The 115,839-nt window shown below is 40.9% G+C and overlaps 6 protein-coding genes and 1 long non-coding RNA gene across 14 annotated transcripts; 3 read left to right on the top strand and 4 right to left on the bottom strand.

The window, feature by feature from the left end:
- The first annotated feature begins 6,894 nt into the window (after positions 1 to 6,894).
- LOC114433543 (uncharacterized) lies at positions 6,895 to 10,121 on the top strand. 2 transcript variants are annotated; one of them, XM_028402175.1, is made up of 6 exons: positions 6,895 to 6,947; positions 7,232 to 7,273; positions 7,353 to 7,736; positions 8,143 to 8,265; positions 9,455 to 9,545; positions 9,629 to 10,121. In XM_028402175.1, exons 2-6 carry the CDS (start codon positions 7,234 to 7,236, stop codon positions 9,945 to 9,947), a joined length of 957 nt encoding a protein of 318 aa, XP_028257976.1. In that variant the 5' UTR covers positions 6,895 to 6,947; positions 7,232 to 7,233; the 3' UTR covers positions 9,948 to 10,121. The 2 variants fall into 2 exon arrangements, with proteins under 2 accessions (XP_028257976.1, XP_028257975.1); XM_028402174.1 differs by having other exon boundaries at positions 7,353 to 7,748.
- A 2,782-nt stretch (positions 10,122 to 12,903) lies between these two features.
- Positions 12,904 to 15,069, top strand: kbtbd13a (kelch repeat and BTB domain containing 13a). The gene has a single exon (XM_028402588.1). The coding sequence runs from the start codon at positions 13,430 to 13,432 to the stop codon at positions 14,876 to 14,878; it is 1,449 nt and encodes a 482-aa protein (XP_028258389.1). The 5' UTR covers positions 12,904 to 13,429; the 3' UTR covers positions 14,879 to 15,069.
- Positions 15,070 to 17,637: 2,568 nt separating this feature from the next.
- Positions 17,638 to 28,154, bottom strand: ubap1lb (ubiquitin associated protein 1-like b). Of its 3 annotated transcripts, none has more exons than XM_028402589.1 (6): positions 27,116 to 28,154; positions 23,598 to 23,718; positions 21,813 to 22,334; positions 19,738 to 19,944; positions 18,012 to 18,113; positions 17,638 to 17,915 (listed from the first exon to the last, which is right to left on the bottom strand). In XM_028402589.1, exons 2-6 carry the CDS (start codon positions 23,703 to 23,705, stop codon positions 17,781 to 17,783), a joined length of 1,074 nt encoding a protein of 357 aa, XP_028258390.1. In that variant the 5' UTR covers positions 23,706 to 23,718; positions 27,116 to 28,154; the 3' UTR covers positions 17,638 to 17,780. The 3 variants fall into 3 exon arrangements, with proteins under 3 accessions (XP_028258390.1, XP_028258393.1, XP_028258391.1); XM_028402592.1 differs by lacking the exon at positions 27,116 to 28,154 and adding an exon at positions 24,500 to 24,548; XM_028402590.1 differs by lacking the exon at positions 27,116 to 28,154 and having other exon boundaries at positions 23,598 to 24,486.
- Positions 28,155 to 29,052: 898 nt separating this feature from the next.
- Positions 29,053 to 35,102, bottom strand: pdcd7 (programmed cell death 7). 2 transcript variants are annotated; one of them, XM_028402739.1, is made up of 5 exons: positions 33,976 to 35,102; positions 33,594 to 33,732; positions 30,770 to 30,997; positions 30,600 to 30,687; positions 29,053 to 29,582 (listed from the first exon to the last, which is right to left on the bottom strand). In XM_028402739.1, the coding sequence occupies exons 1-5, from the start codon at positions 34,975 to 34,977 to the stop codon at positions 29,444 to 29,446; spliced, it is 1,596 nt and encodes a 531-aa protein (XP_028258540.1). In that variant the 5' UTR covers positions 34,978 to 35,102; the 3' UTR covers positions 29,053 to 29,443. The 2 variants fall into 2 exon arrangements, with proteins under 2 accessions (XP_028258540.1, XP_028258541.1); XM_028402740.1 differs by having other exon boundaries at positions 30,600 to 30,684.
- A 1,654-nt stretch (positions 35,103 to 36,756) lies between these two features.
- spg21 (SPG21 abhydrolase domain containing, maspardin) lies at positions 36,757 to 47,164 on the top strand. 2 transcript variants are annotated; one of them, XM_028401778.1, is made up of 9 exons: positions 36,757 to 36,902; positions 37,111 to 37,173; positions 37,834 to 37,995; positions 40,002 to 40,082; positions 40,675 to 40,820; positions 40,891 to 40,999; positions 43,362 to 43,469; positions 43,566 to 43,706; positions 46,742 to 47,164. In XM_028401778.1, the coding sequence occupies exons 2-9, from the start codon at positions 37,111 to 37,113 to the stop codon at positions 46,865 to 46,867; spliced, it is 936 nt and encodes a 311-aa protein (XP_028257579.1). In that variant the 5' UTR covers positions 36,757 to 36,902; the 3' UTR covers positions 46,868 to 47,164. The 2 variants fall into 2 exon arrangements, with proteins under 2 accessions (XP_028257579.1, XP_028257578.1); XM_028401777.1 differs by having other exon boundaries at positions 36,765 to 36,921.
- An 84-nt stretch (positions 47,165 to 47,248) lies between these two features.
- LOC114433288 (anoctamin-9-like) lies at positions 47,249 to 104,023 on the bottom strand. Of its 3 annotated transcripts, none has more exons than XM_028401774.1 (24): positions 103,806 to 104,023; positions 103,340 to 103,393; positions 93,602 to 93,724; positions 93,375 to 93,514; positions 92,499 to 92,548; positions 92,271 to 92,329; positions 88,313 to 88,392; positions 85,999 to 86,133; positions 85,303 to 85,396; positions 84,821 to 84,881; positions 84,657 to 84,739; positions 72,564 to 72,668; positions 72,125 to 72,289; positions 58,800 to 58,836; positions 58,318 to 58,429; positions 58,012 to 58,066; positions 57,812 to 57,909; positions 57,524 to 57,714; positions 52,486 to 52,638; positions 52,204 to 52,348; positions 52,032 to 52,118; positions 51,862 to 51,952; positions 51,670 to 51,782; positions 47,249 to 49,845 (listed from the first exon to the last, which is right to left on the bottom strand). In XM_028401774.1, the coding sequence occupies exons 1-24, from the start codon at positions 103,824 to 103,826 to the stop codon at positions 49,812 to 49,814; spliced, it is 2,286 nt and encodes a 761-aa protein (XP_028257575.1). In that variant the 5' UTR covers positions 103,827 to 104,023; the 3' UTR covers positions 47,249 to 49,811. The 3 variants fall into 3 exon arrangements, with proteins under 3 accessions (XP_028257575.1, XP_028257576.1, XP_028257577.1); XM_028401775.1 differs by having other exon boundaries at positions 57,584 to 57,714; XM_028401776.1 differs by lacking the exon at positions 93,602 to 93,724.
- On the bottom strand, positions 94,094 to 94,685 carry LOC114433290 (uncharacterized). The gene is made up of 3 exons (XR_003670350.1): positions 94,579 to 94,685; positions 94,257 to 94,259; positions 94,094 to 94,109 (listed from the first exon to the last, which is right to left on the bottom strand). It is a non-coding gene; the product is annotated as an uncharacterized LOC114433290 (long non-coding RNA).
- Positions 104,024 to 115,839: the final 11,816 nt, after the last annotated feature.

Raw genomic sequence — 115,839 nt, 5'->3', positions numbered from 1 at the left:
CACCATATTATATACCATATACCATACCATATTTTTCTTTCTAGTAAATATTACTACTTTTGTTTTTTTCTACTGAAAAACGAAATCCCCATTAATAGGACCACTTTTTAACAGCCTCTATTGCATTTTGTATTCTTTGTTTAATATAAATAATATCCCTTCCTGTTTTCCACAAAGCCCCATCATCTGCGAACAAAGATCTGCCAATGTCCCTTTGTACATGATCAAACATACCATTAATCATAATTATGAAAAGAATTGGGCTAATTACACTTCCCTGAGGGGTACCATTATCCACCTTATATTTATTAGATAGGTGGGTTCCTATTCTCACCTGAATAACTCTTTCAAACAAAACATCCTTAATCCAATTGAATGCCCTACCTGTTATACCTATCTGATCCAGCTTTATCATTAGTCCTTCTTTCCACATCATATCATATGCTTTTTCAATATCAAAAAATACTTCCCTAACTGCTTATTTATTTACTTGGGCCCTCTTGATTTCTGCTTTTAAACACACAACTGGGTCCATAGTCCCCCTACCTTTCCTAAATCCACTCTGATAATAATTAACAACCTCTACTCTCCAAATAATAATTTATTCTCTCAGTAATCATTCTTTCCATTACCTTACCCATATGTGATGTTAAAGCAATTGGTCTGTAATTCATAGGATTTGTGGGGTCCTTACCCGGCTTCACGATAGGAATAATTAATGCCTCTTTCCAGCTTCTGGGCAGAGCTCCAGCTTCCCATACTTAATTATACAAACCTAACAGCTTCTGGGAAGCTACCTGTCCAGGATTTTTAGCATGATATAACAAACTTCATCCTTTCCAGGGGCTGTTGCTCCCCCCTTCCCAAGTGCTTTCCTCATCTCTTCCAGGGTAAATGGACTATCCATTGCACACTGTGCACTTTCTCTCCTTTCCAAGACACCAGGGTGAGCTGCCATAGTTTCCACCCTTCCTCGTCTTCCTTCCACTGTTAGATTGTTGGAACTGTTTGTGCTATTATTTCTGCTTTTTCTGCGTCCTTCGCTGCTTTTCCGTCATTGTATTCCAATACTGGATATTGCCATTCTCTTCTAATTCCTCACATTCTCTTAATCATCCCCCAGACAGTCTCTACTGGTGTTGACCTCCCAATTTTACAAAAGGACTGCCAACTTTGTCTTTTTGCTTTCCAGATGGTCTTACGAAGAACTGCTTGTGTCTGTTTGTATCTAATTAAATTTTGGTAGTTATGTGTTTTTCTGAGTATTTTAAAGGCTTTTTCTTGTCCCTCTTCCATCATTTATACATACCTGTCCCTTTTCCTCTAATAGTTCCTCTATTACTTCTCCATTTCATTTCACATCTGTTCTTTCTCCTCCCCATTAAGTGCTATGTGCATTAAAATCTCCACACAAAATTACCCGGTTGCTTCCAATTCCCTCTATACTACAAAGTCTATCTAATACAAGCCTCTTACAAGGGTTATAGAAATTTATAATAGTCAACGGCCCCTCATTGGACCATAATTCAGTAACAATGTATTCCAAATCATCTCCTTTACTTATTTTTCTAAATAATAGGTCTTCGGGTACAAAGGTAGCACTTCCTCCCCCCACCCAATCTTTCCTATCAGATCTAACGCAAACATATCCAACTATTTTAAACTCCAATCTAGGTCTAAGCCATGTCTCTTGCAAACATATTACCACTGGTTTCCTATCTAGCTCATCAATAAACTTTTTAAATTCCTGTCCATTAGCTAACACACTTCTAGCATTCCATTGCAGCAAGAGGACCATACTATTGCTTTACCCTATCCCTAGATGCTCTTGGCTAGCCTGCATACTCAGATCATTCCTCACTTCCTCCCAGGTTAATTCATTGATATCTAGATGGTGAGCTGCTGCCTTAACAATCATTTGTATCCACTCCGTTTTAGATTTTACCTCCATAGTTCCGTTTACAACTCCTGCAATGAAAGTGACCAGCTTCTTTAAGTCAATCAGAATCTTTCCCTCCATTTCTTTGCTCAGCTCTTTGCCATGTTGCCTTTGTGTGCTTCCTCTACCTACCTGTTCCTCTCTTGTTTTCACTCTCCTGGCAGCTTCTGCATATGTGATTTTATTTTGCACTCTAACTTGCTGAATTTCTACCTCCATTTTCATTACTTCACATCCTCCATAAGCCACACTATGAGAGCCCCCACAGTTACAACATTTAGGTTGTACTTTCTGTCCACATTTTCCATAATCATGATCCCCTCCACATGTCGCAATCTTCTCTTACCTTTACAAACCAAAGCAATATGTCCAAACCTTTGGCAGTCAAAGCATCGTATTGGCTTTGGTATGTACTCTCTCACTCGATAGCTAATGAACCCAAGAGTCACGTTGTTTAGCAGCACTTCATCCTCAAACTCAAGCACAATGCCTTCACTATCCCTCCTTACATTATTTCTTGTGATCTGAATTCTACGGGCCCCTCTTGCTCTTCCTCCTCTTACGTTGGCTTTGATTTCATCGATAGCCACCCCAACAGGAACTCCCCAGGACTTGAAGTGAACTTACATAGGGGAAGAGGTGTAAGCTTTTATGGCGCGTCATAAAGTCACTCTCTTACGGGAAAGTGATCATTACTGTGGGTTCTCAAGATAGGACAAAAGGTTCATTGTTAGAATAAATAGTGATTTTGAGACCAGATATTGTCCACTTCTTCTTAATCAAAGAACCTGGGAAAATGAACAAAAGGATCCAGAAGGTCATCCCTAACAATACCCTTTACTAAACAGTAGTGGTGGGACGGGTCAGGAAAAAAATCGTTTTTACCACAACATGGAGACGAGTGTTGGCAACTTGGCGTCTCTCTCACTACATTTGACGGCTTTTCAAAACTTTTTTTATCAAAAGCTACCAGTGACTCTCTGGTGACGTTTGGAGCCTGACGTGAAATCATCCTGCAGTCAGCTACTGTCCTCGACAAGCAGCGGCCGTGAGCTCCTCCCCCGCCTCAAAACACTCACAGCCGGTCAGTCTCTCTGTAGCTTCACGCAGCAGGTTCAGCTGCAGGCGGAGCAGAGAGACCCACAGCACTCTGCGTCCAACCGTGCGCAAAGCTGCCGAAGGTCCCGTCAGTGCTTACAGAGCGGGATGTAAACAGCATATTTTATTGGCAAAAATAAAATAAAAACACGGACATCAGTAACGTTAGCTTAAACTAGCGCAGTCATAGAGTCTATCCAACTAACATGTAATGAGCAACGGTGGACAAAGCAACACGTTCTCTGTCCGACGGTGTGTTTGTGTGTCTGTGTGTGTACGCACATCGGGCATCTGAGCGCAGACAGCAGCGCAGAGAGAAATGACGTGCTGCCCTGCAAATAAGATAAATAACATGAGCTGTTCAGTTTGTTTAATAAAGGAACAAGGTGTAGACCTGTTCTATAGGAAAGTTCTTAAATGGCTTCTGTTATGATCTGGTGCTATATAGAAATTAAAAAGAAATGAAATTGACTTGACCTGATATAATGATGGGAAAACACTGAACTGATTCTTAAATATGTTGAATGTTGGATAATTAGGATGTATTTTGTGCTCATCTGGTATTTTTAGAGTGTTAAAAGTAGAAAAAACCTCAACAATGTAAACCGAACCGAAAACTGTGACCTCAGAACCATAATACGAACCGAACCGTGGATTTAGTGAACCGTTCCACCCCTACTAAACAGAAAGGTTTTAAATCTGGCTATAAAGGTGGTGGTGTCTGCCTCTTGGACCCAGATTGGTAACTGGTTCCATAGTAGAGGTGGCTGATAGCAAAAGACTTTTTAAAGACATTCTATTTTTATCAATTGAGGTGCTACAAGTAAACCTGCACTCTGTGACCTAAGTGTTCTATTGGGAATATAAAACTGTTAGATCCTGAAGGTATAGTGGAGCTAGTCCGTGTAGAACCTTATATGTAAGAAGAAGAAATTTAGTCTATTCTAAATTTTACGTGAAGCCAGTGAAGAGAAGCTAAATCAAGAGATATGATCCCTTTTGCTGATTCCTGTCAGAACTCTAGCTGCTGCGTTCTGAATCAGCTGCAGGCTGTTGATGGAGTAATGTGGACATCCTGACAATAGTGAGTTGCAGTATGAGTTTTTCAGCATCACTCTGAGAGAATGTGCTCCTGATCTTAGCAATATTACAGAGGTGAAAGAAAGTGGTGGCATACAATTGTAAAGTAGAAAGAAAATTACACATGAGTTATGTTTTTACAAATAAAAAACTGAAAAGTGCCATGTGCAAAAGTATTCAGCCCTCCTGAGTCAATTATTTGTGGAACAACCTTTTGCTGCCTTTTGGGGTATGTCTCTATCAGCTTTGCTCATAGAGACTGAAGTCTTTGCCCATTCTTCCTTGCAAAACAATTCAAGCTGATTCAGATTAGACAGAGAACATTTGTGAATGGCAGTTTTCAGATCTTGCCACAGATTCTCAATTGGATTTAGGTCTGGACTTTGACTGGGCCATTCCAACACATGAATATGTTTCATTTTAAACCATTCCACTGTAGCTTTGGCTTTATGTTTAGGGTCATTGTCCTGTTGGAAGGTGAATCTCTGCCCCACTCTCAAGTGTTTTGCAACAGGTTTTCCTCCAAGATTGACCTTTATTTGGTAGGTTTGCAGTTGTGCCATACTCTTTCCATTTGCAGATGATGGACTGAACAGTGGTCAGTGAGATGTTCAAAGCTTGGGAAATCCTTTTATAGCCTAACCCTGCTTTATTTCTCCACACCCTTATCGCTGATCTGGTGCGTTCCTTGCACTTCATGATATTGTTTGCTCCCCAATATTCTCTTAACAAACCACAGAGGCTGTCACAGAACAGCTGTATTTGTACTGAGATTAAATTACACACAGGTGGACTCTATTTAGTCATTAGGTCAACATTCGATCAGTCAGCAATCACCAGACAACTTCTGAAGGCAATTGGATGCACTCAGAGAAAAGGGGGCTGAATACTTTTGCACACTTCACTTTTTAGTTTTTTATTTGTAAAACAAAAACACAAAAAACCTCATGTTAAATTTTCTTTCTACTTCACAATTGTATGCCACTTTGTGTTGGTCTTTCACATAACATTCCAATAAAATATATTTATGTTTGTGGTCATAATGTGACAAAATGTGGAAAAGTTCAAGGGGTATGAAAACTTTTAAAGCCACTATAACTCTGACGTTCCTCACATTCATACTGGAGGCCAAAGTAATGCCATCCAAAGAGAAACTTTCTCTATCAATTTTGCAGTGTACTTTCAGGATCTGACAGTTCAATATGTTCCCAATAGAACACATAGATCTCAGAGTGCAGGTTTACTTGTAGTACCTAGAATAGAAGTAGAATGGGAGGACGAGCCTTTAGCTATCAGGCACTGTTACTATGGAATGAGTTACCAATCTGGGTCCAACACTGTAAAATGTAATTGTGACTTTACTCAAAAATTTCAAGTCATCTTAACGTATATGTGCTTACTTTGCCGACTCTACTAAGTTACATTTAGTTTACACTTTACAGTGAAGAGGCAGACACCCCGTCCACCGTTAAGACCAGACTTAAAATCTTACTGTTTGGTAAAGTGTATTAGCCTCAAACAAACTGTGTAGGGCTGATGGGTATAGCAGTCACTTCTTGACATACAGCCAGAGGTAGAATACAATACTAACTCTTAGCCTTTGATCTTTAGTTACGCTGTTATCGACCTACAAACCTACTCTCCTCTTCTTTCCTCTCCCCTCGTCACTTCTCTTTAGGCCGACCCATATTCATTGTTCATATATGTAGTACTAGTATAATTAAGTTGAATAACATATCAGCTAAAAAAACAAATAAATGCAATACATACGTTTATCAGTATTCCAATCACAGCAACCTGTCATGTTTGACCTTTTAATGTATGATGTTTACTGTATGTATGTCTCTCTTTCAGCAGGAAGGTTCTCCCTTATGAGCCGGGTCCTGCTCAAGGTTTCTTCCTGTTAAAAGGAAATTTTTCCTGACACTGTCTGCTTGCAAGGGTTCGGGCTCTGGGTTTTTGTAAAGCACCTAGAGACAATTTTGATTGTAAAAGGTGCTATATAAATAAAATGGAATTGAGTTGAATTGGATTAAGTATTTTTTGGATGCCTGAACAAGAAGTCTGTGAAGAAGTTTTTTGACAAAGAAGATGCTGGAAATATATGCAGTGATCTCCCACTATACCTCCTGTCTAAGTCCACTGTCCACCAGAGGAAAGTGAACTCAAATAAGTTTATGGTGAACAGTTTTTTGTATTATTCTTCATGGCAAAGTGATCAAATCCTGTCTTGTCTGTTTGTGTAAATCTCCTCAGAGAAAAGATTGCAAACAAACAGAAAGAAGTATGCGTCTTACATAAATGTTAAATTCATTTTTCACTTTGCTGACATTCATGTTATTTAACTCTCCATACCTCTACTCACTGTAACATTTTAACAGCTAAATGTTCTCTTTCTCTCCTTATTTAACAGAAAAGCCAAGGTTAGGTTGTCTAAACAGTAACCAGGAGAGCAGGTCAAAGACCTGACATATAACCATTTAAAGTTTGTGTTACACTCTGCAGCATTGCTGTAAGTAAGAATGTATGTTTAATAATATCTGGAGGAAATACATAATCAACTCACAGTGGCCAGAACACGTTTTAGAGTTTAAAAAATGATACAATTGTCATTTTAGAGATTAAAAATGATACAAAATAAAATATATTATCATCCTTTTTATAGGAAGCCTGTCATGTGGCACACAATAAGGCTAAGGTTTATCCATTAAACAGTAAGTAAACAATGTTACGACTCCTCCCCATGAACTTTGGAAAGTTCACTTTTTTCTGTCTACTGTGCAGACACTTCTTAACTAAGGCACAGACAGGAGATCACAGAAGGGAAGAAGTGAGTAAGCATATCAACTACAAAATGTAATTTATTTTGCAATATTAACACTGCAGCGGGATAATGAGGCCACACTCACAGAACCGCACAGGTTTGCACGAACCTGTGTAAGGCCAAAAAAGACAGACGTCAATCAAACTTATTACTTTGATTAACATTATTTTTTTATTGTTTTCTTTTCCTTTATTGTTTAACAAGACTCCGCAAGTTTTTTACATGTGTGTTTGCAAAGCTGTTATTCAATATTATTGCTGCTTCTCACTACAGTGCTTTATCTTCTTTAGATATGTTTGATGCCTGGGCATTATTGTTTCTCCTCCTTCAAGGTAATTGGTTTATTCATTACATTTGTCTGTCATTTAATACATTTAATCAATGATTTTGTCACACTATTTACAACTGCAGGGAGCTTGGCATTCAACATCCAAAACCCTGGGCTCAGCCTGTGTCTGGAGGACTCTGCAGAGACCAGTGAAGTCCTACTTAGGAAATGTAATCGGGGCTCAGAGTCTCAGCAGTGGGTGTGGATCAATCAAAGCATGCTGATGTGTGTTGCATCATTCAGATGTTTGTCAGCTCAGCAGAGGGATCCAGTCCAGACCCAGTTGTGTCACAACCCAGGGGTGGATGCTGCAGGGCTAATGTGGGATTGTGATCAAGACAGACTGATCAGCAGAAGCACATTACTGGTGCTGTCAACCAATGGGCAACATGCAATTCTCACATATAACAGTCAATTCTCAAAGTGGCGATCTCTGGATAAGGTGGACATATGCCATGGAAGACAAAGTAAGACAAATGGTATTTCCTATGCCTGGCTCTATTAGAACCTTATAACCAATTGGTACCCAGGAAGATTAAGGAATTATTATCATTAGTCATCAAAAAAGACTTAAGGCATTAGGCATTAGTTACAGCTTAAACTGTCTTTCTTTCAATTGATCTGTCTTTCTTTCAATGAATGGCAAAAAAAATTGGTACATTTGACTGGTTTAAATAACTGTGGCTTTTACTAGATGATTTTTATTGAATAACTTTTCAATTGAACTAATAAAACAATAATTCAACATTTTGGGGGGAATTATCTAGCAAAGAATAGTGATAATAAGTAAGATAATAAGCAAGGTTAGTATATGTGCTAACTTTGGTGTGTGTAACATATAGGGCTCAAGACTATCTGTGTGTATCTCTTAAGGACTAAAGAGGACATCTGATGATTCAGCACAAGCTGAGGCTCTGGAAGGACAGACAGATGAATTGGCACCCATGACAAAGGAACAGAGAGATTATCTCTGCTGGTACTACCGCACAGAGGACCGTAAGTGCTGCTGTTACTGTTAGGTTGCAATTCAGTTAGAACCCAAATACAGACAAAGGCAAAGATTTAAACAAAAATGAAGTCTCTTGAAAATTACAAAGAGGCAGCAAGGTTAAGCAAAAACTGAATACAAGGACAGAACCCCAAAAAGCTCAGGAAATGCCAGAGGAAGGGGAAACAAAGGGGAAAAAATGTCCACAACAAGAAAGACTCCAAACTGAGGGGGTCTGATGGATGGAATAAACAGAAAGACAGGGTGTAAGAGTCTAGAGTCACAAGGGCTAATAGGGCAACCAGTCACAGGGGAAACAGTCTAGGGAAGCAGAGAGAACCAATGCAGGGGCCTAATGGGCAAGAGACCCCAGAAAAGAGTTAAGACCAGTCAGAGGACCAGGCATGAGCAAGCGGCAACCTTCAGGGCTTAAACTTGAAGCCCATGCGGAAGTGTCAAAACTTGTAGTTCACGCCACAACCAGTGGAGGCTTGAGCAACAGACTTGAGCAACAGCACGAGTTTCTTGCTTCCATGATTGCCCGCCTCCCTAAACTCCGCTTGTGCTCCCCCTCTTTGTCTATATTTGGAGTTTTGGCAGACGTGACGCTGCCAACATGGCGGCGGTCAGAGCATCCCAGAGCCTCCTGCTGAGGGAGCTGGTGAGACATGGGAAGATAGTTTCCCCAATCAGCTGTCTTTAGGGTGCATCTCACAGGGTTGTGTTGTCTCAGGGGAAGTGTTCATGATCCCCACTAAAAAAGATGAGGAGCTGAATCCTGCACTTTTTTTAAAGTGTTCCACATCAAAGGGCAGGATTTGATTACACTGTATTCGTTAACAGGGGAGAACATATTTCGAGACTGTCCTGAGAGAGTCCTCTGCTGAAAGGCACCAGAAAGATAAACAAGACAGAGGTAAAACAGATAAGATTGGAAAAACAGCACAGGCTTTTGGTCAGTGTACAGGATTATGCTGACTATGTGACTGGTTACATCAGCACTTGTGTGGATATTATCGTGCCCACCAATTCAGGAAGTTCCCCATTTCTATATCGAATTTAAAATAATATCCATAAGTTATAAAAAAGAATCCTAATAAGAGCTTTGTGTCAATCCCCTGACTCACTAGTGTATATAGTATTATATTTGTTACAATGTGGGCTGCAATTTTTCCAGCTGTCTATGCCTTGTTGCAGCCACTACATGGAAGTTGGTGCTGCTTGGACTGGCCTTCATCTGTCTTCTTCTTGGTTTTCTGCTGCTTGGAATGGGAACCATGGCTAACAAGTATGTCTTGAAAACACAGAGGTCAGTTAAGATTTCATGTTTTACACATCAATTTACGTATTTCCCTGTCTTAACTTGAACAGGAGCCGAAAGAAGATAGCCAAGTACAAGGCAGCAGCATCTCTGGTTCGAAAACATGAAGGAGAGGAGCTACAAGCGATTTCACTCCTCAGAGGAAGTAACATATCTCCATCAGGCAGCCTGGGCCAAGGAAACAAGCCATCTATGTCCAACAGGGACATAAGTGAGCTCACAGCAGGAAACATTGTGGTCACCTGGAGAGATGGAAACACCTCCCATCTGTACTCAGATCCTAAAGAAGACAAGAAACAGGGGGAAACACAAGAAGAGGACTCATCTGCTAACCTGGGGGCTTATGATAGAACAAAGGTGATGAAATGAATTTGTTAGTGTGTTGAATTATTTATGAAGACTTTAACTATTAAGATTAAGAGATGTTTGATTACTCCAAATTAGTAATATTGGCTTTTTCTTAATTAACATATGTGTTGAATTTTTGGCTACATCTGCCTGAAATGTTCATGCATCAATAAATAATTTTATCACAGTGCTGTATTTGATTTGCAACAGTATATCTATGACAAGTCTAAAGGTCAGTACATAAATTATTAAATTACAGCAACACAGGATGAGAAAGATCTCTATTCAGCAAGATGTCTGTAAGAATGGTTGGGAGAGCTTCTAATGTTGTTTGATTCCAAATACTGGGGTCACCAGGGAGCATTGGACAGAATGCTGACAAGATGTAACCAGCTATGTCTCTTTATTAATCAGTCTGTGTCTGGTTCTACAACAAAGGAAGTACAAAAAACTTTTATCAAACAACATTAACAGTTTACCAAAATGACAACACTCCTTGCGGTCCGCAGGACCAGCAGCCGGCGCCTCCCCTATGGTCCCACGTCCTCTCTTTCCCTGGTACCGGCAGGAGCTGTGGTTTGCAGGCCAGAAGAGGACACCACAAGTGGCGCAGGTTTTTCAAAATGGCGGACTTCCTGTGCGTTTTAGAGGATACCTCCAAGAGGCGATGCAGATGTGTACAGATTTTCATGTCTGTAGGTCAAACGGAGACTCAGATCTCATTTTAGGGGGCGCTCCTGAGCCATGTGGCCACGCCCACATATGACGATAAGGTGATATGAAAAGGTGCACAGGGGCTGATGTCATGACAGAGTAAGAGGCAGGTAGGAATAATAAATCAAGAAACACAGCAGCTGTCTCTATGGTGGCGAAGGGTCAACTTCATGGTGTTGTTCCGCCCAAACAGTGTAATATCAAGCTGCGTTTTTGATAACTTTTGCTCAGCCATGTCTTCAGAATCATGTGACAAAATCTCAGGTCTATCAGCGTATTCCACTAGGAGGAGTTTGTTCAAACATGAGGTGTGGGGAAAATCAACCTAAACACAATTCATACTGGCAGTAGGTGGCGCTATGAGAGTATCAGCTCATTAGCATATCAATCTGTTCAGAATGACAGGCTCAGCATGCCTGATTTTTTTCATCCACATAGGATGAAGTATGAGGGAGATACAGCCACAAATACATCAATTTCGTGCGCATTGGTGAAGGGTCAAGTTCGTGGTGGCGCCACAGACCATATGACACAGTGCTATGTTTTTGATAACTTTTGGTCCCTAACCCCTTAAGGGCGAGCACACCAATTTTCAGCCCGATCAAGCAATTCCCCTGGGAGGAGTTCGCAAAAGTGCGGGAAGTGCACAATGGAAGATGACATGTTTTTTTAAAAATGGTGGACTTCGTGTACATCGTGGAATTTTCATCCAAGAGACTTTTTTCCTTGTCACGAGGTGATACATCAGCGTACCAAGTCTGTAGCAGTTGCGGTGAATATTTTTACACTTTAGGGGGCACTGCAGAGCCATGCCCGCCAAGGGCCACAGTGGCAAGTCGCGATTTTCGTCGGGGGACAATTTTATGATAAATTTGGTGAGTTTTTGAGCACGTTCAGGGGAGCAAAATCGTGATACCGTGTCCAGGCTAAGAATAACCGATAATAATAATAAGAAACGCTTGCATTTCAATAGGGCTCTCGCAGGTTTGGTGCTCAGGCCCTAATAATCATTCCCACTTTTTATCCTGTATTTAACTCCTAAAACCAGCTGGAAGTAAGCAGTATTCTTACTTTACTTTCTTGTTCACCGTTAATCAGCCCGTCATTGATGGACGGACTTATGTTAGCAGACAGTAGCTAACTTGTTAGCTAACCGATGAGCCAGAGCACCGCATCATGGATGGACATTATAAAAATACAGCACGCAGCATCAAACTCTCAGTCCAGCATCAGACTACAGTCCTTTGTCTCTTTGCCTGCAGCACTGCTGTCTGTCCGGTTTGTTGTCATGGCCCCAAAACTTCAGTGTTGTTTAATGATCTTAACGGTAACAGCTCTCACTCCAATCATTCACGCTGCTATAAACAAACACGCAGTGACAGAGTGAGACCTCCCTCCTTCACTCCCTGTTCGTTCCATTTGGGAGACCCAGAGGTGAGCTGTCCCCTGCGCCCCCTCCCCTTCTCACACAGCTTCTATGTACGGAACCTTCTCAGCAAGCAGGGGGCACTAATTTGTCAATTCTCCATGCAGTGATCGATAATATACATAGAAAACCACTTAGCAGATTATTTTTTTTCCAACTGCTCATGCCGCCCCCGGTTTGCCCGTGCCCAAAAGCGCCACTGTCCACAAGCTTGGTAATGTTAGCGACCATGATGAAGTTTTCTCTTAGCTGAGTTTCAATAGCCTGTACGAGTGCCTCATTTGGGGCAACAGGTAGCTCTTGCAGGCTTTTTACCTTTGAGGGTGGCTGCATAGTGTTCTTTGTCGGAGTGACAGGTGAGGGTTTTCACTTTATACCTCCAGTAGAAGTTGTATCCATTTCAATCATGAGAGACTCAGCGAACTGAATGAGAAATATTTATTAAGTAAAAAATTTGAATGTTCATTGGTGTCCTAGACCCCGTTGTGAAGACCACATCCGAAAAGGGGGGAAAACGCAAGAGGAGAGGCCGCTGGATCAGAAGATCCCCCAGGGGTCTAGACCTGGTGGTGGTGGAGAGCTGGAGGGCAGGAGATAGGAGGCCTGAACTGGCGTTGATCTGGTGGTGCTTGGGGTGGAGGAGGGTTGCCGGGTTCGATCAGAAAAAAGCTGGAGAGGAGATGGAGACTTTTAAATTTCGTGCTAAGCTGTTATTGGTCAGGAGAGGGATGGAAAGCGACAGCTGATTGGTGAGGGAGGTGCTTTCTATTAAGCACCTGACTAAGAGAGCGGAAGAGAGGGGGAGCAGAGGAGTGAGGGATAGAGGGAGAAAGATTAGGAAGCGGATAGGGATAAATGGTGAATGATAGGAAACAGATTCTTCCTGATTGAACTTAGCTAAGAGCTACATCTGTGAATAGTCGTGATCTTTCATCTTGTCATTTTCTAAGACTTTCCAAGACTGTTCCAAGACTGTTAGCTTAGCTTCAGGCTTTCCAGTTGTCATGTTGGTCATCTACCGTATTGATGGGTTGAAGGACAAATCTTCAGCTGTTCAGCAACTGTCAGCCAAAAACAAAGGGTGAATCATCGGCACATTTCCAACTACTCCACTGTTGTTAATCTCATCTTGCTGGAACATGACATCATGTACTGTAATTTACTTGAACTGTGGCACACATGCCGCTGCTATGTATAGAGCCTGTCCTCAGAGCTGTGAAAATAAATAGAAGATACCCTGTAAGAGATTGGCCACACCAGAGAGGCATTTGCTTTCACTGATGAACATAATTGTGCTTGATTTTAATATGGAGCATACATTTGTTTGAGTGAGTTTGTCATTCATATTGAGAACAGGGAACAGATGGAGCACAACAGCTGTTCACATTTGAATCCTCAGACAGCGAACTGCATAAGGGTCAAGATCAACAACAGAATTTTCCCTGTGGACAAAACCATTGTTGCTAAAAACTGTGAGTACTTCAGAGCACTGTTCCAGTCAGGAATGAGAGAGTGCAGGGAAGGGGACATTCAGCTGCAATGTGTGGGTGTTCTGGGTTTTCTAGTGTTGCTGCAAGTACTGAATGGGGAGCGACCAATTCTCAACAGCGACCAGATTGTGGAAGCCATCGAGTGTACAGCATTTCTACAGGTACCAGCTCTTACCAAGCACTTGATAAATATTATCGACTCTGAAAACTGTTTACTCATGTACCACACATCTGCAACTTTTGGAGTATTAGAGCTGTTCCATAGGTCAGCCTTATTCATCAGAGACATGTACACAGACCTACAGGAGGATATTCGCACCTTGCCCAGTAAGCTGATAGAGCACATTGAGTTGCTTCTTCCAGCTAGCTATATGGCAGTGTGCAGTCACTCACCAACTAGCGAGAGGCTGCAGGACGTCCAAAGGACAGTTGCCTACCTGGATGAAGAACTCAAAGAGTGGAAGGTCCTCACACATTTGCCCGTAAGCAGCACCACCACTATGGCAGGTGTGGCTGTCCTTGACAACAAACTGTACATAATAGGTGGAGTGCATGATATAAGCAAGAAGGTGTTGGAGACTGGATTCTGTTACGACCCTGCAGTTAATTCATGGTGCACAATCTCTGGTCCCCATCAGCTACGCTATAATTTTACTCTGATAGGTCATGACAGATGTCTTTATGCTGTTGGGGGCGAGTACAACAGGAAAGTCCTGTCATCTGTGGAAAGATTTGGGCTGGGTGATGGTAGCTGGAGTTTTGTTTCACCCCTCCCCTGTCCCACAACTTCAGTAGTGTCTGCTACAGCAATGAGCAGGATCTTTATCTGTTTATGGAAAGGAAAAGGGGCCACTGATATTCATGAATATGTCCCTGAACATGACCAGTGGCGTCTGCTCACTACACTCATCCGCCAGTACAGTTATGGTCTTTATATGGTGGCCCATAAGAGCAATCTATATGTGATACGCAATGGACCTGGTGATGACTTCTTACGATGCTTGATGGACTGTTACAATCTGAGCTCTGGCCAGTGGACAGCTGTGTCTGGTCATTATACAAACAGCAAGGGCTGTCTATTGACTGCTGTGGTCAGAGGAGACTCTGTGTTCACTCTCAGCAAACACATGACGTTAGAGTACACTATTGAGGATTATGAATGGAGACTAAAGTCTAAAATGACAGGTTTTGGCAGGATTGGATCGATATACACATTTTTAATGAGGCTGCCTAAAGCCACTGTACCCATTTTGGGAAATTGTCTGGATCAGGTGATCCCAGATTCTCCCTGCAATGTTTTGCAAACATCTAAGAACTCTTAAAATCCCCACAAATTAATTACAATATGCTTTCCATTGTCATTGTTTTAAAATTTGTTCACCGAGTGTCATTTTATTCCAAACAAAACAGGTACTAAACAAGTACTACATACAGTACTAAATACATAACAACATTATATTTGGTTTTTATTTTATGCTAAATGTGACAAACCATACTTTCTAATTAGATGATTTCTAACAGTGCCTTATGCTATTCTGTTTTATTGTACCATCATTGGCTGTTTGGTCTGAATCAGATATTTTTTTTGTTTTTTTTTCAAAAAACATCTTATGCAAATAATTTCTGTCTCACTACAGCACATCAGTGGTCATTTCCAGAGAAAAAGTATTAATTATAATAAATTATAATAAATCTGTGCTCCTGCTGTACATTATATAATACACAATTTAAATATACATATTTATTCATTTGTACTCGAGGGACAAAATGGAGTTGAATGCAGCAAAAGATGAAAATATAAATCAGATACGATATATTATTATTATTATTATTATTATATATGTGAACACAGTCAATATTCTGCCTGTATTCAAATACTACCTTTTAGGTCAGTCATGGAGTCTTACGGTGTTTTCACATTTTGTCCCTTTTAAAAGAAAGTGGACCACACATTAAGTTTATTATAAAGTGTGATTAATTCCATTTGAATCCACCAAGCGTCTGGAATAATTATGGGGAATCAAAAATAAAAATGACAACCACATGAACAGAAAGAATTGTGTCTAATGACAGAATTCAGACATGCATGCAACTCCAGCGCAACGGTGTCTGTGCCTCCCAGCCTCCTTCAAACAGCCCGTCAATAATGCCAACCATGCTCCTGTTTTTTGAGGCTTAAAGGTAGGGTAGGAGATTTTGAAAACTCAGTGAGAGTCAGCCAGATTTTGAAAGTAAACACATTTGGAGTTTACCCCGAAGCCACGCCTCCCAACCAGTCTGTGACTTCGGCCATCATGCACGTACCTCTCTGGTGCGCAGAGCAGGAAGAGAGTGACAACCAGCCAATACTCCGCGCAGGGTCCACCCGGAGGATTGGCTGATGTTTTTAGCACTTTATAGCTTCCACAGATGATTAATATTCTTCGTTTTAAAGCGAAACTGCAGAACTAATTGGTTGCTATCAGATTGTAAAGAGAAGTTACACTAATTTAACAAAGTGCATCATAATGAAATCTCCTACCCTACCTTTAATATACTTTTATATGTTAAATTGTATTTTTATGGACACTAAGAAAAAAAAAAATATTCTGCAAATGACACCAAGTATTTCATCAGAAAATTTGGAATTCTGTTTACCACAAAATGTCTCAGTTTCAACATCTGATATGTTCTTTGTGTTCTATTGGTTTATGACATTTGCAAAAAAATGCATTCTGTCTGTATTTATGTTTTACAGTGTCCCAACTTTTTTGTAATTGGGGCCTGATGGCCAGTGATGGTATTTTAAATGACTACATTTCAGCACCTTTACATTACATAGTCACTTCTGCATTGACCTCATTTCTCAGCTCCAGTGGTTGCCAAAAAGAAGAACCAAGAGCAAACTAAATACCCAAATAAATGCTGGTGTTGAAGTCTCCAATCAAATGATTTGTTACGTTCCGTGCCTCCTCAGTGCCAAAAGTCAACTATGACAGCAAGTGCAGAAAAACACTGTGTGCACACAGGAAGGGGAGGGAGCATGTGTTACAGCCCCTTGATAAGGGGAGAAATAATAATAACGAGGAAATCGCAGTGCTGTCTTATCAGGAGCTTTATCACAAGTGTTGTACTTCTATTATAGATATCCAACAAAATAAAATACAGTACAAATACAACATTTTCTTAACACAAATCTATACATATAAACAACAGTATAATTCCTCTAAACTCTTTTTAGAAAACATCTGTAGCTGAACAAATCATCATAAAATATAAAAACTCTACAATCGAGCAACAACACTGTGACACACCTCTACTTCACAGAATGGCGGCCATGCGCCATGCTCACTCACTACACACAAACACAAAGTACGTAACTTAAACTCATTGGAAACCTAGAAAAACATCCCAAAAATATGTTTGCTCATGTTCTATCATGTTCTATGAAACTATCATTATAACTTGACTGAGTAGACAGTGGTGATTTTATAGTAATATTAATAAGGAAATCGTAGTTCTGTCTCATCAGGAGAAACTACTGAGATCCCCACCAGGGGGGCAGAAGCAATCTATATCCGAATCGTGCATTAAGGCTGTCATAGTCGAGAACAGAAGGAGGAAAGCAAACAATGAATTACATATTTTACCAATTTTGCCTCCCAACTCTCTTTTTATAACCATTTTAGCTGTTTCTTTCATTCAAATTTTAGCTGTTTTGTAGCTATTTATTATTCTAAGCACAAGTTACTCAATTTAAACAAATGATTTTTAGTGATTAATGAACATCAATCCCTATTGAGCTTAGATATTTATCTTTTTGACTTATACCTATTTATTATTTTAACCTTACCACACATGCTGATGTGAGCACACCCACTGGTGTGTAAAGATGGATTTCTTGGCCCAGTCTATTCTATGGGCTGTATTCTGCTCACAGGGCACAGCACCAAAACATGCAGGTTTCAGTGACTCTTTGTTGTATGTCTCTGTGTATAAATTATTCAATTGTTAACAGAACAAATCCACCAAATTCTATACAGTACACTTCTATACTGAATGTGACAAAATCCCTCAAGGAGTTCTTGAGATAATACATTCATAAGAATGGGATTGACACTTGAAGAGCAGTATCATAATTATTAGCATGCAGTTGTTGTACATGTTGTTTTATTCTGACTGCATCAACACAAAACAAAGTTCTTTTGTTCCTTGAGTAAAATCTTGGGATATAAGCATGTGTCATCAGGCCACGCGCATCATAAGTTCCTCAAGGGCCCGTTCTCTGTGGTTTTCATGGACGAGCAGCACTTCTTTGATAGTGTTCTGCTGAAAGCCCATCTCATTGAACTGACTCAGCAGATGAAGGAACTCCTCTGCCTTGGTATGAAGAAATCACAAGATTTTAATTTTAAAAAAGCATAAAATGTCTCTGACAAGATTACAGACTTGTGATATTAATGCTGCACGTCTTACCTTTGTTTTGCAGTTCTGAAACATTTCCAAAGCCTCTTCTACCTGAGCCTTGTCATAACCCAGTTGACACAGGTGATCGCATGCCACCAGGTATCTTAATATCTGTGCACACACACATACATGCACACACACACATAAAATGACAAACTAGCTGAGGACTGAGGAAATATCTAAATCAGTTAGTAAAAGGCTCTGCACAGTACATACATTCTCTTATCATAGCTTTATTTTTTACCTATATCTATCTTTAGTTATATGTCAGAACAACCAGATGTTTTTTTTTTACATCGGATTGTCTCTGCATTTTGCTTGCTGTCTTCTTATATTGCCGTGGATCTATAAGACCCTGTTCAGACTTGTGGGTGAGTTAATCCAGATTCACTGAAATCTGGCTAAGATCTGAATGAAAATGAATGTGTCTAGCGATGTCATATTTCTGGGTTCATTGGGACAGTGTCCAAGTTGCAAACAAAAGCTTTGCCCAGAGTTTATTTTCAACATGGCTACAGAATCCTGTTACGCAGAGCAGGGCTAAGCTCTATTTGTAGTTTGGCTTATAGTGGCTTAATGTCCATAGAGTGTGTACTGTAGAGTAATACTTCTCGGTATGGTGGTTATTTGCTGCCAAAAGCTGTGTGCACATTATGCAATGTACAGAACAGCATTACAAGCCGACTGCAGGCCACATAATGGTTTTGAATCTTTAAATCCCAAAGTATGTAATCAGGTGTTTAAATCAAGTAAAAATTAGTTGCATAGCCTATGGACAAAATGAACAATGTGTCCTGACCAACTTCGTTTTGAAGTAATACAACACACTAACATAAGTCAAAATGTGAGCTGCATGGCTGTGGCTTTGCAGATGGACAGTGACACTGACAAACAGGCCGGATGCGGAGGTTGACCTGCAGTCTGTACTCATCCCTTTGTCTAGGATGTCTAAATAGGCTTATTACAGCCAACCTGATCAACCGATATGGCCGCCATGGCTAACAAAATTGCCACAACTTGTCACAGTTAATTGTGTATTCTCTCATTTAAACTGGCTAACTATAAGCAAAAGCCAGAAGAATAATCCGATCAGGATGTAAAACTCTTTGGAGTTCAGATCTTTTCTTGCATTCATCAACTTCAAGTCATAAAAGGAAGAACTCCGAGGCAGGTCTGTCATTGTTTATGCCCCCTGTGGAAACAGTTTCTGTTGTTTTTGCTGCATATTTAATACACTCCTGATCAAAAACTTAGGACCAAGGAAATATTCAGCCCTCTAGGTCTCCTGCTCATGTTTCTTCTTTTTGCATTTTAAAGCTCTACTTAAAACCTGGTTTGAATCCATCAAAGAACATTTTAAATACTTGTGTAGGGATTAACCAAGGGAAGGACCCACAAGCACAACTGCCAGACTAAAATTAGAGTTCAGAAGCTTTACTTGGATAAAGCAGGCAACAGTACACTATGGCTTAGGCAAAAGTTTGTATTACATGCAGAGTTCAAAAACCAGGAAGGCAATCCACAAAGGCAAAGGTACCAAAAAATACAAATCAACAAAAAATAAAAAAAATCATATCCTGAGTCAAACATCCAGGAATATTTAGCAAAGGTCATACACAGAGAAAGTAACTAACTAAGAAACATTGTCATACTGTTCTGTGTGCTGTATAATGTATGGGTGGCTTTGGACAGCAAATAAATGTGCCCAGCAACACAGCTCTGAAATGAGGCTGACCTGATCTGGGGTCTGCTGTCCTGTCTTCTGCAGGGCAACAATGGCAGTATGGAGAGGGTAGCCCTGAGCAGTGACCACCCCCAGCAACTCTCTTTCCTCTGGACTCAGAGCTGACAGGAGCTCTGCTGATGAGTCTGCACCAGGGAAGAGGAGACCCTGGTGGGGAGAGGTGGCAGACTGGGTCCTGGAATCTGATTTAGGAGATGTCTAAGAAACAGTAGACAGTGGTGAATGCACACAATTAGTGTGAATATGAACTGATGCTTAGGTTCTGTAACACTTACAGAAGGTTGGAACATCCCTTAAAAGACACAAAGGCTGTGGACACACTACAAGATTTTCTGCACAACTTTACCCACAATTCCCTGCTGGGCAGAGTCCGCACCAGTTGGGGACAGTCGGCTTGTCTAGTCAGCACTAAAATCAGTTAGTGTGTTAAGGGGGTGAAGGCCATTGACAGCAAAAAGTATGGACAAAGCTTCTGTTGCTGAAGAGTTGGGTTTTAAGGCCCGTTGGGAGGCTCCAGGACACTCCGACCATTGCCATGTTGGCAGCATCACAGTCCGCCAAAACTCCAAATACGGACAAAGAGGGGGGCACGTGTCATGTGTGAGTACACCTTATCTTATCTCTTATCTTAAGTTACACTCTGCAGCTGCCTTACAGCACTTTTGCAACAGCAGGCTACCTTTTGAGGCAGTTAGGGACCAACCCACATTGTGATCTTGTTGTACTGTGTTTGGGAGCAATAAAAACTGAGTTCTACAATCCAATACTCAGAAGCGTTCTCGGTCGTTGGCACGAAGACAAGACAGTGAAAGTGGCAGCATTTGCAACAAAGCTTGACAAAGACGAAGGGCAAGGGCAGGTGAGCTGCCTTATCTAAGCTATGGGCAACGAGGCAGAGAATATTAACAAATCATTCTTGTTTGCTGAAGACAATGGCTTAACGACTTAGCCGCCGTAATGAGGAGGTTTATTTGCGGAGGAATGTAATACACGAGAGAACGTTTTCCAGCGGACATGCGAGAACAGTTTCATCCGAGCCCTCTTCTTGACATCAATCAAGTCAGCAGTCTTTCTGATGATTGTGTGGCATTTTGAAACAGACTAAGAGACCATTTACATGCTCAGGAAACCTTTGCAGGTGTTTTGAGTTATTTAGCTGATTAGTGTGATACTATTGTGATACAATATTGATCTTTTTCACAATTTTTGAGATTTTTGCCTTTTTATCAACTGTAAGTCATAATTATTAAACAAAACAAATACTTGATTGTTCCACTCTGTGTGTACTGAATATACTCAGGTTGCCAACTATTTTTAAACTTTCTTTTGTCAGTGTGCCACTGCCTTAAGCTGGATCAATACTCCGTGAGAACAGAGAACTCCCTCCCACCTGCCGACGTTACGCCCACAAAATGACGTCATTTTTCTCTCGGACCGCCCGTTGTGCAGCGCTCTCAGACACATGGCCCGGGCTTTTTCTCTCAAGGCTGTGCGTCAACCATGCTGTGATTGGTCGGAATTTATTGTGGGCGTGATGAATGTAGTGAAGCGCAAGAGCTTCTTCAGGTGCAGAACACACAGACAGAAGGAGGAAGCACATGCTCCATTTCAGCATTTCTGGAGCATCTCCTCAGGTCAACTCACTTGCTGGTGTCATAGGCCTGGGATCTAAACTAACAGGAGCCCAACAATGTCCCATAAATCTTGCATTATGTTAATTTGTGGCTAGGAGAGGAAGTACAACAACACCTTGATTTAAATGACTAAAAGAGAGATCCTAAATGTGGGCAAAAATAGACTAGATGTTTAAAGAGAGATTCTGAAGCAGGCAACAGGCTGAAAAGAGAAAAAAAAAACGATTTGGCACCCTTTATATAGGAGTATCACATTTTGAATTTAACTACTGAAACAAATTAACTTTTCCACAATATTCTAATTTATCTATTAGGACATTTAATGTTTCTCCTGAAAAAGAAAATCCACATCATTATGTTGTTTTTCCAATCTAAAAGTGGTAGAGTAATTTGTGTAAAGACATGAGAGTTTATATTTTGTTTAACTCTTACCTTTTCTGCTGTGCATGTAATGACTGTACTGGCTTTCTGGAAAGGGCACAGCTTCTGTGTATGGTCATCGGTGCTGGGATTGTGTTGTGTGGATGTGTCCAGGGTGTTTCTGTGGTACTGTGGCAAGTTTCTCAGACAGGCCTGTGAGTCCACTAGGTCAAAGGCTTTCTGTGCTTTTCTCTGGCCATGCTGACACTCCGCTCCCAAGCAAGCCTTAACTGACACATGCGGCTTGGATTTCTGTGTTGGGCTTTCTATTTCATGTACAGGATCTGAGGTAGAAAATGCAGAGCGCAGGACATCAGATTTGAGGCTATAGGACCGCTGTCGAGGATTGGGCTCCCAAAAGTCGGAACTGTGGCGGCTGGCCAATCGGCTCTGCTGTGGGCTGCTGAACATCATCCAGTATGGTGGACAAGATGGCGATAACATTAATAAAGAAGAGCAGGGCTGAAGCTTTGCCTCCTTGTTGAATATGTTCTGCAGTCCAGTTAGCACCCAGTTCTCCAGGCTAAATTGATACTGTTACAAAAACAACATAGTTAGTCACAGAAACAAATCCGTACACGTACAATGCCAGGTGTCTGTATTCTACTAAATTAACCTAATGAACACACTGATGGCTTCAATAGGGCCATATAGTGGTGTTTAGATAAAAGAAAAAAACATTTGTAAAACAAACTGTGATGCAAAGCAGGTGTGATGAGGACACAGCACAGCAGTAAATTTAGTCTGTACGCATAAAAGGGGTGGAACGGTTCACTAAATCCACGGTTTGGTTCGTATCACGGTTCTGAGGTCACGGTTTTTGGTTCGGTTTACATTGTTGAGGTTTTTCTACTTTTAACACTCTGGAAATACCATAGATGAGCATAAAATATATATCCTGTTTATCCAACATTCAACATATTTAAGAATCAGTTCAGTGTTTTCCCATCATTATATCAGGTCAAGTCAATTTCATTTCTTTTTAATTTCTATATAGCACCAGATCATAACAGAAGCCATTTAAGAACTTTCCTATAGAACAGGTCTACACCTTGTTCCTTTATTAAACAAACTGAACAGCTCATGTTATTTATCTTATTTGCAGGGCAGCACGTCATTTCTCTCTGCGCTGCTGTCTGCGCTCAGATGCCCGATGTGCGTACACACACAGACACACAAACACACCGTCGGACAGAGAACGTGTTGCTTTGTCCACCGTTGCTCATTACATGTTAGTTGGATAGACTCTATGACTGCGCTAGTTTATGCTAACGTTACTGAGGTCCGTGTTTTTATTTTATTTTTGCCAATAAAATATGCTGTTTACATCCCGCTCTGTAAGCACTGACGGGACCTTCGGCAGCTTTGCGCACGGTTGGACGCAGAGTGCTGTGGGTCTCTCTGCTCCGCCTGCAGCTGAACCTGCTGCGTGAAGCTACAGAGAGACTGACCGGCTGTGAGTGTTTTGAGGCGGGGGAGGAGCTCACGGCCGCTGCTTGTCGAGGACAGTAGCTGACTGCAGGATGATTTCACGTCAGGCTCCAAACGTCACCAGAGAGTCACTGGTAGCTTTTGATAAAAAAAAAAAAGTTTTGAAAAGCCGCCAAATGTAGCGAGAGAGACGCCAAGTTGCCAACACTCGTCTCCATGTTGTGGTAAAAACGCCTTCCTGTATTACTTGATGCGCATGTCCAGAACACGCGCCCCGAACCGAAACACGTGTACCGAACGGTTCGGATTTTTTTCCTGACCCGTCCCACCCCTAACGCATAATGTACACACAGAGATAGCACTCACCTCTGTTTCCTGCATTACAGTGAGGTAATCAGGGACAACAATGTTGACATTATCTTCAACTATAAGAAAGGCAGGAGCCTGTGGCATTTTTAGAGGAACGCCATCCATCTTGTTCAATCAACTGAAAGACATGAACATGGGGAAAGTCAAATTTTTAACTGTTGATTTATAGTGTCAGCAAAATGACTTATTCACACACAAATCTACTGTGGAACAATACTGTTGAATTTAAGCTTAGCAAGTTATGAGCTGATCTACGGTCTTATTTATATTGCGTACACAAAAAACAGAGCTTAGAAAGGGCACATCTTCTACACAAACTTTGAAGAAAAAAAAAAACACTTAATGTAGAATGTGCACACCTGTAAGCAAAGTGGTTCAAGCACACATAAGAGGTAAGAAACTAAAGGTCATCACTGATTGATACCTCTAATGTGTTTAATTTCTTTCTTGTGTTTCACCATATACATTCCAACTGGCATTATCTGTCATAGCTCTGATGACTAGTAAAACAGCACCTTTAGGTTGTAAAATGCATATGATACCAACTTAATCTCCAATAAAATTCTGCTCTAGTTTTAGCAGCACTGTCTCACTATAACTCTCACCCTAGAAAGCACAGGAGAGCACTGGGTGAATTGTTCAGTACTGCATCTGGTAAAATGCTGTAATGACCCTGGATGTGACAGCAAAATCTGCCTAGACTTTCTCTTATATTATTAGTTTGATTGCTGCAAGGCAATCAAGAGCCCTATTGAAATGTAAGTGTTTATTATTATTAGGGCCCGAGCACCGAGTGGTGCGAGAGCCCTATTGAAGTGCAAGCGTTTATTATTATACTTGATTGTTGTTCTGGCTCCGGTATCGCAATTTTGCCCCCCTGAATGTGCTCAAAAACTCACCAAATTTGGCACAAAATTGTCCCCTGATGAAAACTGCGACTTAACACTGTCGCCATTGGCGGGTGTGGCTGCATGGCTCTGCAGCGCCCCCTAAAGTGTGACAAGAAAAAAAGCCTCTTGGCCGAAAATTCCACGACGTACAGGAAGGCGGCCATTTTGAAAAACCATGTTCCAATTTTCTCACCCCGCACTTTTGCGAACTCCTAGTGGAATTGCTTGATATGGCTAAGAATTGGTGCGCTTGCCCTTCAGGGGTCAGGGACCAAAAGTTATCAAAAACACAGCACTTTGACTGGCTGTGGCGCTGCCACGATTTTTGACCCTTCGCCAACGCACAGGAAATGGATGTATTTGTGCCGGTATCTCCCACATCATCCTATGTGGATGAAAAAAATCAGGCATGCTGAGCCTGTCATTCTGAACAGATTGATATGCTAATGAGCTGATACACTCCTAGCGCCACCTACTGGCAGTATGAATTGTGTTCAGGCTGATTTCCATGTTCCACACCTCGTATTTGAACGAACTCCTCCTAGGGAAATACTCTGACAGACCTGAGATTTTGTCACATGGTTCTGAAGACATAGCTGAGCAAAAGTTATCAAAAACGCAGCTTGATGTTACACCGTGTGGGCGGGGCATCGCCATGAAGGTGACCCTTCGCCACCATAGAGAAAGCTGCTGTGTTTCTTGATTTGTTCATCCTACCTGCCTCTTACTCTATCATGACATCAGCCCCTGTGCACCTTTTCATAGAACCTTATCGTCATATGTGGGCGTGGCCACATGGCTCAGCAGCGCCCCCTATAATGAGATCTGCTTCCCCATTTGACCTACAGACACAAAAATTAGTACGCATATGTATGACCTGTAGACGAGAAAAAAGGTCTCTTGGAGGTATCCTCTAAAACGCACAGGAAGTCCGCCATTTTGAAAAAAAACTCACTTTTACGAACTCCTCCTAGGGAATTTGTCCAATCCAGTTGAATATTGGTCTGGTTACCCTTAAGGCATTAGGGACCAAAAGTTATCAAAAACGCAGCACTTTTTACACAGTTTTTACAGCGGGAGTCTATGGAATTGTCGCCACTCTGTTTTACTCTACCGCCCTGCCCAAAACGTAACAGGAATTCTGGATCAGGCAGGCATCTCGTGGGAGCTTGTAAGATGCACGATATGCTTTGCTTTTGAAATGCGTCTGTGGATTGATGTCTCTCTAGAGATGCAATGAATACGTGGGGGCTCGCTGTGTTTTTACAATCCCTCCCTTTTTATAGTCCCTCAATCATAATGTCAGTGCACTGGACCGTTGGTGTCACTTTTAAGTTAATTACTCAAGTGACACCAACGATGTCTGGTACCTTGGTGAGAAACAATGCCAATGTCTACTAACATAATTCTATCTATTAATGAAAGGCTGATAACATTGAACTACTCTAGGAATACTTTGCTTGCGGAGTTAAAATACACGGTTAAAAAAAAAGCCTAATTTTCATTGCCATTTATTATCATCCGTTTAAAAGGCTCTCTGTTCACTTAATGGCCATCACCTGTTCCATGACACAGACTAATCGAATTGACTTGTTGCCCATAACTGGTTATGGGCACAGATGTTTGTACTGAAAATGTAACTATTCACAATCAATTTGATCATTTTGACATGTTCATTGTTAAAAGTAACTCATGAGCCAAACAAGTGGCACCCCTGTGTTAAAGCAAGTGTTATTGCACAGTTCTTAACTGTGTGTTGTGTTAATGCAATAATAAATTCTTGATATATCCATCACCTAATAGGCTACTCCAGATGCATGAACATAGTGAGAAAAGGTCAACTCCAAGTCAGCTTCATTTTCCTAGGAAATCTCCACCCCTTTTCTATTTTGGTGGAGTGATTACACAACAAAGAGATGAGTTGTGCACACAGGAAGAATTGCAACAAGGCATTATGTGACAAGTGAACATCTCCTGTCAGACATGGTAGATTTAGTATGTTATAATGAGATGATGTTTTGAGTTCCTGCTCACATCAATGAAGACATTACTTCTGTCAAACACATAAGGCGTGTGACTGTTATGCATTAAGATCAGTGTACTTAGAATTGTGTCACACCAAAATATCAAGTGGACAGATGGTCCAGAATCCACAACAGATGCTCCCTAAGGTCACTTTGCCTCTTATTTATTTACCTGGCAATGCTGCCAGGACAAATAACACGTTAGCCAGTTTGATTTAAAATCCCATATATAAAGAAACGCTACATTGCGTACACGTGTGAAAAGAAGTGATTTTTTACACTGCAGAAACACACACACTGCAAAAATCAACTTCTTTTAAATCACTCAAAAACTTTTATCAATGTTTCACCCCTTTCTGTTCGCTGAACATGTTTGAATGACATACAATGCAAGTATTTTCATATACTTTATGTTAAATGGGATACTGTAAATTATTTTAGAGGTCTTTTAGATCAACCTTCTAACAATCATTTTTAAAATGTCTCCTAAGACATAAAATTAAAACTATGATTTACAGTGAAAATGCAGCACATTATTAAATCACTTTTATTTATTCTCTATTTGAACACACCATGTTAAAGTTAGAAAAGCAAAGCCTACCTGTGTTGCTGGTGCTGCGGTCTGCATGTGAGACAGAAGCCTCATTCTGGTGGTTTAGTCGCTAATCCACTGACCGTCAGTAACCCCATCCACTTTACTGCCCACAGCACCCGTGTCACAGCCGCAAAGACAGCTGATTGTAGTATTATCCTATGTGGATTCACTTTTGAAGGCTGTCTACATCAAACACTCTCTATATAAGAAACTACGAAAATAATCTGCTAACTGTGTGGCAGTACAAACGCTTGCAATGTAACAACATAATGTAGCCAATTAACTAATCCCCACATTCTGGTTGATAACCTGCTGGATTTAGGCCTACCACTATCCATGTTCCATCTTCTTCTCCCCTCTTCAGGCCCAAATGCAATCTTTTATTTCATGGCACTACTGTATGTCCAGATCTGTATGTCTCTCTCCCTCTTTCTCTCACTGTATTTTTCTGCAGGTGTCTGTCCGTCCAGATCAACATCCTGAACGGCATCCAGCCCTCTGACTAACCCAGCATCTATTGTCAACACCTGCCTATGTCACTTTCTATGTAGTACTAACATAATTAAGTTGAATTACATATCAGCTTAAATACAAAAAAATACTCTGTATTTCTATTACAACAACTTGTCATGTTTGTCCTTGCAATGCATAATTTCTTCCTTTTAAAAGGGAGTTTTTCCTGACACTGTTGCTCTTAAGAGGGTTCTCTAAAGCGCCTGCAGACACTGTTGATTGTAAAAAGTGCTATATAAATAAAATTGAATTGTTTACTCAACAATCTGATGCTAAACACCACCAAGACAAGGGAGAGTATTCCTGACTTCAGTGGGAGGAGAGACATTGATCTACTGCAGATAAAAAGGCTCTGCAAAGTCATAATCTGCAGTAAAAATTAGTGGCTGCCACATCACACTTTCTTAGCAGAGCAAAAACCATCACTAAGGACTTATCTCACACAAGCCAGCAACTGTGAACTATTACCTACAGGCAAGATAATATAGAGTTGCTAAAACATGTGACACCAGATGTAAACACAGTATTACTATACTGTGTATATACTGTACACTGTAATGTACACTGTATACTGTAATACTGAAGCCCTCTACAAGAAGGGCCAGAGCCGCCTCTATTTTCTGAGGAGGCTCCGGTCTTTTAACATCTGTCGGACTATGCTGAGGATTTTTTATGAGTCTGTGGTTGCCAGTGCCATTTTGTTTGCTGTTGTGTGCTGGGGCAGCAGACTGAAAGCAGCGGACACAAACAGACTCAACAAACTGATCCGAAGGGCCGGGGATGTGGTGGGGGTGGAGCTGGACTCCCTGACAGCAGTGTCAGACAGAAGGATGCTGTCTAAGCTGCAGGGGATCCTGGAGAACAGCTTCCATCCTCTACACCACGTGCTGCTGAAGTGCAGGAGTACGTTCAGTGCCAGACTGATCCCTCCTAAATGCACCACTGAGCGCCACAGGAGGTCCTTCCTTCCTGTGGCCATCAAACTGTACAACACCTCCCTCTGAGACCAGAACACACTGTCTTGTAATCATATCCATATTGGATTTATTTAGACAAGATTTTACTGCACATGGTACAAGTTGTATTATATATGACTTTAGTCTTCACTTGCCAGGATTTGACTTGAATGTATATTAATGTTTAGAATTTATTAGGTTTTATTTTATATTTTTTATTTTTATGCTCACTACTTTACCTTATTTGTATTTCTGTCTTTTTTGAGTACACACGGAGCACCTGGAACGAAAGCAATTTCCCCCTGGGATCAATAAAGTATTTCTGATTCTGATTCTGATTCTGATTATCCTACAGCCATTGCCACATAACAAATCAGTGTTAGGTCAACTATAATGATGACTCCAATGCATTTAGTGAAAAATGCAACAGACAGAGAGAAAGAGAGAGAGAGAAAGCAATAAGAATCATGTTGCTCTGTGCGTAATGACAAAATTTATAACCAGTTTATAAATTAGTATGTTAGATTACTATGTATTAGAATGTTTCTAAAAAATTAGGGTAAAAAAAACCTCAACAAATCTTCAACAAATACATTCTTAGGGGGATAAGAAAAAAAGGAAGTAGATCAATATAGACAACAATGAATATGATTTTTTTTAGATTCAGTTATACTGTAACAGAAGGGTAGCAAGAAAAGGCAGGTGGCTGACTGAACAATTGACTGTGACTGTTTATGCTCGATGTCTTTTTCACCCTTGTAACTGTTGTTTAGCAATATGTTTGCAGCTGGGGAAGATAGGCTGCCAAGTGAGCTTTAAAAAGAGCCAGCTGCCTCCGAAGGGTAAGGCAGAGAGTACAGATGAGTCAGAGGTTGTCAGCGTCAGCCATCTGCAGCACAGAGGCCCAGGAATAGTTTGATGGGGGCTCAGGAAGGATCCACCTCTGAGGAACAAAGGAACCATCAGGATGATCTGGTGCAACCACAAATTTGTCCCAATCATTCCTGCAAAAAAGCAACATTACAATCACATTCAATCATGACAACACAACATGTGACTGCAGCAAAACAAAAAATGAACTTTCCATTCCGGGTTCAGTGGACATCTGCGACTATAGACAAATTTTCATTTTAAGCCACAGCAAATAATAAATATTATTATTATTGTTAATATGAATATAATTAAATTTACAGAAAACCATGACAATATGTGAGGCAAACAGGTTTCACTAAAATCTACAGCATGTGTGGGTGGTGGCTGGTCTGCGTAAAAATAAACGTGCATCAAGACACAGAATACAATAATAAATAACTGGAATTTTGAAGATGGGTCAACATGATGATGTCACTTTGACTTATGCGACACCATCTTGTTGTGAAGCAATTTCCTATGGCAGCTTTTATTTCAGGAGGATGCTGAGAAGTAGATTTAGTTAGTTTAAGTTACCATTAATTAGTGTTGTTCAGACTAACAAGTTTTTTTTCAAAATGTATTTAAATTAAATATGAAATACATGGCAGTCTTATACAGTGGTCCCTTGCTATAACGCGGTTCACCTTTGCAGTTTGCAGGCTTTTCTATTGCGATTTTTGCATGCTTTTTTATTTTTTACAGCACATTGTGTTCTGCGTCCTGATTGACTATAGACCATTGTCAATCAATCGCCTCCGTGCCGTGTCTCCTGTACAGTACAAAATGCTCAGCTTGTGTTCACACATGCGTTCATACTCAGAGTGTTTACACAAGAGAGAAAACTGTAAAAATGTTCATGCCTGTCTGAGAAAGGTGTCTAAAGTGTGTAGTGAAGGGTTTTACAGCTTTAAAAGATTTATAATAATTGTAAAAAATAAAGCCGAGTACTTTTACGAATTTCGCCTATTGCGGGTTGTTTTTAGACTGTAACCCCCGCGATTAACGGGAGACCACTGTAAACAAATGTGAAAATAATAAAGAAAATACATAGATAATTGACTAACTTGAGCTGTTGTTCCACTGAAATCTGAGTTAATATAAAAACAAACCTGATTCGTATCAAAGTGTGTATAGACTGTTCAGCCTGGCTGTAATAATCCCAGAGGGGCTGCAGGACACCTTCAGCTTTAGGCTCTTCTGTCAAATAGATAATGTACATTAATAGGAGTGTTCTGGAAAACACAATACAGTAATTCATCCATACTAGACAAATTGTTACCTCCAAACAGCACTGAAGTCAATCGTTGTTTCCACTGCAGCTGCCTCTCTCTTTCCTTCATCACTCGCTTCTCCTGCTCTCTCTTCCTCTCCTCCTCCTGCTCTCCCTCCAGCATCACCATTAGAGCCTTCTTCTCTGCCAAGTAAATAGCTGTCCTCCTTCTCATCGTAGCCCTGATCTGCTCCAGTCTGTCTCCAAACACCTTGTCAGACTGATCAATGATGATACCTGATACAGACGAACAGAGGGTCCACTGTGAAAAGGTGGGTACAAAAACACCTCCACATTCAATTCAACTTGATTCATATAGTGTCACACCATAATACAAGTTGTCTTAGAACAGCTTACAAAATAAATTGCAAACAAATCAAATTTATAGGGAAACCCAAAAATTGTCACTTTAACTTATGCGACACCATCTTGTTGTGAAGCTGTTTCCTATGGCAGGTTATATTTCAGGAGGACACTGAGAAGTAGATTTAGTTAGTAGTTTAAGTTATGTAGCACCATTAATTAGTGTTCAGACCCACTTAAATTTTTTTATACTCTTTGCAGCCATTTGCAATGATTAAATTACTTTTATGATTTAATTAAGTAAATTGTAAAGTGAAATAATAGTAAAGTGTAGGTGTAATAATGACCTTTATTGTACAAATAAAATTTTACAATAAAAGGAATTTTGTTTGTATTTGGCGTTTTTGGAAAATTTAAATCTGGAAAAATCAGAATAGTGGGTGTGATGGAAATTTTAATATCTGTATGCAGCCTCTCCTTTAACCCTTGTTACTTCCCTGGGACACCCGACCTCCTGTTGCCTTTTGCTATTCAACATTGATGTCTGGGACCTTCCCAATATACAAGAGACTCTGATATAGAGAGAATCCTGAGCTGTATCCCACACTCCAGGGAGCCAGCTCCGGGGGGGTGATCAGGAGACAAATGGCTCTGTGACCGGCTAGAAGAGGGTGTGACTTGATTAGGGGGAGAGGCTACTGCAAGTATAACTGTTACGTGTTCCCCGTGTTTGGGGTCTTTCATTCATTCTGACTGCTAGGGTGTTTTGATTGACCTTCTTTGCAAAGAATAAATCCTTGTCGGCCGGCAGAAGTCTCTATTTCATTTCTCACCAGAGCAGAAAAGTTTCCACAACATGGGTCACACAAACGCACTATAAAACTGAATCTAACATTGGAATTGGCCAACAAAACTAATCAGTGCATCATTAGTTTCGATTCTTAAAGTCCCTGCATTTTCCTTAAAAAACTTATTTAAATTAAATATGAAATACATGGCAGTCTTTTACAGTGGTCCCTCGCGATAATGTGGTTCACCTTCGGCCTCAGACTTTTTTAGTGCGATTTTTGCATGCTTTTTTTTATTTTTTACAGCACATTGTGTTCTGCGTCCTGATTGACTGTAGACAACTATCAATCAATCCCCTTTGTGCCGTGTCTCCTGTACAGTACAAAATGAGCTTTGGTTTTATTCTATAATACTGGACTTATCTTTCTAAGAAGGTTTTAACTTTTAGAGTGTTTAAACAAGAAGAAACTTCCAAGAGATCAAGACTCTAGATGAGTAGCAGTCTACAGTGTGCATGGTGAGAGAAGAGTGGAGGAAAAACAACAATAATCAGTAAGAGTAGGTTGAATGGAGCAGTAACTGCATGCAGCTCCTGAGGCTGCCTCAGTGATGCACCGAGGAAAAAGCAGGGGCGCACCATTCCAACTATTTCAGGCTCAATAACAATACTACTTGCTGGACTTTTTCCATTGTCAGATACCCACAATTTAATACATTCTCCTTCACACTTATTGAAAGTACACATCCAACTAGTTGGCAAAAGACCTTAATACAGCTCACTATTTGGCTCACTTCATGTTGTTGCGCCATATGTTTGTTGTGAGTTAAGTCAATCTTGTGCCACACAAGACATGCTTTGCATACGTAGAGCTGAAGTGAGTAAACTGGCCTGTGGATCAGCCCACATTATCCAATATGCAATCTAGCATATATTATACTCATATACTATACAAATATTTTATTCAATATCAGGACCATTACATAATATTGATAAAAGTATCAGTAAATCCCTAGGAGCTAGCACAAACAGATGGTGTGCCTCATTTAATTATTTCTAGTAATGCACTTATATCTAGTCCACCATACTTACTTGTGTAGCCCACTAATAATTTTAAGTAAGGCGAAAATACCAGAATCAGAATCTTGCTTATGGGCATTGCAATGAAAAAAGGATGTATTTTGGAACTAGAGTTCACTTCCTTTAGCAATGAGAAATGAGAGCTTCTAGAACAAAAGGTGTCCACATGGGCATGGTCTAAATGCCAAATCAGGCTGGCCTTGTCTGACATCACAGTGGCTTGGCAACAAGATTCAGGAAGGATGCTGAATATATGAAGCCCCAAAAACATTTTCATCTACCCTAACCTAACATTTTATCCTGCGGTGCTTGCAGTTTTCAAACTCAACAGGCAGATGTGCCAATTTCAATACCACTAAATAATAAAAATCATTTTAAATGTAAAAGATGATTAAGGCTACATTCATATTAAAAGCCAAATTGTGAAGTTCTAATTTACACGTATCAGACATGCTCATCTTGATGACACATATCTGGAACAAGACAAAAGTGACTCAAGTCAGATTCAAAAATCAGGATTGACAACCAGATTTGTGTGCCCGTACAGACCTTGGGGAAAGATGCTACAGCTCGGTACATGGAACATAGCTCCTGTCAAAAAATCAGTTTAAATTTTATCTTTGCACAGCCTCTGTTCTAGGGAACAGTGAAATCAGCTCTCACCTTTCCTAGCTGTTGCCTCCTTCCTGAGTCTCCGTAGCTTCTCCAAGGATTTCAGGATGTCTTGTATCCTCTTCACATCCACCTGCTTCTTCCTGACCTCACACAGAACTGAGTCTGCAGCCAGCTTCATCTCCTGCTCCTGGTACACAAACACCATTACCATTTCTTGTCATCTTACAGTCGTTTTGGGTACGTTACATTAGTAAAAATTACATGGTATAAGATGGACAGGGAACAGCCATGTTTATATTTTAATTGGGAGCATATGGATCTAGTAAACATGTTTGATAGGCAAAGTTTGAACATATTAGGTATAGGTTTCTTGTCTTGTACTGCTCTGTGTGCTTTTAAATGTACATCGTTTGATGCCACATGATCTTACCTTCTTCCTCTCCTGAACTTCCTGTATCTCTTTCAGTCTCCATTTATCTATAGCGGCCTCTTTCTCGGACCTGCGGTTTTCTGCGTGTTTTTCTCTTACGTGTAGCTCTTTTCTAGCTTTCCGTTTCCGCGCCCTCCTCCGACCCACACGGGACATGTAAGCTTTCAATTGATGATAACAAGCAGTGTTATTGGTGAGTTCCGCTATGTGCTGGAGCTCTTTCTTTACACGTAAAGCTTTCAAATAAGGGTTGGTCCACAAACTGTCGTTATACAGATTGAGTTTCAGGACGTGACATGACTCTTCCAGTTGTGAAACGAGCCGAGTAGCCCCGTACAGAGCCGTTCTGAAGCTAGAGACCGAGCCGAGTTCCGTCTGCTGTCGCTGAGTCTGCGGCGTCCTTGAGGTTTCGTCTCTGGTCTTAAAGAATGACTTCAGCCACTGTATGTCTTGTCTCCTCTGCTTGACCGTCTCGTCGTCCGAATGCGCTGTCCTCATACTGAGGCTACATATTGGGCCCCCTGGGAAGGCACTTCTCTCTCGGGCGTACTCATATCGACTCTGGCTGTACACTGTCATACCGTCATACCGGGAAGTCTGAGGGCCGCCTCTGAGCTGCGGGCCGAAAGTCTGAAACGATCTGAATCCAGCGCTGCTATGTGCGTTTGTCTGAGCAGGCGGCGCCATGCTCGTGAAATACTTGGTTGGTGTAACGTCTAAGGGGATGGGTGGATTCATCTCGCAGGAAGGAACAAAGTGAGGCCCGTTAAAATACCTTTCTCCGGTATATGGTCCGGTGAAATCATAGCTGCTTCCGTGTACGTGAGCGTCATAGGCCGATGGATAAGTCCACAGTGGAGCAATATTTTCCGGCTGCGACAGTCCTTGAAACCCGTTGATCGGGGGTGTACTGTTTGCAATGTGTAGTCCTCTTGGAAGCCCGCCATCATAACCAGGAGTTGGTGGAATTTCCGAATGATCGTGCTGATACGTGCTGTCCATGTCGTACAGACAGTTTATGGTATCGACATACAGATTACGCGCACGGTTCTTTAACGACACTTCTCGCACCAGTCAAAGCAGCCATACTAGCAAACGTTCTTCTTTGCGCGTGAGCGCTGGCAAATCAGAAATACTGCCACCCACTGGACTGGAGTGTGTGAGGGGAGATCATGCGGAATATAGAAAGAGTTAACCAGAGTGACGAAATTAACATTTGCTATAAGACCTTTGCATTCCATTAATTCAATTCAATTCAGTCTTATTTGTAAAGCACATTTTACAATCAGAATTGTCTCAAAGCATTCATGAAATAAATACACTATAAAATATGTCATGAATAATTTTTAAAAATTCTTCATTTTATGTAAATAATTATTTCACCATTTAATTTATTATTTTATGGTCCTGTGTTGCAGTGTAGGAGGGTTGGAGATGAGAGATGCGGGGATCAGACATCAAACATGGAAAATTATACTATGGTTTGGAGAGGCTATATCTCTGCCATAAAATCAGGTATGAGACATTCTTATGGCTAAGGTGCTAAGAGATGGTAATGTACACTGCTCCAAAAAATAAAGGTATCACAAATAACACATCTTAGATCTCAATTAATGAAATATTCCAGTTGAAAGTCTGCATTCATTACATAGTGGAATACATTGAGAACAACACAACATAAAAATGATCAATAAATCAATCTTTTAACCCATTAGATTTGGAACCATACTCAAAATAAAAGTGGAAAATCACATTACAGGCTGATCCATGTGCCTGTATAACCTCCCTACAACGCCTGGCCATGCTTCTAATGAGGCGGTGGATGTCGTCCTGAGGGATCTCCTCCCAGACCTGGATTAAAGCATCAGTCAACTCCTGGACAGTCTGTGGTTGGTTGGTGGATGGAACGAGACATGATGTCCCAGATGTGCTCGATTGGATTTTTCCTGCTCCTCCATGCACAAAGGAGGCTGGGTTGTTGCCCTCCTGGCCCCCTCCACATCTCCTGGTGCACTGGCCTGTCTCCTGGTATCTTCTTTATGCTCTGGACACAGCAAACCTTCCTGCCACAGCTCACATACTGAATGAGCTGGACTACCTGAGCAACTTGTGTTGGTTGTAGACACCACCTCATGCTACCTCTAGGGCTGAGAGCACTGAATAAATGCCAAGGTGATCAAACATCAGGCAGAAAGGATGAGAGCAAAGAAATGGTCTGTGGTCAGCACCTGCAGAACCTCTCCTTTATAGGGGTTGTCTTGATAACTGCCTTACCACCTGTTGTCTGTTCCATTTGCACAACAGCAGCTGAAACTGATTCACAATCAGTGTTGATCCTAACTGGACAGGCTGGTTTCACAGAAGTGTGACTGACCTGGAGTTACGTTGTGTTGTTTAAGTGTTCTCTTTTATTTTTGAGCAGTGTGTACTTCATCATCCAAACAACAGACAAAACTAAATCTAAAACTGAGTTTAGACATTCAGTGTTATTTATTATTCAAATAATCAATTGTTGAAAGAAAATGTGCTATCTAAATTGTTTATCAGATTAAGATTAAGATGTAAATACCTTGAAATAAAAATTGACATGTTGTCCTATATTCATCTTTTAATGTCAAACCCAAATGTTTTCAGTCTATAGCAAAAATCAGCCATCATTGTTCCAATACTTTTGGAGGGAATTGTATAAGAAATATAAGAAATAGGGTGACAAGTCCAGAAGGTGGCAGTAATGCAACGCTGCGGGGGCCAGTTGCCGTCAAACCTCAGAAAAGAGGAAGAAGAAGACGGTTGTTGTTGCGGAAGTATCCTAAACTGTAGTCATATGACCAGCAACCGGAAAAAAACCACTGACATGGATAACTGCCTCGTACTTGGTGACTAATATCCACAAGCAATGCGTTTGCCTCAAGTCGTGCTCGTCCACTGTGAGTTATTATACCTGTGGTGAGTGAATTTTGAGCAGATCGGTACGGTCTGTGCTTTAATGGTCTGTTAGATGCCCTCGGCGACTGTTAGCCGCACAGCTAATACCTGAGAGAAAAAAACAGTAACGGACTAGTTGTTTAGTTGGTCATTTCTGAGCAGCTTCATTTCCTTCATTGTGTGACGAGTTGTCCCTGATTGTGTCCACAGATGGAAGAGATTAAAGTATCTCCTGATTATAACTGGTTTCGAAGCACAGTTCCTCTGAAGAGAGTAAGTACCTCATGTGGTCTATTACACAGCAGACATTTTGAATTAGCAGGAGTATCAGTAGAAAGACACTTCATTTTCAGACGCAGTTTGTAAAATTAAGTGTTTAAAAGGGTTGATTTCAGAAAGTCTTTGTCAACAGAGTAGTTGTAGCCTTTAATCATTAATTCTGTGTGCTATTAAATGTATAACGAGTGTTAATTTACCTACATAAGTGTCAGTCAAAATTACTGTATATATAATTTTATAATTTCATAATGGTGAAAATGTATTAGTTTAATTCCTACCACAAGATGACCCCCCCCCCCCCCCCCCAACCCCCTTCTGAAATGTTGATCCACTTGGAATATCACTGCAGTTTCTCATGTTTGTTTGCAGGCTACTTGTTACACATACCTGTTGGTATGTGGCACATTCACAGAGAAGTACAGCAAGTGTGGCTTGTTTGCCAATGTAGAAAAGCATGCCTAATTGTGCACCCATACTTTTATCCTGTACCCAGCTAGTAATCAAATTGGAATACTCTTACAAGTGAATACAGTTAAGTCTTTCTTTGACACTGGAAGTTTGCTGTTGTATCAGCTGATGAGAGGAGAGGACAACAGTTGTGCTGCGTGCAGTGCCAACACAAATCTATGTCCTCTTTGTTTCTGTCTTCCCTAGGTTATTGTTGATGATGATGATAGTAAGGTGTGGGTGCTGTATGATGCTGGCCCAAAGAGCATCAGATGTCCCATCATTTTTCTTCCTCCAGTTAGCGGGACAGCTGATGTGTTCTTTCAGCAGGTGCTGGCTCTGACAAGCTGGGGCTACAGAGTCATTGCGGTGAGCTCACAGTCATAGTTTGTTCCTTATTTGCCTCCACAGGATCTACACAAGAAGAATCCAAGAGTACACATGCTGATTTACATGATAAAGCTAGTCAAACTAGATACAAGAAGTAAATACTTGATATTTATGATGTACATTTAATAGACTCAATACATTGAACATTTTAAAAGCACAGTTCAGTGTCCAGATTTGCCATTATTTACTATGCGCTGTTTAGAGGGTATCTCGCTGCACTTTACTGCGAATCAACACCCTCCAAAAACAATAGCCAATAAGTCTTTTTTTTTTCAGGAAACACACAAACTGAACCAATTCTTGAATAAATCACATTTATTAATAATTTCACTCAAAAAGATTATGGCAACAGATGACATTGACATACTACAAGTTTTCATCAAATAAAAATGCAAAAGTAAAGAGCAACCTTTTTAATTGTTTTAGTAATATGCATAATTTCTAGCTTAATATCGTTTGGAAAGACAGAAAATAGTTAATAAAAAGCCTGTCACACTGTTCGATTTTCAATTGCATGTTCTGTCCAACTGATGATGTAGGCGAATTTACCAGAGGTGGCCAGCATCATGAGATTGAACATTGAGGTTGTTGAAGATCCTCCTGTGTTTTTTCTGATACTGTTGACAAATGCGGGATCACAATGTTTTTTTTTTGCTGGTTACTGTTCTCTCTTCTGCTGGTTGTGGGTCTTCTTTTTGTGGCTTTCACCAATGCCCAGAAGGGATAGCCACATGTTTGAAGCACAATGTTACAAATAAAATGGTGAACACACGTTTTATTAGTGCTGTCAAACAATTTAAATTTTTAATCGCAGTGTTTTTGAACCTATATTAATTAAGTAATCTTTTTTTATAAGGTGTGTGTGTATGTGTGCGCCGGAGGACAACTTGTCCACGTAACCCGGGAGTAGAGCTCGCCGCTGATTTTAAAAATTACACATAATTACGGATGTAGCCACTCTGAATGACAATGTTACCTCCATTCGCACTACAATCAACATCAGGGTTAAAATCCTGGGGAGACATTTTATGTGTTTTTTTCCATTTATCAGCACCACCCCTTATGAAATTGGTGATTAAATTAAAATCCTGGGGGGAATTATTTTTTTACTACTTTTGATCAGAACTGAAGTTAATTAAAAGGTCTATGCAAAAAATATGCAAAAAATATTTATCTGATATATTTTTAAAACCATTAAAGTTAGAGGACGGTTTTGTCCTTAACGACACGAAAGGGTAGTGTTTGCGAACGTTGCAAAGGTTGAAGGTTAAGAAAAATAAGTTAAAAAACTTTGTTAATCCCAGAGAAAATTCTGTTTGGTACAGATATATTGTTTCAACCTCACACAATAACAGTTTCCCCGTCCTGCTTTGTCCAGCTGGGCCATGATGAAGTAGTTTGTTAGCTGTGTATTTTAAACTAATATTTTGACAATCTGACCTCAGACAACCCATTCACTACTTTATCTTCTCTGGATTTAATTACTGTAACTCCATTAAGGGTGCTTTATGGTACCATTCAAAAGGCACTCGTAGACCTCCAACTCATTCAGCAGCTAGGCTTCTCACCAGTTATACTAGCTGACATGACATCACCCTATCCTGGCCTTCCTGTATTTGTTTTAGATTTTACTGATCATTTTTAAGGATATGGTTTATTCACACTGTATGAGCCGGCCTGCAGCCTTTGACCATCATGTGGAGCATTTTATGGTTTTGCTGAAGTCGAGGCTGAAAGTGAAAGACTGAAAGTGACCATGATTCTGCCATAAGGGCGACCCAGCTTTGAACCAACCTGCCTGAAAATATAAGGCTTAATATTTAGTATTAGCATTTGTTTCTTTTTTTCTTATCTTTTGAAAACACATTTTACAGACAGATCTTTATGTGATGTTATCTTTTTACAGTATTACTTTTTAGAATCCTTCACTGTAATTTTTATTTTTTTCTGAGTAATTATTCCAATTCTTTCCTGGCACATCGCAGCTGCAGTATCCAGTGTACTGGGATCTAATGGAGTTCTGTGATGGCTTTAGGAAACTTCTGGACCATCTGCAGCTGGATAAAGTAAGGCTGCTTCCTGATATTTCAAAGCTAATTCACCTCGTTATCTAAATTGATGGTAATAATTTAATGCCATTTTAGCAAAATGGCATTAAGCGTAGTGAGGGCATCAAGTAAGAGTATGTTTTGGAGACTTATTCATCCAGATCATGTTATGTCCATGAGTTTAACATTGGGGCAACTGAACTCAACATAGTTTTCACAAGACATTTGCCCCTCTCACAAGAGGCCTCATCAGTTCTGCAGAAGTAAAGCAGCTCGTAAGTAGGGGATCTTCTTTCTGATAACCGGATGGTTAAAGAAGGAGAAGTAGAGTAGTAGGGTTAGATAGGACAGAGAGGATGAAGGAGAAAGAATGAAGAGAGGACAAACAACATACAATAGAAAAACAACACCTGAGGTCACCAGAGAGAGAGAGAGCGAGAGAGAGAGAAAGAGAGAAAGACAAAGCTTACGGGGATGATATGAGACACAATTGCATGAAATGCTAGGTCACACATATGGGTTGGTCTGATGCTTGAAGAGAATAGCAAAGGAGAAGACTGCAGTGAACTGACTTTGTGTGTCTACAAATGATTACCCTTTTAAATTTTAGGTCCATTTGTTTGGAGCCTCTCTTGGTGGATTCTTGGCTCAAAAGTTTGCAGAGTGTACACACAAGTCACCTCGGGTGCACTCTCTGATTCTGTGCAATTCATTCAGTGATACATCCATCTTTAACCAGACATGGACAGCAAACAGGTACTTTTAAAGTCCCCCTCACATCATATATCTTATACTATTACTGAATTTTATTGATGTTCCTCCTTAGTTTCTGGTTGATGCCGGCTTTCTTGCTGAAGAAGATTGTTTTGGGGAACTTTTCAAAAGGACCTGTGGACCCAAAAATGGCAGATGCAATTGACTTCATGGTGGACAGAGTAAGTGGACATTTGTGTTCAGGTTTGTTCTTGAAACCTTTGCGAAAATGAATGAATTGGAAAGTAACAAGGACAGGCAAACATCATATACTTTATCTAATACCAAGGTGTAGAGTAATTTGACCTACAAAAACACTCAGACCCCAAGCATCTGTTGCCTTGAACAGTGCCTCGCAGAAAAGAGGGCTCTAAAGACCTACAGGCAGGAATTGTTAAGCTGAAGGGGTTAGGTTTAGGGTAGAATTGTTTGGGAAGAACACACAATGCTATGTACGGTGTAAAATGGCCTTCACGATACTTAATACTACTCTACTCACCTCAGTTTCCCCCTGAGGATCAATAAAGTCTTATCTATCTAACATGAAAACATCATCCCAATGATTAAGTACAGTGGAGGGAGCATCATGATTTGGGGCTGCTTTGCTGCCTTAGGGAATTAAATTAAATTCAATTCAATGTTATTTAAATAGTGCATTTTACATTCAGAATTGTGTCAAAGCGCTTCACAGTGACCCAGACCCCGAACCCCCTGAAGAGAAACAGTGGCAAGGAAAAACTCCCTTTTACAGGAAGAAACCTTGAACAGGACCTGACTCACTGACAGCCAGGTGAAGGAGGAAAGGAAGTGGTAGACAGGAGAGAGAGAGAGAGAGGGAAACAAACATCATAGACATCATCATCATACATACATTACAGAGAACAAACATGACAGGTTGTTGATGTTGACAAGCAAGATGATTATATTATAGTATATATCTATATATATGTATATATATCATCAATAAATTGTAATCGTAATTAAGACAAAGTTGAGCAGCAGAGACTGGTTTAGACATCTGCTGTAATAGGCCTTTTCCTTAGATGCTGATAGGTCTGGAAGAGTGAAGTCAAACGTTATTTATATGTGGTCTGAAAGGACAGGATTGTGAGACTACACTAGGTTCTCAGCTTCCAGGCCGTAGGTGAGAACCAGATGGAGGGTGTGATTGTGACAGCGTGTTGGTTCATTTACTAACTGAGAGAACCCAACTGTATCCAAGAGTGAGTTGAAGGCAGTCTAAGACTGTCAGAGTTGACGTCCATATGAATGTTAAAGTAACCCACTATAATGACTTTATCTGTACTGAGCACTAAACTTGATACGAAGTCTGAAAACTCGAGCAGGAACTCTGAATAAGCAGCAGCAGGTGGACAATACACTACAACAAGTAAAACCGGCTTTTCTGACTTCCAGCTTTGGTGAGACTTGGCCTGTGCCACGAGGAACATGATAGTTAATATAACTAGACGGAGTTGATCCATTTAAACTAACATATTCTTCATCCTGTAACCAAGTCTCATTGAGACAAAATATGTCAGACTGATCTGTGATTAAATCATTAACTAAGAGTGACTTAGAGTGTAGGGATCATATATTTAACAATCCACACCTGAGTGTTCTATTACCTTGTTTTTTCTCTCAAGGCTGTGCGTCAACCATGCTGTGATTGGTCAGAATTTAGTAGGCTTGATGAATTTGGTGAAGCGCACAAGCTTCTTCAGGTGCAGAACACACAGACAGAAGGAGGAATTACAACGACGATGGACAGTTTAGATGAGCAGCTGGCAAACAGCTCCTTCCAGAAACATGGCGCACAGAGGAGAGCGTCTGTCCAAAAGGCGGCGATAAAAATTAATCCCATTATTGATCACAGCGTTACAGTGGCTCGATGCACACATTAAACACCGGGAGACGGGATGTATTATTGCAGACAGTCATCCACACGTTCACAGAGTTAAACTCACACAGACCAGAGGTCTGCTACAGTCAGCTGCACTGATCTTCTATCTATTGTCATGCTGTACGCCCTCTTCCCTGAACATTATCAGCTCGTTAGGCCAGGTAACCACGACTGTGCTCACTATTTGCAATACAATTGCATTGTCAACCTTTTGTGTGTGACGTGCGCCTCTGAGGAGGGCCATATGCACACACATGTCTCACGGCGTATTGTAACTCCCTGCCGAAACGAACTATTTTTTTTTACTTTTTTTTACCAACCGTGGAGCGAGTTCTCTGTTCTCTGTTCTAGTGGAGTATGGAACAGCCTTAAGTGATGCAGCAGGACAACAACCCCAAACATCAAAGAAAATCTACAATAGATTGGCTTAAAAAAACAACATACGCCTTTGCAGGCAGAACCCAGACCTGAATCCAACAGAGATGCTGTAGAATGACAGATAATTTGAAAGCTGCCAGGTGTTCTGTATAGAACTGGATAGAAATGTGCTAGCCATTTCTCGACTTTATACTAATCTAGGTCTGTACTTTACAGCAAATGAAAATCTGTACTGTTTTATCCATGTGTTGTCCATGCCATAGTTGGAGAGTTTAAACCAAAGTGAGTTAGCATCACGGCTAACACTCAACTGTCAGAATTCATATGTGGAGCCACACAAAATAAAAGATGTTGCTGTAACCATCATAGATGTAAGTGTTAAACCAACTTTCTTTTTAAAGAATACCAAACATATTTCCTTTCTGTAAGTACGACAATTTTCTGACATGTCTTCTTATTATATTGAGGTGTTTGATCAGAGTGCTCTGTCTCTTGAGGCCAAGGAGGAGATGTATAAATTGTATCCTAATGCCAGAAGAGCTCATCTGAAAACAGGAGGGAACTTCCCTTACCTGTGCAGGAGTCCTGAGGTCAACCTCTACATACAGGTATTCTTTGATTTATCATTTACCTAGACACACTGGTGGGAAAAATGACATGTCCACTTTGGACCTTTCCTGTATGTGAATCCCTTGCTGTGTTTCTCTGCCTTTCCACCCTGTCTCCACTGTGTTATTGAAGTAAAAGTAAATGGCCAAAAATCAAAAAATCACCTCGCCTATCCTTGCTTGCATCTCCAACAATGCGAAACCAACATTTAGACATTCTAACCGACCTAATCTTACTCATGTCGCTTATTGTGGATATTACTTTTCCCGTGTTGTCCCCTTGGGGAAAAAATGTATAATAAAATAAAAACGCTTTGTAAAGCTTGTTACATACCCCAGAGAACAGAGAAATCTGTTTGTGTTCCTGAGGTGGCAAGAACAAGAATATTTTCATAATTCATGAGAAATGTGCATATCACATGCACACACAGGTTTTGAAGATGTTTCATTGCTGAACAATGGCAGAAGCAGCAGTTTAGTTGAACGTGTTTGAATTTGAGATTTGGGAAAACAAGCAAAACCGTGAAATCCCAAATACTAACATCTTTCTCCTCTTCTGCTTCAGACATGTTCACCTAAACTTCTGTTTCTGTTCGGCAGTGAAACCTGTGTGTTATGTGCTGCGCGCTGCAGTGGGACGGCTGTATGAGGAGTTCTGTGCGTTTTTTGTTAATAGGAGTATGAAAAGTCCTGTCTGAAACTGATTTTGCTCTTGTTTCTGCCAGCTCATGTACACAAACAGATTTTTCTGTTCTTGTGGAGTATGTATGTAACAAACTTCAGGCACATAACTTCGCCTCCATCTAGTCTTCGTTCACAAAAAACATTTTTTCTTTTTTTACAGCGCATTGTGTTCTGCGTCCGGATAGTCCGTAGACGAGTGTTAATCAATCTTCTCCATGTCGTGTCTCCAGTGCGTACTGAAAACCGGTTTTGATCTTTAGATTCATTCTATAATACTGGACTTATTTTTCTACAAAGGTTTGAACTTTGAGATTGTTTAAACGAGAGTAAAGTGTATCAAGTGTATAGTGAGGGGTTTTACAAAATGAACATGACAGAGGCATCGGGCCAGTGAAACTATGGGGCAGGATTTTGGGCATGATTGCCCTAGGAGGAGTTTGTTAAAGTGTGGGTGCAAGAGACTTTTTTGCCCAGAATGAGGCGATACATCTGTGTACCGATTTTCATGCCTGTAGGTGTTACGGTGAATATTTTCACACTTGAGGGGCGCTGCAGAGCCATTTGGCCATGCCCGCTAGCAGCAACAATGGCAAACAAGAATTTTCACTGGGGGACAATTTTGGGGAAAATGAAATTGACTTTTTGCGCACATTCATCCGGTCTAGAAAGGTTTTAATTCTGTCCATGGACTCAAAGCAGTCCAGAGTTAGATTAGGATCCGTTTCTAGTGTATCCTTGGCAGTCACAGAGAGATTGTGGTTGATTTGTTCTCTAATATTAGTGATTTTACCTGTGAAGAAGCTCATGAAGTCTTCACTACTAAGACCTGCAGGAATACAAGGCTCCACAGAGCTGTGGCTCTTTGTCAGCCTGGCTACAGTGTCAAAGAGAAAGTGCGAGTTGTTCTTGTTTTGTTCTATTAATGGTAGGGTAGGAGATTTTGAAAACTCAGTGAGAGTCAGCCAGATTTAGAAAGTAAACTCACACCCCTTTTCTCTCGGAGCTCACCCTGAAGCCACGCCTCCTAATCACATGGACGTGCATTACCTGAAGACGAGCTGCGGTCTGTGACTTCGGCCATCATGCACGTACCTCTCTGGTACGGGCAGAGCAGGAAGAGAGTGACAACCAGCCAATACTTCGCGCAGGGTCCACCCGGAGGATTGGGTGATGTTTTTAGTGTTTTATAGCTTCCACAGATGATTTATATTCTTCGTTTTAATGTGAAACTAATTGGTTGCTATCGGATTGTAAAGAGAAGTTACACTATGTTGATGAAGATTCTCAGTCATCCAGGTCATCATACATAGTACAAGTTACACTAATTTAACAAAAAGTGCATCAGAATGAAATCTCCAACCCTACTTTTAATGATGAGTAGTAAGCTGTCCTAGCTTTAAGAATGGCCTTCTTATATGTCAGTAAACTGTCTCTCCAGGCCCTCTAGGACTCATCTGATTGAGAGGAATGCCACTTCCTTTTTATCTTTCGTGTTGTCTGTTTCAGCAATTGCATATTAACATTGTACCAACCATGGTTGAATAAAGGAGACACTGAAGCTCAGGCAGAATGCTTTCCAAGATCTTCACTTGAACATGCGTGGGTCAGTTACCCACAGACACAATGGCAGGATGGAATGTGTTGCGAAGTAGCACAACCTGTGCTCTGAATGCAAGTGCGGAGGAGACAGAAAAGGTGTCGCTACCATTATATTTGTATTAGGAAGTCAGGACACAAGGGTGTGTTATAATGAGGATTTTGAAGGCTTTGTGTTTCTAATCTGATCTGTTTGTGTAGTCTTTTCTCTATCATTTGAACAGTCCAGCTGATGGTGTAATTGGGAAGACAGTGAAGCTTTTTTTGTGGTTAAAATGATGGTGGCGCAGATAGCAATAGATATAAACCTATTTTGTTATAATAATCTGTTGTACCAACATTTGGTTGACAAAATCTATACATTGAATGATGAGCATTTACTTCTACAAGGTGTTTAACAATCTATTTAAAAAACAAACACACACACACACAACCAGAATGCAGGAACTGTATTCCTACTTCAGTATTCTTCTCAGTAATTGTCTCTTGGCACTTTACAGAGACCCAGAGCCAACACTTAAAGGTAAACAGTGGCAAGGATAAACTCCCTTTATGGGAGGAAAACTTGAGGAGATCGATGAACGACAGATGATGAAAGAAGGACAGAGAGAGAGAGAAATATGCAGCATACATTATATACAAACATGACAGATTATTGTTGTCAAGCAAGCTATCTCTGATGCGTCTGGTGTTTATTTTGTTGTTGTTGTAAATGATATTACCTAACTCAAATAATTTCTGTTTTGAATATACAGATTCATCTGCGTCAGTTTCATGGGACAAGATATTCTGCTATAAGTCCAGCCATGATAAGTGCTGAGGAGCTGGAGGTACAGCAGAGTCATCTTAGGAGCAAACAGGACACTGAAGACAAACACTGAGATGACCTGAGAATTGTCTGGGGAATGTTTCTAATGAAAATTTCCAACAATCTCTTTCTTCCTGAGCCCAATTTATGGAATGTTGTAAAGATATTTATGGAGCTCAAAAGTTAATCAGCAAGTAAAACAAGAATATATTTATTTGACAGGTAAAGATATATTTTGATAATATCCTGTACACAAAGAATACTCTGCCATTTTTCAAAACACTTTGCCTTATATGGATTGAATGCACTTGAAACTGCCTGGACTATGTTCTTGACTATGTATAAATACACTTCATTCCTGTTGCCATAAGGGGGTACTATGTCTTTTTCATGTTACCCACCAAGCATAATATTGACCCTGTTGCTGGTTCTAGGGCTGTCCCTGCTTGCTATATTCTTGTCATAATTATTTGTCACCTGTCTCATCAGCTTCTTCAGAATTTACTGTTCAGTGTACCCATTGTTGCAATAGCAACAAGAAAATCAACATTATTACTTTCAGTGTTTTAATACAGTGGTTAACAATAGGTAGGTTGACAATGAGTTTATATGTAACCACTACAAAAACAAAATGCCATCTATTTGGAAATTCTGATAGGATTAAACATTTATTTTCCTTTTTTTAAAGTAACACTGATGCAAGCAGAAAGTGTATTTTGTCAAAATGTTTACATTTACTCTTTCAAAAAAATCACAGGTGAAAACTGGTAAAATATTGCATTTAAAGTTCATTTATAAAAGGAAATGTAAAAATATACTTCTCAGTTAAGATATAACATTACAGTTATACCTCACCATCATATTTAATGTTAAAATGCATACATGTTCTCAGATATGTAAGACTGATTGATTATTGCTGAATTCTATAAATGATTGGAAGAGTATGAAAAAATGTTGATTTTGTATTTGCAGGAAAAAAAAAAACATACAATGGGAATAATTTGTTTTTGTGACTGTTCTAGGTGGTGTAAATAAAAGGTTGCCAGTGGTTAAAAAAAATCCACTCACAGCCTTAAATCCTCCTTGTCATATGTGACTGCCTGACAACTGTCAACTATCAGCTTCCTCACCTACAGAAATATTAGTATTTACCTAGAAGAAATAAAATGCCATCTCAACTTTCTCCTTTGCATTCTCCAGGTTGCCGCATTACAGGTGGCCCATATATACATATATATATATATATAATATATGCTGTCATATACCGTTGATTATTGACACGTCAGATCAAATCCCTGGACTGAACAAAAAAGGTAGGTGAGCCTGCAATCAAATTGGATGTTAGCACATAACGGCAGAGGGGCATTGTAGCACAAAATATGTCCCGTCCTCTCTTGTCCATCCTACAAGCCACATGTTGCTTCTTGTCGTGAGTGGTAGACAGCAGCCAGCATCAGAATCCCAATGTAGGCTCTCATTTCCACTTCATCTACATCTCTCCAGTCCTCACACCTCTGCCTCCCAGGCAGGTTTGTGTGGCTGCACAGCTATGACCAATGTCATGTTTGTCCTCTGTAATGTTTGTTCCATGCTACATGTTTATTCCTCTGTCTCTTCTTCTCCAGCTGGCCATCAACAAGATAGTTCCCATCCCATTAAGGTTTCTTTCTGTTAAAGGGGAGTTTCTCCTTGCCACTGTCTGCTTTTAAGTGGTTGCTCAAAGGTCTTTGCAAATTGCTTTGAGACAAATTTATTTTAAAAGACCAATAAAATTAAATTGAAGTGCCAAATCTGTAAATGCCAACTTTAAGCTTGTCCAAGTTTCCTAAACAGTTGTTAAGAATAAGATTTGATGTATGTAATAAGATGAATGAATTTTCACAAGAAGAGCTGTCTTCTAGTGAGGTCAGAGTCCAGTCTCTGGCTGAGGATGTCCAAGGAATATGAAGTGATTATATACAAAGGCCGCACATTACACTGTTGCTGATTGGTCTAATTTTACTCACAGCATTTAACTGTCAGCCATTTGCCTGAGGACATTCTACTTGCAGATGAAATTCTCATGATATCACCAATCACTTCCACTTCTCTTACTGTCCAGAGGCCAAGGCCTGACCCACAGACACTGCTACCGTGGCCAAAAATGGATGAAAATGTTTGGAGCTGCACTTCAAAAACACAAGCCATTGGAGAAGAATCTGAAGCAGCCTTATTGTTTATTCACAGACTGTAGCTGTACTTTAATTGGTTTTTAATTTTTCTGCAATGCCCATCTCGGTTCTCCTTTACATTAATAAGGACTACAGACTTTGCTCATCCGCAGCAGCTCATCAGTTGTTACTAACTAAAACTAATTCAGAAAATGAAATATAATGAAAAAAGACTTTACCTAAATGACCTATATGGGATGATGAATAACAAAACTAAATCTACAGGAGCTTGTAAAAACATACTTATAATATAACTAACTTGTGATCTTAACATAATAGAAGAATAAAAACATGGTGAACGATCCAACCCAGTTCAGTTTTAACTTCTACTGGTTGTGTTTTTGTCCCATACTTTAAATATTGTATGTAGCAAATAAAACCACAGCATTGTGATACTTGCTGACAACTTGCTGTTTCATCTCAGCTCAGATACATCTGTAGTCTGCTACTGACAATTGTGAAACAAAAAGCTTCACAAATACAGTTCGATTTGAATTGAATTAAGTTTACATTCCATCAAAAGGTCATTATTGTCTAACTATACCATACATATTTTTACAATAGAACATCTTACCAAAACATCTTCTGTCATTGACACTGTCATATTCATACTATGTAAGACAACTCTAATAGGTTAAAAGAGAACAAAATAATAAGCAGACATCACTGTGGAGACCGGTGTGGCTGCAATATAACAGTAATAAAAAGAGAAAGCAAAATGTTAAGTGTGACAACAAAAACACTTAAATTTCAAACATCAGCCTGTTAGGACTTGACAGTGGAAGCAGATCAGTCAGCCTTGGAAAGTCACACGTTTGCCGATCTGTTGCGTTTCATTTCACTGAAATTGAAAAAGATGAAGAGCAGGATGAAGGTCCACAAAGCTGCACAATGCTGTTTTATAGCTGACTATAGTGCTGACAACGTCCATCATAAGATGCTCAAGTTTAATCAGAATGGCAGTAACTGTTTTGGAAAACCAGCTTTAGCTTATTAGCAGTATGTCTAACAGTTCAAATCGAGGTGTTTTGAAGTCCTGCAGAAGCCACATGGGCAGTGGCAAACAATCTTCGGAAAAATGCATAAATCTGGTTGCCTCGATTTAAACTCTTGGACATGTGATCTTGATGAATGAGAGCATCCACAAACTAATTAGTGTAAATGCCAAGAATAACCTACACAAAGCATGATTTTATGGTGAAACTAAACAATACAATTCATCCTGACAAACCTTTAAAAAACACTTAAGACAAAGCCCTGTAGAACCCAGTAAAGAACAAGAAGAGTATCAAAAATATGAAAACGACAAAGGTAATGTGATGAATCATTTGTAACACAATTGTATTACTTCCTGTTCAGCTTCTTGGTATGTTTGGAGCTTTGTGCCACAGACTCACAGATTGGCCTTGATCAGTAAACCTCACTAAATTCTCACTAAAGGATCATTGGAAGTTTATTTGAAATCGATTGTGCCCACCAATCCTTCACTTCTCTGCCGGACCCAAAATAACTGTCCAGGACCATACTGGTGCGCTTCTTACACCCTCTACCTGAGACAAAGTTTTTCAAATATATAGAAATATGGAGAAAACCCCATTAATTCTGCTGTAATTCTGTCTAAAGGAGATAAATGACAAGCACTGCCTGGGGCCAGAAGCAATCATTTAAGGACAGCATGGAGAAATTTCTGCAAAAAGTGAAATAGAGAATCAGGAGACTAAGTAAGTAAGAGCTAAGAAGTATGTGAACTTTGTGTATAATCACAATGATGACAGGTTTGTTGTGGGTTGTGCTGTCACACTTATTCAGGAGTCTCATATTAGGGCAGAAGAGAAAGCTCTCATGATTGTTTGTACTGTTCTAGTTAGGGCCTGAGCACGAAAACGTTCAGCTGTCTTGGTATAACCTCGCTATTTTGCACTCCCTGCACTTTTTATAAAATATACTCTGATTCACCTGAAATTTTGTCACATGGTTCTAAAGACATGGTTGAGCAAAAGTTATCAAAAATGCAGATTGAAGTTACACCATCAAGTTTGACCCTTCGCCACCATAAGGAATGCTGCTGTACTTCTTGACTTATTAATCATATCTGCCTCATACTCTATCATGACATCAGCCCCAGTGCGTCTTTCATATTACACTGTCACCACATGAGGGCGTCGCCACATTGGCTTGGCAGTGCCCCCTAGAATGAGATCTGGGTCCCAGACACAGACACAAAAATCTGTCTTTTTATCACCAATTCTGTTCATAACTTATATGGACAGAATTTGCTAGCACAGCCCAAGGGGCAGAGGGGTTCTGGTTGGGTGGCCTAATCACTTCTCTGCTTTTTGTCTTTTTGGCCTTGTCGACCCATGACCTTCAGATCTCACCAGGTTGGTTTGCTGCCAAGTGTCAAGAGGCAGGGATGAGAATCAGCACCTCCAAATCTGAGTAGCTCAGCTGGAAAATGGTGGCTTCCCTCCTCTGGGTTTGGCTCGGTGGGAGGCTCCGGGATGCTCTGGGACACTCCCATTGCCACCATATTAGCACAGCCACAGTCACAGCCAAAACTCCAAATATGGACAAAGAGGGGGCGCACGATCGGATGCAAGAAACTTGCGCTCTTAAATTTCATTTCTTGGAATCTGACTAGGACACGTTCGCAGTGCTGACTTACCATAGCTCCTTTTTCAGCCGAGCCAGTTTATCATGAAGACGGTCATTCTTCACCTGAATGGGACTGTTAGGGACGAACCAAGCAGCTATAAACTTAAACACCACTACAACATGCTGTAGAGACAAGAAACAAAATTTACTTTTTTTGAATTAAAATGCAAAACACAACCCCACTTGCACCTGTAGTACAAACCTCAAATAGGATTACAAAAGCAAAGCGCACAGCCAAGACCAACCAAAACTGAGAAGTCAGAGTATAATCTTCATTCCTGTAGTCTCTGTAGCTGCAGATGAGATAAAATTGTTTAGTTTATCTGGGAATGACATTTATGTATGCTGACAGAGTAGTGTTTCTTGTAACACCTGCACTGTGTAAGGTTGGAGCCACTTGAATTGAAGTCCTTTATAAAGGCTGTTGACAGAGTGTTATTTATGTAACCCTGCATGCAGCTGCAATGAGACAACAGTATTCGTGATAAGATACACATCTGTAGACAGCCCATCAAGTGATTGTACCAGCTAAAATGTGACTGACTGAGTATGACTGGTTCCATTAGCACATGGCCCATAATGGTACTGGTATGCAAGGCGAGGAATAAAGTCTGAAGTAACTCCAATGACCAGACCATTGGCAATCACTGCCAACACACCAATGGCCTCCAGCACCTTTGTCCACACACCTGCACACAAAATGAATATGGTTACACAGATACACTAGCATATACAGCACTGTTTGAGATAATGCATCATGTAATGCCATATCAGCTCCCTCTCTACAGAAATATTGCCTCTACACACAAATCAACACAGTACTTACCAATGTCATTAGTCTTTCTTGGAACAAGGCGTCTTTCCAGGCGGACCATTTTGATGGCATCAAGTCGGATCTCAAAGATATTGTTAATGAGAGCCAGAAGGGGTGCAAGAGGGAATGCTGCCACAAATATGGTAGTGAAACTGAACTGGATTACTGCAAGCACAGACAGCAGTTATCAGAAAGTAAACAGTACTCTTAGAAAAGATCATGCATTGTTATTTGTTCTTCTAGTAGAAATATGAGACAGAAGACAAAACTATCATTGTGTTATTACACAAAAACAGGGAGCTTTTCCTGGTGCAAAGTATGCTGGATTGTGTGCTACACCATCAGCGGCCTTTCCTGTATTTTTTCAGCCTACCACATCTTTCCTTCACAGTGACTCTTCCTGTGCCCTTCCATTCCTGCACTACATTTCTGAGAGTGGAGACAGACAGTCCAAACTTCCCAGATAATTTCTTGTACCCTTCTCCGAATTCATAATAGTGAATTATCTTAGTTTTTAGGTCAGTGGAGAGCTGTTTATTGGCCCCCATGTTTCCACTCTCTAAGAAAGAACCTAGGTGAAGCACAGCCAGCAGTTACTTATGTTAAATATGTCTTTTAATGATTGATTCCACCTGTCTTTGTTACCAAAGACCTAACGAGCCAATCAAAGCAGTTTTGTGCTCCAACCTGTCATCTACAACTCCCTACAGGTATTGAAATGAATGTGATTAAAAGGGTGTCCAAATTGATGCACATGCCTATTTTTAAATGCATGTTTAAATGCACATAAAAATGTTTCTGTTGGGACAAGAAAAGTTACACCAAGTGGGCACTCATCAAAGCCACAAAAACAAGACCCCCCATCAACAAGAAGAAGGACAACAACTGATGGAGAAAGAACATCTCCATTCCATTTGTGACAGGAGTATCAGAGAAACTCCGCAGGATCTTCAACAACCATGACATCCTGGTGCATTTCAAACCCATGACAACACTGAGAGAGACTGGTTCACCTGAAGGATAAAACTCCCAGGGAGAAACACAGCAATGTGATATATGCAGTCCAGTGCAGTGAGGAATGCTCTGATCTGTACATTGGAGAAACTAAACAACCACTCCACAGAAGAATGGCTCAGCACAGGAGAGCCACCTCCTCAGGACAAGACTCAGCTGTTCACCTCCACCTCAAAGACAAAGGACACTCCTTTGAGGACAACAACGTTCACATTTTAGACAGGGAGGAAAGGTGGTTTGAAAGAGGAGTCAATGAAGCATCTGTATTAAGCTGGAAGAACCTTCCCTTAACAGAGGTGGTGGCCTCAGACATCATCTTTCTACCACAATGCTCCGGCAGTCTCATAGTCGTTAGCCAGTCGTTAAACACACTCATCACATGTATCACTAAATGTATGGAAACATTTAGTGCTATTGTTTGTAAGTTTTACCCAGATCAACCCACTGAGGGCTACAACCATGTTTCCCCACCAAACAGAACTGATGAAGCTGCTTGGATGAGCAGCAAAACGTCTTCAAGAAAACTCATCAAGTCCAGACGCCTTGCTTCAATCTTTTTTACAATAAAAGTTATTTCACTACTGAAATATTTCTGTTTCCATAAGGTATAGCATATGTTAAAATGAAGTTGCTGCTTCAAAAGCTCAGCAAGTGAAAAACTGATGCAGTGATTTTCCTAAGGGGTGCCCATCTGGACTCAAGGATTGTTTGTGGCGAAACATCTACAATAAACAATCCTTGAGTCCACAAACTGGGACTAAAGCATCATCACAGGTGCATTTCAAACTTCTCAGTTAGTTAACTGTGTTTTTATCTTCTCCTTGATCTGCTTTATGTGTGTGTATGTACATTTTCTTCTTTCTTTGTTGCTGACATGTGTGTGTATGTGTATATAAGAGTTTTTACTTGTGTTTATTGTATTTATTCTTTAAAATGCTGCTACTACAACTTAATTTCCCCACCGGGATCAATAAAGTTAATCTTAATCTTAATATACTGGAATGCAGTGTAATTGTTTATCCTAGCTTAGGCTTCTTCTTTAGGCCAAATAATTCTATTCTGGTCTCATTTGTCCACAGTGTTTATACAGTGCCTTTTTGCTTGGCAGTTTGCTAACTTCAGGATACATTTATAATGTTAACAAAATAAATATTCTTCACTGACTCATGTAATAATGCAACAATAGCTTGATATGTTCATATTACATATTCAAATTAAACATTTACAAAGCTGATTATTATGCCTGTGATTATTAACCCATTGGCTGTATTGAATTGTCTACAGTCATTAGCGGTGTTCAGTTTTTAACTGAAATGCTGGACAATTTGGACTGGAGGCTCAGCCTTGTGCAAAGAATACAAATGTGCAAAGAATGATACTCCATATGCTTCTTAGATTTTTGAATGTGTTTTACTGATAAGGGCTGAGCCAAAAGTCCAAATGCATCATTTATAATCATTTTATATTAAAAACATTCGAGTTCACTACCTGTACACCGCAAACCAATGTAGTTCCTGGCAAACATTCTTATAGAAACCTAACAACAATAACGGATGCAGTAAAACAAATGCTATGCTTATTTATACATCATTATATGTTCAATAAACAGTGACGATAGTGCTACTGGTCACTAGTGTTAACAAAATGTATACTGTAGGTATCTTTCATATATATTGTAAATATCTAGAAACATGTGACTACAAATATCCCCAGAAACAGATGCTCAATGCATCTTCACCCTATGTCGAATTTAGAGAGAGAAACAGTTGATAGCATGTTCCTCTGCCACTATAGGGGCCCTAGGCAGGAAGGTACCACTGGGGCCCTACAGGCTACTAGATTCTTTGAAAATGCCACCCCAAACACAAAGACATGTAGAGTGATGATTATGTAAGCAGCCATTTTATTTAAATACATAATAATATATTATCTTAAGGAAATATAAAAACTTTGTAGAACACAATCAAAATATATCATACAAATATGGACTCTGTGTACAACACTATCAAAGATATGGCAATCAGTATTGTCATCAATGAAGTTTGTCCACAGTGCAGGATCATCACTGAGAACTGGACAACTTGGAGTACCTTCCTTTGTTACCAAATCAGGTGCTGGAGGACTAGAGGAAGAAGTGGAGGCTCTCAGGTGTTGACTGCTGGCTGGGACATCCTCTTGAGTTTCCTCACAGGGCTCCACATGACCTGTGTTTTATAAGACCATAATGATCAGCCTAATAATTAACAATGTAAATATTCCAAATTATTCATAATGCACATACCTTCATCTGTGGAGGTTGTGGCATCTTCATGAGGAGACACAGAGATGGTGTACCTGATAAAAAACAATCAGAATCAGAATCAGAATCATGTTTATATAAATAAAAAATGCCATAAAATAACAACTATATGACAATAATTGATTAACTAGCTTGTTATTTAGAGAGAAATACTTAAACATTAATAAACACTATATAAACTAAATATGTATAGTAGGTTGTGACAACAGTGAGTTGTAACAGCACCACGTAGCCTAATGCTAAATCCTGTGAACGGAACAAAACAAGCTGAAGTATCATTAGCATCGCAGCTACACACTGTTGCTGCATGAACTAACAAGCTACTTTACGGCTTTATTAGGGCCTGAGCACCAAGTGCTGCGAGAGCCCTCTTGAAACGCAAGTGTTTATTGTTCTCTTTTTTCTTCCATGGCATTCGACGCAAATTTGACCCCCTGAACATGCTCAAAAATTCAACTATTTTGGCACATAGGTCAGGCTCGCGAAAAATGGCTAGTCGCTGTGACTGCGACTAGCCAAACGGCTCTACAGCACCCCCTAGAATGTGAAAATATTCTGCGTAAGAGCTACGGCCATGAAAATTGGTACACACATGTATCTCTTCACTCCAGTAAACATGCCTGTGGAAAAAAATTCCACCCGTCGGCCATCTTGGAATAACCTCGCCATGTTCTGATTTGCTCACCCTGCACTTTTGCGAACTCCTCCTAGAGGAATTGCTTACAGCTGAAAATTGGTGCGCTTGCCCTTATGGGGTTAGGAACCAAAAGTTATCAAAAATGCAGCACTTCGTCAGTAAGAAGTGTATAAGTGAAACATTGTGAAACCACGTAGACAAACAGTGCTGTGGAATAAGGCTGAGCTATGTTATAGACTCTTACCTCTCTCTCCCGTTTTGTCCTCTGCTTCTTTCTTTGCTGTCTTCTCTTGAAGCCTGAAGTGTGTGCGTGCTTCCTTTAGTTTAAACATGCTGCTACACCTCTCTGCTTTGACAACAGCGCTGAAAGAAGGTCCCGTGTGAGTGGGGTGAGGGGGGCCTGAACATGTCATTGCGCTGGGCCAAAATAGTTGTAGTTGAATGGTGGTGGAGCTAACTGACAGTAAAAAAAATGCAGATCTTTATATCAAACAAATGAAGTCCTTTAAAGTCATTTGTTTCAAGTCTAAGTCAAGTCTCAAGTCATAAAAGCCAAGTCAAAGTCAAGTCGAGTCTTTTATCAGTGTTAGTCAAGCAAGTCTCAAGTCCTCAAATTTGCGACTCGAGTCTGACTTGAGTCAAGTCATGTGACTCGAATCACCTGCCTCTGGTTTTCCCTGCCATGATGGTTCCTGCTTTGTGTTTTCCTTCGTGGGTTTCTGCTTCCATTATGTTAATGTACTCTAATGTAAATCTTTGGCATTTCATCCTAGATGGCCTCCTGCCTACCTACTACATATATTAGAGTTCTTTCATTTTTTTCAGAGATGAGAACTGCTAGCTATCTGGCTTGTCTTTTGAAAAGCCATTTTTCTCGGTCCTAAGTTTTTGATCATGAGTCAAGTTTTACACTGAGATTTGTGGAGATTTAGACTTTAGAAAATAAAGAGTCTCATAACAACTTGTTTCAGATTCTGCAAGGGTATGTAAAGCTGTCAGCAAAACTGTACATTAAAATTACTCACTCGACTGAAAAAACATACCTCTTGAGCAGTTTTTTAACCTTTGTGTTGTGGTTGTCAGTGTCATTGTGCAATTACCCATTTCCAAAAATTCATTGAACAGGCTGAATGCATCAATGTGGTGAAGGTGGTAATTACGTAGCCAGTCACGGATTTTGCAGATGTCACATGGTTCCACTTGTTCATCCTGGCAGGCCTTTCTATAACAGTAACCACATTTTCTCTCTAGCTTCTTTGCTTTGTTTCTGCTCAGACAGCTCTTCAACCAGCTGGAAACACACAAAACTTTTGTCAGGATTCTGTGCAGTTTACATCTTACAACTCATGAGCAAATATGAAAAGTTAACAAAAATACATCACACTCACGGCACAGAAAACTCAAAGATGTTGTTGAGGGTCTGCTTGAGAAGCATGATCACTGCCATCTGGATAAAGAGGTCTGTCAAACAACCACTAGGATGGCACTGCAAGACACATACAGTACAATACTCATGGGTTTACAATACAATGAGTTTAAGCACGATAGTATTAATGTATAAATTGCTGAACATTTTTAAACTGCGTACCTCCTCCAGTCTAAACCTAGCGATGCGTACATAATTTCCTGGGTGGCCATTTATCCTGAGACAGCATTAAAAATGGATAAATTAATATTCATATCACCAGTTAAAACAATTGAACCCTGTTGTACTGTATATTGGTTAGAATGAGATGAAAAAATCTGCAAAAGGGGAAAGGGAAGAATCCTGGAATCACTGAGAAAGACAAAAAGTCCTAATGGAGTGTTGACATTCAACTACTGTGACTTTCTGACTTCATGTCTATCATATTTCATGATCTATGTCTGCATGTGAAACTCAAAGAAGGAATACCTGCCAAGGAAAAAGGCCACATAGAAGAGAGAAGAGAAGAGGGTGAAGAACTGAAAGGTAAACATCTTGACTGTGAAGCTCCTCTCTGCAGCAGCAAACGAGTTTAGCTTTTCTGAAACACACAAATATGCAAATGTATCATGAGAGAAACTGGACAAGAAACTTGTTGGAAAAATCTCCCACCACCCTGTGGCCGGTAGATCTTTTGTCCCTCTCTTCTACCCTCAATAGGATTATTATGTGATCTTTGCTTGGCTAAATTCTTTATTAATGTCATCTTAACATTGCTAAACCAAAGTTTTTTCATTTCATTTACATCCAACCCATGCATTCAGTAATCGAATAGTGGCTATATAACACTGTATCCTATACCAAGATGTGCTGATGTTACCCGATCTTGTCTTATGGTGTATCAGGTTTATCAGCAGGATCTGCTGTGATTTTTACAGTTTTGTTATGAATATTGCCAATGTTGCTCTCACCTATCTCACAGAGTTTGAGGGACACCCATCTGTTCACCTGCAGGTAGTGTTAAAGGAGAGACATAAGAGTTGTTACATTGATATTACAGAACAGAACACAGAACAGCATTAAGTGACTGTCCTATACATACAGCTCAAGCAGAAGCATCTATAAGAAGAACAACTGATTTTATAGTTTTACAGTTTTAGAGATACATACATCTATTACAACAAATTGCCACAAACTACATAGGATAGCACTGCACATGTCCACACCTACAATTAAACGTCTCTAAGATCAAACTTACAGTACAGTGTGGTCTGCTAGAGCAGCAGCATCACAGAAAGAGGAAGAAGCTGGACTATGTCATATTTATTTTTATACTGTATATCGCTGCTCTCATATCTGCTGTGGTAACAATGTGATTTTCCAATTGTTTGACAAATAAAGATCTTCTTAATCTTAATCTTAATATTGGCAGGAGGATGGAGCTGCAAAGCAATAGGTCAAGAGGAAGGTCAAAGAGGAGATTTATGGATGTGCTAAATGAGAACATGAAGTTTGTTGGTGTGATAGAAGAAAAGGATACCAAGGACAAAGTTAGGTGGAAACAGATGATTCGCTGTAGTGATCCCTGTTGGAACAGCCAAAAGTAGAGTTCTCTCCTGAGTTCTAATCCTTTCCTTAAAAAAGTTTTTAAAATAATTTTTAGACCTGTTTTTTATTTATTATTCAGGGCTCAAGCACCGAGAATCAGTGTGAAGCCCTATCAGAACCTTTAGGATTTTTTTGTAGCGCCCAAGCAACAAGGATTGGTAGCCCCACTGGCTAGTTTTATGTGAGATTATGAAAATTGGTATGTGCCACCCCAAGATGCACAAAAAGCACCCCCCTCCAAACCCAACATGAAGTCCGCCATTTTCACTGTTGTGGTCATCTTTTTCGATTTGTGACCCTTCTACAAAACTTGCCACACCCGACATACATTATCCAATTGATCTGAAATTCACTGTGTCCATTCATGACACCATAGGGAATTGACACATTCCAAAACTCTTAATGTAAAAACATTAAAAAAACATTAAAGTAGCTCACAGCGAGTAACACAGTAGTATTTCTCAGGCTTACTGAGCTGTAGTAGGCAGTAACCTGTTCCCCCTGCTGGAGAAATACAGCCCCCAAGACCCATGTTACTGGTATCTGTGTCAATAATGAAGGTCTTTTCAGTGTAGGGATAAGCCAGCACCATGTGCTACAGTTTGTCCACTGGAATGTTTGGCCATTTTGGGTTAACAGGGGCTGGCGATGGTGGCCAGCCTCTGCTAATAGGATGCCAGGCCCAAGAAGTTGCAGAGTTTAGCCCTCATGTGTTGTTCGGGACATTTTTGTCCTCTGAGAGAAATTTTTCTGTTTATTTTGGCCATAACTTTGTCAATATGTGGACAAATTGAATCATTTTTCCTCAATGAGGAAGCTTAATTTTACATAAATTTTGTTAATATGATTTTAAAATTTTTCATAGGTCAACGGTACACTGTGGGCAAATTTTACCCCCTAATGTGTTGTTCGGGGACAAAAACGTCCCCTAACTTTAACGGTTTTAAAAATATATTAGATAAATATTTTTTTGAAATTTTTTTGCATAGACCTTTTAATTAACTTCAGTTCTAATCAACAGTAGTGAAAAAATCATTTTCCCCCAGGATTTTAACCCTTTAATCGCCAATTTTATAAGGGGTGGTGCTGAAAATTGAAAAAAAAAAAACACAAAATGGCTCATTTTTAATAGAAAAGGTGAACGTGGACTGGATTCTTTTTAACCTTTATTACAGTCTTGGTCATGTCAAACATCAGTAAAAAAAATGACTTTATTGCATTATTAGTTTTTGCACAGCACTGGATTTTCTTTTTTTCTCCCATTTTGTCCCATAGACTTACATTATAAACACACTTTTTTTGACTGCACAGCCATGGCACTAAATAATCATGCATTCTTGATTGTTGGTGGTTTACCCTGTTGGTAGGAGGTAACATTTGTGATTTTTACAGTTAACAACTTAATTACCATATTAACCCTTTACCTGCAGGCCTGTGCTCATGTAGTGTAGTTTCTGGCTTGTATATGGAGTTATAGGGAGTATTTTAGCACATAATTGTGTGTCTACACACTGTGTGTGTATGTTAGAGAGGAAGAGAGCCATTTGCACACTGTCAGGGAAGGAAAGTCAGGAAAATAAAGTTACTAAGTAAGTGAAGTGTACCTAATTCAGACGTACAACGGCGATGCATAAGCATGTAAAATGAAAACATCCAGGAGTTCTGGCGTCTGAAGTTGTGGATGGGTAAAATAGCTGTTTTTTTTTTTTTTTTAGCTTTCGGAAAACACGTCCTCCAGTAGAGTGACTTTACTTTTAGGTTAGTGTCTCAGTTGAGATCACTGAATTAGTCTAAGTGAAGTCTAAGTGCCCCTTTTCCATGGTGTGTTGCGCTCCACACGACCATACGTACATGTGCATGTTACTAAATAGACACCATAGATAGATAACTTGATAACATAATAAATAATCATTGACTAACCAAATCTAATCTACAGTTTAGTCCCCTACTAAAATTAGTATTGAAAGTAGTTTAGTAAAGTAAAGTAAAGTAAATTTGTTGCAGCCCTAAAAGTAAGTGCCGGGCCCTTTGATGCTGAGAGGTTCAGACTAAACAAAACAAAAACACTAGTGGACTTGCATGCATCCTCCTGGTCATTTAATGGTGACAAGAGCAGCAAGCAGCATGAAGAGAGGATTCACCTGTGCATGAGTGAAGGATTCACTTGTGAACGAATGAAGGATTCACTTGTGAACGAATGAAGGATTCGCTTGTGAACAAGTGACGGATCTACTTGTGCAGCCTTCACAGCTTCACAGCCTGGCCCTTCATAGAGCCAGGCTGCACAATCATTTCCAGAGATTGTGCACAAGTGAATCCTCTCTTCATGTTGCTTTCTGCTCTTCTCACCATCAAATGACCACAAGGTCACATGTAAGACCACTTGCCTTTTTGTTTTGTTTAGTCTGCACTTGTAGACATCAAAGGGCCACACATGCATAGCAACACTTTCTTTGTTTTTGTTTACTATGAAGACTCTGTGGTTGTGTGTACTCACAGACAACAAGATCAGTGTGCAAATGGCTCTCTTCCTCTCTAACATACACACACAGTGTGTAGACACACAATTATGTGCTAAAATACTCCCTATAACTCCATATACAAGCCAGAAACTACAGTACATGAGCACAGGTCTGCAGGTAAAGGGTTAATATGGTAATTAAGTTGTTAACTGTAAAAATCACAAATTTTACCTCCTACCAACAGGGTAAACCACCAACAATCAAGAATGCATGATTATGTAGTGCCATGGCTGTGCAGTCAAAAAAAGTGTGTTTATAATGTAAGTCTATGGGACAAAATGGGAGAAAAAAAGAAAATCCAGTGCTGTGCAAAAACTAATAATGCAATAAAGTCAATTTTTTTACTGATGTTTGACATGACCAAGACTGTAATAAAGGTTAAAAAGAATCCAGTCCACATTCACCTTTTCTATTAAAAATGAGCCATTTTGTGTGTTTTTTTTTCAATCTTCAGCACCACCCCTTATAAAATTGGTGATTAAAGGGTTAAAATCCTGGGGGAAAATGATTTTTTCACTACTGTTGATCAGAACTGAAGTTAATTAAAAGGTCTATCCAAAAAAATTTCAAAAAAATATTTATCTAATATATTTTTAAAACCGTTAAAGTTAGGGGACGTTTTTGTCCCCGAACAACACATTAGGGAGAAAAAAAGAAAATCCAGTGCTGTGCAAAAACTAATAATGCAATAAAGTCAATTTTTTTACTGATCTTTGACATGACCAAGACTGTAATAAAGGTTAAAAAGAATCCAGTCCACGTTCACCTTTTCTATTAAAAATGAGCCATTTTGTGTTTTTTTTTTTTCAATTTTCAGCACCACCCCTTATAAAATTGGTGATTAAAGAGTTAAAATCCTGGGGGAAAATGATTTTTTCATTACTGTTGATTAGAACTGAAGTTAATTAAAAGGTCTATGCAAAAAAATTTCAAAAAAATATTTATCTAATATATTTTTAAAACCATTAAAGTTAGGGGACGTTTTTGTCCCCGAACAACACATTAGGGTAGTGTTTGCGAACAATGCATGAGGGTTGGAGACATCCCATGGGGTTAGCCACTCCTGGACAGAAAGAACCCAAGATGTAGTTAAGCATCTATACGTGGGAGTGAGTATGAGTCTTTGTGGGTGACACAACTCAATCTTTGGTAAGCCACACAGAACCGCTAGGTGCCATCTTTCTTCCTCACAAGGATGACAGGGCTGTTGGATGGCTCAGTGATGCCTGCTTGAAACGTCTCCTCCACCTTGTTGTGCCAGCAGCTGCCTGGCAAAGGGGCTGGCATTGACAGTATAGCCATATGGGTATAGCCATATGGGTCTAGCTTCTCTTGTGTCCATGTCATGGACGACCAGGTTGGTATTGGCGCAGTCTGCATTTTTAGTGGCAAACACATCCCTAAATGCCTCTAAGAGCTGCTTGACAACAGCCCCCTCATGAAGCCGTCTAATCCTTCTAATCCTACTTTGCCATTCAGCTGGGTGGCAAGGTGCAGGGGTTGGGCAGTGATGGGCATCATGACCTGGTTTGCCACACCTGTAGCAGCCCTCCATATCAGCAGCAGCAACAACCTGGAGCATGTCCCCCCTCTTCACTCTCTTCATCTACCTGACTTACTCAGTGGTTGTTTCTTTGGGCATATTTTTTTACACACTCCACCTCAGCTTGGCTGCGGCCAATTTGGTGGGAGCCTGAAGACATAGATGTTCTGCGGGATGTTCTGGCTGCAGATCCCGAACAAAAGTCTGGACAGGTATCCCCTAGAGGACCTCCTGAATGAATAGGGTGCCGTTGGCAAGTGTAGGCACGCACGTCATCAGCATAGGTACTGAGGCTCTCACCTAATGTCTCTTGCATCCTCTGCATGGTCTCTGTGGCAAAAAATGGCATCTTTAAGCAATGCCCAATCTCAGTTTATCAGGGAGGACATCCCCACAGATTTGTCTGACATTCCCTTTCAAGGAGAGCGCCATGTGGCCTGCTGCCTCTTCTGCTGGCCAGGCATTTAGTCTAGTCTAGTGGTACCTGGACCAAATACAGAGGTGCTGTACTCAAGATCACAGTCCAGTAGTTAGCCTGTGCGGACCAGCCTAGCTTAGCTGCTGTTAGCCATCCCCCAGCAGCCAGGAGGTCAGAGAAGTTGGGTGGAGGTTTGAAGAAAATGTAGCCCGAAACAAAGGCCAGTGGTTCAACCACCAACGGTGAAAATATCTATCCGCTTGTCTCCACTCAGCGACTCTGATTCTGTTTTGCAGTATGTGAAGCTGACATCAGCAACTATATTTAAATGCATCACAGGGGCTAGAGAGGGCGACACTGAGGGTAATGTCATCAGTGACAATGGCAATTCTACATACAAAGAAGGTGGTGAAACAGCATACACCATCCCATAACCAGTCACTGCTGATCATTGACAGTGCTGCTGTGGTGTATGTCTTTCCACAGGTAGTAGCACGAGTCTTAAAGACTCGTATGAGTAGTATGAGTCTTTTTGGGTGACACCATTCCCACAAATAGTACCATAGTACAGTACCAGGGAAAACATTGGGCCACAGTTCAGCAGAGCTGGAACTTTGCCTATGAGCTATATTTTAAAGAATCTGTAACTCTTGTGAGAGAGACATTGATATGCAGACAAAGCGGTCCAAACTACATTGGGTAAAAATGCTCATTCTACTTTGACTTCAAAAAGCACATGCAAATGGACAGGCAGTTAGATTGTTACAGGATGTTCGATTTTTTTGTTGTTGAATATTTAAGAATGAATGAGCTTATAAACAATATACAAATATACACATACAAACATACATACCCGGGTCATGATCTGAATAGTGAGGTAGTGCAGCACAGCTCCAAGCATCATAGCCACAGAGTTGCCATGGTCAAGTGGTAGAGTGACTTTACTTTTAGGTTAGTGTCTCAGTTGAGATCACTGAATTAGTCTAAGTGAAGTCTAAGTGCCCCTTTTCCATGGTGTGTTGCGCTCCACACGACCATACGTACATGTGCATGTTACTAAATAGACACCATAGATAGATAACTTGATAACATAATAAATAATCATTGACTAACCAAATCTAATCTACAGTTTAGTCCCCTACTAAAATTAGTATTGAAAGTAGTTTAGTAAAGTAAAGTAAAGTAAATTTGTTGCAGCCCTAAAAGTAAGTGCCGGGCCCTTTGATGCTGAGAGGTTCAGACTAAACAAAACAAAAACACTAGTGGACTTGCATGCATCCTCCTGGTCATTTAATGGTGACAAGAGCAGCAAGCAGCATGAAGAGAGGATTCACCTGTGCATGAGTGAAGGATTCACTTGTGAACGAATGAAGGATTCACTTGTGAACGAATGAAGGATTCGCTTGTGAACAAGTGACGGATCTACTTGTGCAGCCTTCACAGCTTCACAGCCTGGCCCTTCATAGAGCCAGGCTGCACAATCATTTCCAGAGATTGTGCACAAGTGAATCCTCTCTTCATGTTGCTTTCTGCTCTTCTCACCATCAAATGACCACAAGGTCACATGTAAGACCACTTGCCTTTTTGTTTTGTTTAGTCTGCACTTGTAGACATCAAAGGGCCACACATGCATAGCAACACTTTCTTTGTTTTTGTTTACTATGAAGACTCTGTGGTTGTGTGTACTCACAGACAACAAGATCAGTGTGCAAATGGCTCTCTTCCTCTCTAACATACACACACAGTGTGTAGACACACAATTATGTGCTAAAATACTCCCTATAACTCCATATACAAGCCAGAAACTACAGTACATGAGCACAGGTCTGCAGGTAAAGGGTTAATATGGTAATTAAGTTGTTAACTGTAAAAATCACAAATTTTACCTCCTACCAACAGGGTAAACCACCAACAATCAAGAATGCATGATTATGTAGTGCCATGGCTGTGCAGTCAAAAAAAGTGTGTTTATAATGTAAGTCTATGGGACAAAATGGGAGAAAAAAAGAAAATCCAGTGCTGTGCAAAAACTAATAATGCAATAAAGTCAATTTTTTTACTGATGTTTGACATGACCAAGACTGTAATAAAGGTTAAAAAGAATCCAGTCCACATTCACCTTTTCTATTAAAAATGAGCCATTTTGTGTGTTTTTTTTTCAATCTTCAGCACCACCCCTTATAAAATTGGTGATTAAAGGGTTAAAATCCTGGGGGAAAATGATTTTTTCACTACTGTTGATCAGAACTGAAGTTAATTAAAAGGTCTATCCAAAAAAATTTCAAAAAAATATTTATCTAATATATTTTTAAAACCGTTAAAGTTAGGGGACGTTTTTGTCCCCGAACAACACATTAGGGAGAAAAAAAGAAAATCCAGTGCTGTGCAAAAACTAATAATGCAATAAAGTCAATTTTTTTACTGATCTTTGACATGACCAAGACTGTAATAAAGGTTAAAAAGAATCCAGTCCACGTTCACCTTTTCTATTAAAAATGAGCCATTTTGTGTTTTTTTTTTTTCAATTTTCAGCACCACCCCTTATAAAATTGGTGATTAAAGAGTTAAAATCCTGGGGGAAAATGATTTTTTCATTACTGTTGATTAGAACTGAAGTTAATTAAAAGGTCTATGCAAAAAAATTTCAAAAAAATATTTATCTAATATATTTTTAAAACCATTAAAGTTAGGGGACGTTTTTGTCCCCGAACAACACATTAGGGTAGTGTTTGCGAACAATGCATGAGGGTTGGAGACATCCCATGGGGTTAGCCACTCCTGGACAGAAAGAACCCAAGATGTAGTTAAGCATCTATACGTGGGAGTGAGTATGAGTCTTTGTGGGTGACACAACTCAATCTTTGGTAAGCCACACAGAACCGCTAGGTGCCATCTTTCTTCCTCACAAGGATGACAGGGCTGTTGGATGGCTCAGTGATGCCTGCTTGAAACGTCTCCTCCACCTTGTTGTGCCAGCAGCTGCCTGGCAAAGGGGCTGGCATTGACAGTATAGCCATATGGGTATAGCCATATGGGTCTAGCTTCTCTTGTGTCCATGTCATGGACGACCAGGTTGGTATTGGCGCAGTCTGCATTTTTAGTGGCAAACACATCCCTAAATGCCTCTAAGAGCTGCTTGACAACAGCCCCCTCATGAAGCCGTCTAATCCTTCTAATCCTACTTTGCCATTCAGCTGGGTGGCAAGGTGCAGGGGTTGGGCAGTGATGGGCATCATGACCTGGTTTGCCACACCTGTAGCAGCCCTCCATATCAGCAGCAGCAACAACCTGGAGCATGTCCCCCCTCTTCACTCTCTTCATCTACCTGACTTACTCAGTGGTTGTTTCTTTGGGCATATTTTTTTACACACTCCACCTCAGCTTGGCTGCGGCCAATTTGGTGGGAGCCTGAAGACATAGATGTTCTGCGGGATGTTCTGGCTGCAGATCCCGAACAAAAGTCTGGACAGGTATCCCCTAGAGGACCTCCTGAATGAATAGGGTGCCGTTGGCAAGTGTAGGCACGCACGTCATCAGCATAGGTACTGAGGCTCTCACCTAATGTCTCTTGCATCCTCTGCATGGTCTCTGTGGCAAAAAATGGCATCTTTAAGCAATGCCCAATCTCAGTTTATCAGGGAGGACATCCCCACAGATTTGTCTGACATTCCCTTTCAAGGAGAGCGCCATGTGGCCTGCTGCCTCTTCTGCTGGCCAGGCATTTAGTCTAGTCTAGTGGTACCTGGACCAAATACAGAGGTGCTGTACTCAAGATCACAGTCCAGTAGTTAGCCTGTGCGGACCAGCCTAGCTTAGCTGCTGTTAGCCATCCCCCAGCAGCCAGGAGGTCAGAGAAGTTGGGTGGAGGTTTGAAGAAAATGTAGCCCGAAACAAAGGCCAGTGGTTCAACCACCAACGGTGAAAATATCTATCCGCTTGTCTCCACTCAGCGACTCTGATTCTGTTTTGCAGTATGTGAAGCTGACATCAGCAACTATATTTAAATGCATCACAGGGGCTAGAGAGGGCGACACTGAGGGTAATGTCATCAGTGACAATGGCAATTCTACATACAAAGAAGGTGGTGAAACAGCATACACCATCCCATAACCAGTCACTGCTGATCATTGACAGTGCTGCTGTGGTGTATGTCTTTCCACAGGTAGTAGCACGAGTCTTAAAGACTCGTATGAGTAGTATGAGTCTTTTTGGGTGACACCATTCCCACAAATAGTACCATAGTACAGTACCAGGGAAAACATTGGGCCACAGTTCAGCAGAGCTGGAACTTTGCCTATGAGCTATATTTTAAAGAATCTGTAACTCTTGTGAGAGAGACATTGATATGCAGACAAAGCGGTCCAAACTACATTGGGTAAAAATGCTCATTCTACTTTGACTTCAAAAAGCACATGCAAATGGACAGGCAGTTAGATTGTTACAGGATGTTCGATTTTTTTGTTGTTGAATATTTAAGAATGAATGAGCTTATAAACAATATACAAATATACACATACAAACATACATACCCGGGTCATGATCTGAATAGTGAGGTAGTGCAGCACAGCTCCAAGCATCATAGCCACAGAGTTGCCATGGTCAAGTGGTAGAGTGACTTTACTTTTAGGTTAGTGTCTCAGTTGAGATCACTGAATTAGTCTAAGTGAAGTCTAAGTGCCCCTTTTCCATGGTGTGTTGCGCTCCACACGACCATACGTACATGTGCATGTTACTAAATAGACACCATAGATAGATAACTTGATAACATAATAAATAATCATTGACTAACCAAATCTAATCTACAGTTTAGTCCCCTACTAAAATTAGTATTGAAAGTAGTTTAGTAAAGTAAAGTAAAGTAAATTTGTTGCAGCCCTAAAAGTAAGTGCCGGGCCCTTTGATGCTGAGAGGTTCAGACTAAACAAAACAAAAACACTAGTGGACTTGCATGCATCCTCCTGGTCATTTAATGGTGACAAGAGCAGCAAGCAGCATGAAGAGAGGATTCACCTGTGCATGAGTGAAGGATTCACTTGTGAACGAATGAAGGATTCACTTGTGAACGAATGAAGGATTCGCTTGTGAACAAGTGACGGATCTACTTGTGCAGCCTTCACAGCTTCACAGCCTGGCCCTTCATAGAGCCAGGCTGCACAATCATTTCCAGAGATTGTGCACAAGTGAATCCTCTCTTCATGTTGCTTTCTGCTCTTCTCACCATCAAATGACCACAAGGTCACATGTAAGACCACTTGCCTTTTTGTTTTGTTTAGTCTGCACTTGTAGACATCAAAGGGCCACACATGCATAGCAACACTTTCTTTGTTTTTGTTTACTATGAAGACTCTGTGGTTGTGTGTACTCACAGACAACAAGATCAGTGTGCAAATGGCTCTCTTCCTCTCTAACATACACACACAGTGTGTAGACACACAATTATGTGCTAAAATACTCCCTATAACTCCATATACAAGCCAGAAACTACAGTACATGAGCACAGGTCTGCAGGTAAAGGGTTAATATGGTAATTAAGTTGTTAACTGTAAAAATCACAAATTTTACCTCCTACCAACAGGGTAAACCACCAACAATCAAGAATGCATGATTATGTAGTGCCATGGCTGTGCAGTCAAAAAAAGTGTGTTTATAATGTAAGTCTATGGGACAAAATGGGAGAAAAAAAGAAAATCCAGTGCTGTGCAAAAACTAATAATGCAATAAAGTCAATTTTTTTACTGATGTTTGACATGACCAAGACTGTAATAAAGGTTAAAAAGAATCCAGTCCACATTCACCTTTTCTATTAAAAATGAGCCATTTTGTGTGTTTTTTTTTCAATCTTCAGCACCACCCCTTATAAAATTGGTGATTAAAGGGTTAAAATCCTGGGGGAAAATGATTTTTTCACTACTGTTGATCAGAACTGAAGTTAATTAAAAGGTCTATCCAAAAAAATTTCAAAAAATATTTATCTAATATATTTTTAAAACCGTTAAAGTTAGGGGACGTTTTTGTCCCCGAACAACACATTAGGGAGAAAAAAAGAAAATCCAGTGCTGTGCAAAAACTAATAATGCAATAAAGTCAATTTTTTTACTGATCTTTGACATGACCAAGACTGTAATAAAGGTTAAAAAGAATCCAGTCCACGTTCACCTTTTCTATTAAAAATGAGCCATTTTGTGTTTTTTTTTTTTTCAATTTTCAGCACCACCCCTTATAAAATTGGTGATTAAAGAGTTAAAATCCTGGGGGAAAATGATTTTTTCATTACTGTTGATTAGAACTGAAGTTAATTAAAAGGTCTATGCAAAAAAATTTCAAAAAAATATTTATCTAATATATTTTTAAAACCATTAAAGTTAGGGGACGTTTTTGTCCCCGAACAACACATTAGGGTAGTGTTTGCGAACAATGCATGAGGGTTGGAGACATCCCATGGGGTTAGCCACTCCTGGACAGAAAGAACCCAAGATGTAGTTAAGCATCTATACGTGGGAGTGAGTATGAGTCTTTGTGGGTGACACAACTCAATCTTTGGTAAGCCACACAGAACCGCTAGGTGCCATCTTTCTTCCTCACAAGGATGACAGGGCTGTTGGATGGCTCAGTGATGCCTGCTTGAAACGTCTCCTCCACCTTGTTGTGCCAGCAGCTGCCTGGCAAAGGGGCTGGCATTGACAGTATAGCCATATGGGTATAGCCATATGGGTCTAGCTTCTCTTGTGTCCATGTCATGGACGACCAGGTTGGTATTGGCGCAGTCTGCATTTTTAGTGGCAAACACATCCCTAAATGCCTCTAAGAGCTGCTTGACAACAGCCCCCTCATGAAGCCGTCTAATCCTTCTAATCCTACTTTGCCATTCAGCTGGGTGGCAAGGTGCAGGGGTTGGGCAGTGATGGGCATCATGACCTGGTTTGCCACACCTGTAGCAGCCCTCCATATCAGCAGCAGCAACAACCTGGAGCATGTCCCCCCTCTTCACTCTCTTCATCTACCTGACTTACTCAGTGGTTGTTTCTTTGGGCATATTTTTTTACACACTCCACCTCAGCTTGGCTGCGGCCAATTTGGTGGGAGCCTGAAGACATAGATGTTCTGCGGGATGTTCTGGCTGCAGATCCCGAACAAAAGTCTGGACAGGTATCCCCTAGAGGACCTCCTGAATGAATAGGGTGCCGTTGGCAAGTGTAGGCACGCACGTCATCAGCATAGGTACTGAGGCTCTCACCTAATGTCTCTTGCATCCTCTGCATGGTCTCTGTGGCAAAAAATGGCATCTTTAAGCAATGCCCAATCTCAGTTTATCAGGGAGGACATCCCCACAGATTTGTCTGACATTCCCTTTCAAGGAGAGCGCCATGTGGCCTGCTGCCTCTTCTGCTGGCCAGGCATTTAGTCTAGTCTAGTGGTACCTGGACCAAATACAGAGGTGCTGTACTCAAGATCACAGTCCAGTAGTTAGCCTGTGCGGACCAGCCTAGCTTAGCTGCTGTTAGCCATCCCCCAGCAGCCAGGAGGTCAGAGAAGTTGGGTGGAGGTTTGAAGAAAATGTAGCCCGAAACAAAGGCCAGTGGTTCAACCACCAACGGTGAAAATATCTATCCGCTTGTCTCCACTCAGCGACTCTGATTCTGTTTTGCAGTATGTGAAGCTGACATCAGCAACTATATTTAAATGCATCACAGGGGCTAGAGAGGGCGACACTGAGGGTAATGTCATCAGTGACAATGGCAATTCTACATACAAAGAAGGTGGTGAAACAGCATACACCATCCCATAACCAGTCACTGCTGATCATTGACAGTGCTGCTGTGGTGTATGTCTTTCCACAGGTAGTAGCACGAGTCTTAAAGACTCGTATGAGTAGTATGAGTCTTTTTGGGTGACACCATTCCCACAAATAGTACCATAGTACAGTACCAGGGAAAACATTGGGCCACAGTTCAGCAGAGCTGGAACTTTGCCTATGAGCTATATTTTAAAGAATCTGTAACTCTTGTGAGAGAGACATTGATATGCAGACAAAGCGGTCCAAACTACATTGGGTAAAAATGCTCATTCTACTTTGACTTCAAAAAGCACATGCAAATGGACAGGCAGTTAGATTGTTACAGGATGTTCGATTTTTTTGTTGTTGAATATTTAAGAATGAATGAGCTTATAAACAATATACAAATATACACATACAAACATACATACCCGGGTCATGATCTGAATAGTGAGGTAGTGCAGCACAGCTCCAAGCATCATAGCCACAGAGTTGCCATGGTCAATAAAAAACCCCCACTTTGATTCAGATATTAAGGGTGCAGCCACTACTCGAAACACCACCAGAGCATGAGCAAGGCCCATGATTAGCATCAACTGCAAAAAAATGACATCATATTCCCGCTTATAAAACTGTCACACATACTTTGCATTGTCTTCTTCTCTTCATTTTGTCATTTTTATTTCATTCTAAGTGGCATGTTTTTCATTCAAGAGCCCTAGACAAACTGCAGACATCATTTTGAGAACAGTTCAGATTTCAGTGATGTTGCTACAGTATACAAAGGGAGTATATGAGCTGCATGGCTGTGGGCCTCACAAAACACCTGACAAAAATAGACAAATGGAGGGGTGTCAGTGGATATCTTACCATGAGTGTCACCAGGATGAGGACCAGAGAACTGCAGAGGTATGAGTGTCTGAACTGTTTAGGTTTACAGTTTGGATCATTTACTATTTCCATAATCAGTTCCTCCTGTTAAAAACCAAAACAAGTAAGCAGATATTTAATACAACATTAATAAAGACACATCAAAGATACACTACAAAGAAAAGCTTGCAGATATGTTTATTGGTGTGCCATTGCAGCATTTATTTTGGGCCAATGCAGCATTGGCTTACTGTTAATACACCTTTACAGTCAAAACAGTAAAAAACATAGATTTTGAATGAGGAGAGAAAAAAAGAGAAAAATTAGCTTTGCCATACTTTATGCCATACAAGCAGCATTCAAACTTTATATGGGTCAGAAGGCAGCTACATTCTCCTAAATACATTTGTGTTTCAATATTTTAATTGTATTTCAGATATTGCAGGTTAAGTTTTATGGTGGTTTTTGGGTCACACACACAAAGATGGAAAAAAAACAGGAACAAAAAAATTGGAGCACCAGCCCCTCTCATTCACTTCATTATTAAATTTGTTCTGGATTTTTGATTAAACTCCATTTCTATCTGGCTGGCTTTGACCAAGAAACATTAAATTTGAAAATAAACTGACATCACAAGAACGTTTTCTATATCATTTTTCTCTGTGGGCTGCCTTAGGCCCGCCTCCTTTTGATGAGCAAGTCACAGGTCAGTTTGTTGCATGGGAGACAACAGCAGGTGCAGCAACAAAGTGGCTTCTCCCATTAATAACCATTATCAATACAGCCCAGCTGGACTCATTATGAGTACAATATTAAATACATAGAGAGTCACACAGAGTAAAAGACTGTCTGTGAGTTGCCTAGCCCACCACAGCAGGTGCAACAAGTGCTCAGCAACACCTCTCTGAGTAAGGCACATAAAATGGCTGCTCCCATTAATAATAATTAGGGCCCAATGAAAAACCATTATATATACAGTTAAACCCAAAATTATTTATAAAATTATAAGGCTAGTCAGACAGGCTGGGGTCATGCACAAAAGACACTGAGCTAAAGTACAAAAAAGGGCAAGGCCAAAAATACAAACTACGATCATACACAAAGGACTCAAGACTGAAGTACAACAAGGCTAGTATGATACATAGACATCGCCACTTTTTACATCATTGCTGTTGCAAATTATACGAGCCGATCTCTGCCGGCTAAAAAAAATACGTTGTTACTATGTTGTACAAAAGAAACACAGGATCATGACAACCAGGAAGTTTCTATTATTATTAGGGGCAACTAGTGAGTCTGCATTGCCTTTGGGTTAATTGGACAGGTTGATAGCAAGAATAAGACATGTTTTTTCCTGCTGCATGGGATCACATTCAATTTGCCTCACATTCTCTGCTGTTCTCTGCTTTTTCCAAATTAAATTTCTAATTTCAAACTGAGGAATAAATTAGTTGGGACATTCCTTTCATTCATTCCATTCCTTTTTGTATGTTGTGGTTACAACATTTTGTTTTGGTAATAATGTTTTATGTGACATACAGTTGTGCTCATAAGTTTACATGCCCTGGCAGAATTTATTTCTTGGCCATTTTTCAGATAATATTATTTATAACACAAAAACCTTTCTTTCACTCATGGTTAATGGTTGGCTGAGGTAATTTGTTGTCAAAAAACAACAAAACGTGTTTACCCTTTTTATATCATAATGACAACACAAACTACTCAAATGAACTTTTTGGCCACAACTCTAAATGCTACATTTGGAGAGGAGTGAACAAGGCCTTTGACGAAAGGTACACCATTCATGCTGTGAAACATGGAGGTGGACCACTGATGTGGCATAGGGAATTTGGTCAAAACTGATGGCAAGATGAATGCAGTATGGAAGAAAATTTGCACTTCAGCCCGGAATGGGATGTACTTGGACATTCCAACATGGCAATGATCCACAAGGGCAAGTCGACCTGTCATTGGCTACAGTAGAATAAGGTAAAGGTTCTGGAGAGGCTGACTCAGTCTCCTGACATCAATATCATTAAGCCACTGTGGAGAAATCTTAAATGTGTAGTTCATGTAAGACAGCCCAATAATTTACAGGAACTGGGCAGCTTTACCATCTGAGAAGATAAAGAGCCTCATCCACAACTGCCACAAAATACTTCAAGCTGTCATTGATGTTAAAGGGGGAAATATGTGGTATTAAGGACTTTGGAGCACATTCTCACTGCCTGTTGAATGATATGCATTGGGGGAAGGTAGGTATGGCTGGCAGATAATAATGACAATCTGCAAAGCATTCTGATGAAGAATCGATGAAGAATCTCAGTCACAATCCTCATGTCTACTGGTTTGATCGTCATTTGCTAATATACATTTAATACCCTTTTTGTCTGCCCCATTGATCAATGTAATCTACATCCTTTGTTATATTGTCACAAAAATAGGAAAACTAAAGGTGGAGGCAGAGCCAGGTCTAGCCATTGTGGCGCCCTAGGCAAGACTATAGTAGTTGCTGGCAGTCCTCCCAATCATCCAGGAGGTGGCACACCGATGACATACCGGTCTTCAGCAGTGGTGGAGCAACAGCAAAAACATCTAGCCCACAAAAACACCACTAGCAGGGAATATCAGGCAGGGCACAGTGACACAGATAGTGTGGACAGTCAGGTTTACCCAGCACTTAATTGAGCTCTTCCAATGATCTACTGATGAGAAACCTGAGATGTGGAATGGTTCTGCTCTCCATTGCTTTTTTAATTAAGTTCTCTGATTGATTGGTGATGTTTTAATATTATCTTTGTATATTTGCTAAACTTTTGTGTTTGTCCCCCCACCACTTTCTTTGACCTAACATCAGACTTTTGTATTCAGAGCATGAACAATGTATTTGTCACGGACAATGGGTCAAATGTAGTGGCAGCATTCAAAGATTATGTCTTACTGTCCTGTCCTGGCCATAACTTAAACTTGGTCCTCAAATATGTATTTGACCACTTGGAAAAGGACAACCCAATGCACAGCAGAGTCATCAAGTTGTTAAAGGAGTGCAAGATCCTTTTGTCACACTTTACAAAAGCAGGGTAAGAGAAGATGACACAACACCCTGCATGCCTAGCCTGCCTCTTATGGCTGTTTAAAATTTCAAGTATAGGTGAAATCAGCAATAAATAAAATGAGCTGTTGCAATTTACAGCTTAATTTCAGCAATTCTATAATGTTTTTATTCATTCATTATTCAACTATTATTTCGGAAAGTGGTATTTGTAATCACTTTAGCCTTGTGTTTCTTTTTTATGTATTTCAGATTACAAAAGGAGCTGGACCAGAAACTGAAGCAAGCATTATAGTTGAGTTGGAATTCCAAACTTCTATAAATGATGGTCTGAAGTCTGATAAGCTACAGAAGATCCTTCTCCAACTAAGAGAATTCTGCTTCCCCAACAACATTGATTCTGACCTTCTGGAGGACCTCATCAAACTCCTTTTGATGAGCCTGCCAGGCACCTCTCCACAGACAAAACATCTACCTTTCACCTTGTCCTCCCATCCAAGGCAACCCCTCTGAGGGGGCTGTTGATTCAGGATGAAGATGCAATTGTGAAAGAGGACATATATAAATTAGTACAGAGGTGATTTTTGAGGTAATTCACATTGCAACAGGAGCTTGGCCCCATCCAATAACAGGGCTTAACCCTTTATAACTAGGTTGTCTTAAACACCCTTGCAGCACTCATGACGACAGGGCGAGAACAGAGAGTTAGAGTCTGTGACAAGGAGAAAGAGGGTGAATAGCACCAGCAAAGCAGCACTCGCTGAACACACACTCAAACATGGCATTGTACTATAACAATGTCTTACTTTCCTTCAGGTACACCACCAGAGGCAGGGCAAAAAGTAAAATTTTACTTTTGGAGACGTTTGATAAGTTTATGAACATCACGTGACAGTGCAGAGAAGAGAGACAAAGCATATCAATTAGAATGTTTTTAATGAAAAGCAGGCTATAGGCTGTATCAAATAGTGGCATCAATTGACACCCATGTGTAACTTCTAATATAAATACTGATAAATAATGATAATGATAAAATTGCAAAAACTAACAAAACGCATCGGGACGGGCTCATACCAGTGTAATAACGCTGCATGCTGCCAGGTTAAAATTTAGTCTGTTTTTTATGCATTTTTAAATAGCCTCAATAAAAACTACATTAACTGAAAAAGATCGCTTGACATGTTTCAGGCAGTTTTTAATGCTTTTTCCTGCAGTGAATTGTAGGCTACGGCAGCTGAATTAAAATTAAATGTGCGCGATGTCTCTGCAACTTGCAAATGCGTATGTGCGCTGTTTTGTTGCGGTTCTGCAGACACACCTCTGTCTCTCTCTCAACAGGCACAGTGGAGACGGGACGACGCAAACTATCAGTTTAGCCAGTTTAGGCCAGTTTAGCGCAATCAGGGTAGATTTAGCTGAAATCTAATGAGGGATTCATGCTGTTTAGGAGTTCAAGCCTCTAATCAGGGAGAAGCAATGACGTCTTGTTGCGCACTTGTGGCATCTATGAGCGGGGCTGTAGCTGCAGCGGACCTGTCCTCATTCGTAATTTAGGGAGTTGTAGGAGTTTCACCGGACATTCTGACCGGCGGGCCTCTCACGTCCCCCCTGGCGAGGTCCCACTATTTGAGAAGCACTGCTTTAAAGGAAACCAAATAAAAATGCAACATTTTTGTGTGTGGGGTTGGGTGCATTCAAGTCCAAGATGAACATGGTGTTTTTGTTAAACTAGCATCTATTCCAAAAGACTACAGATATTTAGCAGCTGGTGGGAGTAAGATGGGAGCAGGATGGGATGGGAGTCATTCTACAGGATGGAATTTATTTTTTTATTCCGGCCAAGTGAAAATCACCAGATGATTTTTTGGTAAAAACAAACTTGCTGTGGCAACCAAACTTGCATTTTCTCCAGGAAATGCAAGTTTATTATTATTATTATTTTTCTGTACGTTCTTTGGCTCAGCATATCTTCAGAATGCATGGGCCGATTCAAACCATTCAAACATCAAAAGATTCAGCTCATTCAGGACATGTGTGGAAACCGTCAATAATAACTGCAAACATAATATTAAATTAAACATTTTCCATGTCTTCGGTTGGCTCAGCATATTTTTTTTTAATCTGCAAAAATGAAGCCAAAAAAAACAAACAAACGTGGGTAATACAATGTACCTCCTTACAGCTTGCATAGGATTTAATTAGTTGAGCTGCAGCAGGTGCTGCTGATGATCAGTCCCTGATGAACTGATCATCAGCAGGTGTACAGACCTCTATAACAACAGACGCTTTGGCAGTTTGCTGCTCTGCAGGGGTTTTTTTTTACTTCTGTTTTTGCTAAATAGAAAAAAAATGACAGTGAATGACAGAGAAAGTTACATGTTGTTGTTTACCTGAGGTCAGATGATTTGTAGTATAAAGAACGTGAAACTAGTTATTATTATTATTTTTCTGTACTTTTTTGGCTCAGCATATATAAGATATTAAACATTTTCCATGTCTTCTGCAAAATGCTACTCCTCCTACAAATTACAAGATAGAGAAACCATTTCTGCTGTTACCATGGTGACAGCAGAGTTTGTTTTTGGTAAAAACAAACTTGCTGTGGCAACCAAACTTGCATTTTCTTCAGGAAATGCAAGTAATTCTTTATGCATTTGACCAGGTTGGTTTACAGTCTGCAATCTCACCACTAGTATATTCAAACATCAAACATCAAAAGATTCAGCTCATTCAGGACATGTGTGGAAACCATCAATAATAACTGCAAACATTATAATATTAAATTAAACATTTTCCATGTCTTCGGTTGGCTCAGCATATCTTCAGAATGCATGGGCCGATTCAAACCATTCAAACATCAAAAGATTCAGCTCATTCAGGACATGTCAATAATAATTGCAAATATTCAAATGACCGGGGACTTTTGAGGTCTCTTCTTCTGTTACCATGGTGACAGACTGATGCTACTTGATGTTACATGACTCTGAGTAGACTGCTCAGCAGGTCGCCATGGATGCATGGCAACTTGAATGTTAAACCATTCAAACATCAAAAGATTCAGCTCATTCAGGACATGTGTGGAAACTGTCAATAATAACTGCAAACATTATAATATTAAATTAAACATTTTCCATGTCTTCGGTTGGCTCAGCATATCTTCAGAATGCATGGGCTGATTCAAACCATTCAAATCTGTGTGGACTGTTTTCTAATTCAGGACCTGGATTAGACCCTGTTGTCATCGTGCTTGGAGTAGTGTTAGCTTGCTGCATTACTCTGATTGCCTTCCTTATTTTCCACAAAGGCAAGTTCAATCACACTGATTTCATATATTTCGTGCTTTGGGTCTTCTTCATGTATGTTTCAGCACATCATATCTATAACAGCTGTAAATATGTTCACACTATGAGAGTGTTTTGTCTGTTCTTTAAAGGGAAAACAAGCCCCTCCCCTGATCTCAGACATGACAAGTCAACAGTGGATCAACTGCATGATCTGGTAAGCATGTTCTACCAGGAGACAGAATATGAGACACATAATGATCGAACTGTAGATCTAACTTTTAAAATGTACTGTTTGATAAATTAGGATGAGAGTTGTCATAACGACAGAGAAACAGACATAGACGTTTGGTTTAGGAAATAAGGATTTGTCCCAGTGTAGCACCAGGAAAAGCAGGCTAATGGCAACTGCTGTGGTCTGCTTCACTATGATGTGTATTTTCAATTTTTAGGGAATCTACAGCACATATTTAATCTCAAGAATTAAAGACAGTAACATCTGTTTTAACTTAAAATATATTATTTTCAGGATGGTGAAGCAAAGGAAATGAAATATGCAGCAGAGGATTTCTTCAATAGGAGAATAAAAAGAAGGAAGAAGAGAGAGTCTCCAGAAGAGTGTGTGTGCTCTGTTGTCATGTATCAGCATCAGTAGGACGCCTCTCTGTAGACAGAGGCCCTGCTAGTTACAGCTCAGTCAGTGTGTGTATGTAACATTTAAATTTCATCTTGAAAACCATGATTACAGGGAGCGGGGTCCAAATGTATCAGGCACTGATCTGATACTTTGGGAGTGTCAGCTCTGCTAGTGTTTATTTTTATTATTATTATTATTATTCTGTACGTTTTTTGGCTCAGCATATCTTCAGAATGCATGGGCCGATTCAAACCATTCAAACATCAAAAGATTCAGCTCACTCAGGACATGCGTGGAAACCGTCAATAATAACTGCAAACATTATAATATTAAAGATATTAAACATTAAACATTTTCCATGTCTTCGGTTGGCTCAGCATATCTTCAGAATGCATGGGCCGATTCAAACCATTCAAACATCAAAAGATTCAGCTCATTCAGGACAAACCGTCAATAATAATTGCAAATATTCAAATGGCCGGGGACTTTTGAGGTCTCCTCTTCTGTTACCATGGTGACAGACTGATGCTACTTTCAGCTCCGTCTTCAAATGGCAGCTCACAGGTTCAGGTTGCCATGGATGCATGGTTGCTCATGTATGCATGGTTGTCATGCATCCAAAATCTCCTCTGAGTAGACTGCTCAGCAGGTTGCCATGGATGCATGACAGGGTTTGTTTTTTGGTAAAAACAAACTTGCTGTGGCAACCAAACTTGCATTTTCTTCAGGATTTCTTCAGGTTTATATTTTATGTTTACATTTTGCATGCTCTTTTAAATTGCCCATTTTGTTAGTGTACCTCAAACCCTTATGGAATTCAGTGTGGACAGCAAAGTAAGAATTTCATTGTACAGGAAAACCTGTTTCTTTACTGTGCACATGCCAATAAATGCTTTGAATATTGAATCTTTGAGAGATATAGTCCTCATAATACCACAGGTCTTGTTTTTAATCAAGATTAGTTATTATGGGCTTTTAATTTGTGCATATGTACAGGACACATATTTGATTTTAATTTAAGAGTTTTTAAAGTTAGTGTGTGACATGGCGCTCTAGCTTACTGCTTATCTAAAAGTGTCTCAAAATCATAAGATTTGAAACTGATATCTGAAAAAAATAAAATCAATTAAAGCTGCAAGCAGCTATGAACGGGCCCTTGCCAACTGCGCGACCACAGGAGTCGCAGCCAGCCCCCTCCCCTATCGTCCCTTTTCTCCCCTGCTCCCCCCACGAGCTGCAGGGAATTTGCCAGCGATGGAAAAAAGCATCAGACAGAAGCAGAGACATGTCGGTGCAACAAATCTGTCGATATATAAAAATTATTAGTATGCAGTAACCTCCTGTTTACAGTAGGTGGCACTGTCCACAGAAGTCATGAGACTATGCACACATGGTCGGGGTTGGGTCTGTATCACATGCAGAGCTGTTGCCAGACACTATAGGTGCCCTAGGCAAGAAGGTACCACTGGGGCCCTAGGGGCTACTAGATTCTTTGGAAATGCCGCCCCAAACACAAAGACATTTACAGTGATGATTTTATAAGCAACCTTTTTATTTACAGTTTTTTCTGATTGCTTAAACACTAACAATGATTCTTATAGCACAATTTCTAAAACTATTAATTGTTATAGCAAAATCACTCACTGAGTTTGCAAAACTAAAAGCAAAAAAACTGCTTTACACTCAGTTTGCACTTTTGTAACACACAATTTGCAATTGTATAAATATAATCCACTTCACAGCACTCTTTTTGCTGAACTGTAAACACAACTCACTGCTTTACACACAACTTCCAAATGATCAACACACTCCTAGTAAAACTACACACATGTATGGCTAGTATTTACACTATTTTGCCAACTGTCTGGCTACACTGTCACATGTGAGAACTGTTTTACATCATTAGTTCACTTTGCAATCAGCATGAGCACTGTGAATAAGCCACAGGTAAGCTTCAGTGTGGAGAACAATGGAGGGAGAAGGAAACTGAGAAGAGTGAGAATTAGAGGAGGAACATGAGGAAGAGGAGGAGGACGAAGACTAGGAGGTGAATTTAGAGGAAGAGGACGAGGAGGTGAAGAGGAAGGAGGAAGGGTAAGAAGAAATAGAATTACTGATGTCATCAGAGCTACAATAGTGGATCATGTGATCAACCATGGAATGACCCTGAGGGAAGCTGGACAACGGGTTCAGCCTGAGCCTGTAGCAAGCATCATAAGGACATATTGATGAGAATGGGTTAGTACAGTTGCCTCACACTAAGTTTTGTAGGTGTACCTTACTCTAATGAGAAAAACAACAATACTGTACATGTAAAACTGTAACTGTTACTGCACAGAATTACTAGACATCCAGCATCTGGAAGGAGGCATGCGAGGATATGGACCAGGCATCATGTCAGGCCTGGACACGGCACTCCAGGAGACATGTTCCCCGGTGCCTTGGACTAGAAGACATTGCATGCGACGTTGATGAAATTCTGTGGCCGGACCCAGAGAGACAATGAGACTGATTTTCTCTCTCTCTCTCTTTCAGTGAAATTGTATGTTTTCTTGTGATTGTTTTGATGTGTGTGAATAAACATTCATACTTAAAATTTGAATCCCTGTGTGTTTATAGACCTATTTATGACAAAAGTTTGACGTCACATGGACAGACCTTGTGCACAGAGAAAGCAAAAGCCAGATGTGTTTTCAGTTAATACCATCAGTGTGTAGTTGGCACATTGTGTGCTTAGTAATATGATGGTTTGTGTTAACTGTTTGGTACAAAAATACCATTTTTACAAAGGTTTGAAGAGTTAAGCAAGATGTATTAGCTTTTGCAAGAGATCTACAATGTTTTGCTGATTTGGTGTAAGGTTTTTTTATTTGTGTGTAGAGTTTTGCACAAATAGCCAATAGTTACAGAAATGTGCTTAAGCAATCAGAAAAAACTGTAAATAATGTGCAAACACACATATGAAAATATTATCTTAAGGAAATATAAAAACTTACAACACAATCAAAATATATCATAAAAAATATGTGCTCTCTGTACAACACAAGATATGACGATCAGTGTTGTCATCAATGAAGTTTGGCTACAGCGCAGGATCATCCGTGAGAACTGGACAACTTTCCTTGGTGCTGGAGGAAGTGTTTGACTGCTGGCTGACCTCTGGAGTTTCCTCACAGGGCTCCACATGACCTGTGTTGAATAAGACCATAATGATAAGCCTGATAATTAATAATGTAAATAATCCAAAATATTCATATGCACATACCTTCATCTGTGGAGGTTGTGGCATCTTTATGAGGAGACACAGACAGGTGTTTAAGCACAGCACCCAATAAAAAATGTAATTTAAAAAAGCCATAAAATAACACAACTACATGACAATAATTAACTAAATAGCTTGTTATTTACAGAGAAACACCTGAGCATTAGTAAACACTATATAGAATAAATATATATAGCAGGTTTTCCTGCTGTGGTATAGAGGTCATTAACTCTTAACAGTAAGTTGTAACAGCAGCACTTAGCTTAATGCTAAATCAAAGACAAACCAAGCTAAAGTATCATTAGCATCTAGCTACACACTGTTGCTGCATGAGCTAACAAGCTACTTTAGAGCTTCAATTATGTTTTTTATATATACGTTTACGTATATATAATGTTTACGTTTGTAACTCGCAGACATTTTTACGCAGAGCGACTCAGTTATCATTCAAGCTGCAGTATGAAGGAGACTAGTAACGTGAAGCACTTCATCTCTAAAAGTGTTTAAGTGATACAATGTGAAAGTAGACAAACTGGTAAAGTAAGGTGAGGCTCAGCTGTGTTACAGACTCTTACCTCTCTTGTTCTGTCCTCTGCTTCTTTCTTTTGACGTCTTTCCTTGCATCCTGGAGTGTGTGTGCTTCATCCTTTATTTTGGAAATGCCGCTACACCTCTCTGCTTTGACAGCGCTGTGGGGGCGGGGCGAGGGGGAGTCTGAATGTGTCAATGCACTGGGCCAAAACAATTGTAGTTAAATGATGTGGTTAACTGGCCGTCCGTCTTGGGGTGCCTCTAATGCTCGGGGGCCATGTAAAACAATTTGACGTTTGGAGCATTTATGATGGAGTTATACAAGTTGCAGTACTGTATGTGTCCCCTAGGTGGAGTCAAGACCTCTAAAGGCATGTGATTCACACGTAAAAATGTCAATAAGCAGTGACTTCCTGTTTCCAGTAGGTGGAGCTGTCCAGAGAACTCATGTGAGAATGCACACATGTTCAGGGTCGGTTTTGTATTACATGTAAAAAAGTTTTTTTTTTTAGTTTTCGTGCATGGCAAAAGGGTGAAAATGGGATTGTTTGGGAGGACAAATAAAAAAAAAACCATACAATTACAATAGGGCTGTCGCACCACTCGGTGCTTGGGCCCTAAATATTTCTGAAATACAAATGTATTTAGGGAAATTTAGCCCTATGCCTATTTACCCATTTAATTTTTGAATAAAGTTTCTACATGAAAGTAGGGATGTCCCGATCCGATCACGCGATCGGAAATTGGGCCCGATTACGTGATTTCAGACTCGATCGGAATCGGACATTACCTCCCGATCAGGACTCGGATATAGTTTCAGGGCTGTCAAAGTTAACGCTTTCTGTGCAGGGTGGCTCTGTGTCCTGTAGCGCAGAGGTATGACAGTTGCTTTTGGTGCGAGAGGTTCTGGGTTCGAGATCTTGATGTGCTGCGTGTGTGAAATCTCCAAGTGTGGACACACACACACACACGGGTTTGCCGCAACGACTGCCTTTATAGAAAGTATCGGATCGGGACTCGGTATCGGATCGGGACTCGGTATCGGCAGATACTCAAAATCAAATGACTCAGACTCGGACTCGAGGGCAAAAAAACCTGATCGGGACATCCCTACATGAAAGTATGGCAGAGATAGAGGGAAATAAAGACACAACGTTTTGTTGTTGTTTTGTTATTTTGCTCTTGAATTTGGTCAGAACTGTATGTCACAAGGGTTGCATGTGGGACATGCCAAACTGCAGCGTAAGATAGAGTTGAGAATAAGTAAATTCAGGGGGATAGTAACAGTCAATAATTCTTTGTTGCCTGAAAATAAGGCTGAAAGCTGTACCTCCTCTTCACACCAGTCATAGACCTGCCATTGAGAAACATGCCTTGCTCTGTGCCTCTTCCACAGCTCTAGGAACAATGTGGCTGAAAAAAAAACGATTGAAAAAAATCACATTAAACATCAAAGTAGGTCAATAGGTCATCTCAAATAAAAATCAGACTCACCCCAGACTGCCATGAACATAGCAAAAGCCACAGTGCCCTCATTGTCAAACAACTGGCTGACCTGTGTAGATACAATTCAAATTTCAAATTCTTCTGCTTACATACAAGGACCTTAAAGGCCAAGCTCCATTAAACCTCCAGGGTTATAATAGCCCATATATTCCCAACACAACACAGTCCAATCACAGAATGCAGGTCTACTTGTTTGGATGTCAAGCTCTAAGTCTCTATAAAGTGCCTAGAGATATTTTCATTGTACAAGACACTACACAAATAAAATTGAACTGAATTTTTGTGCTTTGTAGACAGAAGCGGCTTTTTCTTATGACAAAAAACTTACTTGTTTAGTAGGTCTAATTTACTTGAAGTGGAAAACATTAATGTATGTATGCATATAATTTCTAATAAACCCAAAGGAGCTGGTACAAGAAAACATATATATATATAACAAAACAATATATATAAGTAAAATACATGTTCACCTTTGCGTAGGAGCAGGTGTCTGAGAGTTGCCACACTTTACACCTGTTATCACATCGAGGACACATGGTAATGTTGGAATGGCACACTTCCGTACTGAGGATTCACACACAGATAAAGATTAGCAATAATGTAAATACTTAAAAGGTCAGCTGTGATACATTTTCAAATGCACCAGGTCCTGGGACTGATTGTCACATGATCTGGTCACAAGTTGACACTTCTAACTATATCAGCTTGTCGCAGCATGAATCTTCTAACTGCTTGGATTTGGATCTTGATATAAGATAAAATGTATTTAAAACCCATCCATCCATTTTCTACTGCTTTTCCAGGGCCGGGTCACGGGGGCAGCAGTGTAAGCAGGGACACCCAGACTTTCCTCTCACCAGACACTTCCTCCAGCTCCTCAGGGGGAATCCCGAGGCGTTCCCAGGGCAGCCGAGAGACATACTCTCTCCACCGCATCCTGGGTCTTCCCCGGGGTCTCCTCCCTGTTGGACATGCCCGAAAACCCTCCCCAGAGAGGCGTCCAGGAGGCATCCGAACCAGAGGTACTTGTTTAATACTAAGACCCACTTGGATGATTTTGTATTTTTTTTCCACAAAAACTCAGAATTTAAACAGTACAGTAACGTTTTGAACACTGACTGTAAAGCTAATAGTAGCTTTATGCACACATACTGTGGCTTACTCACATTAAAGGGCTGGTGTTGAAAAAGGCAAGCCCATACAGGAACACTACAACACCCAGAGCAGCAGCCGGAACTAGCAGTTTCGTATACCACCCCAACCATAAGTAGTACAGTGCTACCTTCTCCCCAAAGTAACACCTGTTGGGAGAAAACACACATGCATGAAGAAACCAAACAACGGTATTTATCTGTCACCTATTAGATCTTATATTTTGTGTTATATTGTTTGACAACAACCCTCCTGTCGTGTTCTGGTTAAATCTGAATGATTACGTCGTCTCATACTCTGTGTTTACTGTCTTCCTTGTAGTTTTGTGCCTCGCTCTCTCTCTGTCTCTTTACAGGTCTCAACACCCATGCTGACCTGCAGTCCGGCCCCTGAACTCTCCCTAGGCCTTCGTTGTCGGGGGGCACAAACATGATCCACTGAGCAATTTCCCTCTCACCCTCCGACCTCTCCTCTACACTCCTTAGTCTGGCTCATACTGGTAATATCGTCTCATAATCTGTGTTTACTGTCTTCCTCGTAGTTTTGTGCCTCGCTCTCGCTCTCTCTCTTTGCAGGTCTCAAGACCTGCATACTGACCTGCAGTCCGGCCCCTGATCTCTCCTGTGCTCATCGACTTCACTAGCCCCTGCTGCTCATCTTTGCTTTGATTACTATCAAATTACTATTACTACTTATGGACTGACGATATACATAGATATCCATTATAATATAATCACTGTTTCATCTTGCTGTCATGTTTGCTCTGTACTGTATCATGTTTGCTCCTCTCTCTCTCCTTCATCCTCTCTGTCCTGTTGCCCTCTTCTTCTCTTCCTCTACCTGGCCGACTAGCAGCAGGACTGGTTCCCCCTTAAGTTGACGGGTCCTGCTCAAGGATTCTTCCTCTTAAAGGGAGTTTTTCCTTGCCACAGTGCTCTTAGGGGGGTTCGGGTTCTGGGTCTCACGCTCTGAGTTTCTGTGAAGCGCTTTGAAAAAAATTTGTGGTGAAAATTTTAAGAGCAGTTAAAACAGACCGGTCAATTCTGACCGGGAACACTAACGTAAGGGGCAGGAGGTGAACATGACAGGAGGGTTAATCACAAGGGAAAAAACTGGTACACATCTGAAGATTGGGGTAAGAACATTTTTGGTTGCAGGCTTTGCATTATCACCAAAAAATATAAAACAACAACAACAACAACAACAACAACAACAACAACAATATATGTAGAAAAAATAGTGTTTTTTCAAATCTTTTTTAAGACAGACGGTTATGGAAAAGTTGGAGACTGTGAGACAGAATGGATAGTCACAAAGAATGTTATTGGGAGATATGGTAAAGATGACAGTAGAAGTGCCTGCAGTTTTTTATTTCTTTAAGTATCCAAATAAAAAAATCATTAATGTTGTCATAACACAAGAATGGGTATTATATGGAAGTCTGCTATTGATCAATGTTTTGATCAAAAATCAAAACCATAATCAAACTAAAAATGCATTTTGTGAAGAAAATGCGAGTTTGATTGCTGCAGCTGAAACATTGCTTTGAACACTGATGTGAAGGACTGCTCTGAATTGCTGGAGAATCTGCCATCTGAAATTAATTTGCTTAAGAATCTGAAAACTAGAAAACACTAAAATATTAGGAAGATGTGAAAGAGGAACTGCTAAAGACAAGAATGATATGAAGTCAACCTTAAAGAACAGCCTTGAAATATACCATAAGAAAGGTCTGATTCTGGAATAATACCATAAGATTATAAGAAGCACAGACTATATGATTTTAATGTGGAAAAAGATGAATCATGATCAATACAGCAGATGTGTTTAAAGTCTGATTAATAAACAGGATATAGTCTCTCTGTATGCACGAGCATGTGTGTTTGTCTTTCTCTTTTGTACCATCATCAACCCTGCCTACAGCTCCTGTTGATGACCTTGTAAACAGTTTCAGTTCCAAAGTTATGACTGTTATTGAATTCTTTGCAGCAGTCAAACTAATTAGGCTAAAATATGAGCAAAATGCACTTTACTGTAGTGAATGCATGTAAATTTATTGCCAGTTGCTCTGTTGAGGTCAGAGCCACTGGGATGATCTGACAATCTTGTGACATTTTCATGCTGTCTGACCTTTCAGGGCATTAAATGATTAGTAGTTCTTAATTGAGGACCCCTATGACAGGTCGATGAACAACTTTGATGAAAACTTTTGATCCACTTCAAATGTTGACTACTGTAGTTTTACTTACTTGAAAGTGTGCAAAAATAGTTGTCTACATTCAGAAACAACAGTTATACTGACAGAGAGAATGGTAGAGAGAGACTTACTTGATGTCATTGACTGGTTGTTCTCTACAAAGAGCCGTCCATCGAGCCCACTTCTTTATCAGCTGTTTCTGTTTCTTTCTCTTAAAATCATGGATAAAATCAACAAAAAACACTCTAATTAACATTTTTGATAATAGCATCAAAATACATTGGCAAACATTTTTTGAAGTACAGTGGTCCCACGTTAATCGCAGGTGTTAGGTTCTAAAAATAATAAAAACAATAGCCGAAATTCGCAAAGAAGTCAGCTTTATATTTCACAATTATTATAGATGTTTTAAGACTGTAAAACCCCTCACTACACACTTTATACACCTTTCTCAAACAGGCATTAACATTTTCACACTTTTCTTTCTTGTTTAAACACTCTCAAAGTTCAAACAGGAGAAAGGTGAACTGTGTTATAGCGAGGGACCACTGTATATTAAAAATGTTTTTTGGTCATTCTGCTGAAGGTTCTTCACTCAACTGTGACTGTGAGTTTTTTACTGCACTCTGCTGTGATTCTTTATTAGGGCCCGAGCACTGAACGGTGCCAGAGCCCTATTGAAACCCTAGGAATTATTATTTTTGCATATGATCGCATTTTTGGAGGCCTTAACATGGCCCAAAACTCACCAAACTTGGTAGAAAAATTAATTCGCCCGAAAAATTTAGAAATTTGCTGACTTTTGAAACGCACATGGAAAAATGACTCCTAACACGTAGCCCCTCTGGCTGGTTTAACACAGGATCATGAAAATTGGCATATATCACCCCAAGACGCACAAAAAAGTCTCTTGGACCCCCCTTCCACACCCAACAGGAAGTCCACCATTATGAAGTTTGCAGCCATTTTTGGTGATTTCTGACCCTTCTACAAAACTTTTCACATCTTGCATACTTCATCCAATTGAGCAGAAATTCACTGTGTCCACTCAGGACACCATAGGGAATAGATGCATTCCAAACCTCTTACAAAAGTCTTACGATGTGGCCAGGGCGTGGCCTCAAAATTTGGCGATTTCACAGAAAACAGGAAGTTGCTATAACTTCTGTGTTTACTGTCCGATCTGTACCAAATGTCACATGTATAATCAGAGTCGGACCCTAAACACATCTATATAACAATATTGAGGATATGACAGAGCACCACCTACTGGCTACACAAAATGTTGTTTTCATAGGTTTTTCTGCCTGCCCCCTGGCCTGTTTTGAGTAAGATCATGAAAATTGGCACACAAATGTATCACCACAAGACGCACAAAAAAGTCTTGTGGACCCCCCATCCAAACACAACAGGAAGTCAGCCATTTTGAATTATTTGGTCATTTTTGGCAATTTGTGACCCTCCTACAAAACCTTTCACGCCTTGCATACTTCATCCAATCCAGCTGAAATTCACTGTGTCTACTCTGGACACAATAGTCAATAGACGCATTCCAAAACTCTTAGCCCCGCTAGCCAGTTAGACACAGCAACATTAAAATTGGCACACATATGTATCACCTCCAGATGCATAAAAAAGTCTCTTGGACCCCCCCCCCCCCCCTCCAAACCCAACAGGAAGTCGGCCATGTTGACTTTTGTTGCCATTTTTTGACAATTTGTGACCCCTCTCATTGTGTCTTTATTGGTACTGGAGCACCTCTTTCTTCTCCAGGCAGTAAGTAAGATGTGTGATAGTGGCAGAGGATGTGTAGGAAGGGGGGAAACATGGTGTATAGTTTTGTGTCATCAGCATAGAATGAGATTCGATGCCTACTGAGGACATGACGAAGGAGTATGTATATGATAAAGTGGATAGGACCCAGGCCGATTTAGCATGTCCGAAGGCCACCAACTTGGTCTTTCCAGTGAGATTAGGATTAAACTAGAGGAGGGCAGTGTCAGGAAGTCCAGTGTAGTGCTAAAGGAGAGAGGAGGTGGCCCCTAACTGTCAGGTTGTCATGGTATTTTAATTATGAATCACTTATACTTTGAGAGCCTCTACTCTATTGGCAATGTGATGTGGCTTGGATATAATCCAGGAAAGGTCCCCATATTTCATTATTATATTCATCCTTAAAAAGAATATCTATTTTTTTTTCTGGAGGTTTGCTGTCTTTTTATCTGACCAAAATCAGGCATCTTGCAAGGAATGTAGGGACTGCTGAAGACAGAGGTGCAGGATGTGGTGGTCTACAGTGTTGAATGGAGCAGAAGGTCGAGAAAATTTTTACCAGGTGTCTCCCCCTCGACTGCATGCCTCTGTTTAAGTTATGAAGTAATCAAAAAGATCTTAAAGTTAAAATTGACATTGTGTAGTTACATTAAATTTTCAGCCATACCCATAACCATTTATGGGCAACTAGCCAAGTCTGTGTGTCAAGGTGCTAAAACGCAATAAAATTAGAAAATCCCTATTTTAACTGTGTGTTTAACTGATAAAACTAACAGTATGCAAAGTTTTCATACTTTGGTTTAATGGTAATCAGCCCATCATGGACAGACTTATGTAAGCAGACAGTAGCTAGCTAACTAATGAGCCAGAGCACCGGAATCATGATTAACGTACATTATAAAAACACAGCGCAGCATCCGGTCTAAACTCTCAGCCCAGCATAAGGCTACAGCCTTTTGTCTCTCGGTCCGCAGCACTCAGCTGTCTATAAGGTTTGTTGTCATGGGCCAAAAATTCCAGCTGTTGTTTAAAGATCTTGTATTAACGTTAAGAGCTCTCACTCCTTCCATTATTCACGCTACTACATACACACGCAAACATGCAGTGATGCGGGCGATCAGGAGAGAGTGGGACATCTGTGTTATTAAAGATCTTTGCAGCACTGTGAGGATAGATGATAGAAAGAATTGAAAGGCCACTGGCTTCTGGCTCTGATGCCACAAAACTGAACCACTTCCAAACTGTCTTCTCTGCTGGCTGCCATGTCGTTGGATACAGGTGGAGGAGGGCTGAGCCCACTTTGGGCTTTGGACTTACTCTACGGGAGCAGAGTAAGGTGCGTCTGCGGTGGAAGTTAAAATCAATTTTCATCAAAAACAAGCCTAAAGAGCAACTTCAAAATGAATCCATAAAATCGAATTATCACCCAGGCCTAGTTTAACATCAGCATATATTAATGCAGTATGAAAAATAATGTTTTAATGTAGACACATTCATCATACTGGCATGATTATATGCATTAAAGTTAATTCAAGGCTAAGGCAAAATGTTGAGATATATATTGTGTATTGTGACATGGCCTAAAAATATCGGGATATTAGTAAAAGGCCATATCGCCCAGCCCTAGTTTCAAGTGCTTCGATAGTCATGAAATGCCATGAAACTGCTGGTTGGCCCACATTAAGGACATAACTGATGTAACTGTGGACACCCACCAGTATGCCTACAGGCATTTATGAAGCACTTATTCAACAGGAAGGTTCCGTTTTCTTCATCATTGATTAATGCACGATCCACCAATCTTTTCTCTATCTGCCTCCCTGATATCTTGCTTTCTTGCCCCTCACTCTCCCACTCCGGCCAGGTGATTAATAGAGAGCACCTCCCTCGCCAATCAGCTGTCGGTCTGTCCCCCACCTGCCCAATGTTGGCTTAATTTTAAGTCTTTCGTCTTTCCTCCAGCTGCTCAGATCGACTCTAGCAACCCTCCTGCACCGCAGGCACAGCCAGAATCATGCCAGTTCAAGGCCTCCTCTCTCTTGCTCTCCAGCCTTCTCCACCACCACCAGGTTTAGACCGGAGGGAATTCTGATTTAAAGGGTCTCTCCTCCTGCTCTTTCCACCCTTTTGATGTGGTCATGGTATCTGAAACACCAATGCATATTCCAATTCTTTGTATTACAATAAATTCACTCATGTGAGTCTCTCCTGATTGAAATGCCATTATATCGGAACTCTGGGGAACGGGGAATGGAGTATTACAACAGGACAACAAAAACCATCTTAGTGCAGAAAATGAGACAAAGGTTAACTTACTTCATGGAGGCAGAATATGGTTTCAAACACATCCTTCATCAACAGCTCCCTTAGGTTTTCTACCAGAAAAAAACCTTTTCATTAAAGGATGTTGGGTTAAATACACAGTGATAATGATTCACATAATGATTCACATCATTAATATTTATTGTTGCCTGTTGAAAGTATGAGTATGATGATAAAAGACTGAAAGAGGTTATGCAATATTAATGGAATAATCAGATTTACCTCCTGTACCGATAAAGGTCTGGTGAAGAATGAAATCAACAATTCGGATCCTGAAAGAAAAATAAGTTGTAGTAAAAAAATGATGGGCAATCAGATGTTCTGTTTTGCCACTTTTGCCATTGCAAATGTTAATGCATGCAGATGTGTGCTCATAATAACATTTAAAAGCGACATTAAATTGACTGCAAATTGACTTGAATGGTCATTGTCAGTCAAATAATGTAAGACAGTAAACTGCCCATTTAAATGAAAGCAATTGTTGGTGGTAAGTTACAAAAAGAACATGAGCATGCCTTAATATAATGCCATGTCTTTGTGTCTAAACAATAATTTTTTATCAACTCTCTCTTTCTCTGCATAAAAACAGAAAAATGTGTGTAGACCTTTTGGATGTTTAAGAGTATATATGGACATGAAACTGAGTTTATAGGGTTTAAGTGAGCTTATGTGTGTGGTATGCTTGAGAAGCATTTCTTACTAGTTGTTGGGCTAAAGCACCATATGGGGTTAACTAAATTCGAAAGCAGCTTTTTTGGTAATAGCCAACCCCCAAGCCCCTACAATAAATCCTAAATTTTTTAAAAAAATTCAGTTTAAAGTAAAATGTACATTATTATTCTTATTATAATTGTCCTAACATCCTAACAACTCTGGTAGGAGTAATAAGTTACTCCTACCAGAGTCCTACCCTCCTAACAATTATTTATGTGCATTATATTATGATATGAGATACAGTAGACCGCCAGAACTATACTAAAGAGAAATGTTTGTAATCACTAGCCATGATAAGAGAGATGTAGCTCAGATTTATTAGTTTGTTTTCTCTGAAACTGTCAGGAACTACAGCTACAGGTTTTACTGAGTCATGTGTAGTACCTGGTTGCCTGGGTAACAGCTCCATTTACATCTCCACACCAGTTGCAGGAATCTGAGACTTTAAGCAGGTACTTATAGTCTTCAAACATCTCACAGGGAGCACGCAGGCCAAAAAACATTTTGTCCTCATGGATGATCCTCTAGCAAACAAAGACATAAAGACATTATATACATATTATTCACAGTATAATGCTTACATTGTGACAGGATTTTAAAATCAAACTCACAGTGATTGATATGTTTTTATTTTCTAGTTGCTGAATAAAGGCTTTTTGTCTCTGGGACCTCTGGTCTGTTTCATCATCAACCTTCTTTGCAACCAGCACATAGTCAAATGTCTTCTGGGTGGGCTGTTCAAAGACAAAATATCCAGTGAAAATGGACCCTGCACACAAGGAAAGTTTGACAATATGATCTGACCTGACTTTTAAGGCTGATTTGTACTTCATGAGAACAGAGAAATTTTTTTTTTGCTCTGGGCACTCCCAGAAGAAAATGATGTCACTTCTCGGACGCTTCTCTTAGCACAGATCCACACAGGTCAAACAATAAACTGTCTGCCAGACCTATTGTTCAATCTATTATTATGCTATGAGCATGTATGTGCTACCTCTCTGAACATTATCAGCTTGTTGTCATATCTTATTCAGGTAAACATTAAACATTCACCTAGACAGTTTCTGCCATTGTTCAGCAGGAAAACGCATTCAAAACCTGTGTGCTGCACACAGACAGCTGCAGTGGGAGGGTCATATAGGGAATTCTGCACACACATTCCCTGTGAAGTATGAAAAGTCTGAGCCAAAAAGAACTTTATTCTTGTTCATGCTACCTTGGGGACACAAACAAATTTCTCTGTTCTCGTGGAGTATAGAATAGAACAAGCTTTAAACATTGTTCTTATCTTAAAATTTCTCATGCTAGACAAAACAACAAACAAATAAAATAAGTACATAAGTGTTTAAAACCTCAGACTAAGGCATATCACTTTTTTCCTGGCATTTTAGGGTCCTGATTGTGTAAAAGACAACAATTGGATAACCGATGCTTGGAGCGATGTAGTGATATGTGGTGTACGTAGTAAAGAGGATGGGAAAAGATGGGTGTGTATAGACTAGGGCTGGGCAGTATACCAGTTCATACCGAAATGATATGATTTTTTTCAGATACTGGCAACACCGGTTTAGCAGAGCATAGCACAGACAGAGCACATGTATTAGTGGAGTTGTTGGTAATAAAGGACAGGGGAAGTTCTGAACCAGGAATGTGTGTGTAGAACTCTTCACACAGCTCTCCCACTGCCAGAGCCATCGCAACACGGTAGGCAAACCAGGCAATTGCCTAGGGCCCCGAGCATGTGAGGGGCCCTAAGACGGACGGTCAGTTAGCCCCACCATTCAACTATAACTGTTTTGGCGCATTGACACATTCAGACTCCCCCCTCGCCCCGCCCCCACAGGGCCCGGTGACTGCTGGAAGCAGAGAGGAGCGGCTCTTTCAAAATAAAGGAGGAAGCACACTCTGCAGGCTGCAAGGAAAGACGGCAAAAGAAAGAAGCAGAGGACAAAATGGAAGAGAGAGGTAAGAGTCTGTGACACAGCTGAGCCTCACCTTACTTCACCACTGTTTGTGTCATGTCAGTTCACATTGTGTCACTTAAACACTTTAGAGATGCAGTGCTTCACATCACTACAGTCTCCTTCATACTGCAGCTTAAATGCTAACTAAGTCGCTCTGCATAAAAACATCTGCTAAATGAGTTACAAACGTAGATATAATGTGATATAAAACATAAACGTATAAAAACATAAATGAAGCTGTAGCTTGTTAGCTGATGCAGCAACAGTGTGTAGCTGCTATGCTAATGATACTTTAGCTTGTTTTGTCTCATTCACAGGATTTAGCATTAAGCTAAGTGCTGTTACTGTTAAGAGTTAATGACCTCTAAACCACAGCAGGTATACCTGCTGTATATTTGTTTATTAATGCTCAGGTGTTTCTCTGTAAATAACAAGCTAGTTAATTATTGTCATATAGTTGTTATTTTATGGTCTTTTTACATTTTTTTTCATCAGGTGCTGTGGTTGTGGTTGGATGGTTGTGGACTACAGGAGAGCACAGAGTCAGCACACCCCTCTGACCATCGACGGTGCTGCTGTGGAGCAGGTGAGCAGCACCAAGTTCCTGGGTGTGCACATCACTGAGGACCTCTCCTGGACTAACAACACTGCATCCCTGACCAAGAAGGCACAGCAGCGCCTCTACTTCCTCCGCAAGCTCAAAAGAGCCAGAGCCCCTCCCTCCATCCTGTGCACCTTCTACAGAGGGGCTGTTGAGAGCATCCTGTCCAGCTGCATCACTGTGTGGTACGGAGCCTGCACCGCCACCTGCAGGAAGACGCTTCATCGCATAGTGAGAGCAGCTGAGAGGATCACCGGCGTCCCTCTCCCCTCCCTCCAAGACCTCTACGACAGCCGTCTCACCCGAAAGGCCCTCCGCATCACAGGAGACCCCACCCACCCTTCACACCGCTTCTTTAGTCTGCCATCAGGAAAGAGACTGCGCAGCCTCCGGGCCAGGACCAGCAGACTGAGGGACAGCTTCATCCACCAGGCTGTCAGGAAGCTGAACTCTCTCCCTGCTGCGCCCCACTTTCTCCCCCTTCCCTGACACCACCCCCCACCCCCTACCCCTACCACCATCCCCTCACCCCTACCACCACCCAAGATAGGAACTCTTTGTACCAGCCACTTTACCAAAGGAACTCTGTGCACCAGTCACTTTTTACCCTGTCATGTCACACCAGTCTCATATAAGCTGCTATAACTTAAACTATTCCTGGACTGTTACATTATGCCAACTGCACTGACTTGCACCATTGCATCTTTTGCACTCTCATACCAGTCTCAATAAGCTGTTATAAGTTAAACCATTCCTGTTTATATTATGCCAACTGCACTGACTTGCACTATACATCTTTTGCACTCTTACTGCATTGTGCCTTCATTATGTGCCTTGTATTTTGTGTGTGCCTCATTGTAGGTACATTTTTTTACACTTTATATTTATCTTTAGTTTTTAGTTACATGTTATATGTTGCGGAGTGAAGAGTAACGCAATTTCGATTCTCTGTATGTTCAGCACATATAGCAGAGTTGACAATAAAGCTGACTTGAGGTAAAAACACCTGTCTGTGTCTCCTCATGAAGATGCCACGACCTCCTTATGAAGGTATGTGCATTATGAATAATCTTATGGTCTTATACCACACAAGTCATGTGAGGCCCTGTTAGAAAACTCCAGAGGACGTCCCAGCCAGCAGTCAAACACCTGAAGGCCTCCATTTCCAAAGAATCTAGTAGCCCGTAGGGCCCCAGTGGTACCTTCTTGTCTAGGGCCCCTATAGTGTCCAGCAACGGCTCTGCCCACTGCAGTGCAAATCATGCTCACACACAAACAGGTTTTTGGTAATTAGTAGGTAGTTTAGGTAAACAAACATGTTGGACACAGACGAGGAGGACGATGTTGCTACTGTTTGGTATTTCACGGCTTTGCCTGTTTTCCCAAATATCTGTGCTTCATACATGTTCACCTGAACTGCTGCTTCTGCCGATGATTAGCAGCGAAAACCTGTATGTGTGTGCGCTCTTATGAGGGGTTCTACACACTTGTTTCTCATGAAGTATGAAAAGTCCAGTCCAAATGGATTTTGTTCTTGTTTCTGCCACCTCAGGAACACGAACAGATTTCTCTGTACTCGTGGAATATTTACCAAGCTTGTGTTACGTCACTCCCCCTCCTTCATCTAGTCTGCATTCACTCAAAGCCACAAGTGAAACCGAGTATAACTTAACCACCCCCCCCCCCCAAAAAAAAAAGATTATTAATCATAGTTGAAGAAAAAGCCTCAAGTGATTATGATGCTACTGGATAATATATAATAACCCACAGCCCTACTGTTTTACATGTAATACTAATGTGGATTTTTTTTTTGTACAATTCTCATGACTGTGGAATAGGGTAACCACTCTACTGCAGTAATTCTTCTCACAATAGAGAAAATACCGTCAAATACCGGAAACCGTTATAATAATATAAAAATACTGTGATATAGAATTTTGGTCCAGCCCTAGTATAGACAAAATAAAATATATAAATTAATAAGTAATAATAATTATTGCAAACAGTCATATCATGAGAAAGAAAGTTTTAAAAAAATCTAAATATTTTAAGATAAATATCATAACATATTAACTCTTAATTTTATCTGAAAAAAAGGGGAACCTGTGCTGGAGCTGCGTGTCGTTCCAGGAGGTGTTACAAACCGGTACTCCCCTCGGTCATCACTGGGAATGTTAGATCTCTCCCTAATAAGATGGACGAGCTGACGGCGCTGACCCGGACCCAGAGGGAATATCGTCAGTGTAGCATGCTGTTGTTTACTGAAACATGGCTAACGGCGCTAACACCGGACTCTAACGTCGCACTTAATGGTTTTCAGTTGGTGAGCAGACCGGACAGCGGAAAGCAGTAAGAGGAAAGGAGGAGGGCTGGCATTGTTTGATAGATGGTGTAATCCTGGGCACATCACTATCAAAGAACAGACACTGCCCACATTCACACAGTATGTCACCTGCCCAACCAGAGACAATAAAACACTGGATGTATTCTTTGCCAACATCAAGTAGGTCTATGTGACATTGCCCCTTCCCCCTCTGGAAAGATCTGACCACAATCGGTGTTACATCCAGCCAGTGTACAAACCCCTTGTGAGCAGGCCACCACCAGTCACTCGCACAGTGAGGACATGGGCCGACGAAGCTGAGGATGCCCTGCAACACTGCACGAGTCCACTGTGTGTAACAGACTACATCAACTTTCGCACGGAGAGCTCCGTACCTACCAGGAAGGTACGCTGCTTCTTCAACAGAGAGCCCTGGATTACCCCTGACATCAAGGCTCTACTTAAAGAGAAGAAGAGAGCCTTCAAGTCAGGAAACAGGGAGGAGTTGAGGACTGTGCAAAAGGAACTGTAGCGGAGGATCAGAGAGTGGAAGAACATATACAGTCCTCTCCATGGACAGCCACCTTATCGTGGTGGAGGGGTTTGAGTGCCCAGGTAATCCTAGGAGCTATGTTGTTGGGGGCTTAATGCCCCCAGCAGGGTCTCCCAAGGCAAACAGGTCCTGGGTGATGGGTCAAACTAAGAGCGGTCCAAAACCCTCTTATGAAGAGAAGTCACTCAAGGACCATGACGTCGCCTGGTATGGCGCAGCCGGGGCCCCACCCTGGAGCCAGGCCCGAGGTTGGGGCTCGAATGCGAGCGCCTGGTGGCCGGGCCTTTCCCCATGGGGCCTGGCCAGGCTCAGCCCGTAGGAGTGACGTGGGGCAGACCTCCCATTGGCTCACCACCGGTGGGAGGAACCGTAAGGGGCTGGTGCGGGAGGCTGAGCGATACCGACTAGATATATGAGCTCTGGGTAGTGACTGAAAGAATGAGATTGCGAATACAAGGGTGGCTGGGTGCTCCCTTAGAGATAGGGTGAGAAGCTCGGCCACCCGAGAGGAGCTCGGAGTAGAGCCGCTGCTCCTTCACATCGAGAGGAGTCAGCTGAGGTGGCTCGGGCATCTGTTTTGGATGCCTCCTGGACGCCTCCCTAGGGAGTCGTTCCGGGCATGTCCCCCTGGGAGGAGACCCCGGGGAAGACCCAGGACGCGGTGGAGAGACTATGTCTCTCGGCTGGCCTGGGAACGCCTCGGGATTACCCCAGAAGAGCTGGAGGAATTGCCAGTGAGAGGGAAGTGTGGGTGTTCCCGCTTACACTGCTGCCCCCGCTACCCGGCCCCGGATAAGCGGTAGAAGATGGATGGATTTTTCCAGTGCGTTCAACACCATATAGCCCACACTCCTAGGGGACAAACTGGTGCAGTCGGGTGGACCACCACCTCACATCATGGATACCAGACTACTTGACAAATAGACCACAGTTTGTGAGGGCACAGGGCTGTGTGTCTGACGTGGTCATCTGTAGCACGGGAGCCCCACAGGGAACTGTTCTTGCTCCCTTCCTTTTTACTCTCTACACTGCATACTTCAATCACCTCTCACCCAGCTGTCATCTAGAGAAGTTCTCTAATGACTCTGCGGTGGTCGGCCTCATCACAGACGAGGATGACAGGGAGTGCAGTGGACTCATACAGGACGTTGCAGACTGGTGCCACGGAAACTGTCTCCAGATCAACGTGGGTAAAACCAAGGAGCTGGTGGTGGATTTCTGTAGGCACAACTACTCCTGCCCTACACCAGTGAACATCCGGGGACTCTCTTACAAGTACCTGGGTGTTCATCTGAACAACAAACTGGACTGGTCTGACAACACAGCTGCACTTTACAAAAAGGGCCAGAGCAGACTCCACCTCCTGAGGAGACTCAGGTCCTTTAGAATACAGGAACCACTTCTGAGGACTTTTTATGACACTGTGGTGGCATCTGCCATCTTTTATGCAGTGATCTGCTGGAGCAGCAGCACCTCAGCAGCAGACAGGAAGAGACGGAACAGACTGATCAAGAAGGCTAGCTCTGTGCTGGGGAACCCACTTGATCCTGTGGAGGAGGTGGGAGAATGGAGGATGCTGGCAAAGCTATCCTCCCTGATGGAGAACACCACCCACCCCATGTACAGCACTGTCACATCACTGAGCAGCTCCTTCAGTGACAGGCTGCTCCATCCACACTGTGTGAAGGCCTGCTCACAGTAGATTATGTATATAGTAGTAGTATGATAGTGTATATATATATATATATATATATACACTATCATACTACCTCCTGTATATTAACTCGTTTGAATCTTGTCATACAGTACAATAACTTTTTTTCAGCTTCTATGTACATTTTTAAATTTTTCATTTGTCACTTTACCGGACCATACTGTGCAATAACATTGAGTACTGAGGTCACCTTATTCTGTTAATTATTTAAGCATTCACTCACAGTGTATTCACTTTTAGTTATCTGTTGTTTATATTTTTTTATACTTTTTGCTACTTTTTTAGTTTCTTAGGTGTGCTTTTAACAGATCTGCTGAAAACACTGTGAATTTCCCCTTTTAGGGGGACTAATAAATGACGATCTTATCTTAACTTATCTTAGAGCAAATGAGAATCACGTGGTCAAAGGAACTGCCTGAAAGAGCTCAGAGACAGAACTGTGGCAATTAATATATATCCTTAATGTAGAAGAAGGATGAGTAGATGGAGAAGTCAGCACCTTTTTAAAAGTGGCAGAGCAGAAGCACGAAGTCCGAAATAGGGGACATACATTACTACCATGCTAACCAATGACAGCGCCTCACCTTAACGCCTTGTTGCCATTAATTCGACACAGAAGTCAGTCAGCCTTAGTTTGATAGCTAAAGGTTTCATACTAAATTTATAAATCATAATAACTACAAGCAAATTTGCACACTGTGAACTGAGTGTTCTGATCGTCAAGTATAATGGGACTTGGCCTTTGAGAGCCTTGTACTTAAGGAGGGGATTTAAAGTCTATTCTGGATTTTACAGAAAGCCAATGAAGAGAAGCAGAAAACAGAAGAACAGAAAAAAATATATAATCTCAATTTGGCTGCTGAGGAGAAATAAGACAGTCCTGGAGACCTGTTTAATATACTGGGTAAACGACATGTCCTGGTCAAAGATAACTCAGAGGTTCCTCTGTCATACTACAAGCAAAAGTAATGCGTTACAGAGAGAATATTATCAGCTAATCTAATTCTGAGATGTTTGGGACCAACATAAATGCTGTGATGGACTTTAAATCCAACACAATAGTTTCAGCTTGCTTGACAACTGACAACTTCTTTTTTTCAATTCAATTTTTGTTTTTGACATAGCGCATTTTACAATCATAAATTGTCTCAAAGCACTTCACAGAGACCCAGAACCAGAAAGAGCAACGGTTGCAAGGAAAAACTTCCTAACAACATTAACAACCTGTCATATTTGTTCTCTGTAATGTATGATGTTTGTGTATGTTTGTTCCTCTCTCTCTCCCTCTTCTTCTCCTCTTCTACCCGGCCGACTGTCAGCAGGAAGATTCTCCTCATGAGTCACGTCCTGTTCATGGTTTCTTCCTGTTAAAGGGGAGTTTTTCCTTGCCACTGTTGCTAAATGCAGCTACACATGTCATCACTGGTCAGATTCGGGAGGGGACCAAAGAACACTGCGGAGTCCGACATGGTTTTAGCCAAATTACACACCGCTGGGTGTCATTAACACAGAGGAACCACAGGCCTTTGTTTTGGGCTACGCTTCCTTTGAACCGCCACCCAACCTCCCTGACGTCTGCTAGCCACCGCCGAGCAGCCGAGGGGCAGCTAGCATAAGCTAAGGCAGGCCGCTCAGCTGCTGCTGGCTAGCTCCCGGGGCTACAGGTCTATTATCTAATGTGCGGAGCCGGCCCTCTAACTCACTTAGCCTCACCTCCAAGGCTGTGAATAAGCTACACTTTTTACACACCTCACGCTTACTAAAGGAGGCAGAGGAGTAACTAAACATGTGACACACCTTGCAATGGGCAGGAGAGTGAGTGGAAGAAGCCATGCTAATGCTAGGTTAAGGTAAACTACACAACAAGTGATAGAATGAGAGCAGCAAGGTGCTTGTGTATTTCCACCACCTGGCCAAATGAACCAGCTACAGGATGAGGTGTACCCAGAATGGTTTAATTAGGGCCCGAGCACTGAAGATCGGTGTGAAGCCCTATTAAAACCCTTATTAAGGGTTTTAATAGGGCTCGAGCACCAAGTTGTGCGAAGGCCCTATTGAAACAGAAGGAATTCTTTTTTATTACTGCTTAATCTTCACTGTACCAAAAGTACCCCTGCACATGCGTGAAAAGTCACCAATATTTACCCAAAATTGAAAATTTGAAAACAAAAAGAAACAGAAACTGTTTGTCTACAAGAAAAAAGCATATTTCCACAATGTACAGAAAGTCAGATTGGCAAATTGTGGGAAGTATATAAATTATGCAAAAGGGAAGTTGACACAGTACAACACCATACACAGATTTTCCCCTGTGAGGTTATATAGAATGAACCTGTTGAATGACAATAAGTGTTACACTGTATATGGGAGTGTACATCAGTGGCTCCATTCTGTTGTTATTAAAAGTTAAACAGAATTAAAAGTAGGACAAGATAAAAAATAATTTACAGTATAAAGAAAAACTACCAATAAAGATACAAGAGAATTAAAATAAGAACATTTAACATATTAACAGATATTGCACAGATGAGGTGATTAGGTGGGAAACTTGTAGAGAGGGTAGCTCACAGTGACCTAGTCCTACAGGTTAAATAACTTGTTTAAGTTACTTTTTAAGACGTTTGCATGTTTGGTTGTTTATAAGTCAACAAAAGTTTCATCACTTGCTGTTTCTTTTTGATGCACTACAGTATGTTACCGTATTGAGGAAATGTGTCACCTCAATAAATTTAGTTAGTTTCTATTCAATGTGTGTACATTTTAGTCATTTACACACAATGTTTTGGTAAAATAGGGTAAAAAAAATCAGATTCCCAAAAACTTTAGCCTACTGGAAAAAAATGAATTTTCCAAAAGTAAAATGGAAAAAATGGAATTTGGGAAAAAAAATGGTATTTATAGGGCCTTCTGATTGGAGTTTATGCAGTGAGGAAACCTTACAAATTCCTAAAGGACATAGAGTGAAGCCTGAACAGAAAGCAACTCAAAATACATTTTTATATTCATTCAAATGAGATATTATGCAGTTTTATCCTGTAGCTAAGAAAATGAATCTGCATATTATGGTCATCAGTTCAACAAAGTCAAAGAACCTATTCTTCTCTCATGAGCAGCTATATTTTGTTTTTGCATATTATATGAGGTCTGTACCATTTTCTTGTTAATGATGTAAATTATAATGAGATCATTCCTACCAGAGAAGGAAGTAAGACTTCTGTGCTGAAGCTGTCCCACAGCTCAATACTTTCCTGTCATAAACACACAGAGCCAAAGGTAAATACAATATAAGACCAGTGCAGCATTTAGATTTGCATTTAAACTTTACTTCATCCGTACTGTTTTCTCACAATTAGGTAAAAGTTACAGTTTTAGAATCAAAATAAACAGCATCTATGTTAATCTATCAAACCTGTGTGACAAGTAATGCCAACTGCAATTATAGGCCTGCTTGTCACTGCAGGTGGGAGCATGTGGTAGCATTTAAAATGAGAAAACTACATGAAGTAAACTAGGAACTGTCTCCGAGTTAGTTACATCATCATGGATATAAAATAAAGCGCCAGTAGCCTACAAAAACCTATTAGATTGTAAGGTTACTAGCAGTCAAGTGTGAAACATTTAATTAATAATGTCAAATAGAGATCTCAGTCTTCTGTTTACCTCAAGTGTGTGGAAGAACATGTTGCAGAGTTTGTGAAGTCACAGAATAGCTGCTGAGTCCATCAGTCTGTCTTCTTATTCCTATTAACGTTTCTCCATTACTACCCAAAACGACGTACTAACGCAGTTCGAGAGAGAAAAAAATAAAACCAGTTCGTGCTTCACTTCCGCATAAGGCTCGCCTTTACCTTCACACAGGTAAAGGCGAGCCGTTTTACCTGGAGGCGCTAACGTCATCTCTCGATAAGCGTTCAGTTGTTGCGTTCAGGTTCAGTGTAAAACATAGGAGAGGAGCTAAATGCCCCGTAACTGACAGATGAATAGTATCATATACCTATATGTTGGAACCATGTAATGAAGAAGAGAAGACCCATTCGTCTCTTCTTTATTTAGGGTAAGGAACTCGGAGTAGAGCCGCTGCTTATTCAAATCGTGAGGAGCAGCTGAAGTGGCACGGGCATCTGATTCGGATGCCCCCTGGACGCCTCCCTTGGGAGGTTTTTTTATTCTCAAGGAAAATCTTTATTAAATTTGAGAGAACATGCAGACAATTAACATGTAGGCCTACTAGTAAAAGTTATCAATCATAAGTATAAATAATATACCAAAAAATAATGATTATAATTAATTATAATAAATGTAAAGTCTAGTAAAAATTAAGAGAGGTAGTGTGCAGGGCAGAGGAGTACACCAACATACACATCAGCATATCAATCTGTACAGAGTAAGATATGCAGCATTACTGTAAAGTTTCACCCACATAGGATAAAGTATTTGGGAGATACATGCGCTTCCGGCATAGCCGAAGGTAGCAGCCAGGAGCTCCGCACACCGCGGGTGTATTAAGTTGTTTTTCGTAATTTATTTCTATTTTAAAGGTAGGTAGGAGATTTAATTCTGATGCACTTTTTGTTAAATTAGTGTAACTTCTCTTTACAATCCAATAGCAACTGATTAGTTCGGCAGTTTCGCTTTAAAACGAAGAATATGAATCATCTGTGGAAGGTATAAAACGCTAAAAACATCAGCCAATCCTCTGAGGCGCACCTGCACGGAGTATTGGCTGGTTGTCACTCTCTTCCTGCTCTGCGCGCACCAGAGAGGTACGTGCATGATGGCCGAAGTCACAGACTGGTTGGGAGGCGTGGCTTCAGGGTGAGCTCCGAGAGAAAGGGACGTGTGTTTACTTTCAAAATCTGGCTGACTCTCACTGAGTTTTCAAAATTTCCTACCCTACCTTTAAACACTTTACTTTGCAGTAAATCAGAGTACAAGCGGTCAGGCACTGCAATAATGCATCTTTTTCTGAATTTCTTCATGGTCTTCATCACTTTTGGAGCATTGGGCTCCATTGTTTACAACAGGGATCAGCTGATGAATCTCCAGCACAGCGGGATGTATGGCCAGCAACACGAAATCCCCAAAGAGCTGAGGAGGAAACAATGTGGATGCAGAGGGGGCAGAAGACGACAGCTGAGGAAAAGAAGATACAAACCGTATCTTTCTTCTATCATCATGGATAATGTTAGATCACTGGGTAATAAGATGGACGAGGTAAGGTAACATCTCTCACAAAGAGCAGGTGTGTGTTTCGTGAGGCGTCTGTAATGTGCTTTACAGAGACATGGCTGCACGACAACATACCGGACTCTACCGTGAGTTTAGCCGGCTTTCAGTTGGTTCGGGCGGACAGGAACTGCACCGAGAGTGGCAGGAAGAAAGGAGGGGGACTTGCGCTCTACGTGAACAACCAGTGGTGCAGCCCTGGACACATTACGGTAAAGGAGCGTGTGTGCAGCCCGGACTTTGAACTGCTAGCGGTAAGTCTACGTCCGTATTATTTGCCTAGAGAGTTCTCTCACGCCATTGTACTCTTTGTTTACATTGCTCCCACGGCTGAGGCGTCGCGGGCTACTGACGTCATCAGCTCTGTAACCACGAGGCTTCTGCACCCTGATGCCTTCATATCGATCTCTGGTGATTTTGACCATGTTAATATTAAATCAACTCTGCCCACTTTTAAGCAGTCTGTGGACTGTGAAACTGTGAAAATAAAACTCTAGATTTACTGTATGCTAATGTTAAAGAGGCATACAGCTCCATAGCTCTCTCTCCCTTGGGCAGATCAGACCACGACTTAGTACACCTCAAACCCCAGTATATAGCAAAGGACATCAAGGCATCACTCAACAGGAAGAAGACAGCCTTCAGGAGTGGAGACAGAGAGGAGATGAGGAGGGCCCAGGCAGAGGTGAAGAAGAAGAAGATCAGAGAGGGCAAGGAGAGCTACAGGAGGAAGCTGGAGAGCAAACTTGCCCGGAACAACTTGGGGGAGGTATGGAGTGGCATGAAAAACATCCAAGCCAAGGCAAGATCTCTGACCAGCTGATGGATAGCGATCTGCAGGAGGCCAGCCAGCTGAACCTGTTTTTCAACAGGTTTAACAGGTTTCCCTGCCCCCCTCCCCTATCAGATCTCAGCATAAAATCATTAACAACAATAAACAAAAGAAAAGAAAAATGTATAACTAAATAATGAACTACCCACAAATAATGACATGCAATCTGCACTTTGAAACACTCATTCATTCACTGTCGTGCCCAAGCTGTGGTGCCCAGCCAAACAGGTGTCGAGGCAAAACACTCCACAACCAGGCAACGAAGTGATGAGAGCACAATCAGTGGTAGAATGCTGCGACAGGTAGTTCACGTCATGGAGACAAAACAGCAACTCCAGTCACAATAGCACCTAAGCTTTTAGCAGCAACACACACACACACAGGAAGAGGGAGGGAGAAAGAACTCCAGGTAGCAACCAGCATTTACCACAACCAAACAGAAGCGGCAGCAGGGCATGGAACAGCATGCAAGACATCACTCTGTCAGGACAGGAGCTCAAGGAAGAGTCAGCAGGAGGGCTACTGGTTTTACACTGGCTCACCTCAATCAGTATTTCTACACTGCTACATTATGTTTTTTTTTTCATTTTGACCAAATGAAAAAAAGGAAAGATTTGGAGTGCGAGTGGAGCAGATGGACAGTTGCAGAAGTAAGAATCTGTTAACCTGCATGTCACTTCAATCAAAACTCACATAGAGATAGATAAACCCAGCTTTTGCAGATATTTTTGCAGTATATCACAGTTATACAGGCAGACATTCCCCAACTAATTTTCCTGTTTAGCTTCAGTATTTGTGCACAGTTGTTTCTTTATGCTGCCCTTTCAGCGTACCAAGACATTGTTAAATTGCAGTCACCAACCCACACACCTGCAGTATAGTACAGTGTAGGGGAGACAGAAGGAAATGTAAAACGATACCCTCTCTTTTTTCTAGGCAGTAAAAGACCCCATTTGTGTCTAAGTGCCCTTCTCTTCTTCGCCTTGCCTCATCTTGCACGCCTGTAGAAGTGCAAAGAAAAGAGAAAAAAAGCTTTAGCAAAGGGGGAGAGGGAAGGAGGGAAGACTGGTTCGCTGTGCAGCTGCTTCTGCAAGAGCCTTCGGATTACATCAGAGTGGCTGAGAAGAAAGGAATGAGAGAAGAGACAGAGGAGTGGGGAGGGTGGACGACAGAATAGAGGGGGCATCGACAGGGGTTTGTAAGTCCAACTTTTATTTTCCTTACTTCATCTTTTCCTGTTCCCTCTCTCTACTCTATCAGTGGTTGTAGTGGTGTTACCCTCTACAGAGCTGGTGTTGTTATAGGTGTAAAATGTTAAGACTGTAACTGACTGACAAATATTTACTTAAATATTTAATTCCCCGACGCCTCCCATTTGTTGGACTCCATAGATTTATCTGCCCCCTTCCCCAATCTGACCAGTGATGGCTTATTTAGATGACCCATGAAAAAAAAGAAAGTTATAAACTAGCAGGTGGACTTCCATTTTGAGTGAGCATGTAAAGGCAGCCTGAATTCTGGCTCTCAGAGTAAAAAGTTACTTTTTCTTTAAAACTACAGCTGATGGCACTAGAAGCCTGAAACCTTGGAAAAATGTCAAAAGCAACAAAGACATCAATAAAGCCTGACATTTACACTTCTCAGGTGGGTGACATCACTGGCTAGCATAGCTAACTGACTAAAGCAGAATTTGCCGCTTTTTGAAGCAAGACTCAACAGAATGCAGACAACAGTGACAGAACACGGTCACCTTTCTGCTCAGGTTGTAACTTGCTTAACAGGTAAGCAACATGTGAGCCGCACTGTAACTCTGCTTCTTTCTCAGAGCCAAGGGTTCTCAACATTCCCACCAGTGACTATACTTGGAGTGCAAGCTTCCTAGAATGCAACCACATCACCTCGCCTGATATCTGGTGAATCCAGTACAGCAGCAATTCGCCTCAAAGCGATCTGATGTGGTTGATTAAAGTTATCATTCAAGCTAAGATGAATGCTATCGCATCGGAGAACAGTTTTGTAGAGTTAAGGTATGCATCTGCTATCCACTAAGCCTCTTCTAGTTGCAGGTGCTCAAGCAACACTTGATACTTAAAAACCTTGGAGGCTTCTGTGGGTGAGATTCTCCAATGACAGCTTAACGACAAGAGAAGTTGGCAGATGGTGGGCCTTGGTCCATAGTAGCTTAGCTCTGGAACATTAGAGCTCCTGCCAGGGAATAGCCCAGATGGTTAAGGTTGCCTCCATGACCTGACAGGAGGTTGCTGTTGTTGGCATCCTGGCTCCCTATTGAGACCATCATACGCTACAAAAAAGTTAGGCTCAGTTGGAGACAAACAAGTTAGCATTTGGGGTTGAACCGGCTTGAACCAGGGACGCAAATAAGTGGCAGTGTTGCCTGCCTGTTGCACTTGTAGCTGGCTCTCAGTTGAGAGCATCCTGTCCAGCTGCATCACTGTGTGGTACGGAGCCTGCACCACCACCTGCTGGAAGACGCTTCATTGCATAGTGAGAGCAGCTAAGAGGATCATCGGCGTCCCTCTCCCCTCCCTCCAAAACCCCACCCATCCTTCACACTGAAAAAAAAGCATGCAAAATTGCACTAAAAAATCCATGAAACAGCGAGGTCGCCAAAGGTGAACCGCATTACAGTGAGGGACACTGTATGTGTCTCTATACACACTCACTGACTGACTGCACTGACTGAGTTAAGGTAGCATTGTGCTGCCAGACCAACACCATGACCGTCACTATACATTACTGGCATAAACAAACTAAGACAAAATATTTTATATATTATAAATATTTTATATATTAGTGATATTGGATAATTTCCCGTGGCACACCTGGTAATCATCTCCCATGGCACATGCACACAGGTTGAAAAACGCTGCACTAGTATACCAAGTTTCATACTCCTACAGGCCAGAGGGGCAGACAGAAAAACCTATGATAACACAACATTTAGTCTAGCCAGTAGGTGGTGGAGTCTGATCATATATGTGACATTTAAGAAAGATTGGCCAGTAAACAGAGAAGTTATGGCAACTTCCTGTATTGTGAAATCGCCAAACTTTGAGGCCACGCCCTGGCCACACTGTAATATGAGAGGAGCGAGAGAGAGGAACAAACTGCAGCAAACATGACAAGCAAGATGAAACAGTGATTATATTATTATATTATATTATTATCTATATATATCGTCAGTCCATAAGTAGTAATAGTAATTTGATATTAATTAAAACGAAGATGAGCAGCAGATGCTGGTGAAGTCAATGAGCACAGGAGATTTCAGGGGCCGGACTGCAGGTCAGTATGCAGGTCTGGAGACCTGCAAAGAGAGAGAGAGAGAGAGAGAGCTTTACTAAACAGAAAAGTTTTAAGTCTAGTCTTAAAGGTGGAGGCAGTGTTGACCTCTCGGACCCAGATTGGTAACTGCTTCCATAGTAGCCGTGCCTGATAGCTGAAAGCTCGTCCTCCTATTCTACTTTTATGAATCCTAGGAACTACAAGTAAACCTGCACTCAGAGATCTGAGTGTTCTATTAGGAACATATGGTACAATCAGGTCCTGCAGATATAATGGAGCTAGATGCACCCTTAATCTCCTAATATTACGCAGGTGAAAAAACCTGCAGTCTGTCAGGTGTCTGACGGTTTGTCAACACCATTGACAGTAAAAACTATGGACAGAGCTTCTGTGATGCACCCGTTTGTTTCTGAAGAGCCGTTTTGAAGCTTGGTGGGAGGCTCCGGGACGCTCCAACCGCCGTCACAGTCCACCAAAACTCCAAATATGGACAAAGCGGGGGAGCACGAGTGGAGTTGAGGAGGTTCCTTGATAACGGAAGCAGGAAACTAGCGCTGTGATACTGCAACCACCTGTCACTCAAAGCGGTAACGCCCATATTTATGTGTAATTTTAAGTCCAAATATAATTAAAACAAGTGAGTTATAAAAAATTATTATTATTTATGTTTTATTCTTGCTATTTTACCTTATATTATATTTCTAACCTGTTTCTGAGTATGCATGGAGCACCTGGAATGCAAGCAATTTCCCCCTGGGATTAATAAAGTATTTCTGATTCTGAAATAATAAAAATATTAAACACAATAAATACCTTAAAATATCATTACTTTGCTGTATGAAATAAGGTAACTACATAAAAGTATACACATCTTGTGAAATGGTGGACACTTTCACATAATCAAATCTGGCCCTCCCTGAAAAAAGTTTGGACAGCCTAGCTATACAGCATTTATTATCAGGTTAAAGTCTAAACTTTGACCTAGTTTTAAGCTTTAGCTGTCAGACACATCTCACATTTGACACTGGAATAAGTTTGAATATAGAGGAGTTAATTGTCGACTCAATAACAGCAAGATGTCCAGGTCATCAACCCTTCACCACCATGCTTGCTAGATGGTATGAGATGTCAGAGGTGTAGAACAGCACAGCAAGTGCCGCCTCGTATAATCCTATCCTGCATGGCTGCTCCACCCATGATAACTGTTATCACTCATAGAAACAATTGGGTGGTCCAATGGGTGCTCCTCCATGCAAACTTTGAACACCCTTCCACAGGGCTAAAAGTTTGGTACTGTACATCAAGTACAGTAATGTCTAGCATAAATATGCCGCGCTGCTCATAAATATGTGACCTCTGTAAAATTGTCTATACGGGACGGAAAGTATTCAGACCAACGCAAATTTTTAAATTTTTGGTATATTGCAGCCATTTGCTAAAATCATTTGAGTTCATTTTGTTTCATAATTAATGTACACACAGCACCCCATATTAACAGAATTGTTGACATTTTTGCAGATTTATTAAAAAAGACTGTACTGGACATCAACGCCATGACAGGCTACATAACAGACTACATAAAGTTCTGCGTTGAGAACAGTGTTCCTTCCAAAGTGATACAGTGTTTCTCCAACAGCAAGCCATGGATTAACTCTGATATCAAAGGTCCCCTGAAGGACAAGAAGAGAGCTTTCAGATCAGGGAACAAGGAGGAGCTCAGGGCTGTACAGAAGGAGCTCAGGAGGGAGATCAGGGAGCGAAAAGCCAGCTACAGGAAGAAGATGGAGGAGCAGCTGCAGCAGCAGAACATCAGCAGGGTGTAAAGAAGCCTGAAAACCATTTCTGGTTACAATACACCACATTCACAGGCTGAGGGGGATCAGAAGTGGGTCAGCGACCTAAACCTACATTTCCTCCCCCCATGCAGCCGCACCTCCACTCTCTGACTCCTGGCTTTTGTCCCACTCCCACAGCCCTCGCACTTTTGGCTCATCACAATATCCAACTACTTAACACTCACACTCACTCACCCCCCACCCCACCCGTGTCCTTCACAGCAGCCCAGGTGAGAATAAGAACTCAGGAAGAATGCTGTCATCTTCCTGCTACATCAAGCTCTTTCTCACCTGGAGAAGCCCGGCTGTACTGTGGGAATCCTGTTCTTTTAGTTTTCAAGTGTTTTTAACACCATTTAGCCGGGTGTCCCTTAGGGGACTTTCCTGGCCCCCTTCCTCTTTACCCTCTACATGCCGGACTCCAGACACAACACTGACGGCGGTGGGCTGCAGAAGTTCTCTGAGGACACTGCGATTGTTGGTCTCATCAGTGACGACAACGACGAGTACAGAGGATTGACAGAACTTTGTGGTCTGGTGTCAGCGAAACCACCTGGAAACAAACTGGACTGGACTCACAACACAGACGCACTGTACAAGAAGGGCCAGAGCAGGCTTCACCTTCTCAGGGGACTGCGGTCTTTTGCAGTAAAAGGGGCACTCCTGAAGACCTTCTATAACTTTGTGATGGCATCAGTTCTTGTGTACAGTGTGGTCTGCTGGAACAGCAGCATCACTGAGAGGGAGAGGAAGAAGCTGGACAGAGTCATCAGGAAGCCCAGCTCTGTCCTGGGCTGCTCTCTGGACTTAGAGCAGGAGGTGGGTGACAGGAGGGTCCTGGCAAAACTGACATCCATGCTGGACCATGAGTCCCACCCCCTGCAGGACACCCTGTCAGCACTGCAGAGCAGCTTCAGTGGGAGACTGCTCCACCCTCAGTGTGTGAAGGAGTGATTCAGAAGGTCTTTCCTTCCTGCTGCTGTCAGACTGTATAATAAACACTCCTGATAGGTGCAATATTCATACACCACATTGTACAATAAATTATATATTAATAATTGACTGATACCTCATATTCCCATTCCAGAGTACTTGTACATGAAGGCAAAGTGATGATTGGCAAATAACCAAAGCAATAAGCCTATCCTACAAGTCTAAGAAAACAAAAGTTGAAAATGTTCTTGTCTTATGTATATAAATCTTGCCCCATAAAAAAATCCTAATTAGATTGAATGATTTCTCATCCTATAGCATATCTTCTTACTTAAAGGTAGGGTAGGAGAGTTTGAAAACAGTGAGTCAGCCAGATTTAGAAAGTAAACACATGCCCCTTTCTCTCGGAGCTCACCCCGAAGCCACACCTCCCAATCACGTGGACACGCGTTACCTGAAGACGAGCTGTGACTTCGGCCATCATGCACGTACCTCTCTGGTGCGCACAGAGCAGGAAGAGAGTGACAACCAGCTAATACTAATGCGCAGGGTCGTCCCGGAGGATTGGCTGATGTTTTTAGCGTTTTATAGCTTCCACAGATGATATAGATTCTTCGTTTTAATGCGAAACTGGCGAACTAATTGGATTGTAAAGAGAAGTCACACTAATTTAACAAAAAGTGCATCAGAATGAAATCTCCTACCCAACCTTTAGCTGTGTAAGAAATCAGACCAAAAATATTTCATAAATATGACCCTACACATCTTTGTTTATTAATCTTCCAAAAAGGCAGATAGCATTCTTCATGAATCATGATGCTTATATTCAGATTGGTCAGCAATTGTCCAACAACTTTAGGCTTTAATGTATCTTAAAGCTATCAACTTTACAATTTACAGCACACTTACCATATTAACTCTGTGCCCATATTACCTCACACAGCTGGACATTAAATGTGCAAGAACATGAGAGGGCTCAGTTACAAGGAGCAACAAGATATCACCAGATGGCGAAAGCAGGTAGGCAAACATTTAAAGAATGTTATTTTTTATTTTAGTAAGGTACTTACTAGGTAATTCCTACTTGCTTAAAAGTCAATAACACACAAAGGGATAGCGATAATATACAATATATAATATACGTTCATTGGTAGAACCAACACATATTACCACTTTTACTGTAAAACCTGACAAGTTAGTTCAGGGTTTCACAAAATTCTTTGCTCTGGGGCCCAGGAATGTTATACCTTGGTTCGTTAAGGTCCTACAAGTCCCTCCTCTTTATTACTGACTCATCCCACCAGAGCCACTGATCCCTCCTCGTTTGGCTCAAACCTGAGAAGAGAATACATCGTTTGTCAAAAAAATGTGAATTGAAAAGATTTACATACTTGGACATAGTCAATTGTAGCCAGATCATTGCAAATGTGTAATTTGTGAGGATCTGGATTGTTTGTAGAAGCTTTTTGCCATGACTATGAAATCAGATACATAAACACAAGTAGAAAGACAGGTAAGAAGGGGGCCTAAAAGGCGCACTTATTTTACAAACTTTTAATCTGTTTAACTGGAATCTCATTTAAGACCAAATTTATAAAATTCTGCAATTTGTTATACTCTACCAGTCAAAAGTTTGGGGTCACCAGGCCAGTTCTATAGCTTTTCTGATCAACATAACAGTTGTGCTGTACTAATATAATTTCACAAGAGTTTTCTAATTATCAATTAGCCTTTTTAACACGGTTAGCTAACGCAATGTACCATTAGAACATAGAAATGATGGTTGCTGGAAAATAATATATATTAATATAAAATCAGCCTTTTACCACATTAACAATGTGTAGACTGTTTGTCTGATTACTTAAAAAAAAACTTTTGAACTGTCGTGTATATCTTACCAGTCCACACAGAAAGAAATCAGCTGGTTGAAAGGACTGCTGTTGGAGCATAATCACAAAAAATGAAAGATTAAATCAGTGTAAATATGTAAGCTTAATGAAAAAGAATGAAAAAAAGAAAAAAAACACAATGCTCAGACTAACTGTGTGCGTGTCTGTGCATACCTCAAACAAAAGTACTTAATAGCCTGGCTTTCTCCCTCCAAATAAAAGACAACAAGTGAGTGAGAGGGGGATGAATAGGAGAAAGCAAAGCGAGAGGGGAGGCTATGTACTGCTCTGGCATGCAGCCTACTACAGCAGATGGTGTGTGTGTGTATGTGTGTGTTTTTGGGGTGAGGGTGGGGGACAGTGGTGAAGGAGTGGTGTGCCAAGCTAAAAGCCCCAAGACCTTTTCTCAGTCAGAGACCTTTGTTGCCTGTTTTTTTTTAGCAGCTGGGAAGACAGTCAGGTTTCACAGGCTTTAGTCACTAATACAACTTCCCTGTCACTGTTCTCCCTTCCAACTTCCTGTGTCCACCTTAATGCACTGTTCAGTTAAAATAAAAAAAACCTGCATCCCAGATTTTCATTTAGCAGTGGTCATAATAGTACATAAACACATAAATACTTAAATGAACATTAACTTCCGTTCAGTATATAATATATTTACTTATTACTACTCAAAATGCTTTAGTGGCGTGTTAAAGGCGGTCTTCCACTCATCACCCTCCCCAATTCAAACTAGGTAGTAAGCATATCTGTGGATGCTCTCATTCATCTGGTCATAGTCATTTCCAAGAGTTTAAATCGAAGAAACTGGACTGGACTTTTTTGAATACGTTTCGCCACTCCCCCAAGTGGCTTCTTCAGTTCTGCTACTGTTCTGGTTGGGAATCTGAGTTTTATGTGTTCAGGACCTCTGTGGGTGGAACTCACATGACTAAAAAACTCCCTATAGTTGGTTAATGGTCAGTTAACGACCAGCAACTGTGTCTGGGCCATGTGCAGGACTAGTTGATGGGCCATCATTAGAGTTTGAATGTGAGTGATGTCTGCTAGGAAGGGATGAAGGGACAGAGTTGTGAATAGGTGAGAGCTGATGCCTCACTAGTGGACTAGTTGACAGCCCATCATTGGAGTTTGAATGTGAGTGAAGTCTGCTAGGATGGGATGAAGGGACAGAGTTGTAAACAGGTGAGAGCTGATGCCTCAGCCCTCCTCTGTTTAGAAAGGGTTTTTCCAATTTCACATAGATGGCTTCTTTGACTCCTCTTTCATACCATCTATCCTCCCTGTCTAGAATTATTATCCTCAAAGGAATGACCACTCTCTTTGATGGGGAGGTGAACTGGTGAATCTTGTCCTGAGGGGGTGGCTCTCCTGTGCTGTGCCATCCTTCTGTGTAGTGGTTGTTTGGTTTCAATATAGAGATCAGAGCATTCCTCACTGCACTAAACTGCATAGATTACATTGCTCTGTCTGTCCCTGGGAGTTTTGTCCTTGGGGTGGACCAGTTTTAGTCTTAGTGTAGAGCTGGGCTCCTTGCTGCAGACGTTACACCCACAAAATGACGTCATTTTTCTCTCGGAGCGCCTGTTCTGCAGCTCTCTCTCGGACACATGGCCCGGGCAGAACTTTTTCTCTCAGTGCTGTGCGAGAACAATTGTGTGATTGTTTAGATG

The sequence above is a fragment of the Parambassis ranga genome, chromosome 3 (assembly GCF_900634625.1).
Source record: "Parambassis ranga chromosome 3, fParRan2.1, whole genome shotgun sequence".
In the NCBI taxonomy this organism is placed as follows: domain Eukaryota; kingdom Metazoa; phylum Chordata; class Actinopteri; family Ambassidae; genus Parambassis; species Parambassis ranga.
Note: the sequence above shows the minus strand (reverse complement) of the source record. Positions and strands in the feature narration are given on the sequence as shown.

Coding starts and splice junctions, on each gene's coding strand:
- LOC114433543 (XM_028402174.1), top strand. CDS start 7,234: ATGTTTGATGCCTGGGCATTATTGTTTCTCCTCCTTCAAG. Junction 7,274..7,352: donor ATTGTTTCTCCTCCTTCAAG/GTAATTGGTTTA, acceptor TTACAACTGCAG/GGAGCTTGGCATTCAACATC. Junction 9,546..9,628: donor ATGGGAACCATGGCTAACAA/GTATGTCTTGAA, acceptor TAACTTGAACAG/GAGCCGAAAGAAGATAGCCA.
- kbtbd13a (XM_028402588.1), top strand. CDS start 13,430: ATGGAGCACAACAGCTGTTCACATTTGAATCCTCAGACAGCGAACTGC.
- spg21 (XM_028401778.1), top strand. CDS start 37,111: ATGGAAGAGATTAAAGTATCTCCTGATTATAACTGGTTTCGAAGCACA. Junction 40,083..40,674: donor ACCATCTGCAGCTGGATAAA/GTAAGGCTGCTT, acceptor TTTAAATTTTAG/GTCCATTTGTTTGGAGCCTC. Junction 40,821..40,890: donor CAGACATGGACAGCAAACAG/GTACTTTTAAAG, acceptor GTTCCTCCTTAG/TTTCTGGTTGATGCCGGCTT.
- pdcd7 (XM_028402739.1), bottom strand. CDS start 34,977: ATGGACAGCACGTATCAGCACGATCATTCGGAAATTCCACCAACTCCT. Junction 30,998..33,593: donor GGAGGCAACAGCTAGGAAAG/GTGAGAGCTGAT, acceptor CGTCTGTATCAG/GTATCATCATTGATCAGTCT. Junction 29,583..30,599: donor CACACTTTGATACGAATCAG/GTTTGTTTTTAT, acceptor GCTTTTTTGCAG/GAATGATTGGGACAAATTTG.
- LOC114433288 (XM_028401774.1), bottom strand. CDS start 103,826: ATGTTCTTCCACACACTTGAG. Junction 84,740..84,820: donor TATGTTCATGGCAGTCTGGG/GTGAGTCTGATT, acceptor TTTTTTTTTCAG/CCACATTGTTCCTAGAGCTG. Junction 52,349..52,485: donor AAGAAAGACTAATGACATTG/GTAAGTACTGTG, acceptor TTTTGTGTGCAG/GTGTGTGGACAAAGGTGCTG.
- ubap1lb (XM_028402589.1), bottom strand. CDS start 23,705: ATGGATGGCGTTCCTCTAAAAATGCCACAGGCTCCTGCCTTTCTTATA. Junction 19,945..21,812: donor TTACATGCACAGCAGAAAAG/GTAAGAGTTAAA, acceptor ACTGTTTCTTAG/ACATCTCCTAAATCAGATTC. Junction 18,114..19,737: donor GACAGCAGACCCCAGATCAG/GTCAGCCTCATT, acceptor GTGTGTGCACAG/ATATTAAGATACCTGGTGGC.